Genomic DNA, 144,179 nt, shown 5'->3' on the forward strand with positions numbered 1-144,179 from the left:
TTAAACACTGACCATAATATCCTTATTAGGTATAGTAAAGGAACCGCTCATGCAAAGAGTTTAGTACCAATTAAACGCCCACCCGGGCCAACTTTTGGACAAAATTGGGGGGGGGGGGGGGGGGGCGTATACAAGGTAGTTTACGGTATATTTTAAGGTAATGCTAATGTTGTAGTGTTTCATTCGTCTTTATGTTATTACACATAAGCTTCAATACCTGTATTTGAGATAAATAAGTACAATTAATATTATTTGATTTGATACACGGCCTGGCTGCACTTTTAAATGGATCTTGTATTACTGTTGTAGAAAACGAGCTTTGTGATGAAGCGTTAAAATAAGAAATTATTGTTAGCGATCTTTTGCAGTTCAGGGCATGTCATCATCAGGTAGTGTGAAGAACAGGGTAGGTGGTCCAAGAGACTTAAACCTTGCAAGTAAATCGTACAGTGCATTACGAAAACAAGCGGCAGTTCTCTTGATGTTTTTTTTTTTTACTGACATGTATAAGGTGTCATAGACACCGGGGTTGACACCAGAATCCTTGAGATCTTGTGCACACACTCTGTTCAAACTTCCTGAAGCCAATGTAGATTTCACCTGCATGTAAAATTAAGCAACTTAGTTTTGCTGAAATGTATCAAACGCTACAGTGGACTGAAGGAAATACATCGTATCTGTAAGTTCGACTTCTATCTATGTTGAACCGTCTTTTTTTGCAAATACATTGACAGTGAAATGTCTGTAGGCGCCCTTAGATGATTAAAAGCATTCTAGTCATCAAGGAAAAGCCAAGAAAATGCTATTTGCTCTTCATTTTCAGTTACAGAAATATACAAAGGGACATGCAGGGATTTTTGCACAAACAGCGTTCTTCCAGAAGGAACATGCAGTGTGATGCTTAATTTGACTGAAGACCAGAATTACATACAGGCACCATCACTTCATGTCAAGTTTTGTCAAAACTGGTTAAAGCTAATGTCAGAACTATTACCTTGTTAGTTTAGAACATACTATGACACTTTGGGGGTCCTTTACGTCCTCACAGATACTAATATCTATTAGGGACATGAAAATAGGTAATGTGTTGGGGGGGGGGGGTGAGGGAAGGATTGAGGGAGGGAGGATGTCGGAGCGGGTAAGAGTGGTGATTAAAGTTTATTCAAAGATTTTGGTTCGTTTCTTCGTTTCTGTGTATATTGTCTTCAAACGCGTTTTGGGGGTAGGGTTTGTTTTTTGTTTAAAAAAACCCGTTTATTTCGAAAAAGAATACTTTTGAAAAAGATAAAAATTTCGGATCCACTTTATAAATCTTAAAAAGGATGGTCCAGCTTTATACAGAGAGAAAATAAGAACAAGTATATACAGTACGTACATCTTGTTATCAGTATTTACATTTTAAAAGGCTATGCCCCAGTGACACAACGAGCATTCATACACACAAATATGTATATCTACATTTACTGGCAAGCCAGGCACTCCGCCTACGCCCCGGCCGTCAGCCAATGGCGCAGCTGGCATGGGTGCATGTGCCAGGGATAACTTAAAAGCTCGGTGAGACACCGAGTACATAAATTACGTATATCTAAAAGTACTTTTAGGGTAAAAGGGTTGGTTTTTGAAAGGTGTATTTATTAAGTAAGAAGGTTTGTTTTATTTAAAAGTGGTGGCCTGCCATTTTATAACCCTTGGCTGGGTATGGATGGGGGGAGGGGGGGGGGTAAGGCCTCGTCGGTGGTGTCGTGGTAGCATCTGGTTTGTCAGTTTTTAGCCATGACAAGGGCCTAGAACCTACTAAACCTAAGTGTAGGCATTTATAAAGATGAATCGGTTCTTTAAGCCATTGAAGTTGTCAAGAAAAGTAAGAATGATCACTGTTGACATTAGAAGCACATGTGAGACAAACAGTGTCTTGTCGTGGTCACAATTAACAGATACACATTGAACAGATTTGCTACGTTGTTTTCATGTTCTGTTCATCCTTTAGTGTTCACTGCCTGCAGTAATAGTCATGCCAGTACTAAGCTGATTGTTATATTTGGTCCGTTGTGAATAAACAGACATTTTTGATGGAATATGCTGATAATCAAACTCTGTTCATTACAAACATGTACCATCTACTGTTGTAGAAAACGAGCTTTGTGATGAGGCGTTAAAATATTTTTTTTTATTGTTGGCGATCTTTTGCAGTTCAGGGCATTGTCATCATGCAAGCACAAGACCAAGTGCGCACGGAATTAAGACCCTGTAATCCATGTCAGAGTTCGGTGGGTTGTAGAAACACGAAAATTAACATGCTTCCCCCAAAAACGGCGTATGCCGCTGCCAAATGGCGGGGTAAATACGGCCATACACGTAAAAGCCGTGGGAGTTTAAGCCCATGAACGAACAAACAAACAAACAAATATTTTGCAATACAAGTATCCCAAGCAAAACATGTTTCCGTACCCCTTCTTTTATTGAAACACAGCTTGGGCCCTTGTTGATTTTAACCAACCAATTTTCTTGTGCAACAATTTAAACTGGCTTCGCGTGCGATTATTCACTGACATAGTTAATTCACTTACAAGCCGTAAATTCTCATTGCTTTTACTGTTGAGTTAAGGTACAGTATTAAACACAATGTCAAAGAGGTTTTATGAGAGACATTTTCAAAAAGTGTGTCTGTGCATAGTTTTGGTTTCGTAAACTCCGGGTTCTGCCCACAGCCCTCTTTTGATTGGATTATTCTCAACTCCCTATATAGCTGTTAATGTTTTCAGTTATAAAACATGCCTTGGCATTATGTCAACTTTTTTGCATTTTAATAACATCTGATGAAATATATCCATCTAGATCAGGCTTAGACTCAGAAAGACTTGTATTTCGGCAACAGCACGATGACTGATGACTGAGCGACTCAATCACGTAACGAGATGTGCGGTTCGTAAGTACAGTGTCACGTACGAGATTTTGTCGAAGTAATTCGATGCTAACCCTGTAGACTTATGTTTTGCAACATTTAAAACACATTATTTTGTGTTTGTTTCCTTGTTTTTGTGTACAATTAAACCTCCCTTTTAAGACAGCCCACCCCACCCCCAATTTAAGGCCTCTCCCCTTTAAAGGCTTGCTTTTGTAGACTTTCTGTTCATACCTTCTGTAAACATAACCTCCTTTTAAGACTCCCTCCTTTTTAAGACCTGAACTTCTCAGAACTTTGGAGGTCTTAAAAATGGGGTCCAGTGATTCATGTTGCTTCAGTGGTTGGCCGCAACGAATTCGCAGTGATCAATACCAAATCAGTACCTGGCGAGCGTTAGTCAGTATTGCAATTGATCACCAATACTGCATTGGAATAAAAATGAATGAAGTAAAATAAAAGAAAACAATTTGATGATTTTAGTGCAATTCAGAACCAATGTGAATAACATTTTTTTTAAACCGCCCGGCACTACAAGGCATTTATTATCATTTTTATAAGGACATTGAAATGTTATTGTATTTGAGTCTTGACTTGCGATTTATTTATATTATTGAGCACCACAAAAAAAAAACTTGCCCCCCCCCCCCCCCCAAAAAAAAAAATCAAAAGTATACTGTGTTTTATAAACTGAACAGAAAAAGCGCGCATGATTCATAAAAATACACTAACTTCTTCTTCTTCTTCAGCGTTCGACGATGGCTGTGTCTAGATTCTTTGGCCCGTGATGTTGACGAAGTGGGCTGTCATTTCCAGGTCCTGAGTGCTGCCCCATAGCTTGGTGTGCAGCGATGTCCCTGTGGGCCAGACATGTTTCCTCTCACTGCAGTGGAGTTGGCAGGTCTGCAGGAAGTGGTCCGGTGTCTGGTCCGCCTTTCCACAATGGCACAGGGCCGACTGTCTGATGCCGATCCTTTTTAGGTGGCTGTTTAGTCCACAGTGGCCTGTCCGGAGGCGGAAGACAATGGTCTGCTCGTGACGAGTGAGCTGATGGAGGGCATCTTAACACTAACAAAATATGGCATTGACGGGGCTCGAACCATCGACTTCAAAGACCGCGCCGCAGTCCTATCCACTGCAGTGAGCTATGCGGACATCTGTAAAATCGAACTAACTAGGAAACGTCTATTTTGTGAGATACAGGACTCACGGCAGTCGTTGTGTGAATTAGGTCAGTTCGACCTTCGCTTACACCGCTTGGCGTACAATGCACGTTGTTCTACCGACCTCATTTTTTATTATATTTAGTCAAGTTTTGATTATAATTTTTTTGGCGATTTTTCACGTAGGCACTTCCCGCTTATACGGCAATGAAGAAACCGTTTTGATATGCTCCACCATTATAACACTGTTGCAGAGCCCAAACGGGCCGCCGCGAGACCCCAGAGACTCAGTCGAAGCATAGATAGGTCCCTGGTCGAAGAGACTGCTTTGAAGATCTTCTTTATATTACTCTGTTTTCAGTTGTTCGGGCGTCGTTGTTTGCTTGTTTGTTTGTTTGTTGTTGTTGTTGCCACGGTTGTCACTGACTCGGCAGTGACGTACACGCGGCAAGTACCAATGTTTCCCACTCCTCTTCTCTCTCAACCCTTGAAACTCACAAACAAAAGTCAAGTTCATGCAACTGCATATTTTGTATATTTCTACATAATTTGTCACGTTGACAGGGAAACATTGCACAAATCACATGTGAATACACACTGAACAGAGAGAACAATTAAAATCGAAACCATTGAACCACAAACGCGAGCGTCTGAACTCAGGCACAGGACATTACACACTCTATGTAGTGAGCGCACTAGAACAAGAAAGGCTCTCAAACACTATGGTTTTGTTAGTCTTCCTAAACAATCCATCATGTGCCTTTCGTACACAAATTAATAGCACAACAGTAACCGGCGATTATAACTGACCAGTGTAAACAGGTAAAGAGGCCGCAAAGTTAGGTACTCTTGTGTCTGTACCGTGATATGTTTAAACAAGGTTGTTTACGGATTGTACGTAGTCAATGTTTGTAAGGCTTTACACGAACTTGGCAATCAATTCACAATTGGTAAGAAGCTCACACACACACACACACAAGCACACTGGCACGGCACACCGTGACTACACACACACCCGCACTACACACACACACACACACACACACACTGGCGTTACACACACACACACACACACACACACACACACACACACACACTACACACACACTACACACACACAACACACACACAACACCACCAACATTTCGACGGCCACGTCTGGATTCCTGATGTATCTGAAAACATTTAGTCAGAACTTGACTTGCCTTTAATTCAATACTTGAGTGCTTGGTTTAATTAAGTTCCGAATGCTGTTTGCTTCAATATATATACAGGTAATTCAGTATTGGACAGAAGAAAGTCGCTCAAGAAGACGGCAAATGCGTATGTAGAAATGTGATGATTCTGTGCCAAGAGTCCTCCTGGGCCTTGGCGTGTTCCTTCTTCCGGCCTCCCCACAGCAAATCTGACCCTGAGACACACCATACCATACCATACCATACCAAACCATACCATACCATACCATACCATACCATACAATAAGACACAATACCATACCATACCATACCATACCATACCATATCATACAATGTTATATGAAGTCTTATATCGCGCGCGTATCTCCAGACTCGGACTCAAGGCGCAGGGATCTATTTATGCCGTGTGAGATGGAATTTTTTACACAATACATCACGCATTCACATCGACCAGCAGATGAGGGCCCCAAAGGGTTTAACATCGTGATCGTGATTGGCGTTTTTTGACCTTTCTGTGACCGTGATTGCCGAAATTTCCATTTCTGTGATCGTGATGGGACTTTGCCCGTGATCCGTGATGACAAAAAAATCAAGTCTCGTGATCGTGATCGTCATTTGTTTTCGTGATCGTGATGGGCATTATTGCAAAGCATTTTATTTTCAACGTACATTTTTCACAGCTGTATCACTCTATGATCCTCTATTCGTCAAGGTGTTTGTGATCGTGAAAAAAAAAATCAAGGTAACCGTGATCGTGAAAGCTAAAATTTCCCTCCCCGTGATCGTACCCCCCCTTTGGGGCCCTCAGCAGATCGCAGCCATTTCGGCGCATATCCTACTTTTCACGGCCTATTATTCTAAGTCACACGTGTATTTTGGTGGACATTTTTTTTATCTATGCCTAAACAATTTTGCCAGGAAAGACCCTTTTGTCAATCGTGGGATCTTTAACGTGCACATCCCAATGTAGTGTACACGAAGGGACCTCGGTTTTTTGTCTCATTCGTCTCACAATACCACTGATACAATCATAGGTAGGGGAAGGGCCCCTAATGTGGACCACTTTTTGTTTCATGCTGATAACTAGCTTGTTTTCTTGCGAAGAAGTTTCATTTTGTGCTTGGTAGTTGTTCTCTCTTTTGTTAACCGATAGGAGCGACTTAGCCACAAATAAATCCAAACAAACATTACTGGTCCATATTAGGAGCCTGGGTGCTAATATGGACCAGTGAAGAGGCCATCACAAATCATTGTAAAAACCCTTACACTTGAGAATAACATTATACTCAGTGTGCGTGTCAGAATAATTCACATGTGCGTCTTTATCTTTTCTTTTCTTCTATTTGTTGGAGGTGGTCCATATTATGGGACACACACATACTTTAAGATATTTTCGTTATTGTTTGTTTGCGCTAGAAAGACGGGGCCCAAACTGTTAAAATGTAACAATTACAGTCTAAGCTGTCATATATAGCAAATTGTGTTTGTTAACGACTGTGTATGTGGACAGAAACTAGTCCGTTTTAAGCATCAAATTTAGAGTGAACGCTGTCACAAGTGCAACAAAGTTAAACAATCTAACGGGTTTGTGGTTTGTGCGTCCACAATTGTTTTGACATATGTTCAAGTTCATGCTGAACTCAGGTCAAATGAGTTCCTTCCCTTCGGGTCTCATTTATCCCTGACAGGATGCCTTCGTTTTCTTTCTCTGGAGAAGAAATCTATTTGTTTACATATTTAGAGCTTTTCACAATGTGTTATTGATATCAGCAGATTCGCGATCGTCGATAATGATTTTTTTAAGATGTTGTGTAATTTTTAAATTACAAAGGAATTGTTATGTAAGACAGTTTCAAGCGAGCTATCTTTCGCGGATGTATTTACTGTGCAAACAACTCTAAATATGGCAAAAGTGTCACGTGATAATCAACTTTGTCACGTGATCATAACAAAATGGCTACGGATGCGGACGATACTTTTTCCGTAACCAGTTGGGAGTGATGCAACAATATCACGGTCTCCTTCCCACAGCAGTCTCAAAATGTCGACTTGTTTTGACCTTAGAACGATGTCTTTATCATAACTGTGAAGAACAGAACGGAGATCACCGACAATCCAATACAATACAATACAATACAATACAATAATACAATACAACGGGACCTTGTCATCTCACACACAAAAAGAAATTCAGGTAACAAGTTACAGGAATTAAGGGCAGGTGGGCCAGTGCAAAATTGACCAAATCGTTCAAAACACTGTTTTGGGTATTTTAGCAGATTATGTTTCCATAACATACCTATCATCCATGTGTGTCAGTGTTTTTGTCAAAAGTGTCCTATTTATCTGTCAATAAAGACAAAATGTGAACATGTGTGGCATTGATTGTCTTCTGTAGTCGATATTCCCCCGCCAAAAAATGTCTCCTTTCAAAGGCTAGTTACGGCTTTGTCCTCAGCAAAACAGTGCATTCACGACATACGAAACTGCGCAGCAGCTCTTGACCTATAACATGACATCAGTGTTTTGATGAATGTTCCATTCACTCAGCCACTTGTCCGTTGCAAAGGCAGCAATCGTAATCGAACGGAAATGTCCTTATTTGGAAGGTACTCGACATCCATTGGTTCGTTTCATAAACCGAAATCGGGAACCAGTTTACTTTGTGAGTGCGCATGCTCAGCTTACGAATTTTGCATACGGAAACTACCGAAGAGACTCTCGGCCATGACGGGAACACCCGAAGTTTACTCGGTTTTACAACATCCTGGTTACACATCAAACGATCGATGACAACCGAAAGCGAATTTTTCCTTGAGAAACAACCTTTGATACGATAACAATGGCTCGAAATAAGAAAGAGGACAATGTCTTTATTAGTTCGGTTACCAACAACAAGTAGTTCCGCTGGTACTAGGCCAAAGTTTGGATTCTGTCGGTGTTTCCGATACAGAGGAAAGCTTTGATCTCCACGCAGATCCACAGGTCGCCATTTCCGAACACGCCATGCAGCACACCTTTTACGTCTCGGCACTGGCTTGCTTTGCGCTGAATTTGAGTCAGTTTCTGTGCAGTATCTCCTCGACAAGCAAGTTGAGCATTTGCTACGCAAAAAAAACAAAAACAGGAGAAAGTATCCAACATCAGTCAGATTATCGGTAATGTTTGCTGGGCCTGCCATTTCCCGAACGAAACTGGATCAGCAACTGTTTGTATCAATCTGCACTTTCGTAAATTCCGTCACTGTCTTGACGAACTGTGTCATTTTCTTCACCGCGATACACAGTTCATTGCGAAGAGCTTCCTCAGTAAATCGTTCAGATTCCACGTACGATTTGTTGTCAAAAAACAACTAAAACGAAAGTTTCAAACTCATCATCCTCCATCTTGCTTGTCGAAGCACCAAAGTACTGTATCGATGTAAAAACAAAAGCAGAAAACTTCGAGGAAACCAACAAATCGACAAGATAACGGAAGGAAATAAGTCTCGTTCTGGCTCAAGTAAGTTACCGTTAAAAATACTGTTATTCTCGCATGCAAATACAAACGAGAATCGGGTCATTGATACACGTTTAGCGCTGGGGCAGTATCCCCATGCTGGTTGACAGAGGGAAAGAAGGGATGGACGCATAAATTCTCTGCTGGCGTGCTAAAGGCTAAGTAGTTTGCAATTCAAATAAACTAAGCTGTTCATTCATAACACAGTTTTGTCCTTGTGTGTCTGTTTCAATAGTGTTTCTGTGGTGTTCAATCTTCAATGTCGTTTTTCTCAGTTCAGCCATTTTGCCTACGGTTACGTCTTGGGTTACGCGATTTCTCTGGCTGTAATTTAGCTAGAGCAATATTTTCTTTTGTAGTTTGTGCAGAATATAACATTCTGGGGGATTACGAAGGGATTTTGCTGAAATTTTATTATAGTCATATCCAGATTATTTCAAAAAATAATTTCGCAAGCGTTACCCTAAAGTTTGACAGTTGTAACAAAGAAGTGTTCCTAACTCCAAATATAAATATAATAAACAAAATCTGCTTCGTAATCCCCTAGAGCATACCCAGAAGGATAAAATAAAACAATAATTAGAAGTGTGACAATCACATCTGATGAAAATCCGTGTATCTCCTGTACTCCACTTTTGTCTGTATTTTGACTGTTTTTGTCGCGTAAAACAAAAACCAGCAACCGAAAATACAAAAAGTGACTATTCTTTGTCATCATTTGTTCATTTCTTTCATAAAATAACATTCAGACACAATAAAACATTCAAAATTGAAAAAAAGGTAGTGCACTGGCCCACCTCCCCTTAAGTCTCACACACACAAACACACACACGCACACCCACACTACACACATACACACACTCACACACACACACACACACACACACACACACACACACACACACACACACACATACACACACACACATACACACACAGACACACACACACACACAGGGACCTGCCGCAAAAAGAATATATCACCATCACTCTCAAATATTCCAATAAACCACATCGAGATTACTCAAAGCTTCAAACGTTGTATGGGTGGCTTACCCGAAGGCGGATTAAAACAGAAGCGGCAGTGTGGGGTGTAGGAGGGTTCCAACAGGTGACCTGCACCCGGGTAGTGAACCACTTCAATCAGGTGACGACGTTCTTCCGGGTACATGGCTTGCAGCTTGTCCCCCAGTTGCGGAGGCACCTGCCCGTCGTCATCGGATATCAGCGCCAACACACGGGTACTGGATTCCCAGATCTGGTGACACGCATTGAAAACTGTGGAGGGGGATGTGCTTGTTTCAAAAAGCCTAGGGGAATTAAATTGAAGTACTGACCAAGACAACCTTCTCCTCAGCTTATCTCAGTCCCTTAACTGTGAAGCCTGTCATTAATTTGGCAAACGGAAGTCTACTTCACGAAGCTCGCTGCATGAAGCGTTGGCACTGAATGTTAAAAAGACTTTGCGAGGTCAACTTCGGGCTCAATGAGGACTTGAGAAGCAGAAAGTATCCTTCAGTCTGTTTTCGAGGCAGCCCTCGAGATTGAGGAGATCTGCAGGAAAGGTTATCTGCGTCCAGTCCTTGATGTTGTTAGACCAGTGTATGATCTTCTCCCAGTAATTGGTTATTATAAGGTCATACGTGCACGACGGCACCTCGATCTACTGGCCCTTGAAACGTAAGAGGGAAGAGAAGAAAAGAGAAGAAAGATATTGGAACTCGAGGTTGGGACGAATTATGATCATATCAATTATAGTCTTAGTACATGTGAACTATCTGGTAAGTGAACTAGAGATTCATAACACAAAACACACCTGGAGTAGTCATGGTATAGAGCCAGCAGTCTTGAGAAAAAGCAAGGGCTTTGAAGAAACGTTTAAGCTGCTACCGCATCAACAACTTGTTGAGTAACTTCTGCTATTTCTCCATGTGAGATGATAAAGTTTTGAGCTACAGGTGGGCAATGATACAAAATCACACAACGAGAATATTTCGCTTTGGCGCTAATTGGCATTTAGGTAATACACATTTTGCTGGTCTTACAGGAATGAAGACATCCTCGGTGTACATCCACGCATTTTTCACCAAGAGACCTTCACTTGTCATTATAGCACGCTCGTAGTTCAATCTGAAAAATACAAGACACAGCGGTAAATAAAGTACACAAGCAAAACATTCTTAAAGTAAAAGCGATAATGATGCAGAATAGTGTCACAGTCCCAATTCCAAGGAAGCTGTTGCAAAGTACCAAACCTTGCACAATACAACAACCGTGGCAGCGTCTTGAATTTGAGGTCAAATCGTGATGAAACCCGATAATTTTGACTTTTGAAATTTGATTCATTCCGAATACCTTATAATTTTCATGTTCAATGTTCATGGACATAATTCACGTTTCGGGTTTCGTGTTGAAGCCGAGAGTGGATTTTGGACGCAATATGAATTTCATTTAGACTAAAACTATGTCAATTTTTTCGGAAGGATGTTGGCGGTTTCTATAAATTTTGCACAAAACACATAAACAGATTTCGTCGTCGTTGATTTGCACAGGTTTACAACAAGATGTAAAAGATATGTAGTAAAAACAGGTCTGAAAACAATAGGGGGAGTTTACGTCCTCACAGAAACTGTTTCTATTAGGGACATGAGTTGGTGATGCGCTAAGCGGCTGGTAAAAGTGAGAAAAGAGGGGAGGATGACGGGGTGGGCAGGAGTGGTGATGATACAAGTTTATTAAGAGGAGTAAATTCTTCTTCTAGATAGTGTGATTTTTTATATTTGGGTTTGGCACCCGTTGTCTCCAAAAGCATTTTAAAAGTATACGTTTATTTCCCGAAATGGAACTTTATAAAAAGTGATAAAATTTCAGAGCCACTTTATAAAATCAAGGGTTAGAAAAGGTGATTCAGATTTGTACAGAGAGAGCTTAAAAACAGATATGTACAGCACGTAGGCCTTGTTACATTTCACTTGCAGTTTAAGGAGCTATCTATGCCACAGTGACACACCGAACACATTCGCTCACACAGATATAGAGTATATATTATAGATTATGTACATTCACTGACACTCGCAGGCACTCTCACCGCAGCCCGGTCGTCAGCCAATCGGGATAGTCCCTTTGCCGGCGCGACCGGCGTGAGTGTCTGTGCCAGCTATCTACTATATAATACTGGTAGGATTTTCGGTGGTTTTTCGATTCCTGTGACCAAACCGCGCGGATTTGTGCCTTCTCCTTCGGTTGCTATGCCAACGTGACCCAGGAAATCGATTCCGCTAGGTCCCGACTTCCAATTTTGTCCACGAACAAAGTTTGAAGAGGTTTGTCTCGCAAATTTGAGCAGACAACAGTGAACTTTGACCTGAACTTTGACATCGCGGCGAAAGAGATCTGTGATTGGTTCTTCTTCAACTTTCGGTTCGACTAAACACGCGACCGCACCTCAGACGAACCTAGCTGTGTGTTTTATTTCTCTACCCCAGACGAACCTAAAATAATAAGAAGATAGATAGATCTGTTTATCTGTTAATGGAACTCCAAAATATTCCATAGATTTGTTTACTAAATAGTTCGAAACATTATCACCTGATAAGTCGCCGTATAACCTTATAGGTTCCAGCGACTAAATATTTTCCCCCGGTTCAACCATAGACATGTACGTCATCATGATCTCCCCTTAATTTGACCGTTATTTTGGCTGTCTTAGTGAAATGGTAAGATATATCTCTATGTTTTTTACATGTAAGTGTTCGGAAAAAATACAGTTATAGCAGTTATGTACAAAAATAAGCAGCATATGCTCTTTTCGCCAAAGTAAAGTCCTTTTTTCTTCTGGTTTCTTATATGTGTCACAGCACACCGCAAGCTTTTAGGCGAATAGCAAGTGAGTGGTATATATATACTGTTCAAAAAAAGAAACGCATAGCTTGTAATATTTGGTTAATTTAGTTATATGGCTACAAGGATATCCACCAAACTGCAGAAAATGTTTATCTGGTCGTCGACCTTTCGTCCATTGCCACAAGTGAGCTCTGCACGTGACGCATGCGTTATCAGTGGCTACAATGTCAAAATTGCTCATTTGGCATGACCACTCGTCATGCTTCAGTGTAATCTCGTGAAACTCGGGGAATATTGAGCTCTCACCATGTCTTCCAAAACCCATAAAAGCGGATTGTTCGCCACAAAGAAATCAGACGACAATTCAGCGACGAAAGATGGCCCGATTGAGCAGAGAAGACCGCCAAATTGCATTGGGTCGTTTACAAGCAGGCCAAAGTCAAAGTGCAATCGCCAGGCACTTCCACGTGTCCCAGAGCACCATCAGTAGACTGTGGGTCAGGTTTCAAGCCACTGGCTCCGTTGCTGACTTGCCACGAGCGGGAAGACCAAGGGCGACAACTGCTGCTCACGACCGCTTCATACGGCTCCGCCACCTCCGGAATCGTTTCCTGTCGGCCTCATCTTCTGTCCAGGCTCTCCCCGGGCCACACCGATTATCGGACCAGACCGTGCGGAACCGCCTGCATGAAGCTGGTTTGAGAGCTCGCAGACCTCACAGAGGAGCTGTCCTCACCCGCCGCCATCGCCAGAACCGAGTGCAGTGGGGACACGTGTGGTTCAGCGACGAGTCCTACTTCCTGCTCCAGCGACATGATGGTCGGAGGAGGGTCTACCGGAGAGTAAACGAACAGTACGCGCCCAACTGTGTGGATGAGGCACCCGTTCATGGTGGTGGAGGCGTCATGGTGTGGGGGGCGATCAATACCGCTGGAAGGAGCACCCTGGTGCACGTCCAAGGGCGCATAACTGCCCAGCGATACGTGGAGGAAATTCTGCGCCCACACGCCCTTCCTCTTCTGGCTGACCAGGATGCCATAATCCAGCAGGACAACGCTCGCCCGCACACAGCACGACTCACCACCCAGTTCCTCACCGACCACCATGTCCAGGTGCTTCCCTGGCCATCCATGTCGCCAGACATGAACCCGATAGAACACCTCTGGGATGAATTGGACAGACGTGTGCGCAGGCGAGAAGAAGCGCCGGCAAATCACCGCGATCTATTGCAGGCACTTCAGGAGGAGTGGGACACCATCCCACAGCAAGATATCCGGCATCTGATCCAGTCCATGCCCAGAAGGTGCCGGGCAGTTGTTGCTGCTCAAGGCAGTCACACCCCCTACTGACTTGACAGCCTCGGCACCCAATCGTATTGATTGACTGATTGATTTGAAGATGCAAATGAACTGTGTGTGCATTCAACTGTGTCCATACCAAATTTCAAACAAATAATCTAAATATTGGATTTTCTGTTAATTTTTTCGAAAAATAAAACAAATTTGGCAAGTAGCAACTATGCGTTTCTTTTTTTGAACAGTATATATCATCAATTTTATAGTAGGTAACGGTGTAAATTACTTGCCATGTTCATGTCCATTATACGTTTTCCATATTCCATATGTGTCATTTAATTGTGTGTTGCTTGATGCCATGTATGTATGTATGTGTGTGTGTGTGTACATGACTTTAAATAAGCATGGATGGATGTGTGCACTCGATTGTGTGTGTGAACCATGTATATATTTTCTGTTGTCAATGTTGTCAATTACATATGTTATACTATGCGTTTGAATCATTAAGTATTTTAGACGTCATACTTTTTTTCGTATCTTCACGATGGCTTTTACCTTTAAATTTTAATGCTTCCAACTTTCAAAGCGCTGCACGGCTGGGAAGAGATGCGCACTTTTATCACTGTTGTTCATGTAGACGTAATCATGGATTCATGCAAACGTCATACCTGCTGTATTTTATTTTGTTTGTTTGTATAGTCGCGTGCGGTCGCGCAGTCTTTTTGGTCAGTTCCGATTACCTCCCATTGATGCGAAAACCTATATGACTGTTTTTTGTTATTTTTCTCTCTGTTAATTCACCAGTGGCTATGTAACATGTGTTATACCTTATAGGTTCCAGCGACTAAATATTTTCCCCCGGTGCAACCATAGACATGTACGTCATCATGATCTCCCCTTAATTTGACCGTTATTTTGGCTGTCTTAGTGAAATGGTAAGATATATCTCTATGTTTTTTACATGTAAGTGTTCGGAAAAAATACAGTTATAGCAGTTATGTACAAAAATAAGCAGCATATGCTCTTTTCGCCAAAGTAAAGTCCTTTTTTCTTCTGGTTTCTTATATGTGTCACAGCACACCGCAAGCTTTTAGGCGAATAGCAAGTGAGTGGTATATATATATCATCAATTTTATAGTAGGTAACGGTGTAAATTACTTGCCATGGTCATGTCCATTATACGTTTTCCATATTCCATATGTGTCATTTAATTGTGTGTTGCTTGATGCCATGTATGTATGTATGTGTGTGTGTGTGTACATGACTTTAAATAAGCATGGATGGATGTGTGCACTCGATTGTGTGTGTGAACCATGTATATATTTTCTGTTGTCAATGTTGTCAATTACATATGTTATACTATGCGTTTGAATCATTAAGTATTTTAGACGTCATACTTTTTTTCGTATCTTCACGATGGCTTTTTACCCGTTTAAATTTTAATGCTTCCAACTTTCAAAGCGCTGCACGGCTGGGAAGAGATGCGCACTTTTATCACTGTTGTTCATGTAGACGTAATCATGGATTCATGCAAACGTCATACCTGCTGTATTTTATTTTGTTTGTTTGTATAGTCGCGTGCGGTCGCGCAGTCTTTTTGGTCAGTTCCGATTACCTCCCATTGATGCGAAAACCTATATGACTGTTTTTTGTTATTTTTCTCTCTGTTAATTCACCAGTGGCTATGTAACATGTGTTACAGAATTGCACCGGTGTAAGGGTTAACATTTTATTTTTCACCAAGAGAATATAATTCATTATATGCGGGATAATGTGCGGGGGGGGGGGGGGGGGGAGGGGTGCAAACAACATTTTCACAAGCACATAACCAACAAAATGACATCGCATGCGCAGCACACAAAGTGCGTAGCACGGGTACCACTAGTAAAAATAAAAACACCTGGTACACATAGTACTGACATCTAAATAATGTTGCGTATAAAATAGTTTGTCGTATATTGACGTCCAAATCAATGATAAGAAGGTTGATTTAATTATTAAAATTTGGTGGACTGCCATTTTAGAACCCTTGGCTGGGTAAGGTCTCATCGGTGGTAGAGTGGTAGCACTAGATACAAGTAACTACATACATCTAACAAGAAGGGCAAAGCCCATACGACTCACATGCTTGACCTTGACCTTTAAATGACCTTGACCTTCAGGGTCAAGGTCAAATAACTAAACCTAGCAATGACATCATACACTAAGAACTGCTTTACACATTTTTCCTACCAAAATACATGTGACCTTGACCCAAGGTCAAGGTCATCCAAGGTCATGCAACACAAAGCTGTTAATTCAAGACATAGGAAGTACAATGGTGCTTATTGGCTCTTTCTACCATGAGATATGGTCACTTTTAGTGGTTCACTACCTTATTTTGGTCACATTTCATAAGGGTCAAAGTGACCTTGACCTTGATCATATGTGACCAAATGTGTCATGATGAAAGCCCATAATTTTTAAGTTTGAAACAGTTATCTTCTATAGTTCAGGGTCAAGGTCCCTTCAAAATATGTATACAATCCAACTTTGAAGAGCTCCTGTGACCTTGACCTTGAAGCAAGGTAAACCAAACTGGTATCAAAAGATGGGGCTTACTTTGCCCTATATATCATATTCAATCTCAAAAACTTCAGAGAAAATGGGAAAAATGTGAAAAATAGCTGTTTTTTAGACAACATTTATGGCCCCTGCGACCTTGACCTTGAAGCAAGGTCAAGATGCTATGTATGTTTTTTGGGGTCTTGTCATCATACACCATCTTGCCAAATTTGGTACTGATAGACTGAATAGTGTCCAAGAAATATCCAACGTTAAAGTTTTCCGGACGGCCGGACGGACGTCCGGACGGACGGACGGACGGACGACTCGGGTGAGTACATAGACTCACTTTTGCTTCGCATGTGAGTCAAAAATGGTTTTGAGAGTAAAATCGATTTTCACGTAAGTGATTTGGGTGGTAGTTTATAAAAAGGTTAGTTTTAGTCTTTAAAATTTGGTGGAGTGCCATTTTATCACCCTTGGTTGGGTATGGAGGGGGGGGGGGGGGGTGTAGGGCCTCGTCGGTGGTGTCACGGAAAACAGGTCTTCTTCAAGACATGCTACTTATAAGCCTACTCAGTGCCAAGCTCACTTTGCATCTGAACACACTGAAAAGAATAACTCTCTCTCTCTATAATAGAGATGCTGGCTTCACTTGAAAGAAATATAATAACAATAGATGCATTGTCTGATTCATTTGAAAAAAATGTAATTCCAAAACAAATAGACTAAATATGAATTCATGAGTTGTGATTCACTTTCTGCAACAATGAAGAATACACTAACTAATCAGTGGACAAAGATCTGAAACTAACTTTAGTTACGAAAAAAGATGAGTTCATATCTCTACACACTTTCTTTATTTGGTGTTTAACGTCGTTTTCAACCACGAAGGTTATATCGCGACGGATCTCTACACACCATAACTCGACAACTATACAAAACGGTATAAATACATGTTCATTATCCCATTACCGCCTTCTCTCCATTTTATTCCTTACACCTTAATTGCAGTACATACTCTCCTCCTCGTGTAAAATGGCGGTCTCCGCAGTAAAGGTCGGGAAGTACGTAGAAGATAGGAGAATTGATGAGTACAACTGCAACGACCTGAAAAAAAAGATAAATAAATAATTAACAAGAAGGGCAAAGCCCATACGACTCACATGCTTGACCTTGACCTTTACATGACCTTGACCTTCAGCTAAACCTAGCAATGACATCATACACTAAGAACTGCTTTACACATTTTTCCTACCAAAATACATGTGACCTTGACCCAAGGTCAAGGTCATCCAAGGTCATGCAACACAAAGCTGTTAATTCAAGACATAGGAAGTACAATGGTGCTTATTGTCTCTTTCTACCATGAGATATGGTCACTTTTAGTGGTTCACTACCTTATTTTGGTCACATTTCATAAGGGTCAAAGTGACCTTGACCTTGATCATATGTGACCAAATGTGTCTCATGATGAAAGCATAACATGTGCCCCACATAATGTTTAAGTTTGAAACAGTTATCTTCCATAGTTCAGGGTCAAGGTCACTTCAAAATATGTATACAATCCAACTTTGAAGAGCTCCTGTGACCTTGACCTTGAAGCAAGGTAAACCAAACTGGTATCACAAGATGGGGCTTACTTTGCCCTATATATCATATTAAATCTCAAAAACTTCAGAGAAAATGGGAAAAATGTGAAAAATAGCTGTTTTTAGACAACATTTATGGCCCCTGCGACCTTGACCTTGAAGCAAGGTCAAGATGCTATGTATGTTTTTTGGGGCCTTGTCATCATACACCATCTTGCCAAATTTGGTACTGATAGACTGAATAGTGTCCAAGAAATATCCAACGTTAAAGTTTTCCGGACGGACGGACGGCCGGACGGATGGACGGACGGGGGGGACGGACGGACGGACGACTCGGGTGAGTACATAGACTCACTTTTGCTTCGCATGTGAGTCAAAAAGGAAGTAGGTGTCTAAGCACACACAGGGATCGTGTTAGCGTCGGCAGTCAAAACGCCGACATTTCTGTCCAAATCACCGACGTCATGTTGGCAGATCTATGTCCAACTGTTTAATGCACGGTTGGGGAAAAGTAAGGCTTAGCTGCACTACCTCGAACTTTGGAACATTGCCAAAACTGTGATGGCCAATTCGGCAAAATGCCGATTAAGATGAATCCTAGAAGCACATTCATGACACGTGAGTTACTAATTTCTCACGAAACCATGCAGTTGATCACTATTTTTTAGTGAGCTACTGACTAAAAATTGAATGAACGGCTTACTGGAGGTTGTTCTCATGGCTTGGCTTCGCGGCAGCCTAAGTCAACAACAACAAAATTTCCATCGTGTTGCATATCATTTCAAATCTCAATTACAGCCATTCCAACCCCGCGGCTGCTTACCAACCCAAGTGGGTGGCACCTAGATTTGCTTCGTGCACCTCAGATCTGGCCAGATGTATGGTGATTAGCATGACCGTATATATAAGGAAAGGAGGGTATATATAATCGCCGGTAAACACGAGTGGGTTTTTTCTTGCAAATAACTGACAAGGTACATGGAAAGGGTAGGCATGAGCTCAAAGTAAATGACGAGAAGTACCAGTGGTATTATGCACTTAAAAATCATGTTGCACTTTTCAGCAACGCCGTATTATACATGTGTTTTCGATCTCACACCTTTAACATGCGCCGTTCACGATTGAAGAGGACTTTTTTTTTCAGTGTTCTGAATATCAAAACTTCATGTTCATGTGACGCGTGAAAATACTGCGGTGATAGATTCGGTCGCCGTCGATATATCAGTTCCCTCATTTATATACATACTCGGTTACATTATAACAAAACTCTATTTTGTATGTCTGTGTTAGCTTCTGAGCGTGCGTGCGTACGTACGTGCAAACGTGCGCACGTGTGTGTGTGTGTGTGTGTGTGTGTGTGTGTGTGTGTGTGTGTGTGTGTGTGTGTGTGTGTGTGTGTATGCCGGTGTGCATGCGAACGTGCGTGAGCGTATGCGTTCATTCCCTTGAGTGTTTGTATACATGTGGGTGTATATCTGCCCTGTGAGTGTGCATGGGTGTGCGATCATGCGACTGCGCGTGTGCGTACGTGTATGCATGCGTGCGCGCACCTGTGACAATTTCCATCCCATCAGCAGAGCAAAGGTTGCCCCTCCTGACACAGCCACCACTCCAATACCGCCCTTCTTCACTGAAGAGTGGGATGCGAACCAGTTGACTGTCTCCTGAAACAATCACAGAGACACAATCAACAGGCAGCACTGGGGGACAAGACCCCCTACCTACCCCCAAAGATTTGTGTTGAAATTTAGGATTAGAAAGGAGTATCTTGGGTTTCTCCTTGAGGAAAACAAAAGGAACACATGCCGGGTAATGTCAGGATGGGGGGGGGGGGGGGGGGGCGGGTACATCCGAACCCCAGAAAAAGAAAAAAACCTTCAGATCCAGCCCCAACTCCCTCATCCCTTCCTCCCCCACACCAACCCAAACTAATGTTGCAACCCTAAAGACAATCTGCTTTCTTGAGGATCTCCCCTAAGAGACGAGAACACCGCACCTCAAAGTAGTTGAAGTTGACGTCCTTCACGGTTGTGGGTAGGTCCTGGTAGTTGAAGAAGGGCAGGGCCAGGGCAGCAAAACCGTGCGACGCCATCATGGCTGCCCGCGACTCCATCAGGCCGCCAGCAAAGCCAAACATGTCGATCACTCCTGGGAAAGGACCCTCTCCTGAAACAGATTTTGGGTACAAAATTCAGGTTTAACATCCTCAGTGACAGCAGTAGCTAATTAGGGACGTAATCATAGTATACGTTATTTGTATTTTTGACCAAAATATGACATTTGACACGGATCTGCCCTGACCACACAAAGAAAGTCTCTCGGGATTCCCAATGTGAGTTAAGAATAGAACATTGTGTTATCTCTATTTAATATATACTGCAGGATGTTTTATTGTCAAGGTCGTGGTGGTGATGCTGGTTTGTAATTTTGAACTCTCAACGGGCATTTGTTCGACAGAAAACCGCGTAGGCCGGACACACTGAATAGCGACACTAGCATGGTTATAATAATATGGTTCATAAAAAACAATACGAGCTTTGGAAAAAACAAAACTGTACAACACTGAAACATTCACGCGATCAATCATTGATAATTTATCTTTTGTTTTACGATTTGGAGCAAAACTCGTTATCACCTTAAGTCAGACAGCTAGACAAATCAATGTGCCAAGATTCACACAAACCTTGTGACTACGCATATAAACATTGAACTGTTCAAGGGTCAAACTTTTATACCTGGCGGTAGAAAAAGGGTTCCTCGAACGCATCCCTCTTTTATAGGTAACCTCCTGACTTCTGCGCCTTTCACCAATCGCTGCTGTGTTGTTATAGCAAGGGGGCGTGGCGAGGGCTGCGTCACGTGCAGGTCGCTAAGCGACAGGTGACCCAGATAGACGAAGAGGTGGTAGGGAAGAGGTCGTTCCACGTTCCTCTGCACCATCCGAATGTTGCGAGGACCGGCTGGGCTTGCTTCCATACTCCAGAACAGACCCATGGGCTCAACACCTTCGGGTATTAACAAGAGGAAGAGTGTTCACATCTTTAAGATAATATTAAAAAAAGAAGGAGAACCGCTTTTACCGCCAGACTATTTTGACAGGGTTAGACCATAGACCTATATTAGACATATTACTTTCCGGGAGTGTTTTTGCTTGACTTTTCAGTTTCGCTTAAAGCAACGATTATAGAGCTCTCTCTTCTTGCCATTCAAGTATGTCAGCCCCAATTTTTTTTTTAACAAGATACCAATACACATGCATCCACCAGAAAACAGCAGCATGAACAAATAGTTCATATTATTATAGCGTGTTTATTTGTTCATGTTGCTTTTTTCTGGTGAGTTAATTTATTGTTATCTTGTTCTATTTCCTCTCACCTGCAGTCCCTTGTTCCATTTCAAATTTTGTAAGATTGTTCGCATTTATTAAAAGTAAAATGTAGAATGCATGACTACCAATCCTGGAAGATAACATAAGATGTTCCCAACATCTGGAACTGATCAAGCAGTCGCGTCAACTCATTAAAAAATCAAATAAAACGCACAGAACAGTTCGAGGACTAGTACTGGGCGGTTTAAAAAAAAAATCCATCTCATCGTGTATCAGGTGCCTCCTTGACTTTTGGTATTGAAAACAGCAAAGATATTTTAATGAACTCTTTTAAAAAAAAATATTAAAAACTTTATTTTTCCTTGTTTCAAGACAAATACCTGCGTACGTTCCTCCAAGGGATTCGTCTTTGCTGACGTCCACCATTCCATGTTCGTCTGTGACGTAATGACCGCATGACGCAAACTGCACCCGCTCACGTCGCCATGTTGCTTCCACCACAGCATGCAATGTGACCTTCACCTTGCTCGGAAGACCGTGAACCCTGATGTCGATCTTTTGGTCGAAAAGGCTGACCTTGGGAGTGACCTTGAACAGGTCTGGGGTGGGAGGAGGGGTTGTGTGGGAGAGTGTCTGTTGAGATGATGGTTGTCTGAGGACGGAATGAAGTTGACGCAAGCGGATTGACGCTGGAAAAAGCAATACAAGTTTACAACTTGGTGAAGAATTCAATGTCGGGTACCTTTGATTTTGAGCACCCCTGCACAAATTGTGAACACTCGGACAAACATATTTTGTGTTTTAGTCCCGGATTTAACTAACCAACCCAGTTTGGGTTTTTTGCTAACAGTTTACTGCAAAATGATTTTGATGTTCAAGCCCGAAAAGAAGAGAGTAAGAAAGACAGTAAAAAGGTAATAAAGGGAAAGACAGTAAGAAAGATAGAAAGTAAGGTGAAAAATAAGAACCTAGGTTTTTATCGTGAAAAACAAAAAGTAGTTTATTGTACATAAGGAAACATTCTATGTTTCCTTTAGTTTTTTGTTTGTTTGTTTGCTTATTATTGTTTTCCAAAAACCAAATAAAGGGTACATTTAATTGGCTGTGTTTATTTTAAGTTTAGAAGCGATCTGAAATTTTTCTTGCTGTTTACCATGGTAGTTAAATCTCTATAAGAATTAGAAATACATGTTTCAGTATACTGATGACCACAGTATACCCAGCTGAAAAAGTACCACGCGATGTACTATAGTATACTATAGTAAACTATAGTAAATGTACCCTGTACTATAGTAAACTATAGTAAATGTACCATGTACCATAGTACATACTGTAGTGCATGGTACTTTGTACTATAGTACTTTGTAGTAAATGTACCATGTACTATGGTACTTTGTGGTACAGTAGAGTACTTTGTACTTTGTACTATGGTACTTTTTAGTGAATGTACCATAGTACTATAGTACCTAGTACTTTGTACTATGGTACTTTTTGTGAATGTACCATGTACTACAGTAGTACTATAGTACCTAGTACTTTGTACTATGGTACTTTTTGTGAATGTACCATGTACTACAGTAGTACTATAGTACTAGTTAGGAGACTGCCCGTACTTTTTTCAAAAAGTACTACGTATCATTGCGCGAAGGACATGCATTATTTATTTTGCAAACGTGCATGTAACATGAATAAATCTGCAGAATGATAATGTTTTTCTATTGATGATTTATTCAATTTCATTTTTTAATCCTTTTGGACACTTTTCCAAGAATGAATGTTAAGGCCTAAAAAAAAAATAGGTGTGGTTACGGTAACCCGACCTATCCTATTTTTAGGGGTCGATCCTATAACTTTTTATTACATTTGTCAAAAAAAAAAAAAAAAAAAAAAAAAAAAAAACGAGTGCAAAAAACGCAATGAAAGCGAAAGCGCCCGTGTCGCACACTTATTTCCCTGTCAAGTAGGTTTAATTTGTACACATTAGAAAAAAAAGTTAAAAAAAAAAAAAGTGATTGCCTACCTACCTACCCTATTTATTTTGGCTATGTTACCGTAACCACACCTATTTTTTTTGTTGGCCTAAGCACTTCATTTCTGCTCACACAGTAAAATGCGGTAAACAGACAACTGTGAGTTTGTAATATTTTACACGGGTTTTACGGGATTGCCCCATCGCAAGTCCTTCACTAGTATGGCCGTCCGTTCCTAGCGACCATGTTCTACTGGAACGGCAAGCTAAGCACTGGCGACCATGTTCTACCAAGAGACTTACTTGATATGGGGATCCCTTGCGGGGCGACGTAACGTCTTTCTGGTTCTGATTTCTCTGATAAACTGCGATCTTTCCTTAGTCGAGAATCTGCACGTCATTTCCATTGCGTCATTCCTTCCCTATTTAATTACGTCTGCTGTCTTGGTATTCACAACCCTTTTGATAGTCACGGTTTCTCTTACATTCCTCCCCGTTTTATCAAAGACCCCTTTAATTACGAATGATTATAACTATTCTAACCCAACTCCTACAGTTCCTCTTACATTCCTCCCCGTTTTATTAGAGCCCCTTTTCCATTACAAATTATTTTGCAAATCAAATCTCCTCTCAACTATAATCCTCGTTTTATTCATTCTAAACCAACATTGACCCATTATGTTACTTTCCGGCACTTAACTAAATAACGTTTTAAACTTGTTCTTCTTTATAAACTCCCACTATAATGGTGCTGCAAATAATGTTATTATTTATCAAAATATATAGTGTTCCATTCAACTTTATCATAACTGCACTATTCCAGGCCAGACTGTTTGCTAACTTAGCAAAAGTTTATATTTTGCTGACGCCACTATTGGAAATTGATTCATACGCTATGGAATTATAGAAATCTCAATGTGAATAAAAAAAAGTACATTCCCCAATATACATTAGATGAATTTAGGGAACATAAAACCCACTTTATATCAATTACAATCCAAAACTGAACAGCAACAGTTGTTTTACGGATATCAAACATTTAAGTCCAGCTTACCTTCTAAACCATTGAACAACGAGATATATATGTAAACAAATGTGGAACAAATTTGTAGAACACAACCGAGTTCAGTTTACCGGCTGAACAACAATTTAACAACAGTAACACTTTTTAAACAACAACAGAACTACAAAATCTGGGTCCATCAACCAACAAGTGGCCTCCACTGGTCTCCAATTGCCAACCCAGCTGGAAAACACAAACGTCTTCACAACATGCACCACGAGCAACAGTGCTTCTATGGGCTGCTTTAAAAGACCATTTAATGACGAATATTCAATTCATCAAGGGGACCGACGAACCTCGTCAGCTCAAGACCAAAGCAAAGGACGCGCTCGTTCGTTCTCGACCAAACACCCGACCGACGCACCGGTAGCGAAAGACCATAACGACCCTGAAGTTTATATGACGTCTTCAAATGTGAGAAGAGTCACTACCATCATGGTTTCAGTTTAAGTCTCCACTGGCCGTTCGTTCACGTACAACCACCCGACAAGCGCAACGGTAGCGAAAGACCAGAACGACCCTGTTCGTTCTCGAACAATCACCCGACCGACGCACCGGTAGCGAAAGACCATAACGACCCTGAAGTTTATATGACGTCCTCAAATGTGAGTCACTACCATCATGGTTTCAGTTTAAGTCTCCACTGGCCGTTCGTTCACGTACAACCACCCGACCGGCGCAACGGTAGCGAAAGACCAGAACGACCCTGCAGTTTATGTGACGTCTACAAACTTGAGACGAGTCACTGCAATCATGGTTTCAGTCTCCACTAGCTTTAAACACGCGACTGATACGGCTTGACTCGGATTTCCAGCTGCACGGATTCACTGAGTACATCTTCTTTCTTACTACCTATACCCCTTTGATCTTACCATGCCAGGCTGCAACGCCGGCTACCGCAAAGTGTTTTAGTGGCTTGTCTTGCTGGTATACTTTGCTCAATGTAAGTGCTGAAACCTTTCGTCTAAAGCAATGTAGGCCTAAGTACAGCGACTGCCCCTTTCCAGCCTTGTTTTGCCTTGGCTGAATTTTTAAACGGTATACTTCTCTAGTAATGGCAAGCTATTCTTCATTCTTATGACTGTAACAGCTATTTGGAGGAAAACCGCAGCTATTTCGGGATATATATGCATCCCAAGTTGTAAACCCCACATTATTTTCTAAAATACCGGCTGTGATGTAATAGGTTTTCTGATTTCCGAAATTATCAATTATTCACTATTCCAATATGGTAACACAAGTAGATGAGTTCCTAAACTCTCTGTTGGCTAAATCAGCCACAAAGTGCACATTATGCTCATAATAATTTCTGTTGATACAGTATGCTACTGCTAACTTTCTGTTACAACTTTACAAAGGAGCATTGCACACATAGCTTTAGAGAGGACTACTTTCTTCTGCGTTAAATTCACAGCTTTTCCAAAATCTTAATCTCAGTTACATGACCTTTCAGATTTTGTTCAATCTATTTTCAAAGATTAATTCCACTTAAATGAAAATAAACATCCCTGAACTAGAATGCAACAGACTGAGTCTCCTAGTCCTACTTCACTCAGTAGATTCTTACACAACTACCACTTGATATCAAGTAATTCAGTGTTTTGACATTAGTCCTGTCGCGACTCGACGAGAAACCTGACCAATCGTCAGAAATCTTGGGACCCCTTACTCTTCTTTCTAATAAAATGGCAGTTGGTCTTGCACTACAATTCACTACTTCTGCTCTCCCATTGCATTTTAGGCATTACCAGAGACCACAATCCCACAACATTTCAAGAGCACTTTTCCCTGAAGTGACATGACCCTATTCTAATCTATCTCTTATTTTCAAGTTAGAAGGCAATCAAAACTTTTCCAGGTGTGGAAATATGTGCATTTCCTGCATTTGGTTTCACTAACATTAAAAGAACCCAGAAACATTGATCATTTTCCAATAAAGCTGTAAAATTCTGATTTTATTGTTCTTCAGCGTTCAACCAGAATTCTGTTATAGAAAATAAATTAGTGCGGAATTTCTGATGTCTATAAAGCATACTGACTGCAAGGATTCTTCAAATAAGTTTCCCTGTATAGCACCCAACTGAAAATCTCAGTCTCAGAAACATGAGTTAGACACTGTGTATCTGTGTGACTGTAGATCTGATTTACTGTAAATGTAATATGGCTAAAGGCGTGTGCCTGAGCTGCTAGTTCTTCAAATTAGATTTTTCTTCAAGTTTCCTTCTTTTGCTTGTTCTTGTTAAAAAACGTTCACATTGTTGCCATTCTCTGGCAGTTCGCACCGACCATGGTGAAACCATTCCTGAAACTTTCTAAATTCTTCCATTTCCACAGCAATACCGTTCTCTTCATTTCCATCATCTTTCCAGGACAATACCTTTCTTTCCATGGCAATGCCATTTTTTCTTTTCTTTCCATGTCCAGCATCTTTCCATGGCACCGGCAATGCCATTTTTTTCTTCTCTTTCCATGTCCAGCAATTTTCCAGGACAATACATTTCTTTTCATGGTAATGCCATTTTTTCTTTCCTTTTTTCATTTCCATCATCTTTCCAGGACAAAGCCTTCCTTTCGGGAACGTCCCACTAGTCCGAGGGTTCACTAGTCCGAGGGTTCACTAGTCCGAGGGTTCACTAGTCCGAGGGTTTACTATAGACGCTTGATTTTCCAGTTCGTCCCACTAGTCCGAGGGTTCACTAGTCCGAGGGTTCACTAGTCCGAGGGTTCACTAGTCCGAGGGTTCACTATAGACGCTTGATTTTTCAGTTATTATACCGCCCCTTAAAAGGCAGTAGATAGGTTTCACTGTGTCTGTCTGTGTGTGTGTGTGTGTGTGTGCGTCTGTGTGTGTGTATGTGTGTGTGTGTGTGTGTATATGTGTGTGTGTGTGTGTGTCTGTCTGTCTGTCTGTCTGTCCGCAAATAGATATCCGATGTTTGATAACCGATTTCAATGAAATTATGTGTGAGGCTGTAGTACAACCCAGGCTCGATCCTCTCCATAATTCAGGTCGGTGGGATAACTAATTGACCCTCACGGGCAAAAGGAAACCCGAGGTGCTATATAATATGACTAAAAACTGTAGGCAGTTCGATCACGTAATTGTCCAGTCGGGGCGGTATCCTGATAAATTGAATATCCTTTCTTCAGTCAAAATATAAATAACTAAGTTTCTTGGGGGAAATAGTCTGAGATTTCTTCAGTCAAATATAAAACACCACAACTCAGTGTTTTTATGAGAATATTCTTCGATTTGGTTCCCACAGTAGTGAAAAACATACGCACGCACGCACACGCACATCCACGCACACATACACACACAAAATAAAAACAAATCAAATTGAATATCCTTTGTTCAAGCGTCTATAGTGAACCCTCGGACTAGTGAACCCTCGGACTAGTGGACCCTCGGACTAGTGAACCCTCGGACTAGTGAACCCTCGGACTAGTGGACCCTCGGACTAGTGAACCCTCGGACTAGTGAACCCCTCTCCTTCTTTCCATGTCCATCCTCTTTTTGGCAATACCTTTCCATTTTGCAACACATGTCAAATTCCTTTCCAAGCATCTGTTTTTATATTTAGTCAAGTTTTGACTAAATATTTTAACATCGAGGGGGAATCGAAACGAGGGTCGTGGTGTATGTGCGTCTGTCTGTCTGTCTGTCTCTGTGTGTGTGTGTGTAGAGCGATTCAGACTAAACAACTGGACCGATCTTTATGAAATTTGACATGAGAGTTCCTGGGTATAAAATCCCCGAACGTTTTTTTCATTTTTTTGATAAATGTCTTTGATGACGTCATATCCGGCTTTTCGTGGAAGTTGAGGCGGCACTGTCACGCCCTCAATTTTCAACCAAATTGGTTGAAATTTTGGTCAAGTAATCTTCGACGAAGCCCGGACTTCGGTATTGCATTTCAGCTTGGTGGCTTAAAAATTAATTAATGACTTTGGTCATTAAAAATCGGATAATTGTAAAAAAAAATAGAAATTTATAAAACGATCCAAATTTACGTTTATCTTATTCTCCATCATTTGCTGATTCCAAAAACATATAAATATGTTATATTCGGATTAAAAACAAGCTCTGAAAATTAAATATATAAAAATTATTATCAAAATTTTTTTTTCGAAATCAATTTAAAAACACTTTCATCTTATTCCTTGTCGGTTCCTGATTCCAAAAATATATAGATATGATATGTTTGGATTAAAAACACGCTCAGAAAGTTAAAACGAAGAGAGGTACAGAAAAGCGTGCTAACCTTCTCAGCGCAACGAATACCCCGCTCTTCTTGTCAATTCCACGGGCACTGCCTTTGCCACGGGCGGTGGAGTGACGATGCTACGAGTAGGCCCTATACGGTCTTGCTGCGTTGCGTTGCGTTCAGTTTCATTCTGTGAGTTCGACAGCTACTTGACTAAATATTGTATTTTCGCCTTACGCGACTTGTTTCTTTGTGTACTGCTCTTGTTTGGTTTTTTTAAACATCACTGCAGACCTGAATTGGAGACACCCTCTTCATTCTTATATCAAACTTCAGGCTTTCCTGCTACCTGCAGAAATAGAAACATCCCCCATCACATGTGAAATGCTTCGTTACACTAGATAACTGATATATATGTGCACGTGCATGGCCACTCTTCTTTTACCTACAGTTGGTGCAAAACCACCGAACACTGCAGGGAACTTGAGCTGCTGGGAAATGTTTGAGTATCTCCTTCTTTGGTGTTGACCTATAAAAGCTTCTCTGGGGAGCACTACCAGTATTTGAAGACAGGCCCCCACCCTTAGGCTGTCTGCGATAGGCATTTGGTGCAACTGTCTCCCTTTTCACCCTTTCTGAAAAACAGGACCACGGAGCGTAACTGCATGCTGCGGCGGTGTTCTGAGACACAACTATTCTCAGCTACCCGAAACTTTTTCCACGACATAGCACCTGTATACTGGCGGTAGGAAGAAAAATGTATTAAAAAAAATTCACAGACACCAGAGACAGGTAAAGGGAGGCAATCGTTTCCACTGCCAGTTTGCTAAATAGGCCAGAAAGGATGAGTTGTTTCCCATGAACCGTTTTCTACCTGGAAGTGTGTTTCCAACCCCACCCAAAAGTGTGTTGGTGTCTCAAAGAGCAAAACTTTTTCCGAAAACCAATAATATACCAATTTCTTTGAAAATATTTGGATTATGTGTTAAATTTACCCTCGTACATGTTATGTTAATTAGAAACATTTAAGAATCAAATATTTCACAAAAGCAAACCAATTTAATGTAAGTGCATCAGATATTTAATGATATTTTTTGGAAATGTGTCAAAATTGGGTGTGTTATCGGTCTCAAATTCTGTCTCCACCCGCTGTGAAAACGGGAACATGGGTATGGAGAATTGGACTGCCACTGCAGTTCTGACAATGTTAGAAACACAAAGACCACTCTCATGTGACTACGGATCGCAACTGTCAGTGTCCTGAGACAAAACTTATTAGTCTCAGCTTCCCAACACCAGGAACTTGGTGTTGAACTGAGCGTCTTGGTCTCAAGTTCCTTATCCTCCCGCTATAAAAACGGAAACATGGGCACGGATAAGTTCGCCCTGCCACCGCAGTTCAGGCTGTGACAGTTTTACAGATGACCACTCTTACGTGTCACTCAAAGCTCGATGTGATTTGAACGTCTTGGTCTCCACTTGCCTTTGATTATGCTCCGTGTTCAAATGCACCATTCGCCGACAGTGTGTTTTAGTGACAAAGCGCCATCCTCTACTCGATACCCGGCAAAACGAGGATTTAGAGCGGCTCCGTCTACGTGATCAGTTTGATCATTTTTGTTATCGCAAAAAAACGTTAACTCGAAAAAAATATAGGTCCCTTTCATTTCGTGTAAAGCGATCTCGACTGTACAACAAATACAAGCTGTCTCAAGAGGATGTTACAGGTACAGACAGCAATGGTTTAAACTTAAAGGACCAACAGAAACAGTGCCAATGGAACACTGTAAAATGTAAAACATGTAATAATCACACGACTAAAAAGATCACCGGACATTAAATTCATCGAAAATCACTGTGATGAAGCAAAATGACACAGAGTGGTAACAATAAATTAAAATATTAAGTCCAACTACAGTATACTTCAATCAACAGAAAGTACAAAAAGCCAAACAGAGGGAGGGGGGGGGGAACGGGGACCCACAGTTATTTCAAACTAAGTAACAAAAGTAAAAAGAATGGAAAAGATAAAAGAAACAACTTGACAACCCTCCAACAGGCAGCTTCTTTTTTCAAACAATTTATGTGTACATTTAGCATGGCATTGCTCACAGAAAAGGGCAGATCTGCGTGAGAATTTACCACATTAGTCCTGGTAAAGCTTTCTGCCTTCAAAATATATCAATATTGTGTGTTTCAGACAAATAGCACAAAAAAGGTAATGTCGCCTCTTTAGAAAATTCCTTCCCTCTAATAATGGGGTATGCTCTATTTCTTCTTTGGGGGGAAAAAATGACACAGTCAGATATGACTCAGAATATAATCTTTCTCATCTTACGGCTTCAAGTCATGTATTTTATGTTTTTAAAGCACTGGTTACAAGGACAAATTGCACTGATTTAAGGAAGAACTTCAGACAGCAGTACATGCACATGTATTTCCAACACTAACTATTTTCATTGAAAAATGTTCTTAAAACTCTCGGACTACAAACAATTTTGTAACAATTTTTTCACAAATTTTCATTCATAAGAAGCTGGGTAACAAAAAATAATGTTGATATGTGACAATTCTAAGTATGTGTAGAGAAAGATGTATCAGAAGCAGGCATTTGAATTGTCCGCCGAAAGGCAAATTTCCGCCGAAATATATTTTTTTTCCGCCAAAAATCTCAGTGTCCGCCGAAAAAATAAATGGGGGAGGCAAAAATTGTTCTGAATACTGAATTTAATGGCAAACTTGGAGCTCACATGACACCAAATTGCACAATTTGGGTTCTTTGGAGAAAAAAGTGTTGGGGGGGGGGGGGGGAGAGAGCATGCCCCCGGACCTCCCCTAGTAAGGCTAGGCACTTCGCGCCTTCGACTTTTATATTACTTACACATTTTCAGCCGTTTTTACTTTTTTCAATTCCCATGGCTGCAGAAGACAATATGCTCCCCTCTTAGACCCACAAAAAAGTTGGTCTGACAACAAGCCACCTTATCTTTAACTGTCATCTTTTCTATCTAATTCCAATCAATTCTTTCACCGGTGACTTTACATACTACACTGCTATTGGCAGCTGTACTGTTTCAAATATTTTCTTCATTATTTAGAGTGGGAATAGCAATTTCCAGTGATTTTGATTCTCTGTTAACAGAATAATGCTTTTGGATATAAAAGCGAGACAAAACTAGGAGAAAGAGAAAGATACAAAAACATAGAACAGCCTCCCCAAAGAGAAGGTATGAAAACCACATGGGTGTCAACTCCTGCATCAGATAACCCAGCACGATGGGGTTTGCCATGGTTCCTGATGATGAGGCTATCAGTATGCTTGATGCCACCCGACCTGTTACTCTGAGAAATTTTTCTTCCATCCACGAAAACCCTGTTGGAAAAATTGCAGACATCGATGCCCCTACCATAACGGTACATATCCATACACCCAAGCCTACACCCTCTTGTGAAAACCACAAAAATGAGAATAAAGAGAGAGCCAAGGAAAGACCGAGGAGGAACAGAAGTTTGACCGAAGACAAGACCTGAACTGCAAATATGCCAAAAAAACGACCAATGGCAAATGACGCCCAAAATACTGAGGTAAGTTGAGCTGCTTCTGTCTTGCTCCAGTGCAAATGCTTGACGACAAACGTTGACAGATACGCTGCAAACGTGTCCTCTACAGAGCAGTACAAGAAGTAAAAGCAACAAAAAGTAATCAAAACGAAGATGAAGACGCCAGTCGGCAAGGGTTGCTTGGTAACACTCTTCTTCTCATCGGTATGATCTTGTCTTCTTTTCTCCGACCTGTCCGTGCACAGCTGCACAACGAACGGTAGCACAATCAGCAGGATAATGCTTCCGGAGATGAGATACGCGTAGTGAACGATCGTGGTGACAGGTGCAGCAGGGACAGTGGAGTTGGTTGTGACGTTAGAGCTTTCTGCAGTCACTGTTGAATTTAGCATGCTGAGAGTTGAGTTGTAGAGGGAGGGAGCCGCAGTACTGGTAAGATCAAGACTGCCCTCAGGAGTTGGTGTGAGGAAAGGCTCTGTAGCTAAAGGACCAATGATACCGCCAAAGGCAAAGGCAAAGTGTATGGTTTGCATCGCAGTCTCTCCTTCCTTTCCCCAGATGCGCACCAATTCTGAATTGCCAACTGTGTCCAAGCCTCCACCAAAGAGAGACACCATGAATTGGATGAAGATCATCATGGCGTAGATGGCGCACCAGGGCAAGGCCACAGTGGTCACCCCCATGCCCAGCACACACATCAGCAAGAGCAGCGACTTGTTCAGCTTGTCGTACACCACCCCTGCCACCAGCGAGCCCACCAGGTAGCCCACAGAGCTAGAGGTGAAGAAGAACGAGGCGGCCTCCACGTCCGTCTGGGTGATGATCTGAATGTCCAGGAAAGCCGGGCCTCGCTGACCGATGGCAAAACCAAGTGCCCAGAAAGCAGCACCCAGCCAAACTGTTCGCCAGACTTTACTCCTGTAGTCAGGCTGCTTCAGCTTTTCCTTGATGCTAGCTTTGGGATCCGGAGGATCGACATCCCCCCCAGCATTCTCTTTGCAATGTTCGACTGCTTCAGATCTGTTTCCTGCACCGTCGCTTCTCTCTCCGTCGCCCATTTCAGTTCAGATTTGATACGGGGATCCCTTGCGGGGCGACGTAACGTCTGTCTGGTTCTCTGATAAACTGCGATCTTTCCTTAGTCGAGAATCTGCACGTCATTTCCATTGCGTCATTCCTTCCCTATATTAATTACGTCTGCTGTCTTGGTATTCACAACCCTTTTGATAGTCACGGTTTCTCTTACATTCCTCCCCGTTTTATCAAAGACCCCTTTAATTACGAATGATTATAAGTTATATAACTATTCTAACCCAACTCCTACAGTTCCTCTTACAAGTTACTGTCAGCCATTTTGTTTTTTTAAAGTTTCAGAGCGCGCTGTTCAACTCATGTTTGTTCACACTTGCAAGGTAATAGCGTGGGGAGCCTGTCCAGAATTATACTTAGACCCATAACAAATGGTTACAGAAAGTTTTTTTGTTGCAACGCATTTAGATAGCCTGTCTCAACATTCCCAGCAAGTTATACCGTTGGCAGCCTCTGCATAACTTTTTTATGACGGTTTGATTACGTCACATATAAAAACCCTTGTTTCTGCCAATAACGCCGCAAAATTCCACTCTACGGCGCTTCATTAGCCTACCATCATCGATAAGGAACACTTTATTAAGCCGGTGGACGGACAAGGGTCAACTGTATGTGCAGACTAAGAAACGGTATCCATGTCCCACCCCCGTGTCACCACAGTAAAACGTAAAAGACCTTGGTCCTTCTGCTATTAGTGCAGTTAGCTGATTACACCTTAACACGCGCACACCTGGTTAGCACCACTCTTGTTGCTGCAAGCTTTCATTTGGAGGAAGCTACCCGAATTTCCCAGCCCTGGGATAATAAAATAATGAAATGAACAATAACGCATTGCAATGCGTTGTTCACGTATGGACGATAAAAGAAATACGCATTCTTTAATATGACTATACCTATTCCTATCCCTTTGTCTTCTTCAGCAGAATACTTCCTAGGACGGCTTTCATTCAAAGTCATCTACAGGTGAAGAAAAGAGTGCATAACACAATAGGCCTACCTTTTGAGGAAAACATGATGGTTACGATGTTTCACTCTCGATTTCAAAAGACGGTAGAGGCGAGTTGCAGCAGCCAACACCGCGACATTCCCCACATCCAGATGTGCACTCTAGTCCGTGTTGCCTGCAGCTACACCGCTTTGTGTCACAACCACTTTTGCATGTGCAGCGAATCACCTTTAACACATCGGCTGGTGCTGCCGGCAGATCTGTTGTCACTGGAACAAGGATGCCATGCTCAAGTTTCCAGCCGTAGTCCGTGGGATCCATGGCCACTTTGAGTCCCATCCATTCTTGTACTTGCAAGTACACTCGCATGCTGTGGAATCGGGCAGCTGCTGAGGTGGGTGGCAGAGTGTGAACTTGCACAAACGTTGTTCCAACAGCTACCTTTGAACAGAAGAGTCGGTAGCGAAGTTCATCGAGACCCTCTCTGGAACTACCGTTGTAGAGCAGCACTAACGCCTTTTCGTCTGCTGATAGGATATCCTCTAAGGTCGCATTGTCTTGGAGGAACACTTCAGCAAGTGTTTGCAACTGTAGGTTGTTTCTGAGTTTCTTCATCGAGGCCATTGGGCCTAGAGGTTGTGTCGCTGCCGGTAAAGGCGTGGAGAAACAGGAGCAAGTGGCGCACGTTGCCAAGAGCTGCAATATGAAGATTTACCGGCCTGTTTGTCAGAAAAGAGCAGGATGTCATGTGCGTCTGCACATGCATGATGGCCTAACAATACCAACAGATCCGTGTCTTCGGCAATTACTGCAGTGACTTTTTCTCTGGCGCAGTGTGTTGCTGAGAGGACTATCTGCACGTCAGCGTCTGCTTTGGCATGGATAACTGTGCAGTTTTTGTCCAAAGCTGTACCAAGTGCACAGATGAAACGCTGTTCGTTCTCTGCGTTTGCAAGAAACTGCTCTTTTTTGGATCTGAGAACCATGTCCAGTGAGAAATGGACAGCAGCCCCTCTACGCCCCTTTGTCCTCCGCAGGTGAGTCTTGTCCTTCGTTGATGGCCCAGACATATAGCCATCAAAGACAATGACGGCATGTGGGTACCGGGAGTTGACGAACTGTGTATAACCATCTATGATGCTCTGGAAGGTGTTTCCCCGCGTCCACGATCCTTGCAGTCTTTGAAGCAAAGAGCCACCGTCAATGACGAACTGTACGTCGGCAGGAAAGTTTGAGCTGGGAGAACCTGCATGGGCAATAACCAGCTTCCACAGTTCATCCGCCAGGGTAGCTTTGTTCGGCTGTCTCAAAAATTCATGGGATTCAAACAGGGCTGAGGGGAAGCTGCACAGTTCAAACTGAAAGAGTTCTTTCTTGTCCTCGTATGTTGTGTTTGCCACTGTTATGAATCTCTGGAAGAGAAGCTGAGGGTCGACTGTGATCGGATGTCCATCAACCTTCAGTGACTTTTTTGTTCCCAGTGTTATGACTTGATCCTTCTTTTTCAAGACGAGATCCGACACTGTTTTCCCTTCCATGGCCTGCATTATGCCACACCCGACCTCTCTGGCCTTGGTAACGTTTACAGCCGCTTCCCCAACAACTCCAGTTGCAATGTTCCTGAGGGCCTGATCATCAGCAAAAGGGTTTCTGTCCAGCAGGTAAGACGTGATAGCCATCATGTCGTTTGTGTCCCGAGCTGTTCTTGCTGACCCCATTTCTATATATGCTGGTCACTTGAAAGTCGCCGTGTGCCTGTGACTTCTTGCATGGCATTGTTCACCTGAGCGCAGGCTGGCATGGAGAGCACCCACTTTGAATGCCTCTCCCTCTTGTTAGGCCACCTGTTGTCTTTGCATCCCGCATCAGGGTAAGATCTGATGAGATCCCAGCCCATTGGCGGTCACTTCGTCTCACAACGTGATTTCCTTCTGTGAAGCTTTTGTAGACATCAGGGCTGGTTTTGTCAAGTTGGTTCATCATCTGCAGGTACAGATAGGCTGACTTGGTATACGAGTTGTGTCCAGTTGCTGCTAGATATGGCAGCATCTCCTTTACAACAGAAAGGTGAAGAAACCAATCTCCCGTCCTCTCAGCTTTCAAAAAGCGCTTCAAGATGTCAACCATTGCCATGTACAGTAACCAGAGTTCACTGGTTTTACTGCAAAATGAAAGTGTTCTTTCCTGTAGTTTCGTTCTGATTGTGACAAGATGTTGGCTGTTCTGGATCGACTCTGGAGTCAGCTCTCCCCTCAGAAGTTGGTCATGAAGAGAAGAAGCAGCCTTCAAATCTTCTCTACCTTCGAAGTCACGCAGTGCATCTCTCACTATTCCCTTCACATCAGAGGGGAGCTGGGAAACTGGTTCTAACTCTAGAACACCGTGAAGCTGCACAGCAGTGTCCTTATCAATGCTCAGTGCGTCAACTTGGTTCACATTGAGTTCAGACTCGTAAGGGGTCGAAAGTGTTCCTGTCTGCTCATCTTGCGTGTTTTTATCTCTATTCTTTTCTGTGTCACTTTCGGGCAGTGGCAGTGGCACACGGAATATGTCAGACAGCAACAGCATACTTAGTGCTGCGTCAACAAGTATGTGTCCTCGAACGTGCCCTTGAAGCATGTTGCTCGCTGCGTTTGGTGCGTACACAGTAGACAGCACTTCATGAAGACCCGTTTCTTCCATTAGATGGCCAATACACGCCAGGAAACTCATTTCCAGATGGAAGGGTCCAAGGCGAAGGACAATGGCTTTAAGGTCGCTGCCATCTGGCTCGCTGGAGATGATGCCAAGAGCTTTCCACCATAAGGGTTGGTCAAATGTCAACACAGGTGTCGTGTTGCTGCGCTTTGCCTGAGCACTGATGAAATGCAGGGTAGAAAATATGCACGTGGGGTCACTGGGATTCATGTCGATCATTGGCATAAATATTATGGATGACTGTCCGGGATATCTGCCCTTGTGGATGGCTTGCATGAAACCAGACCAAGATGGTCTGTCGGGTTGCAACAGCCAGCAAGCTTTCCACAGCAGATCCACCTTTGATGTTACATCTTCTACAAACACGTTTTCAAGATGTTCAAATTTCAGCTTCAGCAGGCCATCACACGCTTGTCTGTTGTAGTACTGAATGTCAACTTTCGCTCTTTTCACTATTTCTTCTGGCTTGACGTCAGTTCTTCTTCTGATCCTGTCTGTTTTTCCGATGGTCGGAGTGACAGTGGCGATCATTCCCATTCCATGAAATGTGTTGCACCCGTCAAGTGTTGCTGTGTTGTGGTCGAGGTTGTCTGCAATATATTGGGTAAAATGGCCATCAACTTGAAACGCAACGTTGTTTTCTGAAACGGCAGCATTCATTTCATAGGTCAGAACCTCCTTGTACGATGAACAGAATCCCAGAGAATACAATGTGTCAATGAGAAACTTTGAATCAAAACAGTGATGCATTTGCACAGCTAGTCCGATCTGTAGGGGACACAGCAACAATCGTGGGCGAGATGCCTGCATAATTGCCTGTCCAATCGATGAGACTTTCACGCTGGTTTCCTTTCCACTGAAGATGTTTTCAAGAAGAATCTGTAAGGACTTTGGAACAAACTCTAAGTTGACGCCACATGATGAAATGTCATCATCACTGGGGTACATTGCACGGGATGTCGGCACTGCTCTTATGTCACTCTTTAGCAGTTCTGCAGCGGTTTTGAGAATCAGCTCTTTCTGTGCATCCTCATCTTTGACCTTTTTTGCATAAAAGTTATGAAGAATCGAAGAGGCCGTCTTCCTGAATGTTACGACATTTGACTTGCCGTTGACTTCCGTGACGATGAGCTGCTCACCAAAATAATTTTGAAGTTCTAGTTTCATCTTGGGGTGGCTATAAGCATCATCTGTAAACTCCTTCATTTTGATAATCAGGTCGTTCACTGTTATCTGTTCGTTTTCATTTTGAACCAGGTAGGTAGCAACTTTCTCAAACGCTTCAGCTTTCCTCTCATCTTTCGGTCGACCAAGTTTCACCTGTTTGTTGCCTTGATGCGACTGAGTAAACTGTGGTGGTCTTTTCCTGCTCCGAAAGCAAAGACTACAGTTTTGATGGTAGACTGCATCAGCAGCTGGCAAATCTGATACACACTCCAGTCTGCTTCGTACAATGTCTGCCCATTCATCACAGCGCTGCGAACAAACTTGAAAAATTGTGCGTTCAAAGTCAAGTGTCCTAACTGGATACACTTTGGGACCAGAGCGCGAGTCAAGGTTTGCTTCCTTGCCGCAAAAAAGGCAACATTTAGCAAAGTCAAAACATTCTTTCTGTGAGCGCAAATTCTGTGCTAGATTTGATAAAGCGTTCTCTTTTTCTGCTTTCTTCTTCAAAACGCTCTGAATGTTACGTGCATTCGTGTAATTGCGACGACAAACCTCGTGCACTGCTTCACCTTCTGATAGACAAACGGCATCACCACGTTCCAGACTAGCCTTGTTTATGGTATCTCTTCCTCTGTCTGTTGGCACAACAGTCTTCTCTCCAAGGTTGAGCGGATCACCACACAAAACACACAGCGCCATGGTTTGGTAATTGGAACAAAAGCAATAGTTCTGGAAAGCTGTTGTTGCGATATTTCAAAATGGGGGGTTGAAGTGAAGATTTTGTTGGGAGTTGTTGCCTTAGTTTACGCCGAGTATGGTTGGTTAACATGAAGCTAGAAGGGGGGGGGGTGCGGATTGACAGTTGAGGATAGGGGGTTGCGTGCAGTTGGTTTATATTTTGTGTGGGTTGTTATTGTGTTTTTTTCTCGCATGAACTAAGTATGCTCTTTAGAAGTTGAAAGTGTTAAAAACTGACTTTGACATTGATAACAGAATGCGCTAGCAAAATAATGCCAAGAAAGCACCTCAGCCGCTCAGTTAATCACAACTGGAATACTTTTACACAGGGCATTGTTTTTTGTCACCAAAACCACATTTTGGAATTCTAAATGGGAGACAGGGGTGTTCTTACTCCGTTCAAGCCAATTAAGGTCATCACCTGTGAGCCAGGTCTCACGGTCAAAAGGTTTCAATGAATATTGATCTCTGCCAGTCACGTTTTTGTTTGAGAGTAGTGTGCACGAAAGACAGACATACAGACAGATAGACAGACAGACAGACAGACACTGAACAGACAGACGGAGGCACCGCAATAAAAGTCTGAGTAAACACATACGCTAGTGTTTCGCTGATCACTGATCTGCACGGTTTAGCTCGGGAGTCTCTTTGGTCCACCACTCTTAGTCGTCCCCCCCCCCTCTCTCTCTCTCTCTCTCTCTCTCTCACTCTCCCCCCTTCTGCTACCGTTTGGTCCGAGCGGTATTGAGCAGCGTCTCTGGTGCATCCTACCACAGGAAGGATCCTGCGCGGTATGCACCCTACCTGATGGTCAAGTGGCGGCCATGTCAAAAGTGTCATGTACTCAATATTCTCATCCCATCTTTTGGCAGTATATGTGACTAATACCATACCACCCCCCCCCCCCCCCCACCCCCGATACGTACCAAAATTCAACAGTCTGGTACTGCCTGAGAAACTTTACTTTTATCATGTACAAACGTTAAATCACTGAAACTCTGAACAACGAACACTGACTCGGTCATTGTCACCCTGAGTCAGGACTGAGTGTTGATTTGTGGCCCGGTCTAGGTGGAGAGGTATATCCTGACCTTACACAGTTTAATGTAAACACTGCTTTTTAAACAAATTACATTTTGACGGAGAACACTGACTGGGCTCCTTGTGTTTCTCTCCCTATCGTTTTGTATCCTAAGCGGATTATGACTTTATTCGGTTATTCTGCAGAAAAACAGAAATGCTGCTGCAGAAGAAAAAAAAATTTCTGCAGCATTTTTGAATAATGCCATCATCCGCCGAAGCATTGTTTTTTTCTGCAAAGGATTTGTTTTGTCTTTCATATCGTATGTCAGTATCATAGTTGCATATTTTACATTTGGGAACTTTTAAAACTGATCCGGCGAAAGTTGCGTATGGAGTTCCTGGCCCGATCTAGAAAGAACGTACATTTTATATTTGAAATAAAAGTATAGTTTGGAGGGGGGAAAAAGATAACAAAATAATTTGATAAAGGGTGTATGGTAAGTTTTACTTGCTTACCAATAGCCATATCATCTCTCTTTAAACATACGAATCCTGGGACTGTCTGTAACATGTTTTCACACACACAAAATTCATGGAGAGAAAAATGAAGGGAGGGAGGGAGGGGGCATAACAGTGAGGATGTACTGATCGGACCGTGGCCGATAAAAGGTCAGAGTAGAGCAACGCCCCATTGCCTCGCGGCCACTATGGTATACTATAGTACATAGTGTGGTACTTTTTTACTTATACAGTCCGTGTTATCAATATCCAGGGGCGGATCCAGGGGGGGGGGGGGGGGGGGGGTTCCGGGGCTCCGTGTGTGTGTGTGTGCCGTGTGTGTGTGCCGTGTGTTATTGAAGAGATCGTTACTAAATTAAAGTCCTTGTGATTAAACTAAATCGGTGCCTCGCGAACTAGTCACACACCATACAAACAAAGATGTTATCGCCGGGTAGGAATTATAAGATTAATACGAGATGCAAGAAGAGTTGATAAACAGAGTACGGCCACCCAGATACTGATTACCTATGCTCACATTTCAAACGCTTTTTCACAGCCTAAAGGAAGAGAAGCTCTGAGCTGAATATAATTGTACAAGCGAATTATTAAGTCCAACGCTAAACCAAGCGTAATCGCTTTTCTCTATATATGATGTTCGTTTTGGGCCACCCCAGTCTCAGGGAAGGGCTGATGCATAATTACGCATTTTCAGTACACACACACACACACACACACGCACACACACACACACACACACACACACACACACACACACACACACACACACACTACCTCACACACAAACACACACACACTGCACATACACACGCACACACACACACACAGTAAAAACAAAAATGTTAAAAACACAAACACGGCACACACACAAAAATGACACTGCGTGTAACAAAGCAGTAGTCTAAAAATGAAAGTACATTTACAGACAATGAGAACAGCCTGAATACTGACTGAGTAATGCAGGTTCGTAAACAACGTACAGAGCCCGAGTGTGACCTAAACCGTGCACTCACCCCTCATATCCAGGCCTGAAAACTCTGTAAAGTTTTTATTTGACTCCATAACTATTACCAACACAGTTCGCGACAGTACATTTCACATGCAAAATAAAACATGGCGCATTGTTCAACTGTGTTATCGCCCCTTAACCGCGTACTTTGGACACGAACGTATATGTGTGTACCGGTGTAACACGAGAAAATTACTCCCACGAGATTTTTACTCCGGAGTAAAAATTTCGTACGAAAATGTTACTCCCTTTACGAAAAAAAGCACTCCCCCATTACAAGACAAAATTACTACTCACGACAGGTGAGTTCCGAGTAAACATTTCGTACACAAATGTTACTCCCCTGACGAATAAAAAAAAACCAAATAAATTACTTCACGCTAACACGAGCAATTTAACTTCCCATGCCAGGTGTACGGAATTTATACTCCCTTGTCCCCTGTTAGTCTTGGTGGTGGAAGGGGTGGAGGGAGGGTAGCGCGACATTCGTTTGCACGAGATCATATTATTGGCATTATCCCTTCGCCCGCATCCCATTTTCGCGCACGAGATTTTTTACTGGAAGCACAAACAAGTCGCGTAAGGCGAAAATACAACATTTAGTCAAGCTGTCGAACTCACATAATGAAACTGAACGCAATGCAATTTTTCAGCAAGACCGTATACTCGTAGCATCGTCAGTCCACCGCTCGTGGCAAAGGCAGTGAAATTGACAAGAAGAGCGGGGTAGTAGTTGCACTGAGAAGGATAGCACGCTTTTCTGTACCTCTCTTCGTTTTAACTTTCTGAGCGTGTTTTTAATCCAAACATATCATATCTATATGTTTTTGGAATCAGGAACCGACAAGGAATAAAATGAAAGTGTTTTTAAATTGATTTCGAAAATTTAATTTTGATCATAATTTTTATATTTTTAATTTTCCGAGCTTGTTTTTAATCCAAATATAGCATATTTATGTTTTTGGAATCAGAAAATTATGAAGAATAAGATGAACGTAAATTTGGATCGTTTTATAAAAAATTTTTTTTTTTTACAATTTTCAGATTTTTAATGACCAAAGCCATAATTAATTTTTAAGCCACCAAGCTGAAATGCAATACCGAAGTCCGGCCTTTGTCGAAGATTGCTTGGCCAAAATTACAATCAATTTGATTGAAAAATGAAGGTGTGACAGTGCCGCCTCAACTTTTACAAAAAGCCGGATATGACGTCATCAAAGGTATTTATCGAAAAAAAGAAAAAAAACCGTCCGGGGATATCATTCCCAGGAACTCTCATGTAAAATTTCATAAAGATCGGTCCAGTAGTTTGGTCTGAATTGCTCTACACACACACACGCACAGACACACACACATACACCACGACCCTCGTCTCGATTCCCCCTCTATGTTAAAACATTTAGTCAAAACTTGACTAAATGTAAAAATGGGGAGTACAAATTTCGTGGAGGGAGTAATTATTTCGTGCCTTAGGAAGTTCTTTTCTCGTACGAAAAATTTACCCGGAGTAAGAATTTCGTACGAAATTTTTACTCCGGAGTGAATTTTTCGTGGAGTAAAAATTTCGTGTTACACCGGTCAACCTTGACGAGGGTACAGGCGCCTGCAGTTATAATATTGGCCTCAAGCACTGTGATTTTATTCTGAACATTGTCGTTTTTATTGAATTTGTTTTCAGCGTTCATCACCAGAAGCAATTTAAGGGTTTTGCAATCCGTCTATCCAACATCAGGATCATTTAATTATGGTTCTATATATTAGTAAGAGTGTGCCTAAACTCAACTGGCGATGGATAATTGACTCGAACCGCCGGCTGCTGCCGGCGTCAGCGCAACCTTACAAACGATGCTGATCAAGTTTTTTAGGGCGATTAGCTGGCAGCTTATAGTAATGCGGTACTGCTAATATATCAGCTTTGTATAAGACAAACATATTTGACAATATGATAGTAAAGGATTTAGAACTTGCCAATTTACTTCAAGTTGTCATAAGTAACTCGGTTCACTGAACTAGTGACGGCTCAAAGGCGGCACTGACAGCCAGTCTTGCGATCCTATTCCTATGGTTGGACACCCCCCCCCCCCTCCCACGCCCAACAACGTGACCAAAGCGCCTACAACACCTATCATATAGCTCTATTCAAACAAGGCTAAATCACATACACCGCCCTCCTACCTGAACTTAAGTTCCCCATTCTGATATATTATTTTAGCAAGTTATATTTAATATTCTTATTTGGCTAATAATTATTTTTATGTTTCTAGTTACGTATTTATTTACTTATTCAGCCAGTTCTTTATTACATTATTTTGGCATTATCCAAAAGTCTGAAAAATATTTTACATAAATAAAAAGCAAATAAGCCTACAAAACCGCTCCACTCCAACTATATTTCGCGTACACTATGGCAACAACCCCAACAAAATCTTTACTTCCATCCCCATTTTGAAATATCGCAACATGCCAACAACAGACTTCCAGATCTATAACACGAGCATATGTGTTCTCTGTTTGCATGTCTGTCCAGTGTCCTGTCCCCCCATAAAGCATATCAACTCTACCTGTCCCAAGATATGCCAATTGGTTCTAAGAGGACGTTAAAACTAATTATCATCATGGTTGGACACACACATTTTAATAAGAAAGTTTTCTTCGTTTGTATTAATGGCTTCTTTTTCCAACGGACAGAACAATCTACGCGTGTTTCACTCTGGTAACAGATTCAGTTTACATCAGTCGCAAATAATTATTTCAAGCGGCTATGGGTCCGAGAACCTTGTGTATGCGAGTACACATACGATGTACTCCCTTTAACCGGCGGAATCCTTCTGCTTCGTTCTTTGTCAAGCATGCCTCTCCTGTGACTCCTGAGATGACTGTAGGTGTCTGAGTGACCGGACATTTAAGCTTCTCACAACGTCTGTGCCTCTTCCCTGTTCAGTTTGTGAGAGGTAGTCTACCATACAGATGACAGCAATGATAAAAAAAGCCGACAAAGGTAAAGTTGTTTGTGTATTGAGGTCTAACGAATGACGTCTCACAACGTCCTTGGCCGTCAAGAAAGCTGCCGCGATCATTGCGCAGACGACACTTCTAGACCGCCAATATTTTTTTGTGCGCATCACGGGGTGCGTATCGCTAGCAGCGCTATACGTGTCATTTGTGCTACGTGTCATTTGTCCTACGTGTCATTTGTGCTACGTGCCGCTATCGCTACGTTGATTAGTGCTACAAATAATTTGTCTATGAGTCGCTATCATTCGTTCATTATCACTACGTGTCGACAGCACTACATCTTTTAGCGCTACGTGTCATTATCGCTACGTGTCAATACCACTACTTACTGACGACTCTCTCTTTCTCATTTTTTCTCTCGCTCTCACTCCTTCTGGTTTGTGTGTGTATATGTATGTCTCTGTATGTGTGTGCGTGCGTGTGTCTGTTTCAGTGTGTGTTGGGTGTGGGTGTGGGTGTGTGCGTGTGTCTCTCTCTATCTTGCTCTCTCTCTTGCTCACTCGCTCGCTCACTCACACCGTCTCTGTCTGTCTGTCTCTCTCTCTCTCTCTCAGTCTCTCTCTCTCTCTCTCTCTCTCTCTCTCTCTCTCTCTCTCTCTCTCTCTCTCTCCGCTGTGACCTTAATATAATAAACCATTCTGAGTTCTCTCTCTCTCTCTCTCTCTCTCTCTCTCTCTCTCTCTCTCTATTACACACACACACACACACAAACGCATACGTACACAACACACACACGCACACACACGCACACACACGCACAAACGCATACGTACTCACACGGTATAGTACACACAAACTCACACACAGAAAAACATCCGTGTATGTATATACGGTATCATGCGAGAGAGGGGGAGAGGGGGAGGTGGAAAGAGCGAGCGAGAAAGAAAGAGCGAGAGAAGACAGAAAGACAGATGGAGAGGGGGAGGGGAGCAGGAGAGCAAGGAGAGAGCGATTGGGAGGTGCAGAGAGAAACTGAAACTGAAACTGAACTTTATTACCAAAGGATAGAGGTTTTAGGCAAAGGCAGAGAGAGAGAGAGAGAGAACTCAGAATGGTTTATAATACTAAGGCCACAGACTCATACACAAACCACGGGGGATGGGGGAAGAACAAAATCCCCCCCCCAAAAAAAAACCCACACACACCAACAACAACCATGAAATACATAGGCCTACGTGGTGAAAAAAAAGAGAGACAGACAGAGACAGACAGACACAGACAGACAGACATACAGATCCGACAGACAGCCATGCAGACAATATATACACACTCACACGCACACACAAAGGAAAGTGTCTGCTGTTTGAACATGTAGTATAGTGCTATCGACACGTAGCGTTATCGACACGTAGCGCTACAGTACATTGGTTTTTCAAAAATAGTGATATCGACACGTAGTTCTATTGAGACGTAGCGATAATGGCATGTGTGAATTGTGGCAATAGCACTACGTGCCGATAGCACTACTGTTTTTGGCAATTTGTGTCGATAGCACTACAGAAAATAGCGCAAACGATACGTAGCACAAATGACACGTAGCGCTAGCGGGACGCACCGCGCATCACGTGCTCCACATAAATCGGCCGGAAACGAAGCAATTGGGAAACCTGGATAGTCGTAACGTTTAAGGGTATATAAATGCTGCGTCGCTCACAAGAAATAACGGTTTTAGGTGTGACGAAAAAAAGAATAGGGCCCGAGTACAGTGATATACAAGACTTATTTTAGACTAAAGGGGGGAGTTTACGTCCTCTCAGAAACTATTTCTATTTGGGACAAGAGTTGGTGATACGCTAAGGAGCTGGTAAAAGTGAGAAAAGAGGGGAGGATGACGGGGTGGCAGGAGTAGTGATGATAAAAGTTTGTTAAGAGGGATAAATTCTTCTTCTAGATAGTGTGATTTAATATAATTGGGTTTGGCACCCGTTGTCTCCAAGCGCATTGGGAATAGGATGTTAAAAGTATACGTTTATTTTCCAAAAAAGTACTTTATAAAAAGTGATAAAATTTCAGAGCCACTTTATAAAATCAAAGGTTAAAACAGGTGATTCAGATTTGTACAGGGAGAGCTTAAAAGCAAATATACTGTTCAAAAAAAGAAACGCATAGCTTGTAATATTTGGTTAATTTAGTTATATGGCTACAAGGATATCCACCAAACTGCAGAAAATGTTTATCTGGTCGTCGACCTTTCGTCCATTGCCACAAGTGAGCTCTGCACGTGACGCATGCGTTATCAGTGGCTACAATGTCAAAATTGCTCATTTGGCATGACCACTCGTCATGCTTCAGTGTAATCTCGTGAAACTCGGGGAATATTGAGCTCTCACCATGTCTTCCAAAACCCATAAAAGCGGATTGTTCGCCACAAAGAAATCAGACGACAATTCAGCGACGAAAGATGGCCCGATTGAGCAGAGAAGACCGCCAAATTGCATTGGGTCGTTTACAAGCAGGCCAAAGTCAAAGTGCAATCGCCAGGCACTTCCACGTGTCCCAGAGCACCATCAGTAGACTGTGGGTCAGGTTTCAAGCCACTGGCTCCGTTGCTGACTTGCCACGAGCGGGAAGACCAAGGGCGACAACTGCTGCTCACGACCGCTTCATACGGCTCCGCCACCTCCGGAATCGTTTCCTGTCGGCCTCATCTTCTGTCCAGGCTCTCCCCGGGCCACACCGATTATCGGACCAGACCGTGCGGAACCGCCTGCATGAAGCTGGTTTGAGAGCTCGCAGACCTCACAGAGGAGCTGTCCTCACCCGCCGCCATCGCCAGAACCGAGTGCAGTGGGGCAACCAGCACCTTCGCTGGACCGTCCGGAATCACTGGAGACACGTGTGGTTCAGCGACGAGTCCTACTTCCTGCTCCAGCGACATGATGGTCGGAGGAGGGTCTACCGGAGAGTAAACGAACGTTACGCGCCCAACTGTGTGGATGAGGCACCCGTTCATGGTGGTGGAGGCGTCATGGTGTGGGGGGCGATCAATACCGCTGGAAGGAGCACCCTGGTGCACGTCCAAGGGCGCATAACTGCCCAGCGATACGTGGAGGAAATTCTGCGCCCACACGCCCTTCCTCTTCTGGCTGACCAGGATGCCATATTCCAGCAGGACAACGCTCGCCCGCACACAGCACGACTCACCACCCAGTTCCTCACCGACCACCATGTCCAGGTGCTTCCCTGGCCATCCATGTCGCCAGACATGAACCCGATAGAACACCTCTGGGATGAATTGGACAGACGTGTGCGCAGGCGAGAAGAAGCGCCGGCAAATCACCGCGATCTATTGCAGGCACTTCAGGAGGAGTGGGACACCATCCCACAGCAAGATATCCGGCATCTGATCCAGTCCATGCCCAGAAGGTGCCGGGCAGTTGTTGCTGCTCAAGGCAGTCACACCCCCTACTGACTTGACAGCCTCGGCACCCAATCGTATTGATTGACTGATTGATTTGAAGATGCAAATGAACTGTGTGTGCATTCAACTGTGTCCATACCAAATTTCAAACAAATAATCTAAATATTGGATTTTCTGTTAATTTTTTCGAAAAATAAAACAAATTTGGCAAGTAGCAACTATGCGTTTCTTTTTTTGAACAGTATATATACGACATGTGTCTGTCTGTCTGTCTGTTCGCGATGCACGGCCAAAGTTCTCGGTGGATCTTTTTCAAATTTGGACACCGTATTCAGCTACACCCCGGACACAACCTCATCGATGAGATATTTCAACACGTGCTCTCAGCGCGCAGCGCTGTGCGCGCTGAACCAATTTTGTTTTTTGTTTTTGTCGGGATCCACTACCAGTAACTCTTCCTTATCTTCTCCAGTGTTTTCAGCCGCGATTATCTCCCTTCCTCCGTGTGGCGTCAATCCATATTCCCGTTACTACGTTACTATTTTTAGAAGGTCACTGCACGTTACTATTTTTAGAAGGTCTCCAGTGTTTTGCGCGTTTATCTCCTTTCCTTCGTGCGCCGGCGAAGCCGGCGTGTCCAAGGCGCAGCCTGGTATTCGGCTCTACTTCTTCCCGGCGAAGCCGGTACCCGGCGAAGCGGGTAATCATCTAGTACAATATACGTAGGCAAGCATGATACGTCATGACGTCATATGATTCCTAGCATATTGACGTAATGCTAAACATCCGGTTATCTCGAGTTTTCTCCGAAATACACATGTCCGCGGGTTTTTCAATGTTCGGTTATTTACGTGGCTTTATGCGGAAAGGGAACCGTCGTCTGCAATCAACGACATGGACCATTCTGGTACTTGTTGCTGACAAAAACATGATTTTAACACAGAATTTAATGTCAGAATAGCTATATAAACGCTATTGTGTTTTCATCGTAGCAATAGGGTCAGATATTTAGACTCGAACAAGTATAATGCGACTCGTCTTCGACTCGTCGGCATTATACTTGTCTCGTCTAAATATCGGGCCCTATTGCTACGCTGAAAACACAATAGCTGGTAATCTTGACCTGTGCCGTAGTAGGCAATTGCTGATTTGTTCCACTGTGTCTGTGAAATACAGTGAGTTGGCAAATCTTTCTGAAGCTTGAGAATGTATCGATCTGATTTTTGTTTTCGAATAGCGACTCATGATTTTGCAGAAGCGGGGTACTACATCTATAGAGAATACTACATGGCTTGCTGTGTCGTACCAGATTTACACGAGTTGTTTTTTGGCTCACGTAAGTGTAGCCTATGCGATGCTAACTTTTGTCTGTCTGTGCGTGGGTGCGTGTGTGATAGAAACTTTAACATTTGACTGAACACCGAAATACTAATTTTACCGGGTTATTATCCAAGCAACAGCTTCAAAGTATTGAAGCAATGATCAACATTTCGTCGGCACGTATGTAGATAAAGTGTGTATCCAAAGAAAACGGGTGGTAGTGGGTTTTGGGGGTGTAAAAACAGGTGACTGGTTTGTGTTGTGTGTGGTATGTATACCAGGTCAGGGGTCAAGGTTAGGTCAGATCGCGTGAAGGATTGTGGTATAGATTCACTTCTCAGTTCTGACCGAGCTGCATTCGCCGATTCGGGGAAGACGATTTCACATTGTTCGGTTTCGTAGCGGCTCCAGAAAAAAATAGATAAAGAAGATACCAAAGGAGATTTCCTACAGGTTGATCTGCACAGCGTGTTTTCAGTGTCTGCGCGAGGAAGCGCTGTCGAAAGGGCAGTGTCGATCTCAGTGGCAGTCGTGTCCCCGTAAGTAGGCTACAGACAGACAGATCTAGATCTAGCGTCTCCCACTCTTGCACCGTGTCTGCTTACTGTGTGTGTGTATGTGTGACGGAGTGATTAAGTTTGTGTTACTGTTTGTCGATTTCTTACGGGAGCCTTGAAGGCTTCGCCTCTTGTTAAATATTGAACTGCGAGCGAAAGCGAGCTGTTCACTATTTGAAAAAGCAACGAGTGTAAATCTGGTACGAAACAGCAAGCCATGTAGTATTCTGTTTATCCTACATACTGTACTTACGTGTATTTTACTGAAAATGTCCTGCAGTCGAGGCAGCTACATTGAAGACGCTTGTTTTGGAACCTCGATCTTGTCTAAAGCCTCGTGCAATCTATTACGTCAAAGCAAAGAAACGTCACTCTGAAAGTGTGGCGTGACGTGTTAGTTCTAAAGATTCACCGAGGGTAATTATCGAGCGCAATTTTTGTTTTTATAATGACGTTTGTCTCGGTGACTTTGGCATCATAAGCTGTGGAAAAACAGGTCCCTGCCAGACTTGCTTTACACACGTGTGATTTGAACGATTATTATCTCACGGGTGTCTCTCTCACGTATGTGGGATAAAATCCATATATATCACAGATGTGTGTAACGATAGGATCTATGCAAAGAGCTCGAATTATTACTCTTTGTCCAATGTGTGTGTGTGTGTGTGTGTGTGTGTGTGTGTGTGTGTGTGTGTGTGTGTGTGTGTGTGTCTCTCTCTCTCTCTCTGTCTCTCTGTCTGTCTGTCGTTCTGTCGTTCCTTCTGTCAGTCAGTCATTCATTCAGTCAGTCTTCATCTCACTTCTTATTTCCACAGTTTCTTGGTTTTATCTTTGCTTTTATGAATATTATAATTATTATTCATTCCTCCTTTGAAGGCGGAAAGGTTCATGCTCACACGGTTGTTTGTTGCGTCCTCACGAGTGCTTTTATTTTGTGTGTGGACAATTTATGAAAGGCAGAGTTTTGATTTGACCCACATGAGATACCATCGCTCATGTACGCTTTCTGCGCACTACACCTGCGTACTTGTAAGTCGGTCTGAATCTCTTGCCTGGTTCTCATCTGTGGTTTTTCTTTGTGTGTGTGTGTAAAAACACGCTCAGAAAGTTAAAACGAAGAGAGGTACAGTAAAGCGTGCTATGCAGCACAGTGCAACCGCTACCGCACTAAACAGGCTCGTCACTTTCACTGCCTTTTGCACTAGCGGCGGACTACGGTCATTGTGAAAAAAATGCAGTGCGTTCAGTTTCATTCTGTGAGTTCCACAGCCTGACTAAATGTAGTAATTTCGCCTTACGCGACTTGTTTTATTATTCAAGTTCCATGGGAAACTCGTCTGGTGACGGTGGGGTGTCGGAATGCACATGTTAACCAAGTTGTTGCGGAATCTTCGCCTCAGTGCCAAAACTTCACTAGTACTCTCAAATCTTAAAAAAAATTATTTAAAAAAAATGCACAGGTGTTAGGAATAAAAATAAGAAAATAAGTTGGTTTCTTTTAAAGAAAACATGGAAGGAAAATAAGTTGTCACATGTTTGATGCTGTGTACGCGTACTGAGTACAGTTTGCGCTTAACTAGGAGTCGAATCGTGCGCAGTTTGGCGCCTGTGGTGATGGCATGTGTGAACTATTGCGTACTTGTGAACTTACCAAATCTCCGGTAGTGTACAGATGCACCAAGCCTGTGCCTTTAGGCAACTTTTATAATTATGCTGAAGCACCGAAACAAAAAAACAAAAACAATATTCGGTTGGCATCAACTTTTGTGTTTGTCATGATTGTGTAATCTCTTTGTATCGGATTTATGCTGAATTACAATGACAACAGCAGTTAAACACACTAACGTCTTGTTGTATAAATTATACTTTCACCGCGATAAGTCACATCTATACGATTCACTTTCGTTAAGAGAGATCCTATCAGCCTCTGTCACGTTTTGCAATATTGTATTTTGACCATACGGGTACTTATGACATCAGTGGCTTGCACGACCATGCGTGTTGAAACCGTAATGATAATAAGAGAGGGAGGGGGGGGGGGGGGGGGCGTTGTGCTTCAATTATGCTTCTCGTCGAACTGATGAAAAGAATTCTTATTTATATTTTAATTAACTTGACTAGCATACTAAAGAACACGTCCTACGCTTTTACACTACATCAATTTCCACAACAGGGTGGCGAGCGAGGAACTTATAAAATGGGTGAGCCAAAATGAATGCTGCTTTTCAGTATTATAAGATTATGAAAATGTTTTTTACATTGAGACAACGATTTTCAAGCTCAAATCCGAAACAAATAGACTGCTTTAAAAAAATGTATTGTAGGTTTACAGTATATTTTAAGTTTATTTACAATGTCGAAACCTTTGAACACCCGTGTCCGTGCAGGCAAGTCAGTACATCAAATATATTGGTAAATTAGAGTGTAATTAAACGTTCCATAAAATCACCATTCTTATCAAAGTTTTAGGCCATTATACTTCTTGACTGTTTTAAGCAGTTAAATGGAAAATTTTTAATTAAATTTAATAAATATACTTACCCAATTCTTATAGTTAATACCCTCCCATCCATCCCCGCTGGATATGTCCTTGGGGTGTTTTTTGATTAATAGTCTCGAATGATTATTACGGATGCTGGCGCTCACGTGGTGCGCAGGGTGTTATGGGTAACTGAGCAAGGTCAGGCCATAGCAACGGCTATGGCGTCGCTTTTAGCTTGGTTACCACCCTACTAAGGGCAGGTAATTTGAGTGGTTTTTTCGACATCTAGCATGTGGGACTAAAGTCAATGCATTCATAAGAATTGGGTAAGAATATGTGATTAAATAACGCTTTCACTGAGTGACTTGATGATTAGTGTTTATATTTGTTTTCTCGTGTTTACTTTCAGAGGCCGTTCGGCGTCTTCAGAGTCTGCGCAGCATCCTACTCCACAGCATCAAGCCACCGTTGCGTCACGACACCACCGCGTCATCACTGATGTCATCACCGGACTCTCCGACATTACTCCTCTCTAATTCCCCACAGCAAGGCTGCTCCATTGCTATCAAGCCTATGTTGACACAGTTCGATGAAACGGTTCAAATCCGCGTTTATGGTCATGGCCAAAACGCCAAAGTGACGCTGCAGGGATTGGTTCGAAGCCAGTGGCGGAAAAAAGAAGTGGTGTTCGTTTCCCATGGGCATTTTTACACTGACCAGCAGGGAAACCTGGATCTGAACACGGACCCTGCGCTGGACGGCACCTACACAGGTTGATGTTGTAGTGTGTGTGTGTGTGTGTGTGTGTGTGTGTGTGTGTGTGTGTGTGTGGGTGGGTGGGTCGTTACCCCCAGAGGACCCGATCGAGATAAATAAGCTGAAATTAAATACACTAAAAGTAACTAAAAAGGCCTTTTTACACATCTCATCAGTAATCTGATTCCGTACAGAAAATAAAGTTTTCTGAGAAAGTTTGAATTTTGTGTAACTCTATATTCCTTACATTTTTTTTTTAAACAAACTCGGTGTTGCAATTAGTTTTAGTGAGATCTTAGTGAGAGGGCGGGGCGCTATGAAACATTTTGCCGTTCACATACAATCATTTGCATGTTCCTTTTTGAAGCCTGCATGGCCATGCATGTTTCTGTTTACCAAAAGGAATTAGCTATGCAGGTTTATAAACCTATAGACGTTTAACATCATTTTACTCAAGCAACAAGCCTTGAAAGTCGTTGCAAAAACAAACATTCTGTTCCATTTTTTTCTCCAATTTTCCCCCATGTAAAAGCGGTGGCAGAACTGAGATAGTAAGCCAAACTTTTCACGGGAAGGACTGTGCCTTTAACGACTCCCAAAATGCTATAGACCTTTTCGGCATCTGAGCATCTTTCCGACGAGACATCCGCGAGACATGCTCTTTCTTATGCTTCGAAAGTCGCGACAACTTCGACCCTAGGCCTTCGCAGGTCAGTCTTGTGAGAAATCCGAACCACACGCTTTGATGTGCTTTGAAGTTTGTGAGAGCTTCCGAGAGCTTGGAATTTAATACTGATAGGGTCATTTGCTCTTCAGGTGTGGACCCAGCGGGGCTGTTCTGGAGCATGAGACCTCTCCCGGGGCATCCGCAAGACGCGCGACTCGTCATCAGAGACGTCACAAAGCCTCTTGTGGTCACCATAGCAGTGTTCAGCGGACACGTCACTCCTGATGACGACACTGTTGCCATGACGTCACCCGCAAAACCTTTGTGCGTGACGCGTGTGCATCGAAGAATTCTGGCGCCTGGGGTGAAAAGGATTGAGATCAGAGAGGGGAGGATACGTGGCACTCTCTTCCTCCCACCTGGTAAGAGGCGGATAGACAAACAACCAGCCTTAACCAAATAACCTTATACGGTTACCCCCCCCCCCCCCTTCCACCTTTCAAGACCCAAAATGTAAGACTTTTAAAACCTTGCCTTTTCAAATTTTGAAGTTAAAACTTTTGTTAATGTATCCCCCATTTTAATATTCCCTCCGTATTTACTTCGATGTTTTCAGTTGTAAACATAGTGTTCCATCATACATGGTCGCATAAGCTAGTTTCACTTCATTTTTTTCAGGAAGAGGGACGCACCCTGGAGTTATAGACATGTTCGGGGCAGCGGGCGGAAACATGGAGACGCGGGCGGCCCTGCTGGCAGGACACGGCTTTGCTGCTCTGTCCCTGGCTTTCATCGCATTCGAAGATCTTCCCAAAAGAATGATGGACGTCCAGTTCGACTATTTTGAGGTAATTTACCCATTGTTTTAACTCCAGTGAATGCGGAGAAATCAATTATGATCTATGTTAAGTTAAAGTTCAAATTTCTATTTTGACTCACCTGAGTAATCGTGTGTATTTCTTTTTCTTCTTCTTCTTCGTTTATGGGCTGACACTCCCACGTTCACTCATGTTTTTGGCACGAGTGGATTTTACTTGTATGACCGTTTTTACCCCGCCATTCAGGCAGCATACGCCAATTTCGGGGGGGGGGAGGGGGTATGTGTATTTGATCTTGTGCCATGCACTTGTGCAAACCATGTTTCAGGAAGCAACGGCCTGGTTGACCAAGCACCCGGCTGTTAGAGCGGGTGGGCTCGGGGTCGTGGGGGTGTCCAGTGGAGCCTGCAATGCTATGCTGATGGCCATTCACTGCCCACAGGTCAGATGTTATGTAAACTCTGTTATCATTGAGTGATTTTAGAAAACTCAATATTAATTTTGTTCTGAATCTTTAAAATCAAAAACAAACAACAATGGTAAGTTATTGGAACGTTTCATGTATGACCAACATTCTCACCTGAGACCCAGAACAGCTACGCTTTCTAAGCTCAAGTTCATTATCTGTTCCATAAGAGTTTTTCTGTCTGTCTGTCTGTCTGTCTGTCCACTTAAAAAAAACCCAATAGGTCGACGTACCTGTGAATGTGATGTTGTATCTTGTCATAAAGTAAATATTCCATTCTTGTTATTTGATTCTGAATTTTTGGAGCGTTTAGTAGTCTATCTCTGTTTTGAGATGTCACTGTGCTTGCTTTAATTATACGCCTTGCCTTCATCAGTGCTGCAAAGAAGAGCCTCATCGATTATAGATCCTTCACGCGTACTAAGCGATCATAGATCGATTCAGACTTTTACATCAGTCCTCCTCCTTCGTCATAATGCTAAAAATCAACAGTCTGACAGCTTCCTGTGACTTATGCATCTCAATTCCAGAGTGTGGATTTTCTGTTGAATTTATTTCGTAAACGACAGCAGTGTCCATGCCTTGAATAAATTCAACTGAAAATGTCCCACTCTGCAAAGAATGCTGATAAGAGCTTTTTTTTTTACATTTAGTCAAGTTTTGACTAAATGTTTTAACATAGAGGGGGAATCGAGACGAGGGTCGTGGTGTATGTGTGTGTGTCTGTGTGTGTGTGTCTGTGCGTGTGTCTGTGTGTCTGTGCGCGTGTGTGTGTAGAGCGATACAGACAAAACTACTGGACCGATCTTTATGAAATTTGACATGAGAGTTCCTGGGTGTGATATCCCCAGACGTTTTTTTCACTTTTCCCATAAATGTCTTTTATGACGTCATATCCGGCTTTTTGTAAAAGTTGAGGCGGCACTGTCACACCTTCATTTTTCAATCAAATTGATTGAAATTTTGGCCAAGCAATCTTCGACGAAAGCCGGACTTCGGTATTGCATTTCAGCATGGAGGCTTAAAAATTAATTAATGACTTTGGTCATTAAAAATCTGAAAATTGTAATTAAAATTATTTTTTTATAAAACGATCCAAAATTACTTTTATTTTATTCTTCATCATGTTCTGATTCCAAAAACATATTCGGATTAAAAACAAGCTCTGAAAATTAAAAATATAAAAAATTATGATTAAAATTAAATTTCCGAAATCGATTTAAAATGTCATCTTATTCCTTGTCCGTTCCTGATTCCAAAAACATATAGATATGATATGTTTGGATTAAAAACACGTTCAAAGAGTTAAAAAGAATAGAGATATAGAAAAGCGTGCTATCCTCCACAGCGCAACCGCTACCGCGCTTTTCTAGATTGTTAATTTCACTGCCTTTGCCGCGAGCGGTGGACAGACGATGCTACGAGTGTGCGGTCTTGCGAAAAAAAATGCAATGCGTTCAGTTTCATTCTGTGAGTTCGACTGAGCTTGACTAAATGTTGTATTTTCGCCTTACGCGACTTGTTTCTTTTTATGTGTGTGTGCATTATGTCCAAGTGAAATTATGCTCTTAGTGAAATGATGCTCTTGGTGAAATGATGCTCTTGGTGAAATGATCCTCTTAATTAAATGATCCTCTTAATTAAATGATGCTCTTATTGAAATGATGCTCTTAGTAAAATGATGCTCTTAGTGAAATGATGCTCTTGGTGAAATGATGCTCTTGGTGAAATGATGCTCTTAGTGAAATGATGCTCTTGGTGAAATGATGCTCTTAGTGAAATGATGCTCTTGGTGAAATGATGCTCTTATTCCATGTAACAGCCTGGCCGGACTCGGATCTGTCCCTGTGAAAAGTTTACATGGACTAAGAACATTCCTGCGCTTGAACACATTCCAAAATCATCATCCTACTTTTAACATTGTACGCTAAGTTTTGCTTAGTGCTTGGGATCTTGGTGTTATGTCTCAGTTAAATGTATGCTTTGTATGCTCGTTGATTTGTGCTAGTTTATTCTATAATGAATTTGTAAAGCGCCTGGAGCCAATTGATGGGACTCGCGCTATAGAAAAGTTATTTATTATTATTATTATTTATCATCCTGGCTGCTTCCTGTGCATAGTGAGAATTTCTTTTTGAATTAATTTCACAGCTTGACACTCGTGTCCATTGAGAAATTGGTCCGTCCAAAAACTTGTGCTCTGCACAGAAATCACCCAGCTGTTAAGTTTTAGTACAGTGGAACCCCCCTTTTAAGACTGACAGGGAGGTGCCTTCATTTTAATCATAGTCATTTTGAAAACTTTTTTTAGCGAAGCAGAATTATTGTATTTTTCTCCTTGGACAATAAACCTTTGAGAACGGGTGGTTTTGCATGCTTGCAGGTGAAAGCTGTTGTAGAAATAAATGGACCCCCCTTCCAGATTGTTAACGACTTTCTGCGTCAAGGAAAGGTGTTTCAGCGTGCGGTCGTGTGAGTCTATACAGAAGCACATTAAACTAGTGTAGTATTGATAGACTTGTGGTTTATTGAATTGTGTGTGTGTGTGTGTGTGTGTGTGTGCTTGAGAGACAGAAATAGACAGATGGATGGACAGACTCACACACAGAGACAGAAGAAAAAGAGAGAGAGGGATTCATACACACACTGTGACACGCACACATGCACCCACAAACACTGAGTGAAAGGAATAGAGAGGGAAGGAGAGATAGACAGACAGAGGGAGACTGAGAGAAAAAAAACCAGGGAGGGGGAGTAAAGCAAGACAGGCCAAGAGACAAAGGTTTTAAGCTCTTTTTATAAATTGTGCGTTCTTCTTTTTCAGGACGGATATAAACAAGGTTGAGGAGCGGCAGAAAGAGGGCTTCATTACCAGAGATTGTTACGTCATCACTGATGAGGATTATTTCCCCGTAGGTGGTTCATGTCATGTGTATGTAGGTGGTGGGGGGGGGGGGGGGGGGGGTCGCATTTGTGTGTGTGTGTGTGTGTGTGTGTGTGAGTTTGTGCAAGAGCCCGCGCACGTGTTTGTGTTGTGGTTGTGCAGTGTGTGTGTGTGTGTGTGTGCGTGCGCACGTGTGTGTGTGTTTATGTGTATGCTTGCGTGCATTCATGCGTCAGCGCGTGCATGTACACACTATCGTCATATTGACAGTGCCCAGTATTTAGCAAACCACCAAATCGTACTGTGGGTCAGAAGTGTAGCTGGTGTGTTGTAAAACCATCAAGCAAACTGATTTCGGTGTGTGTGTTTTGTTTCAAATGGTGGATATGTAGTACTCGTACACACACTGCCCACGTGCACATGAGAGTGTATGAGAGCCTCGGAAAGAGAGAGACAGACGGGCTGGGTACATATCATAGTTTCGCCGAAACAACAAAAAACACTGACATTTTTTAATTAGGGGCTGAATCCTGTTTTACATCCTCATAAGTAACCTGGACCTTTTCTATGAAAAAAAGGGATAGATGGGGGATTTAGTGGGGTTTTTTCTTTATTTATTCGTCTGTTTACTTTCAATGAGCAAACGGATTGACATTCTTGTCTCGCAGATATGGAAAAGCGACGCACACATTTTGTGCCTGGTTTGCCAAGACGACCAGCAGGCCGCCTGGGAACACGCGGTCCGTGTCCGTGACCTTTATCCCCAACACAAGGGCCACCTAATCGACGTGGTCATGTACCCTGGCGCTGGGCATCTGCTGGAACCGCCCTACACTCCCCACTGTCGCTACTGTTACAATCCTGTCGCAAGTGAGTTGTTCATTTAGTCAATCTGTCGGACTCACAGAATGAAATTGAACGTACTGCATTTTGTCCACAAAGACAATGATTATACCTCGGTCAATACCCCGCAGCTAGTAAATCACTCACACTCTCACGTGAAAAACATAGAGAAATTGACAAGCTAGTATAGCGTAGTGGTGCTTGCGCGTAACAGGAAAACACACTTTTCTTAATTCTTTTCAACTGTCTGACCTTGTTTTTAATCCAAACATAACAATATCTATATGTTTTTTGAATCAGGAAATGATACAGATTAAGATGAACTCATTTTTGGATCGATTACTCACATTTTAATTTTAATTAGAATGTTCAGGTTTTTGATGACCAAACTCAATATTAGTTCATTCTTAAGCTTCAAAGAACTCCACCTACAGGGAATCCTACTCTTTTGGTCGACATAGACCCCATCAGCCTTGGTGATTTCAATGCCATCTTTCTTCCTTCCAGTGGGCAATGTCCTGTGGGGAGGGGAGCCCAAGGCACACGCTGTGGCACAGCTGGACGCGTGGAAGAGAACTATTGACTTCCTCCATGCCTGGCTGGTGGACACTTCTTCTAGCGGTTCTGACATGGAACAACCTCAATGATCCATTGTTGAAAACTGCCACGCTGTAAGGAAGGGCAGAGTTTGTGCTGGAAGTTGCACTGTCCTCTGCCGTTAAAATCAGGATGGTTAAAGGACATAAACAAAAATAAACTACAACAACAAATACCACAACAACAACAACAACAAACAACAACAACAAACAACAACAACAAACAACAACAAACAACAACAACAAACTACCACAACAAAGGAAAGAATAGTGGATTGACATTTCTAGCAGAACTGACACAAACTGACCTTACATCTATGGTTGAAAACGGTTTGGAAGGAAGAGTTATAGGGTCAAATGCTGCTCCTTCCCTTATCTTCCAATCAAGCTGCTCGAGGGACATAAACATTTACACAAACAAAGCAAAAGTAACAACAACAATGGCACCATCATCACAACAATCTTCCTAGCCAAGAAATGCTCAGAGGGTTTTACACTTTCTTTCTTTTTTACAACCTAAGATTCTCAATGAATTTGGGCAAACTGCAATGGTACACTTTGAATGTTACTTTAAACTATTATAAACATTAGTGGTTTTATTTTCAACTACCAGAGGAGCACTACTCACAATTACCCAGTTAAACATGCAGGCCTGTATCGAACAACATTAGTGATATTCTTCATGCGCCTGGAATTGTGATTTAATAAACAATTTAATCTTCTTCCGTGCATTTATGTTGAGGAAACGGTCATCTGTATATTATATATGAGTCTTTTATGACCCAGGAATGGTCAAATGGTTCACTGCACAATGATAATTTTCCAGCTCAAAAAAGTGTCCTCAAAGTATCACTGGCTTGCTTGCTTGTGAATGTGCGTGCGTATGTGTGTGTGTGTGTGCACGAACATGTTTCTGCTTGTGTGTTTGTGTATGTGTGTGTGCAAGAGAGAGAGAGAGAGCATGCTTGTTTTTGCATTCAGTTTAAAAAAAGAACTGTGTTTTGATGGTCATGATAGTTCAGTTCTGAATCCATTTTACTTCTGCAATAAACTTGACTTTAAGATTAAATAGAACAAGTCTGCCTGTCTGTATGTATGAATGAAAAGGTTTATAAGATAAAATACTATTAGTGAATACAGTCTGATACATACTCATACTGAAGTGGAAATGAAAACACACACTTGCTTCACATACTAAACATAATGTAGTCAAACACGGATGTGAAAAATAATCCCAAATTTATTCACAACATTGGTTTTAGGAGTTTGTTGAACTCCAACCAGGTAAATGGTAATGGAAATAACATTGTATACATTCTCTTCTGGCATCCTGTTGTTGGAACGCACACACACACACACACAAACGTAAGCATGCACACAGACACAGACGCACACACACATGCCTGCAAGTGCAAGTGAAAAACAGTAAAGACTGCTTGACCATGCAAGTGACATGTTTTATTCACATGTATTATATCTGTCCGTAAGAAATATCAGTCGCAAAACACTGGCACGATTTCTGTCAACTTAAACGTTCACTAGCATCTGAATCAAAACAAATTTGGAACATTTGCAGTCTTATTTGTTTTTGTATTTTTCACTATCATCTGAGTTTGTCATGAAGGAAGGCCAGCAACCTCTGCCAGGAATCTCGCTGTGCTTCACTGTGCTGTTTGGGGTTGCCTCCCCACACACAATGTTTACCTGTAAACAGACAGTGGTGCTGATGATGATACAGAGAGATTGGATCGAGAAGCAAATTGAATGTAAAGAGGAAAAGAATAATGACAGCTTACTGTCATTGTCAACAGACAGAGTGGTGCTGATGATGATACAGAGAGATTGGATCGAGAAGCAAATTGAATGTAAAGAGGAAAAGAATAATGACAGCTTACTGTCATTGTTCAACAGACGCAGAGTGGTGCTGATAATACAGAGAGATTGGACCGAGAAGCAAATTGAATGTAAAGAGGAAAAGAATAATGACAGCTTACTGTCATTGTCAACAGACAGAGTGGTGCTGATGATACAGAGAGATTGGATCGAGAAGCAAATTGAATGTAAAGAGGAAAAAAATAATGACAGCTTACTGTCATTGTCAACAGACAGAGTGGTGCTGATGATACAGAGAGATTGGATCGAGAAGCAAATTGAATGTAAAGAGGAAAAAAATAATGACAGCTTACTGTCATTGTCAACAGACAGATGCGTTACAGATGAAGAGCAAATCTTCTCATGCTGGGATATTGGAAAAATATCCTAATTAAAACAAAAAGAAAACACAACACAAACCAGTTTTGGTAAAAACTGACTGAAATTTGTGGCAGCCTGACTTCGTCAGGATGGTAATGACAAGTAAGAAATGACGGCACATGATGTACAGTGTATAATTGTTGACACTAAAACTGTCAAACAAAGATCATGATTGTATGGGATCCGACGGGCGAAGTGGCGCAGTGGTAAGACGTTGGCCTCCTAATCGGGAGGTTGTGAGTTTGAATCCCGGTCGCTGCCACCTGGTGGGTTAAGAGTGGACATTTTTCCGATCTTCCCGGTCAACTTATGTGCAGACCTGCTAGTGACCCCTTCATAAGTACACGCAAGCACAAGACCAAGTGCGCACGGAAAAGATCCTGTAATCCATGTCGGAGTTCGGTGGGTTATGGAAACACGAAAATACCCAGCATGCCTACCCAACGAAAGCGGAGTGAAGCTGACTATGGTCTCAGAGTATAGGGTGGGGAACCCAAATGGGCAAACAAGCTCACACGTACACGTCACCAGAATCTCTGGAACGCTGAAGAAGAATTAGTATGGGATCCAAATCTAAAAGCTTACTTAAAGATTATCAAAAAGAAATTAGAAAAGGACACCTGGGGTGTGTGTGTGTGTGTATGTGTGTGTGTGTGCATTCATGTGTGCATGCTTGCATGTGTTTTTGTGAATTTTGTTATTCAATACCACCCTCCCCCACTGGAAAGAGCGTAAAACATAAAACCAGCAATAAATTAATCAAACATTTTACCTTCAGCTGGGTTCATGCAAGCACGGCAGTGCGGAGTGTAGGGGGGTTCCAACAGGTGACCTGCACCCGGGTAGTGCACCACCTCTATCAGGTGACGACGGTCTTCAGGGTACATGGTGCGCAGCTCTTCTATCCACTGTGGGTTGTTAAGGCCATCGTCGTCTGACACCAAGCACAACATGTGTGCTGAGCTCTTCCACATCTGTTGGAAAATTGACAAAAAAGTTAGTGTTGCAAGAATTTGAAACATGTTCGACTGCTACATTTCAAAATCAAGAATTAACAAAACAATCAAAAACGCTCGCGCTGGACCCGAGTACTCTTCAGACTGGCTCGCTCCCCCAGTATGAAAGTTTTTGTCTTGTGCACGTTTACATTTGCTATTTTTTAAAGACTTTCACAGACTTTTTAGGTCTTTGAAAAAAAAATCATTTCTCAAAGAGGTTCAAAGATCTTCACTGACCGTATGAACCCTGTCAGACCCGAACATTTTTGACTCACATGCGAAGCAAAAGTGAGTCTATGTACTCACCCGAGTCGTCCGTCCGTCCGTCCGGAAAACTTTAACGTTGGATATTTCTTGGACACTATTCAGTCTATCAGTACCAAATTTGGCAAGATGGTGTATGATGACAAGGCCCCAAAAAACATACATAGCATCTTGACCTTGCTTCAAGGTCAAGGTCGCAGGGGCCATAAATGTTGCCAAAAAAACAGCTATTTTTCCCATTTTTCCCATTTTTGGCTCACGTAAGTGTAGCCTATGCGATGATAAACTTTGTCTGTCTGTGCGTGCGTGCGTGTGTGTGTGTGTGTGTGTGTGTGTGTGTGTGATAGAAACTTTAACATTTCCGAGTCTATGGATAAAGCTCGCATAAGAAGATTACGTCTCGGTCAAAAGTGTTTGACGTGTGTGATAGAAACTATTTGAAGACGTCACATTATGACGTAAGAGGGTTAGACGTCACGCAAAGGAATTACTGAAAGTCTCGGTCATTGTTATTGTGAGCGGGCCGAGACTACTTGGCAGATCCAGGGTCTCGCTTTCTTGCACCTATGCTTACTGTGTGTGTGTGTGTGTGTGTGTGTGTGTGTGTGTGTGTGTGTGTGTGTGTGTGTGTGTGTGTGTGTGTATGTGTATGTGTGACGGAATGATTGAGTTTGTGTTACTGTTTGTCGATTTCTTACGTGAGCCTTGAAGGCTTCGCCTCTTGTCTCTGAAGTTTTTGAGATTCAATACCTCACCTATATATGATCAAACACTGTACAAAAGGGATTGTAGTTTCTTTGATATGATATATAGGGCAAAGTAAGCCCCATCTTTTGATACCAGTTTGGTTTTCCTTGCTTCAAGGTCACAGGAACTCTTCAAAGTTGGATTGTATACATATTTTGAAGTGACCTTGACCCTGAACTATGGAAGATAACTGTTTCAAACTTAAAAATTATGTGGGGCACATGTTATGCTTTCATCATGAGACACATTTGGTCACATATGATCAAGGTCAAGGTCACTTTGACCCTTATGAAATGTGACCAAAATAAGGTAGTGAACCACTAAAAGTGACCATATCTCATGGTAGAAAGAGCCAATAAGCACCATTGTACTTCCTATGTCTTGAATTCCCAGCAAACACACAACGTAAATACGACGTTGCGAAAATGTGAATTTTTCGTGTCATTAGCAACGTTGCGAACTTTACGTGAAATTTACGTTGAACCAACCAAAAAACGCAACGTAAAACCAACGTTGTGCCATTGTGAGATTTTGGTGTTCTTTCGACGTTGTAATACAACGTAAATTTTACGTGAATTTCACGTTGCATTTTGGTGTCTTACAAATGTTGCGAAGATTACGTGAAATTTACGTGGATCCAACCAAAAAACACAACGTGAAAGCAACGTTGCGTTACAGTTGTGTTTTTTTGTTTTTTACACGTTGGTACATAACGTAAATTTCACGTGGATTCCACCTTAAAAAGCAACGTAAAATCGTCGTTGTATTATTGTGATTTTCTGGTGTTCGAACAACGTTGGTATACTCACGTGATTTTCACGTGAAATTCACGTGATTTAAAAACAAAAGTTAGTTTGATACAACAAACGTTCCTACAACGTAGTTTCAACGTAAACACACAACGTTGGGGTTTGATTGATCGCCAACGTGCCCTCAACGTGAAATCCACAACGAATCCTACGTCAGTCATTACCAATTTTTCACCTGCACGGTTTCGTATCGTTTATCAAAGAAATGTACCTTTGAAAATTACGTAAGGTGAACAGATTTTCAAATACAGGAGATAGATATGTGCGAAACTATCACCGAATAACAAATGACTCAGTCAGACGTTATGAAATTAAGCGCCGATGTACCGCGCAATGTATTTAATTGCTTTGGCGTTCCAAATGCGTCCGGTTACATTTTCTGGCATCATTAATGCATCAACGAGAATTGAAAAGTAATGCTAAAAATATAATTGTGTACGTTTAAAGTTGATCTACTGTGCTCATCAAACCTCTTGTTGTATTTTGTAAATTGGCGAGAGGGGGGCAGAATACATGAACCTAATCTCTGTTATTGTCTATGCGTGCGTGTGTGTGTGTGTGTGTGTGTGTGTGTGTGTGTGTGTGTGATTACACGTGTTAGTGTGTGTGTATGTGTGTGTGTACACGTGTTAGTGTGTGTGTGTGTGTGTGTGTGTGTGTGTGTGTGTGTGTGTGTGACATCAGTTTGTGTATGTGTGTGTGTGTGTGTCACATCAGTTTGTGTATGTGTGTTTGTGGGTGGCTGTGTGTGTATGTGTGTGTGTGTGTGTGTGTGTGTGTGTGTGTGTGTGCGTGCGTGCGTGTGTGTGTGTGTGTGTGTTTGTGTCCCCGGCGCGTGACAATATATCTGCCAATAAGTTGAACTAAAACAGGGTTCAAGTGGGAATTACACCTGAAAAAGCAGGAAGGGAGCAGAATACATGTTATGAACTCCGTTATTTATTGTTTGAAATGTTACAACCTGGGAGAAGTCACCCTCGCACCCCGTCCTTAGTTTCTCTTGACCTACCTTTGAAGTATTCTTGAGGACATGACTAGACTACCCGATTGCGCCCATTGCACGGCATAAGAGAGCGCCGTTCCACCCGGCCGATTCCGCTATAGACGTCACGCGTCCAAGGGAGGTGATTTTCGAGCCAGCTGCATTGACTGGCTCGGCCAAGAACGCAAACTTTCTTCGATTAAAGGCATTGTAGCATGTCTAAAATCATGGGACTTGTGTTATCAAGCTTTTAAAATCACCAAGTAACTTTTAAGAATAGTTTCAGTTACATGCGAACTCATTCTGCTGAACGGATTTTGAGAGCCAGTACCCAACAGCCTTAAAATGCACCTCTTTCCTTTTTTCATGTTCTTTTATGGTTTGCCGATTTTGTTAACATTTTTGCATTCATAATGAAGATTTTATGGTGACTGTACAGAAATGTACGTCCTCTAGTTTCTAACCTTCCAAAAATTGGGGCTGGGGGTCGGGAGAGAGAGAGAGAGAGAGAGAGAGAGAGAGAGAGAGAGAGAAAGAGAGAGGCAGAGAGACAGACAGAGACAGACAGACAGACAGATAGACAGAGAGACAGACAGACAGATAGAGACAGAGAGGGAGAGAGAGAGATAGAGAGAGACAGAGAGGGAGACAGAGGGGAGAGAGGGAGACAGAGAGAGTCAGAGAGAGACAGAGAGAGACAACGTCGAAACTTTGTCAATCATTTCGGTTTTTTCACCTGCATTTTTAGTTTCGTAATATTCTATTCAATTAATGTTCGGTCAAACATAGAGGTTCACTAATTGTGTAAGACGAAAAGAGTATAACATAAATGCATATTGTTTCAAGGAATTTGCTGAGTTAAATGGATTTGCGAGTGCGAAACTTTCCCTCCCAAAAAAAGACGCGTTACTAACCGACAGTGTTCTCCGGTGATGGCCACGGTCGACTTTGTGTATCCCAAATTTGGTTTTCAACTTTGATGAACACTTTCAGGACTAAAATATTCATCGTAATCAACTCGAAGGTAAGTTGTTTTCAGTTGTTCCACATGAGACGTTATCACTTATTGTACTCCATGTACACATGCACAGATTACTTGATTGTCGAGACCATGATTGGAAACGGACCGGCCAAAGATGGCGGGTCTTTCCAATAGTCACAATGTCAGCCCTAACTCAGTTCAAGGGATACACATTCTTTTAGACTCAACTTTTGAGTCACTATAGCGAAACAATGGGTCACAAGCAGTGGAACACAAAGGAAAAACACGTTTCACATAGACGGACGCAACCTTTAGAAAGCTGTTTAATCAGACTAGCTCAGTGCATGAGACTGAAAGCGGGGGCGGCCATTGATATCTCACGATCTTGAGGGAGGACGATGTATCCAGACAAGCTGCTTCAAGTTCAAGTGAATCTGCCCAGCGGACAGTGGTATGAGGAGAATTCAGAACTTGACACATTGGCTCATTACATACTTGACTGTCTTTTGTCGACCTGTTCTGTTACTCACTCAAGTAGGCAGCCGAGATACCATGCCGGTGTCACGATTTCAATCTTTCGCCTGTGTACATATTTCCCCCTCGACATATACTCAAGACTGAAATGTTGTTTCCTGGTAAAATTAAGAAGCGAAATTATTTAAGGACGAAAAGCATGTCAGTTTCTTGCATGTGAAGAAAATTGGTTGTAAAATTTAATAGATTTCAACCCCAAAATCTAATTCTTCGAAAACGTGTACTGAGTGGTTACGTCCCTTGAGTAAGAAGGAAACATTTTAGGATGAATCAAATTTCTAAGTTAAATAAAACAAATTGGTTGGACAAATTTGGCCCCATGAATTTAAGGTACACAAGGTCGCTCATCAGTACTATCGTAGGGTGGTTTTTTGTTCAGTGTAGAGTTTATACTAGTTCAACGAGGCCGAGAAGCGAAATATCAACACGGCGAAAGATGAAAACGTCACACCGGGGGAGAGAGCGAGACAAAGAGGAGCTATCGGGTGGAGAATGGGGAGGTGATTTGGGGAGGGGGGTGGATTAAAGATGAACGTATCAAATTGTTATTTGTAACAGGGACCTATATATATTAGAATATAGGTCTATGTTTGTAAGGAGGAGAGAGTGAGACAAAGAGGAGCTATCGGGTGGAGAATGGGGGAGGGGATTCGGGAGGGGGGGATTATAATGTGTGTGTGTGTGTGTGTGGTGTGTGTGTGTGTGGGCGGCAGGTTGGGACGGCATTTTATCAACGAACGTACGAAATAACAAAACAAAATAAAGAAAGAACAAACAAACAAAAATTAAAACCTGACACATGCAGGTTTGTGTAGTCATTCGTTAGACTGATTTTAACCTGTCTCTTTTCACATTCACTGATTCAATCAATCAATCAATATATGAGGCTTATATCGCGCGTATTCCGTGGGTACAGTTCTAAGCGCAGGGATTTATTTATTTATTTTTGTATTTTTATTTTGTGCAATTTATATCGCGCACATATTCAAGGCGCAGGGATTTTTATCTATGCCGTGTGAGATGGAATTTTTTTTACAAAATACATCACGCATTCACATCGGCCAGCAGATCGCAGCCATTTCGGCGCATATCCTACTTTTCACGGCCTATTATTCCAAGTCACACGGGTATTTTGGTGGAAATTTTTATCTATGCCAATACAATTTTGCCAGGAAAGACCCTTTTGTCAATCGTGGGATCTTTAACGTGCACACCCCATTCAAGTAATGACACACTCGGACTGTGTGTGTGTGTGTGTGTGTGTGTGTGTGTGGGTGTGGGTGTGTGTGCTACCTGACGGATTTTGATGAACATTGGTTTACATATTCTTGAGAGCATTCGCTTGTGTGGCTGTTCTCCGATATTTGATAGCGTTATTTGATGTCATATTTTCCCGTTTGTAAAAGTTGAGCCCGCACTGTCAGAGAGAAGAACACATGAATATAATATGTAGAAATCGCAAACCCGGCCAGAAGGCAGACACGGACAAAATGTAGGATGCTGATATATGTGTCTGATGCGAGTATAGGCTTACTACATGTATGTTTACAAAAATCGTGAATAATATCTAGCCGAGATGAATCGCAACCTTTGTACCTCTCCCTTTATTTAAGATTTTTTCCCATTCTTCTTCGTGTTAGTTGGACGGTATTCTTTCTTTTTCTTTTTTCTTCCAGCCACAACACAGATAGCGTAATAGCGGCTGTTTTATTCATTCTTCTGTCTCGTTCCCTCGTATTCGCATGTGATATTATGTCACTCCTTATGAGATTACACCCCCCAAACTTTGTTGCTAGACCTTTGTTAAGGAGAGAAGAGGCGAGGAAAACTGGTATGAAGTACAAGTCAAAAATCGCACCTTGATCTTACCTGACTCATTTACGGCACTTGGCAGTCTTTTGTCGGGCTTTTGTCGATCGTTTGTTCACTTGGATAATAAAATTACGGACATGCTCCCCCCCTCCCCCCCCCCCCCCCCTCCTCTAAACTTTGCCAAAATGGGTCCTCTTGAGACATCTCGCGTATGAGAACAAAAGAAAACCGAACGGGCAAATCATATGGACAACACATGTTGGATTTCTTCTTAGGGTACGCTCACCAGTAAAAAAAAAATGCAGCCAATGTTTTCTCGAAAAGTTGTGTTTGTGTGTGTGTGCGCGTGCGCAGGTTTTTTAATGTACTGTTTCGTTGAGAGGATCGTGGGTAGTGTTTTTCCTCTTCATTTTAAAGTGTTCATTACAGACATATAAGACAAAATAAAGAAAAAGAGAGAAACAAACAGCAAAAAACAAGTCGCGTAAGGCGAAAATACAACATTTAGTCAAGCTGTCGAACTCACAGAATGTCCATAGAGGGGGAATCGAGACGAGGGTCGTGATGTGTGTGTGTGTCTGTGTGTCTGTGTGTGTCTGTGCGTGTGTGTGTGTAGAGCGATTCAGACTAAACTACTGGACCGATCTTTATGAGAGTTCCTGGGAATGATATCCCCGGACATTTTTTTTTCCTTTTTTCAATTAATACCTTTGATGACGTTATATCCGGCTTTTTGTAAAAGTTGAGGCGGCACTGTCACACCCTCATTTTTCAATCAAATTGATTGAAATTTTGGCCACGCAATCTTCGACAAAGGCCGGACTTCGGTATTGCATTTCAGCTTGGTGGCTTAAAAACTAATGAGTGAGTTTGGTCGTTAAAAATCGGAAACTTGTAATTAAAATTATTTTTTTATCAAACGTTCCAAAAACAATTCCATCTTATTCTGCGTCATTATCTGATTCAAAAAACATATAAATATGTTATATTTGGATTAAAAACAAGCTCTGAAAATTAAAAATATAAAAATTATTATCAAAATCAAATTTCCGAAATCGATTTAAAAACAATTTCGTCTTATTCCTTGTCGGTTCCTGATTCAAAAAAACATATAGATATGATATGTTTGGATTAAAAACACGCTCACAAAGTTAAAACGAAAAATATAATATATGTATTCTAAAACGGATTTTTGTTTTGATGTACATTTTTCATTCAATTTTCTTTTCATGTTTGCTTGCTCTTCATTTAAACTGTACAATAGCCGCCATTTATATGTATTTTTCTAGAAAACTGTAAACACCACTATAAGCATTATGCTTGTGTTGTTTACTCTATATGCGTTTTTTATTTGTAAATAATGCACAAACGTTGAATAAAACAGTTTAAACCAAACGAAGAGAGGTACAGAAAAGCGTGCTATGCAGCACAGCGAAACCACTATTTTTCAATCAAATTGATTGAAATTTTGGCAAAGCAATTTTCGACGAAGGCCGGACTTTGGTATTGCATTTCAGCTTGATGGCTTAAAAACTAATTAATGACTTTGGTCATTAAAAATCGGAAACTTGTAATTAAAATTATTTTTTTATCAAACGATCCAAAAACATTTTCATCTTATTTTTCGTCATTTTCTGATTCCAAAAACGTATACATATGTTATATTTGGATTACAAACAAGCTCTAAACATTAAAAATATAAAAATTATGATTAAAATTAATTTTCCGAAATCGATCTAAAAACAATTTCATCGTATTCCCTGTCGATTCCTGATTCCAAAAACATATACATGTAGATATGATATGTTTGGATTAAAAACACGCTCAGAAAGTTAAAACGAAGAGAGGTACAGAAAAGCGTGCTATGCAACAGAGCGCAACCACTTCCGCGCTAAACAGGGTCGTTAATTTCACCGCCCTTTGTACGAGCGGCGGACTACGGTCATTGGGAAAAAATGCAGTGCGTTCAGTTTCATTCTGTGAGTTCCACAGCTTGACTAAATGTAATAATTTCGCCTTACGCGACTTGTTCTTTTTCCCACACACTTTGGACACGTGCGAGTACCAGCAATAGAAAATTAACAAAACACCTTCCTCCCCCTCTTAGGTGAAATGAAAGCGGACGTTTTCAGCGTGCATTCCCTTGAATTGACTGAATGGTTAATCATGCTTCCGTGATCTTGGGAGTTGTGGGTTTTTTCTGTGACATTCACAAACATACAAATGACAGAGTCCGACTAAAGGCTTACTGGAATTTACTGTTGAGTAATAAGTGTGTCCTCTTAGGACCATGCCAGTGCATGGGGGATATCTTGGATACAGGGCGGACAGGCTTGCAAGCAATATATAACTCTGACTGTTGACCGTCGTTGTAATTTCCCACTTTGTAGTTGTCAAGGTATTTTAACATGTGGGCTTTATATTTTATAAGCTTGAAAAAGAGCATTGTTAGTAATAACGCGCGCTATTTTTAGTTAAAAAAGGGATCAACTTGGAATGTGCACCCGACATTCCAATTTGTTTTCTCCTTTCTAATAATGGGTGAATTTGTTTTATTATAACTGAATTGCTTACAACCGAAATACCTACATGCCGAAATAACTGAAATAAAAAAAATAAACAAATAGACGAATAGGGAAATGATACATAAATAAGTTCATAAATGAATGAGTTAATAAATGCGTTATGGCGAAATTTAGATAACAAATTAGGAACTTTAACATTAATTTCAAATTAACTAACCAAATAACAAAATCAATAGGTAAAGTGTTGTATGGGGACATGTAACAAAATGAGGAACTTGAAAACCACCATGTAGGTGTCCGACATTTACTGGTGTCTTGTTTGCAATGATTTCAATTTGGTTCCAACATTTTGTTGTCGTCGTCGTCGCTCTTGCTGTCTTTGTTGTAGTTGTTGTTATTTGGGGGTTAAACGGGAAAAGGGGCAGAAATATGTAATTGGACTATTGAACGATCGTTTTCACACTAGGTGTCGGACTTCAAGTACAACGCGGGGTAAAAGTACTTAATGGAAATCCTTGAGCTATGAGTTTAATAGATAATCGTTATTTTGAGCAATTTCCATGTCTGAACATCCCACGGATATCCGCGTTCCACCCATCATTTCCTTTTACACGACAAAGTCGTGTCGTAACAATTCCCTTCCTCCCTCCCCCTACCCCTCCCTATACACTTGATAGTCCTCAACTTCGACCTACGGCGATAGGGGGATAATTGAGACAGCACTCTAAGTAGCTTTCCAGGTTACTGAAAGACTTTGATTTTGATCACAAGTTTTGGAAACTGTGAGCCCTTTTATCCTCAGGGAGACAGACTGTGTACAACGTGGGATTTAGAGCGGGTCAAAGTTGAATCAAACTTGCCACATTCATTTCTTGCCTCATGATTAGCATATGCATCGTTCACTGCTTACTGTTGTTGTTGTTTAGAAATCAGTGCGCGCGCGCGCAAGTTTGTATGTGTGTGTTCGTGCGTGAGTGTGTGAGTGTGAGTGTGTGTGTGTGTGTGTGGTGTCGGTGTGTGTGGTGTCAGTGTGTGTGTGGTGTGCCAGTGTGTTTGTTTGAGTTCGTGCCTGTGTGTGTGTTTGTGTATGTGTGTGTGTGTGTGTGTGTGTGTGTGTGTGTGTGTGTGTGTGTGTTATAGTGTCAGTTATTCTTTCTTTTGTCCCGAATCCTTGCTTTCCAGAAACCTGTGATGTCATTCTTCCTTGAAAATTTCTTCCAAAACTTGGTTGTCCAACTTTTGTCCGAGAGATGAGGTCGGAACGGTGGTATGAGAAGAATTCAGAACTTGACACCTTGATGTCATCTGACTGATTGGCTAATTACACACTTGACTGTCTTTTGTCGACCTGGATCATAAAGTTGCCGACCATGTTGATTTACCCACCCCCTTATGAACGTGAGTCTACTTGAGACATCAGCGTAGCCAACACACACCAAACCCAAAGTCGGACCGTAACAAGTTTTCATTATTTTATGTCTGCCACCCCACTCCCTCCCCCTTTTAACCCCCTCCGCCCCCACCGCTTACCCCTTCTCAGTTCACAGTTAATTGTCTGCAGCCTCAACCCCCCGTGGGTAATAAATCACTCGACTATCGTCGCCTGCTTCTGATGACCGCTCTAAATAATTTGTCAGATAGCAGTGTGCAAAAGACACCGTTGAGTGTACATGTATTACCTTTCCTATATGCTTAGGACACGTGCCTTTTCAAGTCATTGTCAATTACAAAATGTAGGTCTTACAACACAGCCACTGATTTTCAGGTGACGGTATCAATGCCGGGTCCCTGCTCTGCGAAAAAAAAAGTGTTTGCATTAATCGGAAGAAACATACTGCATAAGCGTAATTTATGCAGAGGTATGATGTTCTTAAGTTGTGAGATTTTTTAATGATCACGATGCCTTCAGTGCTTACTAAATTCTTTGATTAGATTGATTTTTTTAATGAAGTTAGAATTCTGCTGCTCTGATTAGTGAAATATTCAAAAATGCTATCATGCTATTTTGGCACCGTCATGGCTTTGTAGACTTATAATATATCTGCGTAATTGATTTCAACTCTTAGAAATCAAAAGTATAACAAATTGTATTGTGTCTCCTCTTGTCGTTAAATAATCACAACAACTGTAAAACAAATTTGCTTTGATAAAGCTCCCGTTTTTCTCTCAGAATTTTGCTCATTTTTGTTTTGTTTACATGCCCCAGACACAAAAACTACAAAACGATTCATAAAAATTCCGTTCCATGCATTCCGTCTCCTCTCAATCTAAGATCCCCCTCCCCCCCCCCCCCCCCCCCCCATAGATCCTCCCCCCACAGTTTGTACAGGAGCGGGGCATTTAGGAGCCTTTGCAATTTTATGACCCGTCTGAAAGAAGTGATTGACTGGACACTGTCAAGTGCTCTTAAAGAAGCGATCAGATACGTGAGAATCACAGTGTGAAATTTGACAAGAGGTTGACGGAAGTCTGGCAACCAGATGTTAAAGGGAAAAAATAACTCACTGAAAAAGTGAGATCGCACGTGTCGGACAGATGAAGGTTGGAAAAAAAGGAACCTTCTTGGCATGGATAACACTGGAAATATAACGTGGAAAACTTGTAATTATAGGTGCTGGACTTTCAAATTCAACTTGATCGCACATGTCGCCCTTAATTGTCTCTCTCACTGCTTTCTTATTACCCTTGCAAGTTGAAACCACCCATCCCTCTCTTGCTTGATGGCAACTTTAAAGTTCTCCTTTTTCCCAACCGTTTTGTCCCAGCATATAACCACTTCATGTCCCTAATTGGCACTAGTTTCTGTGAGGACGTTAAGCTTAGGTTAACCAACCAACCAACCGTTTTGATACTACCCATGTATCATGTATGTTTCTGAACATTTTGTTTTTATTTGGTATTGCTTCATTTTGCTTTTTTTCATTTACAATGTATAATCTGTGAAAAAAAAGGCCAAAACCAAATAACTTTTAGTTTCCGATGACAAGGTGTAGTGTATTTAACAAACAAAGTTTGATTGTAATGATTGCTTCCATTTTCTGTGCACCTCCCACCTCTACAACATGCATACACTTGATAGTCTTCAACTTCGACCTACGGCGATCGGTGGATAATTGAGACAGTACTAGCTCCGAGGAGCTTTCCAGGTTACCGAAAGACTTTGATTTTGATAACAATGTTGAAAAGGCTGTGAGCCCTTTTATCCTCAAGGAGAGAGACGGACACCGGCCCCTATAATGGGCTTTAATTGGAGCGTGTCAAAGTTCATTGCATCCTGATCAGCATATGAAACGTTTATCGCTTATTGTAGTTGTGTATAACTCATAGTAGTGGGAATAAGGTGACGCGCTAGTGTGAGTTTGTGTGTGAGTGTGTGTGTGTGTGTGTGTGTGTGATTCGTATATATATATATATATATAGCAGTAACGGATGTTATTTGTGTTTGGACAATTACAAACATTTAATTCTTGTACACAGATTAAAGACAGTTTCACTTCCAGGTCAAATGTCTTAATGATGCAAATACAAATAAAATACCCTCAAACTGTTCTGAAACGATCAATTTTCGTTTGAAATACTTCATTTCTTATGTAAGGAATACACACTGGCACACAGTCTTTTGTTGTCTTGGCTTGCGGCCTAAATCTGACACAACAAGGCTCGAAGAAGGGACATAATGCTTTATTTCATATATTAAAAAGAAATACATTGTAGTGTCAACACTCAGTTGGCAGTAGGCCAGAGACATAGTAGGCAGTGGAAAGTTACTAAAAAGTGACCTAAGTTGAAAAGATGTGTATTTCTACTCCAGACATTATATATGGAGGCTCTGGTGTCACTAATATCAATGTGCTGTCTTTGCTTTGTTTAGCGACCAGCATCAAAGAGGCGCATCGAGGACTGCCTGGGAGAAGAGGACCACCAGGACAAAGAATGAAATCGATTGAATATGCTGTGCTGTTGCCCTGCTAAGCTGCGTGCATTTTTAATTTCTCCGCAACATAATATGCATGTTTTTGTTATGAAATAAAATTGTTGATCGTATCTTGAGTTTATGGTGTTACATGTAATAGTCCTTATGATCTGTGACTGAGTGTGAAAGTTGGTGTGTGTGCGTGGATACATTTACCAAAACCTACATTCACTCTCAACGTCGGTTGCATTCACGTCGAAATCAAACCAACCACAACCACAACCAAAAATTCACGTTGTGTCGACGTGTAATTCACGTCAATTTTATCAGGAAAAATGCACCAAAACACAACTTTTACGTTGTGTCAACGTAGAATTCACGTAATTTTTGAGCTAAATTTTGACCTAAAATTTACGTTCCATTCACGTGGACATTACGTAAAAATGCAACGCAATTTCAACCAAACCACAACCACAACCAAAAATTCACGTTGTGACAACGTAAAATTCACGTAATGTTTTTACGAACAATCCACCTCCACCAATAATTCACGTTGCATTCACGTTGGTGTCACGTAAAATGCAACGTTGTTTTCCAACGTTATTCCCACGTGATTTCGTCCATACAAATCTACGTAAAAAAACGTTGAAACGCAACGTAAACCCAACGTAACTCAACGTGAATATAACGTGAATACAACGTAAAATTGTTTGCTGGGTTAACAGCTTTGTGTTGCATGACCTTGGATGACCTTGACCTTGGGTCAAGGTCACATGTATTTTGGTAGGAAAAATGTGTAAAGCATGTGAGTCGTATGGGCTTTGCCCTTCTTGTTATGATAAGTTGTAACAAATGGAGCCAAAATATTCAAGTTAATAAATCATCGAAATCAGACAATAATCGGGCAGAAGCTCACGCCGGCCACGTATCAACGTACATCCAATGCTCAGGACCTACAGATAGGTGACGCTTTGGCGGTTGAGGCTTGTCTTCAGCTCTAACACGCACGCAGACAGTCAGGCAGGTCTAATCTGCACCAGCGGTGTTGGAAGGTCTTGATTTAGAAACACTCGAATGTTACTTGGACGAGATAAACGAACCAAAAGTCAAAAGTGTGCCCCAAATTCGGAAAATATTCTTTCAAAACGACACTGTAAAAACCATCAACATCACTGTGAGAAAATAAACAATACAAACACAACCAGTTCCCCTGTGGAACATTTCGGGTGGACTTTCCCACGACCTGACCTACAAAAATCCACAGCCTCTCTTTACGTTCCAAGAGGTAAGAAGCCGGTTCCCTTTCACCCCTGTGCGCCACAGGCGTTACCGCTGTGCGAGCGCTTGCACTTTGCAAAAACACAGCCAGCCCGCTAGCAGGCGAACACAATAATGACCTTGACACGCGGAACGCGAGAAAGTTTCGCATGGCTGGCTGTTAATATCAGGCTGCCTGGCTGGCTGTTGCTCCGTGAATTCCCCCCACCGCCAAGTCGCGTTTTTGTGGTTTATTTCGCATTTAGGTCCCAGGTAACATTATGAAGTTTTAATACGATCAATCGGACCTATTATCAAGTTAGTGTATCAACTTTTGAACGAACTGCGCCCAGTAGTTTCCCAGCAATAAGCTGTTAAGTCGAGACAGACACACAATTAAAGTCTGTTGAGCCCAAGTACTAGCGTACTCGGGGATAAAGGTCAGTTTATGAAAGGTTTAATTCAAGACAAAATGAAACATTCACAAGTAATAATAATAATAATAATAATAATAATAATAAAACATTCTTTTATAGCGCTGTTCACCGCCAAATGGCAGTCTCATGGCGCTTTACATTAGACATTAAAATTTAACATTTTACATATATAAAAAGTTTTCTCGAAAGAAATAACATACAAGCATTAAAAACAGTTCATAGACAACGACCACTTATAGAATCTAGTTATATAAGATAATCTAGAAAAATTGTTTTTAAAACGATGAAAAAACACGCAAGGTGTACCTAACAGTCCTTGAAGTGGGAGGGCATAGATATGAAAAATGAGACAATAAAAGGAACTTATACTTACCTGAGTAGTGTTGCAAGCTTTATGATTCACAAAAATGTGTTTGGATAACACAGTACCATTTTTTTAATTAACTTCTTCAGCTTCACTTACTGGTAGCAGGTCACTTGGACTGTACAGGAGAGCATCTTTGGTGATGTATCCCTCTTTAGTGTTGGTAGCTAGATTTAAATCCAGTCTGAAAATCAGAGAAGGGTCAATGGAATGAAACTTAGCTTTACGCTCTCACATTTTGTAGATATTTACCATCAGTTTTGCTTATTCGTTTGTACATAATTAAAGACTACTCTCTCTCTCTCTCTCTCTCTCTCTCTCTCTCTCTCTCTCTCTCTCTCTCTCTCTCTCTCTCTCTCTCTCCTTTCTCCCTCACAAACAAGCACACACACACTCACACACACACACGCACATACACACACACACACAAACACGCATGCATGCACGCACGCATACGCACAATTGATACCTTTAACAAGTGACTTACTGAACGGATTTTACAAAGACCTGTCCTTTTCTTTGTAGATCACGCATAATTAGAAATGGAGGACCATTTATCTGTACCACTGCTTTCACCTTGAACATAACGAAGATGAAAACATTTGTGAAAATCTGAATCTGATACAAAATTGAGCAAACTGCAGCTGTACAAAATTGATTGCACACTCATAATAGTTGATCATGTAACTACAAAGCATCCATCAAATAAGAGAATCGAGAGAGAGAGAGAGAGAGAGAGAGAGAGAGAGAGGAGGTATTACACACCGGTACGACCGAACTAAGGTATCAATAAATTACTGTTGTGCAGCGGGTTGAAAGAATACCCTGTACCTCGGAGATATACCTTCACTCGGTCTCAACGACGTCACGTGTCATGTTATATGGTGGAAGAGAATGCTGTCGCTTATTTTCCACCCTCAGTTCGGTAAGACTGAAACGATGCTCAGTCACGGAAAGAACTATCCAAACTTGCAAGCACAGCCGCGGTTGTCCTGTAAGTTCCCGATCCATGTTAAACCCTCATCCTCAAAAGGAAAATAAGCGACAGCATTCTCTTCCACCATATAACATGTCACGTGACGTCGTTGAGACCGAGTGAAGGTATATCTCCGAGGTATAGGGTATTCTTTCAACCCGCTGCACAACAGTAATTTAACGTTACCTTAGTTCGGTCGTACCGGTGTGCAATGGGTGGAGAGAGAGAGAGAGAGAGAGAGAGAGAGAGAGAGAGAGAGAACTTTGAACTTTACATGTATTTATTTATTGAGGGTAAGAGAATAAGCAATGTATACATGCTTTTTTTCATCCGGCCCTCGTCCATTGAGGGTAACTCGATTGATAACAAGAAGAAATAGAAGTTAAGTTAATTACAATACAATTTATATAATTAACATGTCAAAAAATTAAAGACATTTCAAAATGCATTATGAAAATCAAGCAATGATGTAATATTATCACAGAATTATTTACTTGTTTCCAAGAGAAACAGCATGTAGAGTTCCTTGAAGGAAGTTTCACTGAATTGCATTTTAATTAAATCAGGAATGGAGTTCCACAATAAGGCGCCAGAATAAGAAAGACTTGATTTGTAAAGGTCAATTCTAGGGGTTGGGGTAATTAATTTCTTTAGTTTTCTTGAATTATTCAGTTTGAAATTTGAGGCAATGAATGTAGGTGCATTCCCTGACATAATTCTATGCATCATTGCACCTTTGTAATAGGTAAATCTTAATTTGATAGGAAGAATCTTTAATTTTTTATAATCAGACGTAGAGAGAGATGCATTTTTTAACAGAATTAATTTAACAACTCGTCTATGTAAAGAGCACAAGTGTTTCAAAGTGTTTGCACTTGCAGAGTCCCACACTGTGGACGCATAATCAATAGTTGATTGAATATATATATGCCTGAAAAAACAGTTTCCGTGTGCATAGGTATAGAAAGTGTTTAATTTTTGATAACTAATAATAATATATTTTTTTAAAAGTATTTTTACAAAGTGTATCTAAATGTTTTGACCAAGACACACAGAGAGAGAGAGAGAGAGAGAGAGAGAGAGAGAGAGAGAGAGAGAGAGAGAGAGAGAGAGAGAGAGAGAGAGAGAAAACAATGTTAAGAAGAAGAAAAACAATATAAAATAAAGCCAGCCTATGAATGCAAAATTATTAGCAAAGTACAGTATAACCTGTCAAATAAGGACACCCTTGGGACCAGTGAAAAGTGTCCTTATTCTGCAGGTGTCCTTATTTTACAGGTTCAAGCAAATGTGGTTGCGAAAAGGAAAGTGCTATATTGTATGTACATGTTTAAGAGTAAAAAAATAACAAGTAAAAACAGTGAAATACAGTATTTTATTACCAGTTGTAACAGATCCAGTCCACAGAGAAGGACTTTTAAAAAGAACACTTTATCACATGTTGTTAACACAGGCAGAACAAGAATATATAAATTATTTAAAGTAAAAATAATTGGTCCTTCAGACAACTTATCACAACAGTTAACACAGCTCAGCTCTTGCGCGATCGATCGGCATGATTGTCCGCTCTGCAGCTTTTTCACCACAGACACTCGTTGCTCTAAAGTGAGAGCGTTTCGTTCCTTCCGCAACCTAGAAGCCATCGTGATTCATTCAAACTTCGGCAAAACGCGACTGAATCAGCTGTGCAAGTGTGTGAGAATCTTCGATGTTGTTTACAAATGTACCGACTTCCGTCGAATACTTTCGATGCATTTCATTGGCTATGAGGTTGCTGACCAATCGCCAATAAGCTTGTTTCAGTTTCAGCTCAAAGCCGACCAATCGCGATTAAGCTTCTTTTACCTCTCAAATCAAGCTTGCGAGAGAGAGAAGACAGACAATCGCAATGATGTTTGGAAGTTAAACGAACATCCTTTGTCTGTATTGAGCAGTTACACAATTTAGTAGGGACCTAAAATAAGTGTCCGCGTCCGTAATTCCAAGGTGTCCGCTAAGTACAGTGATTTTAATGAAGGAAACGATCCGTGCCAATAACGACTGTCCGTATTGTGCGAGTGGCCGTTAATTAAGTCCAGTGAACGCATTCTACAGGTTTTACTGTAATACATTGCACTAACCCCCCCCTCACCCCAACCCTATCTCACCCCAATCCGTAGAAACACCCCCCTATTAAAGACTCCTCCATTTTCAAAAACCTTCCTTTTTTAGATGTTCTGTGCTCCCTCCTTTTTACATTTAGTCAAGTTTTGACTAAATGTTTTAACATAGAGGGGGAATCGAGACGAGGGTCGTGGTGTATGTGTGTGTGTGTGTGTGTGTGTGTGTGTAGAGCGATTCAGAGTAAACTACTGGACCGATCTTTATGAAATTTGACATGAGAGTTCCTGGGTATGATATCCCCGGACATTTTTTTCATTTTTTCGATAAATGTCTATGATGACGTCATATCCGGCTTTTTGTAAAAGTTGAGGCGGCACTGTCACACCCTCATTTTTCAATCAAATTGATTGACATTTTGGCCAAGCAATCTTCGACAAAGGCCGGACTTCGGTATTGCATTTCAGCTTGGTGGCTTAAAAATTAATTAATGACTTTGGTCATTAAAAATCAGAAAATTGTAATTAAATTTTTTTTTGTATAAAATGATCCAAATTTACGTTCATCTTATTCTTCATTATTTTCTGATTCCAAAAACATATAAATATGTTATATTCGGATTAAAAACAAGCTCTCAAAATTAAAAATATAAAAATTATGATCAAAATCAAATTTTCGAAATCGATTTAAAAACACTTTCATCTTATTCCTTGTCGGTTCCTGATTCCAAAAACATATAGATATATGTTTGGATTAAAAACACGCTCAGAAAGTTAAAACGAAGAGAGGTACAGAAAAGCGTGCTATGCAGCACAGCGAAACCACTTCCGCGCTAAACAATCTCGTCAGTTTCACTGCGTTTTGCACGAGCGGCGGACTACGGTCATTGTGAAAAAATGCAGTGCGTTCAGTTTCATTCTGTGAGTTCCACAGCTTGACTAAATGTAGTAATTTCGCCTTACGCGACTTGTTAGGACCTGATTTTATTCAGATTTTGTTGAGGCTTTAAAAGAGGGGTTCCACGTATATTTATTTCATAACGTTTACAGAAACACATAATAAGCACAGCGTACGAATAAGTATTGAAGCCATCTCACCTGAGGACACTGCATTGCTGTCAGCATGGCGAACGTAGCACCAAAGGATACTGACACAGTGCCTATCCCACCTTCCCTCACTGCTGGGTGAGAGCTAAACCATTCCACTGCTTCCTGCAAATTAAGTTTGAGTTTATTAATTTTCACTGGACACCAGAGGGAATGCGGAAGAGAGGAAGACCCACGAACACCTGGCGACGAACGGTTGAGGGAGAACTGAAGACCCTGAACCAAACGTGGGGTACCATCCAGAGACTGGCCCAGAACAGACAGGAGTGGAGGTCCTTTAATTGTTGCTGCCCTACATGCCAACCGGCATAATGGGCAGTAAGTAAGTAAGTAAGTTATTCATTTTATGCCTTGCAAATGCAGTTTGATAATATTTTCTACAAATGATTTTTCCAAGCATAAAAACCTCTATGTAATCTTTAAAATCACACCTCAAAATAATCAAGCTGAACGTCCTCCAGCGTTTTGGGAAGATCCTGGAAGTTGAAAAACGCCAGAGAGAGAACAGCAAAACCGTGAGATGCCAGCAGAGCTGCTCGTGACTCCATGAGACCTCCGGCCGATCCAAACACATCAATCACACCTGGATGGGGGCCTTCACCTAAAAGCAACAAGTCAGTGAAAACAAGGGCCGAGGTGCGCGAGAAGGTTAACAACTGATTGGTTGAAATTGAGATTTGCTGCGATTTCAACTTATCAGACCCTGCGGTTTGCTCTCACCCGTTTGGGTTTCACCCACTTTTGCTTCGTGCACCTCAGCCTTGGATGCAACATGGAACACAGTGTTTCCCATTCAAATGTGAGCCAAATACTGCCAAATGATTTTCTTTCCGTTCACATCTGGGCATTTTTCCCAGTGTCAAAAATTACAATAGAGTAGATAGAAAGAGAGAGCAAAATGGATTGAAAATATTTCTCGCATAGTTTATTTGTCCATGTTTGTTGTTGCTTAAATGTGAGTTAAAAATAAGTTAAAAAAATATAAACAGAAAAGCGACGAAAGCTAGCACATGCACCTCATTCACACAAGATAGGATCGCAATGCATTCCAAATGCGTTGTTAAAAGAATCATTATATTCATGCATACTCATAGTTACCACTTCAGCATTAATTGCCCTCATATTTTGCCGTATAAACTCTCACAAATTTTAATCTCAATAAGTTTCTTCTAATTGGATAATGTTCAAAACATGTTCACATCTGCATAAAAACTCACCAGGAGGTAAAAACAACATCCCTCTGAGACGCCCCTCTTTAATCTCAACGCGACTAACATCCGCAGCTTTCATCCACCTCGATGCTGTCGTGACGCACATGGGTCTCGGATCTGGATCTTCTGAGCAAACAGTAGAGTCTGAAGGAGTGATATGTCCTGGGAACAGCGCGATATGAACGTCGCAGGGCTTTGTGACATCTTTCCACACAAGTCGAATGTCTGTGGGGTGACCAGGCAATGGCGCCAAGCTCCACAACAATCCCATTGGCTCTATGCCTGCGAGAAGATGACAGACAGAGATGAAAATTTACACATAAAGTCTGGGAGATAGCTCAGTCGCTATGTGAACTGGCTTTAAAACCAGTTTGTCGCTAATTGGCGTGCATTCGAATCCCGCATTCAACAAGGGATTCATAGTCTACTCTATGCAGACAGTCAGAAACACGAAACAGACAGGCAGACACATAAATTTAATTATGAACTCGAAATTATGATGTTAAGTAGGACAGGTACACAAACTGAAGAGATGGGACAAGTAGCACTTTTGCACCATTTTTTGGTCCATTTTTTAGTACATGTATGATGATTTGTGTTTGTGTGTGTGCACCTGCATGCCTGAATGAATGTTTTTGTGTAGGTGTGCTCAAATTCTCATATGTGTATGTTGTCTGTGTGTGAGCTTTTGTGTGCAAATAAAATAATGTTTTTCCTTTTCGTAACAAATCAGTCAAGAACATAATTGTACTGTATAAAACTCTCACCAGTAAATGTTCCGCCAACTGGTGAATCCTTGCTAAGATCAACCTCTCCCTGTTCGCTGGCCACAAAATGTCCGTAGGAAGCAAAAACAACCTTTTCTCTCCGCCACTCATGTTGAATCCAGGCTTGTAAGGTGACCTTGGCCTTTCTGGTCAGACCATGAACAGTGATCAGCACTTCCTGGTCAAAGAGGCTGACCTTGGGAGTGACCTTGATGACTGGCTGATATGTGCTGAAGGACTTTGCTGGGAAGAAACGTTGCTGTGATTGGGAAGCATGCTTCTGTGACTGTGAGCACTTTTGTAGCATCAGTTGCAGCTGCCGAAGCCGAGCTGCTGAGGAGCCTGCAACAACAATATGACCTCAGTATTTTGTCATTTAGTCAATTACAGTGTATCAATCATGTTCGGATATCTATTGCGTAGGGGAAACATTTTCCACATAAACAACGTTGTAATATGATTGCCTACACTACGATCGAGTGTACGAAACCATAACAAAAGTAAACCTAAATGTCGCATAGCTCTGTATCGTATAATGTACGCGCATGCGCTATGCCTTCCTACGCTTGCGGCTTCCCTGAACAAACCACTGAAAACATGAACAACATGTTTTGCCTTTGTGGCAACAAATAACATTATATGGTGGCAGCGGAAAAGGTAACAAGCAGCAGATCCAGTTCCCGTGAGTGTGCCTCTCGTTAGAAGCCTACAATCGGACTTTTTTGGGCTGAATACACTGTTGTGTTGTTAGTATTAGCCTCTTCGCTCGAGCACGTGTTCGCGACCGTTACACAGTATTACGGTTAGGAAAAGTCGTTTCTAATCATGTCTTAAAAACAAGTTCCCGAGATGGTATGGGACAGTGAAAACGTCGCAGAGTCTTTCACAATGTTCAAGCAAAGACTAGAACTGTATTTTATCACAAAGAAGGTGCCGAAAGAGAATGAGGTTGCCCACATACTCCTCCAAATTGGCGAAAAAGGCCTTCGCATGTACAATGCTATGACCCTCACAGATGAAGAAAAGAAGAGCTCCAAGATTGTTTTCCAAAAATTGAGTGAACAAATCGAGCCAGCTGAACACTTTCGTGTGAGCAGGCTCAAACTCATGAGCATGAGGCAGGCCAAATCAGAGTCACTCGATGATTTTGTGACAAGGGCGCAGCTCCAGGCACAGAAGTGTGTTTTTGACGCTGCAGCAGAATTGGAGGAGAGACTGATAGAATTGATCATCTCGAGCACATGTACCCATTGAAGAATTCCAAAGGAAACTCCTGGAACAAGAGAAGGGTGTCAAGTTGGCTGATGTGGTAAAGATGGGTCGCACGTTCGAGGCTACTGCATCACATGTAGAGCAGCTACAAACAATGGCCGGCTCTGCCAGTATCAGTACCATTAAGTCTAACAACCGTCCCTCTCAAACCCATCCTACCTGCAGAAACTGTGGCGGACGACACAAACCACGAGAATGCCCAGCCCATGGTGTTACCTGCCATGCCTGCGCCAAAAATAATCACTTTGCCAAAGTTAGCCGTTCCGAGCAACACCAGTCTCCACGCATCCCTTCACATGGACGCGGGCAACGACGTGGCGGATCAAGCAGCCGCGGTGGAGGACATCACCGGAGGTCAGAAGCGAAAATCAAGGCGATGCAGGCGGAAATCGACGAAGAGAACTTCGACGAACTAACTTTTAGTCCGGTCGTCATCTCTTCAGTCTCTTCAACGCCCCAACAACGTGACAAAGCATTCGTCAGACTCAAAACACAACTTCCACGTAGAGCCGGACAACACAACGTCATCGTCAAGGTCGACACAGGTGCACAGGGGAACACACTGCCCCTGCGCATGTTTAGAGACATGTTCCCTGATCTACTGACAAAGGAGGGGACACCTATCAACAAGATCTTGAAAGAGAAAGGCGGCACGAAGCTGACTGCCTATAACGGCACAGACATTTCCTGCCTTGGCAAGATTACGTTTCCCTGTCGCTACAGAGGCGAGTGGCAGGAAACGGGGTTCTACATTGTAGATGTAGAGGGACCAGCCATCATTGGGTTGCCGTCGTGCGAAAAGTTGAAAATCGTGACACTGCACTGCAGCATTTCAGCGTCACCCCCAGCAGCTAAGAACAAGATCACCTGTGTCCAAGACCTGCTGAAAGACAATCCGGAGCAGTTTGACAAAATTGGCAAGATGCCTGGTCCTGTCAAACTTGTGGTGGATCCAGACGTCCCGCCACACATTGACGCACCAAGAAAAACTTCAATCGCTCTCAGAGACGCGATCAAAGAAGAGCTCGACAGCATGGTGGAAAGTGGTGTGATCAGAAAGGTGACAGAGCCGACGGACTGGGTGTCCAGTCTCGCCTACTCCAAGAAGCGGTCGGGAAAGCTTAGAATCTGCCTTGACCCCCGTCATCTCAACCTCGCACTGAAACGCCCACACCACAAGATTCCGACCATTGAAGAGCTGACGCATCAGTTCTGTGGAAGTCACTACTTTTCCAAGCTAGACGCCAAGAGTGGCTACTGGTCAGTTCAGCTCGATAAAGAAAGCCAGCTCTTGACGACGTTCCAGACTCCCTATGGCAGATATTGCTTCTCCAGACTTCCATTTGGTCTCAAGGTCAGCCAAGATATTTTCCAGCTTAAAATGGATCAGATCCTTGAAAACGTGAAAGGAGCCACCGGCATCTCAGACGATGTTGTAGTCTACGGCAAGACAGAAGAAGAGCACGACGAAAGCCTGTGCAACCTAATGAAAGCCGCAGCAGAGAATGGATTGGTTTTCAACTCGGAGAAGTGTACCATCAAGACGCAGTCCATCACATTTTTCGGCGCAACATACACTCCGGAAGGCGTGCATCCTGATCCTGACAAGGTCAACGACCTGAAAGCCATGCCAGCGTCGACGTCCAAAAAGGAACTGCAAGAGTTCCTTGGATTTGTGACATACATGTCGCCATTCATCAACAACCTGGCCGAGAAAGCAGCTGCACTCAGAGAACTCATCAAGAAAGACTCAGTATTCATCTGGGGTGAACACCATCAAAAGTGCTTCCAGGCCCTAAAGGATGCAGTCTCAGAGGATGCCACGCTGGTCTACTTTGACACAAGTGCTACACCAACACTGGAGACAGACGCCAGCATCAAGGGTCTTGGCGTAACACTGCTCCAGCAGGGAAAGCCGATAGCATATGCATCAAAGACGCTGACGGACGCTGAAACGCGATACGCCTGTATTGAGCGAGAACTTTTGGCCATCGTCTACGGGGTTGAACGATTTCACACCTACCTATACGGTCAGAAATTCCTCGTCAAAACGGATCACAAACCACTGGTTATGATCCTCAACAAACCTCTCGTCAGAGCACCCCCAAGACTGCAGCGAATGCTCCTCAGACTACAACAGTATGATTTTACAATCGAATATAAACCCGGCAAGGACATGACAGTAGCAGACACACTGTCCAGACTGCCAAGCCCTGGCAACGTCAAGACCATTGATCTCGACCTCACTGTTGGCCAGGTCAGATTCAGCACGGAGAGAACCAAGTCACTCCAAGAGGAAACCAAACATGACCCGACTCTGAGCAAGCTTATCCCAACAATCATCAACGGATGGCCAGACACCATACAAGAAGTCCCCGAACCGATTCGCAGTTTTTGGTCATTCCGAGACGAACTTTCTGTGGAGGACGGAATCGTACTCAAAGGTGATCGTGTGGTCATTCCGCTAAACCTCCAGCAAGAGATGCTGAGACAACTGCACGCAGCCCACCAAGGGATAGAGAAGACCAGACTAAGGGCACGAGCCTCGGTGTACTGGCAAGGTATCTCGAAGGACATCGAAAAACTGACATCTCAATGCCCCATCTGCCAGGAGCACCAAAAGAACCAAGTGCCGGAAACACTCAATCCTCATGAGATTCCGACACAGCCCTGGGAAGTCTTGGGTGTAGACTTCTTTGCAGTGGACAACACCCAACACATCCTCGTCGCTGATTATTACAGCAAGTTCTTCGTCTGCAGGAAACTCCCAAACGACTACACCTGCAAGACCACCATCGCAGTGATGAAGCAGATATTTGCCGAGCATGGAATTCCCAAAACGCTCAAATCGGACAACGGGCCCCAGTTTTCGGCAAAAGCATTTCAAGAGTTCGCCAAGGAGTGGTGTTTTGACCATGTCACTTCTTCCCCCATCTACCCCAAGTCAAATGGCTTCATTGAGAGACAGGTGCAGACAGTAAAGCAAGCTCTCATCAAGGCAAAACAGGACGGCAGTGACCCTGACCTTACCCTATTGTGCCTTCGCACAACTCCAGTTTCCCCCAAAATTCCTAGTCCCTCAGAGCTGATCACCGGAAGAAAACCTCGTGGAAATCTTCCTACTCGACACACCGGAAATCCAACCGACGACCTCATTCGCGAAAGACTACAGCACCGCCAAGACAACCAGAAGTCATACCACGACACCAAGGCTAAGGACTTGCCACAACTGACCCCAGGCCAGCACGTCAGATTCCAAGACCAACCTTCAAGCAAATGGAAGGAAGCGGTGGTCAAAGAGAAATGTCAGGAACCAAGGTCATACCTGATAGAAACACCAACCGGAAGAATAATGAGAAGAAACAGAGTCAACATCAGAAACTCGCCACAGCAACAATTAACTGAAAACACAGACTTGCCGGTTGCTGATAAAACTCCGACTCCAGTCAACACTTCAGTCAACACTTCAGTCAACACTCCAGCCAACACCCCAGTCAGAGCCCCAGTAAATAACACAGCATCTCCAACTGTCAACAACCCAGCTGCACCCTCACCAGCAGCAGCACCAGAGCCATCTGCTGTGTTCACTCGTAGTGGTAGAAAGATCAACCAACCTGTTAGATATAAAGAATAAACCCATGGCCTGTGCACAAGTAGACAGCATGTGTAGCTAGGCTGTTCTATTTGTCTAGTATCTGCCAAAGTATGAGCAGTTGTATCTTTTTTAGTTTTCTTTTCTGTTTCCTGCCGAGTGAGCAGTTGTGTTTAAAGTTGGTAGAAGCATTAGTATGCTTTTAGTTGTGAAATTCATGGCCTGTTATAGGTGAACAGCATGTGTATGTAGGCTGTCACACCTGTATGTAAGTAACCGTGTAGCAGGTTACACATTATAGTGCATAGCAGCTGGATATTCCATATATCTCTTTGTTATCTGACCACAGCCAGCTGAACAATCCAAAGACAGTTCCAGAAGATGTCATCATATTCATGTGCCAAAGACAATTTTAGTCAAATCGTGTTTCCAGCATTTTTACCTGAAGCAACTATGTAATGTTAATAATACAAACTTGTAACATGAACACTCCAAAGCTGAAAACAGACTCAGAAATGTTCAACAATATTGTGTGCTCTTGATGTATGAAATTTGAAATAGGAAAGACATTTGTTTGAAACAATCCAGCATAACTACCTGTATGGAATTTTTATCTTGGAAAGGGAGATGTAATATGATTGCCTACACTACGATCGAGTATACGAAACCATAACAAAAGTAAACCTAAATGTCGCATAGCTCTGTATCGTATAATGTACGCGCATGCGCCATGCCTTCCTACGCTTGCGGCTTCCCTGAACAAACCACTGAAAACATGAACAACATGTTTTGCCTTTGTGGCAACAAATAACATTATAAACGTCATTTGAGCTATTTATTCACGTGAAAACCGAACAAGAACTATACATTCTTGTGTTCTTTTCAGTATAATTACAGTGGTACCTGTGATATTTGAGCTATTTACACGTAAAAACACAAGGAAAACTACATTCTCCTGTTCTTTTTAGGATATACAGTGGTACCTGCTATGTAAGGCCCTTCCGAAAAAAGGAACATATACCTTCAATAACAGGACAGTCATTTTGCTGTCCCTTTGTTAATGTCATCTTTACCTGTCATGACAGCTAGGCCACCTGCAATGTAGGGACACTAATGGCTGGTCCCAAGGGTGTCTTTTCATCCCAGGTGTACGGTACAATTAAAAGATATAATCATTAGAATATATAAGCCTTTTTTATACAGGTGCAAAACTGAGATGGTACCAAATAGTGTTGATTACAGTACAGATCATGTCCCATATAGTGGAGATACAGTATTGCAGATGTGCACATGTACATTAGCTACCGTACACACAGAGAGGGGGAAGTAAGTGACAAAAAATGCACATGCAAAGGAACACACTAACACACACACACACACACACACACACACACACGTACACACACACGTTGTAACCTTCAATGTTAATTTGACTAAATAACCGATCATTCTTTGAAGTCTTTGCCCCCCCCCCCCTCTCACTGAACAACAACAACAATACAAATCAAACAAAAAGTGACAGATCTTTTATGTGAGATGTCACATTATTCCAATAGGGCCTTTTACAGCTGACCGCGCGCTGAGTCATTTCGAGTTACTCCCCTTGGGTACGGGCAAACTCGCTGTCGATACTGTTACTGGATACAGACGAGATGGTCTGCTGCAACTTGTAAAAACTGCACAGCAGTTGGAACTACCGATCGATCCGGATTTTACAAGACAGGACGTGCAAGAAAAACTTTCCGAAAAACTTCGACAGATCGGATTTCCACCACGCGATCCTTTTACATCCGAAGAAAAAAGTGACCCATCAAACGCACCCAGGATCGGTGTTGTTGACATCCTGAACTATCTGATTGAGAAAAAGAACGATTTCGACCAGAAGAAGGCGAAAACTTACAAATCCTTTGAAGATATATCGCCTTTTTTATGGCCATGTGCTCAACTTGAGATACATACATGTGCAGAAGTGGAAAAGTTTTTCGTCTACACCGCGGAGGTAAAACCGACACAGAGGCAGACAACCTACCTGCACACTTCCTCATATAAACTGTGCATAATCGTCAGCGAAGATGGGGACATTCTGCTGGGATTTTGCCAGTGTCCGGGGGGGGGGGGGGGGGTGGCAAGTACTTACATTTCACAACATAGACATGTTATTATTCATATTGTTATTCAACTTATTGTTAGTATTGTTACTCCTCACTGAAACCAAGCAAAGCAGGCTGTTCACCCTCAATAATGCTTTTACTGTATTAGTACTGTCACAGTATGTTTGCATGCATACATGCAAATATTAGTTAGCTTCCATGAAATATTGAATATATCCCCATTTCACAGCACTAGGATGGGATGTATGGCACTTTGAATCACTAACAGTAGCACTGCCTCTTCAATACCCATCTCCTTTTTGAAACTGAAGAGTATGCGTATGGACCAGTGGCAGTGAATGGTTAATGAACATATGGGTTGCTCTGATTTCATTCATGATCAGGTACATTTGGTTTTTTTAACCACACAAACACTTAGACAACAATTATTAGAGTATGAGTTTTTCCGCGTTTTGATTTTCATTTAAATCCAAGTCACAGCTTCTGTTTTATGATGAGTGATGTAGTTTGAAACACTTGGACAACAATTATCAGAGTATGAGTTTTTCCGCGTTTTGATTTTCATTTAAATCCAAGTCACAGCTTCTGTTTTATGATGAGTGATGTAGTTTGAAACACTTGGACAACAATTATCAGAGTATGAGTTTTTCCGCGTTTTGATTTTCATTTAAATCCAAGTCACAGCTTCTGTTTTATGATGAGTGATGTAGTTTGAAACACTTGGACAACAATTATCAGAGTATGAGTTTTTCCGCGTTTTGATTTTCATTTAAATCCAAGTCACAGCTTCTGTTTTATGATGAGTGATGTAGTTTGAAACACTTGGACAACAATTATCAGAGTATGAGTTTTTCCGCGTTTTGATTTTCATTTAAATCCAAGTCACAGCTTCTGTTCAAGTTATGATGAGTGATGTAGTTTGAAACACTTGGACAACAATGTCAATTATCAGAGTATGAGTTTTTCCACTTTTTGATTTTCATTTAAATCCACTCTGGAGTCACAGTTTCTGTTTTATGATGAGTGATGTAGTTTGAAGTGTTGGTATTAAATTTTCACTGACAATCATTCTGTGCTGGTATTCCCATTTTCACCTGCAGGGTTATGAAATATATGGGGAGAAACTTGGTCAGTAAAATCATCTTCACGCGTGAACTGAAAATTGTCTCTGTTTAAAATTACAATTTTTTTTCGTGAACACACCTGGAGAATGCCCTTGCATGATTTAAAACTGCCTGCTGTGAATACTGTTGTCATACTATGAATTTTCTTTTGAGAAAAACAAAAGAATGAAAAGCTTTTAACTAGCTTGTGAATGAGCCTCTTACTTCTATGTGGGGCTAGGTGCTTTGAACTATTTTTAATGCCTGAAAAGGATAGTGATGGAAATCATTAGTTTAATGCCAGGTGTGACAAGTCACATATATATACTATTGATTGAACTATTTTTTTTATTAATCTGCAATTTTGTTACAACCTACTTTGTTTATTTGGTGACAAGCTAGTGAGAGGCACTTTTTAGTGCTTGAATAGTACTGTGATGCACATTATTTATCATTTCAGTCTAGTCGTACTCATGATTACAACCAATAGTTCTTGTGAGCTTGTACAGTTATGTGATGTCTCTCAAGTCTTTTTCCTTGAGGCAAACCATTTTTCCTTTGAACGACACATAGTTCAGTTTGACCATTTTTTTTCATTTTTGTGTTCTTGTTGTATGCAACTGCAAGCACCGAGCTGTCATGCTTTTTGTCTGATTTCAGACCATATTCTTTGGGCCATTTGTATGCTGAAGTAGTTTTGTTTTTCTGCCACTTCTGTTAGATTGTGTTTTTGCAGTGAGATTCATGTTCAAAATTTTAGACAAGATTAAAAGAATGATCCTGTTTCTTAAATGCCTTCGTGTTCATTGGTTTGTAGACTATGTGTCACTTGCTGTCTAGTTTTTCAATGAAATTGTTTTGCTAACTAGCTGCAGTATCACACTTTGGTTTATGGGGATATGAAAAAGCTACATTAAACCATTTCTTCCTCTCTCAGCACATAAAGTCAAAGCATGGTACAATCTTTTTTGTTCCATTTATACTTATGAAGAAAAACAGCATGTCATTTTCAAGTGCCCCCCGACGAAGTGTTTTGTGCAAATGTAGGTGTCTTTGTTGACTTTTTCGATGTTGAACCTCTCGATCGTTCTTCCACATAGTTTAATCCATTTTCGGCACTTTTCTAAATCTCTAGAGGGTTTGGAAAACGGTACCCATCCAACACCGACCATGTGTGATCTCTCACGGTGTCTTAAATCACTTCCACACACGCCATAACAGCAATGTTTGTGCACCATCGTACAGCTCCACCATTCAAACAACGCGCAAAAGTGGCTGACTTTGCCCGAGGCACAGCGGGCCAAGGTCAAGGTCGCCTAGAATAGCCCAGGTGTAAAAGGCCATTCTCAGAAATGGTGGTCCAAAGTGAGAATGAAGAAGTGTTTTCCCCTTTCTGACTCTAGAGCTTTCATTTTGGAAGTAAAAACACTGACCCTTCATTGGTGCTGAAGTCTGACCACCTGTGACCAGACAACCACAAACGTTTGGAGCAACTTTTTTTCTTCAGCTGCGACAACAAGCCCACTCACAAAATGGACCTTGAGTACATGGATAGGAGTACTTTCCCCTGGACCTGTGAACCATATACTCCGGTACATGTGCACCTAATCTGGGAGCATCTAGAGGCTATGGTAGACTGCTACTGCCAAATAATTGGTGTGATAATAAAAGGAAATACCACTTATGGAAGTCGCAAGAGGAAATTCGGGGCGTATTGATCATTCTGTACTATTGTTTGGGTAATCTTGAACTTTAGCGTGTTAAATTCATAGCTCAGAATCCAGTGACATTCTTTACTTATTTTTGATACAAGTCCATGTAAGCAAGCCAAAGAACATTTGTCGTGAAATTAATTGACGGATTGAGCTCCAAACTTAAGCATAATTAATTAATTTGGTTGTTCAATCGACGAAAATGCACCGAAAATGGCGTACGTTGTCAACCATGGGACATCATTTACACGAAAGAGTTGTCTCCCTTGTTCGCTCATACGGATAATTCCTTCTTTGACCCATGTAAACGAAATGCATTCGTACAGTTCATCGGAGTTCATTCCGTAACTTCAAAAGGATCTAAAATGACTTGTTATGATTACAAGTGCAGGTTCTACAAATTTGGAGACTTAAATGCCTCTGAATTATGAGCTATGAATTTAACACGCTAAAGTTCAAGATTACCAGTGTTTTTTTAGTCATAGACCTATATTGATTGTCATTTGTTTTACCTCATGTCTGCCCTGCGTGTGATGGTGTGATCGTGACTGCTGTAGTGTGGGCGTGTGTGTGTTGGTGTGTATGTCAGTGAATGTGTGGGCGTGTGTGTGTGTGTGTCAGTGTGTGTGTGGGTGTGTGTGTGTGAGTGATTTTACCAACACTACGCTAAATTCCTTGTGCTTAAAATGTTTTTTTAATGTCACTTGGCTCAATAAATACTGTATTCTGTATTCTGTATTCTGTATATTAAAATATATCTAAATATAGGTCCCTGGTTTAAAGGCAGAGTAAGCCTCCCGTAAACCATCACAGATACGGTCAGGCTTTTACACACAGTACAAACACCCTTTCATTTAAACACTCACCAATTGAGAACATCCTAGGTGCCCTCCGTAAAGAGCGAACAATTTTCAAAGAATTTATTTTTGCGTGGTTTATCTTACCCCTGAGCCATCGTGAACCCGTGTGATCCAGTTTTCCCTTTTCACAATGCAGTCGTCATAGTTAGTCATTTGAATGCGACTCGACGTGAGCTTATCTACAATAGCACGTTTTTTTTATGCACGAAACAACGGCTGTGGTTCACAAGAACTCTAGCGATGGCTTTTGACTGTTGAGAGGAACGGCGATTTGCACTGATAAACCGGCCGTCGTCTGCTACGACCCTTGCGTGACCCTGCTTCCGGGCTTTTCTTTTTTTAAACTTTCACAACTTCCTTGATGAAAAACGAATTCTTTTATGATTAAAGAATGTTTGTGTAACAAGCTGTCAATTTATTATTTAGATTTTAAAAGTTAGGTCTAGCGCAAAAACGAGGCGCCGTTGTTGTTAACGGAACAAGTCTACGAAAATAAATTCTTGGAAAATGTCTCACGCTCGACAGAAAGCAGCCAGGATGTTCCCGTTCGGTGAGCGTTCAAATGGAAGTATGCTTGTACTGTATTTAGACGCTCGGGGAGCTCTGTGATGGTTTACGGGAGGCTTACTGTGCCTTTAGTTGTTTGTTTGTGTGTGTTCTTGGGGGAGCAAAAATTTGAAGAAATGTTGTCTTGTTGGGTGTGCCATAACTATTTATGAACAAGGGAGAGCACCGCCACTTCCCAATTCTGGAGTCCACTCCAAAGAAACTACCTTATGTACAGTGTTTGTCCACTCCCACCAGTGTGATCTCTTTGGAACCACGGGTCTGAAACTCTTAAAATGGGTAAGTGACAGCGAAAAGGTAGATATCAGGCAAGTTGATTAATGGTGCATAAGTTTTTCTTACGTGTCAGATACACTGAGTAAGTTTTCCCACAGAGTTTTGTGTCGTATCGACTCATGCATTGATTGCGTAGCTTGGGTCTAATATGCGTGAAAAAGGTCAAAGGTTTATTATCCGAGCTGGGCTCGGTGTTGTCACTTCAGACTTTTTTCTTTTACACGTACACATGATCTTTGGTATAATCTGAAAAGGCTTACCAAATCATACCTGTTCTAGCTAAACAAAACACTATGATAACAAAAACAATAACATTACGTGCAATGCAATTAAGTTGTTGTTTGAAGGTTTCGTTTAAAACACTAGCTGTGAGCAGGATGAGGGCCGTGAAATGAGAGAGTATTGCACTATCCCTGACATTGGGAAAATAGAACATGGCCTGGCTGTTATTTCTTCCAGTTTCAAAGCTCATTTAAAAAAAAAATAATTAAAAATTAAAATAGACACCCACAAAAATTAATTCTAGTGTTCACATGTCAAAGTCTAATTGTTTCAAAGCTCACATAAAGATGTTGTTATGTACTTTTGTTAATAACACGGCCACCACAGATTAATGTATGGGTAAACATGGACACGTGCCGTTATGCATGCCGTATATATATATATATATACTCGGAGGCAAAAGAAACGCAAATAAAGGATGCGTTAATTAAACCTTTATGGACTTGAAATAAAAATAAAATCATGATACTAGCATGTTCTGCACGTGTTGTTTTAGCGGTCGTATCTTGTCAGAACCGTGTTTGCCGTTATCTGGGTCACACGCGAGGTCTTGTTGACGGGGATCCCAAACCGTCATGGGGACCACTTTCAGCACATGCACAGTGTGAAAAAGCAGCTTTTCGTGTTCAGAGTGGTCAGGCAAGCTGTACAATACTCACAAAACTGTTACAACATTCATTTCTGCGACACAGGCGCGATGCCGAGACTATCACCAGATCAGCACCAACAGGCGATCGTGAGAATTGATGCCGGACAATCAGTTCAGCAAGTTGCTAGGGCATTTGGAGTAAATGTCACCACGGTTTATCGCCCGCAGCAACGTCTTCATGTCACTAACAGTACCTGCGACTTACCAGGACGTGGCAGACCCCGGGTAACAACAGCCCGACAAGATCGCCATCTTGTCCATCAACACCAGCTAGATGCATTCGAAACTGCCGCCAACAGAGCCCGTAACACATTCGGGGTGCATGGAGAACCCGTCAGTGCCAGAACTGTACGCCGACGCCTTGGTGGGCAGAACTTGGTAAATCGGCGTCCTGCTCGACGTCCTGTCTTGACAGCTCAGGATCGCCTGGATCGTCTGGCCTGGGCCCAGCAGCATGCCCACTGGCGCCATCGGGACTGGCGGAGGGTTCCTTTTTTCGGACGAGAAGCGCTTTTGCCTGGAACCTGGCGATGGGCGTGTCCGGATCTGGCGAAGACCTGGACAGCGGTTTGCTAACAATAACATCCTGCAGCATGATCGATGGGGAGGTGCCAGCGTCATGATATGGGGCGCCATTGGTGTCAATCCGCGAGTGAGGCTTGTCGTCTTTTAGAACGTCGGCCAAGGCCGTGGGAATGGTGTCAATGCAGACCGCTACATCAATCAAGTCCTGCGTCCCTATGTCACTATGTGGTTCCATTTTTCCAGAGGCACCGGAACTGCCTGTTCCAGCAAGACAATGCCCGTCCCCATACTGCACGTTCTACCCAGGACTTCCTGCGTCACAACAGCGTGAACCTTCTGCCTCATCCTGCTCGAACTCCGGATCTCAACCCAATCGAACACTTTTGGGACATCTTGCAAAGAAGGATTAATGCCCTTGCCCGGAGACCCCGCACAGCAGCAGAACTGCGTGCTGCCGTGACCCAGGTGTGGGCTCAGGTCCCTCAGCAGCAAATTAATCACCTCGTCCTCTCCATATACCGGAGGTGCGCCACAGTCATCAACGCCCAGGGAGGAGCGACACGCTATTGACTTTCAACAGTCTTCAAACAGTGTTCAGTGGAACATGACACGTCATGTTCTCATCCCAATACACTTTTCCGTATGGTTTTTGGCTCACGTAAGTGTAGCCTATGCGATCGTAACTTTGTCTGTCTGTGCGTGCGTGCGTATGTGCGTGTGTATGTCTGTGGTAGAAACTCTAACATTTGAAGACGTCACATTACATTGACGTCACATTATGACGTAAGAGGGTTAGACGTCACGCGAAGGAAGTACTGAAAGTCTCGGTCATTATTATTTTGAGCGGGCCGAGACTAGTTGGCAGTCGTGTCCCTGTAAGTAGGCTACATGCAGACAGACAGATCTAGATCTAGTGTCTCGCTTTCTTGCACAGTTTCACCTATGCTCTTTCTGTGTGTGTGTGTGTGTGTATGTGTGACGGAGTGATTGAGTTTGTGTTACTGTTTGTCGATTTCTTACGTGAGCCTTGATGGCTTCGCCTCTTGTTGTAATGGTCAATTCGTTCCTTTGTTATTGTTAACCCGAAATAATTAAATCGACATTCAAACTCATGTGTAACCCATCTTCACTGCAGCATTTGCGTTTCTTTTGCCTCTGAGTTTATATACCTTTGTAATAATTGTGCTGTCCTGATCTGAGCAAAACTCTAGAAAAATGTAACTGTAGAACTTAGGAATTACAATAGGGGGCCGAGTAGCTCAGTTGGTAGAGCAGTGGACTTGTGATCCTATGGTCCCGATCCAGATCGGGACGGACGCGGGTCAACTTTATGTGCAGGCTCAGAGACTGTATCCGTGTCCCATCCCCTTGTCACCTAATTTACACGTAAAAGTCCTGCAGTCATTCTGCCATAGGTGCAGGTGACTGATTACACCTAAACACGCACACCCCTGGGTAGCACGACTCTTGTTGCTGCTAGCAGTCCACTGGGAAGAAGCGACCTGAATTTCCGAGGGGGTTAATAAAATAAAGTAAAGAAAATGAAATTATATGGCTGTGAAAGAATACATTCATCGGGCTGGCAAAGTTTTGTATGCTTTTGCTGTCGCATTTTCAATAATCCTCATAGAGACTGAGTACTGCATAGTCAGCTATGTTCTTGTTATATATTTTTGTCTTTGTGTATCTTTTTTTTTTATACTTAAATGTTGAATGCGGATCCCTTAATTATCATATGTTTTATCCTTTCCTTGCTGAATTTTCAGCAGAGATCAATGGCTTCTTGCACCACTATAAGTGTTGACAATAACTGACACTTCTTGTTACATTTTATGTACTCTGCTAGTTGTCTTATGACAAAATAGTCTAAATGAAAAGTACCTGAGGCACTGTCACATTATTGAACGGATGACCAGAGATGTAGCTGCTTGCTTATTTTTGTGGAAAATTTGCCGAAATGGCCAGAGAAGTTTTGACAATTTTAACCTTTCCACCACAAGAAAGCATATTTTATTAACCCTTTCTACCCCACCTATGTTGACCAAGTTTTTTTTAGCCGAGACCAGCTGTGCTGCAGCAGGTCACTCAGAATTGTAGTAACTGTGTATCAACACGCTGTAATGCAGGCGTTAGATGGACGTTACAGGAAGTGACTGAAGCTAACAGTCTGAGCAGATATATGCTGGTCAGATAGAGCCATATGAGTGGGTACGGATATATTCGTACCTGGGAGACAATGAGTTAAGTGACAGAGTTTTCAGTGATTTGAAATAATTATGTTTTTGGTGTTTTCTTGACTGTCAACATGCAACAAAATCTCTGCATGATAGAGAGTGTATGTTCTGCTGCAGCTGGTCGACTGAAGCAGCTCCAGCCCATCATACTGCGATGCGCACACCCTCACAGCTTCTCAACCCAGCCAGAGGTCATTCAGGTCACGCCCAAGGTCAGCCTCTTTGACCAGAAAGTTCACATCAAGGTTCAAGGTCTGCCTAGCAAGACCAAGGTCACACTGCATGCAACAACTCAACAGGAATGGCGAAGGAAACCTGTGGAGTTCAAGTCATGCAGTCATTATGTCACTAGTGACGATGGAGATCTGGATCTCAACAGAGATGTGTCTGTAGGAGGGACATACACAGGTAAATGGAGTATACTGCAGGTTTAGTCTCTTTCTGAGGCACTAATCCTATTCTGTTCACGACTCTCATGCAATGATTCTGTTGGAGGTAAATAAATATGTGCTGAAAACTTCTTGACCTGAAGTCAATACATTTCCCTTTCTTTTCAGACTATGTTTTCTTCTTCTTCTTAGATTTCTGTTTAAAGAACACATGTAAGTTAATTTTAAAGACTCCCTCTCTTTGATTACTCATTTGTTTCAATTTGTCTTTGTCTTGAAATTGTTGCAGTTCTAAGGCTATAAATTATGCCTTTTCATGTGAAAACCTGGGTGAAACACTTCATTTAAGTAAACAGCTTTTTAGTTGACAGAAAAGTATATCAAATTAGCACTACAGTGGGACCCCCTTTGAAAACCTCCACATTCTGAAAAAAAACTGATCTTAAAAATGTAGGGAGTACATCTTGAAAGTGGAGGTAGATTTACAGATTTCTTCAACAGAAAATCTCGAATCTTCAGTCTTGAAAAGAGGGTACATGTAGCAGGGATCCACTGCATAGCATGGAAGGCACAACAAATGCAAAAATGATGCTTCATTACAGTGGAACCCCCCTTTGAAGACCACTCAATTTAAGACTCTTTTTCAAGACCTTAATACCGGCCCGGTTGGCCTAGTGGTAAGGCGTCCGCCCCATGATCGGGAGGTCGTGGGTTCGAACCCCGGCCGGGTCATACCTAAGACTTTAAAAAAATTGACAATCTAGTGGCTGCTCCGCCTGGCGTCTGGCATTATGGGGGTTAGTGCTAGGACTGGTTGGTCCGGTGTCAGAATAATGTGACTGGGTGAGACATGAAGCCTGTGCTGCGACTTCTGTCTTGTGTGTGGCGCACGTTATATGTCAAAGCAGCATCGCCCTGATATGGCCCTTCGTGGTCGGCTGGGCGTTAAACAAACAAATAAACAAATCAAGACCTTAATTGCTCTGAGATTTTCTGTTCATAACCTCTGTAAATGTACCTCCGTGTTAAGACTTCCTGCCTTGTAAAACCTGATTTTTTCTCAGATTTTTGGAGGTCTTAAACTAAGTTAAAGAGGGGGTTCCACTGTATTCACAGAACAACCATTGAGATTATTGAAAATCATGTTTGTAAGGCTATCTTTCTTTGCATTCCAGGTCTTGACCCCATGGGACCATTCTGGAGCTTGAAGCCAAGTCCAGCTGGCCCCCAAAACATTCGTATGGTGGTCAGGAATGGGGATGAGCCTGTGCTGTACAACCTCTCTGTTTACCTGGGTCACTTGTCACTTAGGGAACTGGTTGCCACGGATACACAGGTGAAGCCTGTTTACACCACCACGGTTACCAGGTTGAAAAAGTCTGCAGATGTCAGGCGAATACCTGTGAGAGAAGGAAATGTGCGAGGGATTCTTTTCTTACCTCCAGGTAGGTTGCAGCTTTATTGATGAAGTGGATATCTTTCATTCTTTCTTTTCATTTTGTGAAATCTGTGTGAGACGCAACAATTTTATATTGACTAATTGAACATGTAACACCATGGAACTTGCCACTTGCCAATTTGTATAACTATTCACAGACACACAGGCGCATTCTTATGCACACATGCACACATACACGCACACACACACACAAATTTAACACACACACAATGACTGGAAACAAGCAGAGGGAACATGCAAACTTTCCATTGATAAAACCTAGACATTTCAATAACAAACATTTATCTGATTTCCTCACAGGTGAGGGCCCCCATCCAGGTGTGATAGACATGTTTGGGTCCGCGGGAGGATTGATGGAACTCAGGGCTACCCTACTTGCATCGCATGGCTTTGCTGTTCTGGCACTGCCATTCTTCAAATATGAAGACCTCCCAGCTAAACTTGAGGATGTCACATTTGACTATTTTGAGGTGTTCATTCTTTTCTTTCTGGATAAATTGAGTTGCTTCAATTGATTGCAAAATTAAGCAACATGAACAACCATGTATTTTGAGCTTTTGTATGTGCATGTCTCAAAATAAGTTGCAATATAGTCAGGATATTTTCTATTGCTGGCAGGATAAAAGATTAATTAAAGGCACAGTAAGCCTCCCGTAAACCATCACAGATACTGTCAGGCTTTTACACACAGTACAAACACCCTTCCATTTGAACGCTCACCAAACGGGAACATCCTAGGTGCCCTGCGTAAAGAGCGAGCAATTTTCAAAGAATTTATTTTTGCGTGGTTTATCTTACCCCTGAGCCATCGTGAACCCGTGTGATCCAGTTTCCCTTTTTCACAATGTAGTCGTCAGTTAGTTATTTGAATGCGACTATTTACAATAGCACGTTTTTATGCACGAAACAAACGGCTGTGGTTCACAAGAACTCTAGCGATGGCTTTTGACTGTTGAGAGGAACGGCGATATGCACTGACAAACCGGCGTCGTCTGCTACGACCCTTGCGTGACCCTGCTTCCGGGCTTTTCTTTTTTCAAACTTTCACAACTTCGAATTGTACTGATCTTGTCTTGATGAAAAAAGAATTCTTTTATGATTAAAGAATGTTTGTGTAACAAGCTGTCAATTTATTATTTAGATTTTAAAAGTTAGGTCTAGCGCAAAAACGCACCACGGTCCAAAAACATTTTGATAATCATCGATTCACGGCTATCGCCAGTTTACATTGATACAATCTTCTGCGTTCGTGGGCTGAAACTCCCATGTACACTCGTGTTTTTACACGAGTGGAATTTTACGTGTATGACCGTTTTTACCCCGCCATTTAGGCAGCCACACGCCGCTTTCGGAGGAAGCATGCTGGGTATTTTCGTGTTTCCATAACCCACCGAACTCTGACATGGATTACAGGATCTTTTCCGTGCGCACTTGGTCTTGTGGTTGCGTGTACACACGAAGGGGGATAAGTCACTAGCAGGTCTGCACACAAGTTGACCTGGGAGATCGGAAAAATCCCCACTCTTAACCCACCAGGCGGCCGCGGCCGGGATTCGAACCCTCGACCTTCCGATTACGAGGCCGACGTCTTACCACCCCGCCACAGCACCCGTCACATCGATAGGATGAGACCCGAAGGGAAGTAATTCATGTTTGACCTGAGTTCAGGATGGGTCCAAAAAGTGTTCGAGACAATCTGCAAAATTAATTCTTTAAAAATTGCTCGCTCTTTACGTAGGGCACCTAGGATGTTCCCGTTTGGTGAGCGTTCAAATGGAAGGGTGTTTGTACTGTGTGTAAAAGCCTGACAGTATCTGTGATGGTTTAGGGGAGGCTTACTGTCCGGGCGTGAATTCCGGTATTCATAACAGCCGTCCAGCACCAAAACGAGGCGCCATTGCTGTTGAGGCTAAGTCCACGAAAATAAATTCTTTGAAAATTATTCTGCCAAAAAATTTTATTTATTATTTTTTTTTTTCCTCCCCAAATGCCAAAAAAAAGTCTAGGGTCGCGAGAAAAAATAGGGTCGGTCGGGATACCGTAAACAGACTATTTTTTTGTGTGCCTTAAGCATGCGTATGTCATGAAACGTCCAACTTTGAAATTTGGGTGGGGGTATTCAGGTGACAATAACTTTTTTGTTTATCAGCAAAACTCAATAAAACTTTGCTATGTTACGTAAAATGAATTCCCAAACAGACTAGTTAGCAGCATATCTAAAATAAACTGAACACAAAAAAATGTCTTCTTTGTGCTTGTCACGTGTTCCAAAAAATGGGCGTACAAATTTCAACAAAAATCATGTTGTCACCCCCATAACATTTTTTACCTTTAAAGATAGCACAATTCTCTTTGCAAATATGAAAAGCTTATTCATTTTCCTTTCATTTGATATTTAACTTTCTATATTTCATTTAGAATATGACCCCAGATAGCCACTCGGCAAGTAGGCACCAACAGCACTGTAAAATATGCCCTAAAACCCCCGAACTGGTAAGAGTTAAATCATAAAAGAATTCTTTTTTCATCAAGACAAGATCAGTACAATTCGAAGTTTTGAAAGTTTGGAAAAAGAAAAGCCCGGAAGCAGGGTCACGCAAGGTCGGGGTTTTCGTGGCAGACGGCGGTTTATAGGCAGTCAAATGCCATCGCTAGAGTTCTGATGAACCACATTCGTTTGTTTCGTGAAGCCTAGCATACAATCACGTTATGTCCCAAATAGATACTAATTCTGGGGACAAAAATATAAATTTAGCATGTTTCGTGAAAAGTCAGAGGTACATAATAACGTGCTATTGCAGATAAGCTCACAGCGAGCCGCATTCAAATTACAAACTGACGACTGCATTGTGAAAAAGGGAAACTGGATCACACAGGTTCACGATGGCTCAGGGGTAAGATAAACCACGCAAAAATAAATTCTTTGAAAATTGCTCGCTCTTTACGTAGGGCACCTAGGATGTTCCTGTTTGGTGAGCGTTCAAATTAAAGGGTGTTTGTACTGTGTGTAAAAGCCTGACAGTATCTGTGATGGTTTACGGGAGGCTTACTGTGCCTTTAAGCAATGATACTACAGCAAAGTCCTCCTCGAGACATTTGAATGTTAAGAGTTAAAGCAGTATCAGCAGATTTCATTATTTTTGATGTGATTCAATTTATTGCAGGAAGCTGTGTCATGGTTCAGTTCTCACAGCGCTGTGAAGGACGATGGGATAGGTGTCGTTGCCGTGTCAACAGGTGCTCAGTTTGCACTGCTGATGGCGTGGATGTGTCCTCAGGTACGAGAAGACTTTCAACCATTTGTATCTGCTACAAAATCGAATGTGTTTGTGTGCATGTACGCGCGTGTGTGTGTGTGTGTGTGTGTGTGTGTGTGTGTGTGTGTGTGTGTGTGTGAATCTTCTCTGACTTACTGGCAATGTTCAGATTATCAGATTAAAAATAAGTGCAACTGCTGTATATTTCAGGAACCATACAGACAACAAAGCAATCATTTTGTTTGGATGTGGTAGGGGTGATGGTTGGGGGAGGGTTATTTTTTTTTTTTTTTTTACTTTTTCAATGTTCTATGGTCTTTTCTCCCTGCCATTGTAGTTTGACATCCGGGGAAGCCATTTAATAGAGAAGCTGTCAGGGAGAAATGTATGTTGAAGTCTCATCCACACGTTTCTGATAGTTTCTCGAAAGGAACCTGATATTAAAGGTAAACATTGTAAATTTTCAGGTAAAGACAGTGGTATTCATAAACGGGCCACCTTTCTATTGGCTGTACGACCTCTGTCGAAAGGATGGAACACTTGTCAGGAAAGGAATTAAGTGAGTTGATCTTTTCCTTCATGGTTAACATTTGTATGCGATCTTTCAGACCAAAGCGGCCATACACATAAACAGTCCACCGTTTTACTGTCTGTACAATCTGCACTGGAAAGGACGCCTGTTCAGAAAGGGAATTATGTAAGTACAGCAGAATTATAAATTAAATTACATATTCTTACTCCGAATCACATATAGCATTGACACAGTCTGAGATGCTAAGTTCTGAAAACGCTTACCCGTCTAACATTTTTAAAGGGAAGCAACCCCATCACCAAAAGAGCTAAAAATAGCCCTGGTAATGAGCACATACTCTGGGAGTTACCTCCCTTTGGTGTGTACTACGTCACTACCTCTATCACCACGTGGCTACAATCATACGACTTTTTCAGCCTCTTGAGAGAAGGTCGTTTGATTTTGGCACTCCCATGGCCGACTCTTGTGTTGGTTGACACCTGCCGGCCACGTCTACTTTGCTTGCTGGCTTCTGTAGTTGGTGAGCTCGTTCCTTTTGTCGTTTTATTGACAGGAATTTTTGCGTTGTAGTTGCTGACTTTCTGTCCATTTTGGACTTGTGTTTTTCAGTAACTTTTGTGGTTTGACGGCATTTTTGTTGTGAGTCAGCCATGCTGACCAACTCGGATAAAAAACGGGGTAAAGCCGACGTTAAGGGCAAAGTTAAGCCTAAGTCGTCTTTTTCTTCCAAACCACCAGTGATAGTTGTTTCTGATGAAGCTCGCAACACGGTTTTGACTGTGCCTATTTCTGCTTTTAACGCACTTGCGTCTGGCTCTCAGTCGGACACTTCGTTTGTTTCTGCCTCTCCCTCTGTGTTGGCATCGGAGCAGGGTGCTCTGGTGTTTTCTCTTCTTAAATCTTTGGTTCCAGAGATTCGTAGCATGGTTAAAGAGGAGATGCAGCGTTCCACGCCATCCACCAGCGGCGTGCTTCCTCCGTCCGTGGGGGATGTGCGGTCCTTGGCTTCTTTGTCGGCACTTTCAGCTTCCGGTTCCAGGGAGCAGTTTCCTGTCTTTTCGGTTTCTGGCGCCGCGGGCGGCACTGCCGGTAAGTTGAACTGGTCCAACAGCCCTCGTGAGGCGACCGGACACTCCCTTTTGGGAGACAGTTCTCTGGGGCACTTTCACAACTTGCATTCTTCTGTTTTGTCTCCCCCGATGCTCTACGCGTGCTCGGGCGTTTCAGAACAAGGGCGGCAGCCGGTCTCGGCTGCTGCACTTCCAGTTCCCACCGGAAGCATAGGTCCCCCACCACTCGTTCACTCCGAGGTCGGTGCTGGGGTTGACCGAAGACTGGCCTCCGGGCTTTATGGCTTCCGGCCTCAGTCTACGCAGCCCTCGTTTCCGCATTGTGCGGCTTCGTCGGTTGCATTTCCGGCTTCGGACGGATGCGCTGTTCCTCTTCCTGGCACTTCCGGACGGATGCCGGTGAGTGAGCAACAGCGGCCTGCTTTCGGGCATGCAGTGCCTCGGCCGGGGCAGTCGTTGCTTCACTCTGTGGGTGGGGTGGCTTCGGATGGTCACACGACTTACCCTTTCTCTCATGTCAGTCAAGGGATGAGTCAAGATGATTTCCGGGTACACGGGTTTCCGGTTTCCGGTTATCCCGCACACCCTTCCGCCACCGGTGACTTCGGTCAGTGTCCTTCGCTCAACTACTCTGACGGTCAGTCTGTTGCTAGTGAGGAGACACGGTCGGGATTCCCGTCTAGGCTCAAGGCTGCACTTGAAGCCGCGGCGGAGGTGACATCCCGTTATTTTCCGGAAGGTGCATCAGCTTTGGCGGCTTCCGCTTCGGTTGCCCCTTCAGCTATGTCTGACTTTCGTCCCGCGAAGGAGGAGGATTCCTGCTTCCGGTTCAAAGAGTCTCCTTCTGTGGCCTACCATCTTGCGCATGTTTTGGCTAAGCCATCACAACCCGGAAGTGGTATTCCCTCTGCCCCAGTTCCTCTTCTGATTCCTTATGGGCCAGTTCCGGAACAGGCTCAGCCTTGGCTGGCTTCGGAGTCTCAAGCCTCTACCATTGTTCCTTCGAGGCATAGGAAGTTCAACTTGAACAGATCCGGTCGGAACTTGCTTTCGTCCTTCGCTCTTCCGCGCGCAACCTTACAGGTGTCGTAGGAATTGCTTCCTCTGTTGGTCAAACCATTGAAGCGTGATTCGGGTGTGACGGTAACAGAACACACCCTTCTCGCATCAGAGGAGATAGGACGTCAGCTCCTGGAACTAGCATCTGTTTCTGAGACGATCATCAGGACGCTTTCTCGGTCTCTGACCGAGAGTCTTGATCCGTTCTCACTCAGTGAGAATCAGGATGCTGATGATGTCTACTCTTCTTGCAGCCCTTGCTAAGGTGAATGAAGAGCAGATGCGACTATCCTCCCTGCATTATGCTCACGCAGTCATGTGCAGGAGGGATTTGTTCCTCTCGCACTCGCAGTTTACGGATCAGGTTACCAGAGACACGTTGAGAGTGTCTCCGGTCGCAGAGGGGTCTCTCTTTGGTCATATGGCGCTTGACGCTCGACACAAGGAGATCCAGTCAAATAGGGACCAACAGTTCTCTGACTTTACTCTGCAGGGGATCAGACAGACTAAGCCTACTCAGCAAAAGCAGGCTCAGTCTTCTGCTCATCCCAAACCTGCATCCAAACGGCCAGCTCAGCAGGTTTCTCGTGGTTCGAAGAAAAGAACTGCTTTGGGAAGGGGGCGGGGCGGCTCTAGCAGCAAGCCCCACCCCCAATGAAGTGCTCCCGATCTCACCCCCCTTCCGCCCTCCACCTTGGTGATGGCGGGAGGCCCCTCCCGGGCACTTTCGCATTGGATGGTCTCTGTAGACAGGCAATGGATTGTGGGAGTGGTGAGGTCGGGCTTCCGACTGCTCTGGCAGGAGGAAAAGGCATCTCTTTCCCGGCGTCCGCCGGTCTTCAAGCCCCCCCTTCTCACAGGAAGCAAGGTCCGTTCTTCAGGCGGAAATTGCCTCCCTGGTACAGAAGGGCGCGGTGGAGAGGGTCCTAGATCACAGCTCCCTGGGATTTTACGGGCGTCTTTTCGCCGTTCCCAAGGCTTCAGGAGCATGGCATCCTGTTTTGGATTTATCCCATCTCAACACTTTCTTGAGAGAGATAAAATTCAAAATGGAGACGCCAGCCTCGGTCAGAGACTCTCTCCGTCCAGGAGACTGGGCGACCTCGATCGATCTGACAGATGCATATTTCCACATTCTTATGCATCCGGCCGACCGGAAATGGCTTCTTTTCCGGTGGGGCGATCAGATCTACCAGTTCCGCGCACTCCCCTTCGGGCTGTCTCTCGCTCCGTGGATTTTTACCATGGTGGTGAGACAGTTCTGCGCACTGGTGAGGTCGCAGGGTATTCGACTGCAGGTGTATCTGGACGATTGGCTCATTCTGAACCAATCCCAAGCAGGCTGCTCTAGCATACCCAGTCGGCTCTTCGAGAAGCCAACTTGTTGGGTTTCTCAATCAACCGATCAAAGTCGGAGTTGATTCCGTCCCAGACATTCACCTATCTAGGGATGTCTTTCGACACGGTCTCTTGGACTGTCCAACCCTCCCAGAGGAGGGTGGACAAGCTCCAAGCTCTCAATTCGCTCCACTTTGCCTCTCCTGAGGGCTTCCCTCCGGACGCTCGCCTCCATCTTGGGGCTGATGGAGTCCATGGCTCTCTTGGTTCCTCTGGGCAGGGTCCACAAACGGCTTTTTCAGTTGGCACTGAAATCGTATGTGGACTCTCCTCGAGTGGACTGGAACGCCCTTGTCCCTCTTCAGGGATGGTTTCAGTCCACGACCCTTCGGTGGTTAGACACGGAATGGGTCTGCAGAGGAGTGCCGATTGCCTCCCCCAGACATGGACCTCTTCACGGATGCGTCCTTGCTGGGGTGGGGGGCACACACGGACCTACTTACAACGTCAGGTCTGTGGTCGGCGGAACAGAGCCTGTGGCACATTAACTTGCTGGAGCTAGAAGCTGTGGCTCTAGCTCTGGTCGAGTTTCTTCCCTCCCTTCATGCCAAGCATGTTTGTCTGTTTACAGACAACACGACAGTGGCAGCTTATCTTAACAAGCAAGGAGGTTCAACTCAACTCAACTCAACTCAAATTTTATTGGCTTCAATTTTCATAGAAGAATTTGTCTTGCGCTTGGGAGAAAGTAAGAGTATAACATATAAAAACAGCATTCATATCACATTTCATGTATCACACACAGTAATCACTAGTATAAGCCTACAATTATCACATTTGTACCTGTATCATACATGCAAATAAATAGTATCACATTTCCACGTATCACACACAATATATACATTACATAACATACAGCAAGCTTCCATCTCCCGCGCCCCCCCCCCCCCCCCCCCTCCCACACATACATATCCTCGCACGTGCGTCGACTCCATACAAATGACATCATCAGTCCATTAACTAAAATGCACAATGACTAGTAGTGGGTACATGATACTTAATACGTGCTCAACTAGACCTGCTAACTAAAATAATAACAGAAACAAAAACAAGGACTGGGCACAACATTTACACGTGTGTGACCTACTTACATCAAGTGCCTGTGATCTATAAATAACAATGATTGCGTTTAAAGTAAAACATGAATAATGCCGATGTTTTCTAACAATGAATACATAACAACTAAGATAAGAATGTATGTGCTTTCATAATATGATTATTTTATAAAACACAGTGGGGAAATTTGGAAAATAATTTTTATACGAAACTGCGCACATCGAGTCGAGCTCTGTAGCGTGTGTGTTCGGAGGCAGGAGACACACATGGCTGTGGATATTAATTGTTCGGTGGATTAAAAAGGATACCCCGACTTCGGCAGGGCAGAAGGAGGTACAAGACGGTGTGCTGTATTGCTGTGTGTGAGTGTGCTGTGCAGACCTTCTGTGTTATGTGCATGTTCTATTCTAGTCTGTCCGTAGGCTTCCTCTGAGGGCCTATTGTGTACAAGGGGAGGTCACTTCCGCCTTATAAACAAACACATGTGGAGACCCACAGAAATACCATAGCATCGTAATGAAAGAGGGCAAAAATACTAATAACAGCAAGGTAAGACAGGTCTAGGACATTATTTCTAGGACTGACTAAGCAATGGAACAACATCATGATCTTCATAAGCAAATGATAGTGAGAACAAAACAGAATTCTTACTCTTCTGACTGCTCCCAGTGATTGACATTCAAAACATCCATCCTGTTCTATTCTAAATAGTTGTAAAAAAACTTCATAAGAATAATATTAAACATACATACTTGATTTGTTTAAACATAATTCTAGTGTAAAAGTATACTTTATAAGTTGTGGAGATAATTTTAAAACATGAAGATAAAAAACACAACAATAACATGACAACATTAGAGTACAATGCATTCCTAGCTAGCTCTGAGGAAAACACCATTGTACATTTTTCAGTTTCACATGCATGCACTAAGTGGTATCATTGAGAACTGAGATGGCGGATGGAATAAACGACTTCCGCGGTTCGCGGTCCCCGTCTCTCAAACAGGGCCTGCGAGATCCTGAAGTGGTGTGCGCAACACCATATCACGATCTCAGCCAGGTACCTTCCAGGGAGCCTGAACACTCTGGTGGACGCGCCCAGCCGCTCAGACAGGGTGCTTCAGTCGGAGTGGACGATCACTCACGGGGCACTGCTTCGCCTTTGGGCCCAGGTCCAAAAGCCTCTGGTAGACCTTTTTGCCACAAGGTTCTCAAAGAGGCTTCCGGTCTTTGCCTCGCCGTTCCCGGATCCTCAGACATGGCAGACAAACGCTTTGGACTTTCCCTGGACGGGTCTGGAGGCGTACGCCTTCCCGCCGTTTCCGTTACTCGGCAGAGTAATCAGAAAGGCGGAGTTGGAGGGGCCGACCCTTCTGTTGGTTGCCCCCCTTTGGCCTTCGCAGGCCTGATTCCCGGACCTGCTCAGGCTCGCTCACGGTCCTCCCATTCCTCTCTCACTAGTGAGAGGGGAGCTGGTGCAGCCTCGAACAGGCATTCCACACGAAGAGCCCCAGTTGCTCAAGCTTCACGTGTGGAGGTTGTTTGGGGCTCACTGATGCGTGCTGGAGCATCAGAATTGACGATGGACTTAGTCTGTCGCTCACACAGAGTGTCTACTTCGTCTGTCTATGCTTTACACTGGAGGGCCTGGGCCGCCTGGTGTTCTGCTCGTGGATTGAACTTGGTTGCTCCTCGCAAGTTGCGAACCATCTTTCCTTCTTGTCCTCCCAGGGAGCTTCCGCTTCCTCTCTGAGGGTACGGAGATCAGCTATCTCAGCTACTCTTAAACAGATTGGACGTTCCATTAGCGTCAGCGGAGTCATTACGGCAGTCATTAAGGGCGCAGCCCTTAAGGAGGCTAGATCTCGCTCTCCCACTCCTAAGTGGGATCTCTTTCTCGTGTTGGAATTCTTGCGTTCAGCCGAATTCGAACCTTTGAGCGACGCTAGCCTTTCCAATCTGACACAGAAAACTCTTTTTCTGTTACTGTTTAGCAACAGCCCGTAGAGGTAGTGAAATTCACGCCCTCTCTGGAATTCCAGAGGATATCTCGTATGAGTCGGACGGCACGGTGTCTTCCCTCATCAGACAAGCTTATGGGTGGAGCCACTTGAACAAAGGGGGAGGGGGGGGGCGCAGCCTGCCTTTCCCCTGGACTCAGCCCGAGCCCATGAGACAAGGGCTTGGGCATCATCTTTAGCCGTCTTGCGCTCTAAGAGGCTAGATGAGGTGCTGTCCACAGCATTTTGGCGATCTGAAGATGTTTTTATATACTATTATCTTCGGGGCGTCTCGGCTCTCCGTCAAGATGGCTCCCGTGGACTTCCTGCATTGATTGCAGCTGGCCAGTTTCTGGCAAGGATTTGAGAGTGAGTTTGAAAGTTTTTCTTTCCCACCGCCTTGTTAAAGCTATCTGCAATATGTGATTCGGAGTAAGAATATGTAATTTAATAAATAAATTTTCATTTGATTAATATACTTACCCGAATCACATAGTGTGTGCCCTCCCACCTGCCCCGCGTATGGTTTTTTAGTTTCTTTAAAGTCGTATGATTCTAGCCACGTGGTGATAGAGGTAGTGACGTAGTACACACCAATGGGAGGTAACTCCCAAAGTATGTGCTCTTTACCATGCCTATTTTTAGCTCTTTTGGTGATGGGGTTGCTTCCCTTTAAAAATGTTAGAGGGGTAAGCGTTTTCAGACCTTAGCATCTCAGACTGTGTCAATGCTATATGTGATTCGGGTAAGTATATTAATGAAATGAAAATTTACTTATACAATTTTCGAGTTAGTTCAGGTAAATGAATGACGAAATTTAAACAATAATTGTCCGTAATGTCTTCCCTGTCAAAAACACAATCTGTGGAGGCAAGTGATCACACACCAATCCAATCCAGGTACATATTCTGACTTAGAGTGTGCCAGGACGCATGATCACATTTTCGTTTGCTTGGAGACAGTGGTGTCCACATGTTTTTGATAATAAACAAATTTCAAATTCATCTGTCAAATGATTGTCTAGGATACGAGAAGTACAGTAAGTGGGAAAAAATACGAGGACAAATATTCCTAGACTACTTTTCTTCACAAGCGCATCCCAAAGCCAATCCAGTATGTTGACACATGATTACAGTTTTTGTTAGTAAACATTGGAAGAAGCATTTGTTTTAAACGTTTTGATAAATGTAATTAACATAGTAACGGACGTGTGTGAAACATGTTTGAATCATGGATGTTCAAGTTAATGCTGTTTTGAATACGCATATTTTTCTGAAAATACACCAAGTTTGTTTGAGAATTCTCCAAGTGCAAAACAGGGGTTCCCAGGTCTGTGTCTTCTTTTTCATGCCTTGTTTTTCTCTGTCTTTCGTTTTCAGATTGGATCTAAATTTTGCAGTTCCTACAGAAGAAGGCCTTTCAATCAGAGACTGTTTTCCTCACACTACAGACAGTTTCATCCCAGTGAGTGAACCGATTGCAGATGCAGCTCTTCTTGCTGCTTAGAAATGAATGTGAAAATTCTGCTCAGTAATTTCATTCATGGAAGCAGAAATAGCATAACAAGTTACTGTGTCTCTTTTGACAAACTGTGCATACATTCAAAAAGCCATTTGGGTAGAGAAGAAATATGCGATTTGAAAAGACATTAAAAGCACCCCCGTTTTGCATGTTACATGACAATCCTTCTTACATTGGCCTATAGACCTATTCTCCTGGGTTTGTGAGCTGCCACTCTCCTACGTGCAGTCCTTATTTTGTACTAGTAGGCTTTCACATATATATATGACCGCCTTTTCCCCCCACCGTTTTGGGCAGTTATACTACTCCGTTTCCGAGGGGCGTAAAGGATTTACGTGTTGCTTGTACAACATTCAAAGAAATCTGTTTGTGGACGACTCTCAAACATTAGTTATGTGCAAGGAGTGATAATCGGTCCATGGTTGGAATCATCTCTGCTTAGATTATTCCTATGACAACATCAAACATGAAATAGTTGAAATATTTCCTTGGTCAGCAAGAATAGCTTACATTAGGAAATATTGAAAAGACTCAATCAGTTTGATCCTTAAAATGTACACAACATTGCCAGATGGTCAGCGACTCATTTTGTCCCCAGTTTTGTGATAATCATTTCTTGAAATTGCATGTAAAGATTCTTACTAGTCAACATTCGAACACATCCAGCTTTGCAAGATTCTTAATCTTACCCAATACACTTTCCAACAAGGAGGTTTGCTTGCCCCAGCTTGGTAAAGTGAGGTGCATTTCCATGTCTGCTCCACAGGTTTGGGAGAGCTCAGCCCACGTTCTTGTCCTTCAGTCTGATGACGATAACCAGGTAGATCCCAAGCTGGCAGACGTCCTGTACAATCTGTACCCTGACGACAAGCGCCACCTGCTGGAGGTCATGCACTACCCAGGGGCAGGTCACTTGTTGGAGCCCCCCTACAGTCCCCACTGTCGTTATTGTGTGAACCCCACTTTTGGTATGTTCAGGCGATTTTTTGGTTGAGATGCATTTTGTGTTGAGTGCAGAACTGAACGCAGGAAATGATGCACTGATTCGTATGTGTGTGTGTCAGAGTTAAAATGTGAATAATTGCTGCTGCAGTGTTCTGATCATGTTTTGGTTTTAACATTTGTGTTGGCAACGTCAATTTTTTTCTCAGCAATAGTGCAGATCAACTTCTATGTTACAGGAATGGACTTTTTATGGGGAGGCAATCCATCAGACCATGCTGTTGCACAGGAGGATTCATGGAACAGAATACTGAAATTTCTCAAAACACATTTGTCTTGATGTATTTATACCCCTCCAAGAAACTTTCTGATGACTGTGAGATTATCTGTTGATATGTGATGCAAGTTAGTCAAGAGCTTTCAAAGAAAATACAGTGGAACCCCCCATTTAAGACCACCTAAGTCTTACAAGGGAAGTTTTAAATTGGGAGTAAATTGGTTGGGGGTTCACTGTATAAGTAAACTTCAGTTGCGTAAACAGTTCTTGCCTTCGTACAGTATTAACTATTAAGCAGTGTATCTGTATCCAAAGGAAAAATCACATGCATGCAAAATTTAAAGCATGAAAATGAAAATCTTTTGAGATTTGAATATGATAAACGTGTCCTACTGTTTCAGTGTTTGAGGGAAACTTTTCCCAGACAGTAGAAGAAGTAATTGTGATATAAAGAGCACTGATTCCTTTCATATTATGGTAAAGAAATATGACGAAAATGATGTGTACATGTACAAAAAAAGTAGGTTTGAGTGTGGTTCGATGCCATTTAACATTTTTAAATATTATATAAAGAAAGTGGATTAAACAGAGAATTTGTTTTGTTTGGTACCTGTGCATGTATTCTAATTCTTCGACTTAATCAGCCATTTCTCTGTGTGTGTGTGTGTGTGTGTGTGTTTGTGTGAGAGGGACAGAAAGAAAGAAAGTACTACAAATGTACACCACACCACAAAGCAGCATGTCACTTGTTCATATTACTTTTTTGGTTTTTTCACTGCAGATCCAGAATAATTGACATATCAAAAAGAATGGAGAATGAATTAACAGATGCACAACTTCTTATATCATGTACATGCAGATGTACAATAAATGTATATGTAATGTATTACCAGTACACACTTGCTGCTGACATAGCAGTTAAAGTAAACATCTTCAAACAAACCTTACATTCTTGATTCTTAATCGCAAAAGGCAGTGCCTCGCATTTTCCACATTTACACACACTGATGACTGTTAAAGACTTTTAAACACACTCGCTTTCAAATACATGTACAACATTCACTCAACCAAACATAGCTCTCACACTCTCTCGATCTATCTCGCTCTCTCTCAGGAACTTTTCAAAGTCCGTATTTTCTTGACTTCTTTATACAGCACGTTTTGTTGCACTGAAACAGAAAGGAACAAGACATTTTTGACATAATGTAGCAACACATGGTCAAAGCATTCAAACCAACAACTAGCTAATCATTCTTCCGACATTTGACAGTTTCTGAAAATAACTGCTATGTCAGAAGTTTCTTGTGAGTGGTTACATCTTTGAGTTTTACCCAAGTCAAGCGACCATGAGAATTTAGTCAACACAGATCTCTGTCATTCGATCATTGACAGTTATATTGAAGGTTATAAAAGTAGGAAAGTATGCAGCTGAAACTACAAATGACTGGGTGAAATCCACTTTCATTACCTTGCAAAGGAGGTCAGCATTGACTGAGTTTGATCAAGACAGCTTGCTTTGTCTATGAGTGAAGTGTGTCAAAAACACTTTATTTGACATTCAATTTTTACAAAGGGTAACATCATTAACACATAGATTGGTTCACAAACATTGAAACAAGCAAAAGTCACTCAGACTTCACAGATTTTATTGTCTTCAACAAAGATGTGGAAACTAGCCTGACAGCATCAAATTTCCCTAACATTGCAGGTCGCAAACTGAGTTGCACCCCTTCATACAGCTTCTCACATTATGCTGACACCGTTATTTCTCAACATCATCTATTCCTACACCACACACTCGTACTCGCTCACACACATACATGGAGATCCCAGCAATGATCTTCTGTCATCATTTGATACCAAACAGTTTCTTGACAAGGAACAGTCTTGTTTGACATTAGTCAACCCTATCACAAACAGCTCTCTCAAACCTACAGGTGTCCCACCCGCAGCCACAGAACATTTGAGTTAAACAGCTTGGCGCTAAAGGCGGGCAGACAACTCTGCAGAGCAGCCGCTGTGAACAGGGGACTACTACAGCACCTTGTCACATGTGCATAACTTCTTGGCTCAGTTTATGATCTAGTCGTAGTAGGTACAGGAGTGCTACATTTTTTGGTAACACTAACAAAATATGATCCCCCCCCCCCCCTCTTTTTGTTTAAGTTCTATAGGCCTCAAAGCCTTTAAACTTTTGTAACACTAACAGATGAAAAGTCAGTCACAACTTGCAATTGCACTTACAGATAAAAAAAAATCTTACCGTAAGGATCGAAGGCAAGCTGCTCCAGCTTATCGCCAATCTTGGGCCTCAGCCGCACCAGCTTGTGACCAGTACCTGCCAGGCTCTGCAGCACTACCATCACAATCCTGCAAGTGGTGCATTCACAGTGAAACTTTTTTTGTGGAGGTATTTTATCCAGAGAACAACAACAAAATCAGTGTTTCCAGTTCCCTTACCTATTTTTTGCTCTCCACCCCAGAACTTTTTTTTTTTTAACCCTTTAGGAAATTGTGATTAAAAAGTCAATTTTACAGACTTTACTAGAAAAGCTACTCATCTATGACACCCAGGGAACACAGCTCAGGCGATTACGACCAATACAAAGCCACATGCCCCTGGTTGAAAAAAATAAGACTTTAAATTTAATAATTAAAAAATATATGTAATTTTTTTTTAAGTAAGTGACTTACCAACACTGCGTATATCCCATGACCTCCCTTCTTTGTCTCTGTAAATGTACTCCAGGTCTATTTCTTGTATTTCCATTGTTCTCTTGTCAAATTCATGATGTAACTATTGCACTCTTATAACACATAAAATAGTGGATAACTAAGGGTTCACGAAATACATCATAGCTGGCTCTACTTTTTGTCGTCCTTGACATTCCAAAAGCAAATGTACCTGTAAGACCGGATGTGCAAGGGGTCACCACGTTTTTGAGAACATGCGCGAGAGTCGTTCAGTGCTATAGCTTAGTTTTGGTCTCGACTTGCCGAGACTATCATCACAGCGTCATAGATTTCATGAAGTCTGTCATCCATCGCGTCATATTATGTGGACGTAATCTGTTATGTTTCCTTCTATTCGCTGTTCTATTTTTTCTCTCTTGTGATCAACATGACAAGCCGTATGTGTTTGAGTGTGTGTGCTCGTGCTCTCAACTAAAACAGAAGTCAAACTAGCAATCGTTAAAAACACAGTCCGTTCAACAAGCACTGATATGTTATGCTCATGTGAAGTCACTGTGTGCCCGTGGTACACATGCTCTTATGGGTACATCATCGACTACGATTGTTCTCTGGACAAGCTGTCCAATGCAATCTGCGAGTATTTCTAGTTCTTCTGTGGTGCAGTAGGCCCTTATAGACGATGAAAGTGTCCATGATCTCAGGAGATGCGTGTGTAACCACTAGGTATTCAGTCAAATCCGTGTAAGAGGCTTTCAACTGACGGGGACAACCAAGCCACCACTATGCACCGACTTGACATAGATCAACAGACGTGCCTTTAGAATTAGGTATGGGCAGCGGTGCCTCATCTGAACAGACAACTAAAGCTTGATGTTTCCGTCACACTTTGTCTTTTAGATCTTCATGGGATATACAGTTTACAACACTCGTGATTTTTTATATGGCTTGTATTTCAGTCAAGGCCCAGCGGGAATATCAAAGGGACTCACTCGCCAGAGGCTCGTGAGTCCCTTGATATTCATCCGCTGGGTCTTGACTGAAATACAAGCCATATAAAAAAAACACGAGTTGTAACCTCTATATCTACTGTTGATAGATATTAGATATCTAATTATTTATACATGTAGAAAGAAACTTCTGAACAAGTATATAATAAGTGGTTACTCACTTGGCCCCTTTCGCCATTCCTGGGCTCTTTTTCTGTCCGCTACTCTCTCTTGATGACAATTACAGATCTGTTGTACTTACAGAAGTTTTCTGGCACTGGCAGTGAAATTCCTAGAAAAAGAAAGTTTGAGAGTAGTGATAGCCTTCATCTTAATTAATGTCTTACAAAGGCACTGTCTATTAAACCCTGTAGTGTAAAGCAGTTCATGGGCATATTTTTTCTGCAGTGGAAGTAATGCAAACAAAAAAACAGAAGCTGAGGTCACACAGATATATATTTATACATATATCATATAGACAGCTTTACTGCCGCTAGCAAAGCAATATATTTTTTTAGCATAAGTAATAGCAATGATCTGTAAAGTGCAAATATATATAATAGTAACTACTAACTAACACTATATAATATACGGGCAGCCTGATGAGGGGGTCCTCAATTTAATTAGTCTCAAATTAAACAATTTTCACACTAGTCAAATCGGGTCCGACTAAACTACGCGCCAGCACGCGCTAGCACGCGCCAGCACGCGCTACCTTGAACCATAGCACTTATATACTTTATTTTTATATTTCTAGTTAGTTCATCGTCCATTCTCACATAATACAAAATTTCAAACTTCAATGATGAAAAATACGGAAGTTATGACGAGTTTAACTACTCTCAAATCCGACGATTTCCGCCATTGACTCACAGCGGCGCGCTACCACTTTGAAGTAGACGCTACCCGGTGATCCATAACACTTACATAATTTATTTTTATAGTCTATATAGTTAATTGTCCATTCTTACATTATACAAAATTTCAAGCTTGAGTGTTGAACATTTCAGTAGTTATGAATCCGGCAGTGACTAAAACTGCGCGCTACCAATTTTAAGTGGACGCTACTGAGATTCATAGCTGTTATATGATTTATCTGTATGTTTCTAGTCATTCCATCGTCAGTTCTTACATTATACAAAATTTCAAACTTCAGTGATAAAAAACAATGTCGGATACGGAGTCATTCGTTCCAACACAGTCAGTCGGATGCGGAGCCAGTCATTCCTCTGTGTGTGTGTGTGTGTGTGATCCATAGCACTTACATACTTTATTTTTATATTTCTTGTTAGATCATCGTCCATTCTCACATAATACAAAATGTCAATTTTCAATGATGAAAATTACGGAAGTTATGACAAAACTTCGACATTGACTGAATACATACATTAATGCATACCAACTGCACAACCACTTTGAAGCAGGCACTGCCTTGACCTGTATCATTTATGTTACTTTATTCTTTCACCATCTCTCACAAATAACACCAACCACACCCCCCACACACACACACACAAACAAACACATCTCCTCTCTCTCTTCTGGTCTAGTTACTGTGCCGACTGTGTGTATGTCTTCGGTGTTATCTTCGTGGGTTTCTTTGTACGTCTCGTTCTTAACCCTTCATCGAACGATGCACTGTATGTAAGTGCCGTCCTCACAAAGAGGATTTTTAACCTGCAACTCATCGAAATCGTATCCTAGTCACTCTTCTTTACATCTACACCAAGATAAAGGGAAGTAAAGCTAGCTAACAAACAAACAACTGTTCCTGCACTTTTTGATTGTTTTGTCATGCTATACAACTTATTTTAATTTATTTTTTAATCATTTTTTTAATTAATTTTACTAGAACGGTAGCATATCAACAACATTCGGCTTAAAAAGGCTTGTTCATCCTGTGAGGACGCAAGACTTCAAGTTTGTCCAAATAAATACATGCTGAAAAGTATGTTGTTTCTTTGCCCTGTGAAGTAATGAACATGTCCATTGTTCTGTGCTGCAAAGTGCAGAATGTCATTTAATTTTAACTTTGATATGCTTAACTCGGAACATGGCGATATGCTCATTTGCACCTCGTGTCCATGGGTGACATGGGTGTATCGTCGGGGCTTCCATCCCCAACCGAGCGGGTAGGGGAACGGTCCCAGGGGGGTTAGCTGCGAATCAGAATAAGCAGCCAAACGGGTAGCGTTCACACACACACACACACACACACACACACACACACAGAGGAATGACTGGCTCCGCATCCGACTGACTGTGTTGGAACGAATGACTCCGTATCCGACATTGTCGGACATGGAGCCACGGCCTTAGGATAGCTCTCCTATAACGCGTCTTAGCTATCGTAAATTTTATCACTGAAGTTTGAAATTTTGTATAATGTAAGAACTGACGATGGAATGACTAGAAACATACAGATAAATTATATAACAGCTATGAATCTCAGTAGCGTCCACTTAAAATTGGTAGCGCGCAGTTTTAGTCACTGCCGGATTTTGTCGGATTTGAGAGTAGCGCATTAGCTCGCCTAAAACCCGTCATAACTACTGAAATGTTCAACACTCAAGCTTGAAATTTTGTATTATGTAAGAATGGACAATTAACTATATAGACTATAAAAATAAATTATGTAAGTGTTATGGATCACCGGGTAGCGTCTACTTCAAAGTGGTAGCGCGCCGCTGTGAGTCAATGGCGGAAATCGTCGGATTTGAGAGTAGTTAAACTCGTCATAACTTCCGTATTTTTCATCATTGAAGTTTGAAATTTTGTATTATGTGAGAATGGACGATGAACTAACTAGAAATATAAAAATAAAGTATATAAGTGCTATGGTTCAAGGTAGCGCGTGCTGGCGCGTAGTTTAGTCGGGCCGATCAAATCTGCGCAAGCTATGTACGTAACCTATCTGAACAATTTTCGTTTTCTGTTTTTGCCTGTGAAACACAGATCATTAAATTCTGTCTTTATTATCTTCTAATAGTAGACTAGTCAGTAGTCTGGACCTTGGAAAACAGAATCAGAATGTGCTCTGCATTACACTTACAGTAGCAAAAAATGTCCACATACATATATATATATATCCACTGTGTCATATTGCTGAAAATTATATCATATAAAGCTCCTTCGCATGGACATTTTACAAGAATAATTTACCTGATACTATTTCATTGTCAAACTGATGAAAGTGATTGAAGTTGAAACACACTTCTTGCAGTTGCAGTCTTCTCCTAGTCCTAGTTCACCTTGACTTCGGAGTACGCTCCCTTCGTAATATTTACTGCCGATCTTCTGAGCATGACATGCTGAGGACAAAATAAAAATTATCGAATGTTTAAATATTTTTGTTTATTTGGTTTAATCAATTTACGCGTTAATGTTTGTATAAACTATTTTATCTGGTAATTTTCTTTATTTGCAACGAAAAGGTCTGCGCGGATCTACCCCGGAAGTACACGGAATCACACGGAAACAACCGATTGCCACGTTAGCAAGCGTGTTTCGTGTAAACTTGCACATTTTTGTAGATTTTGAAGGGTATACCCTCATATTTAGTTCAAAATGGACTTGCTACACATCCTTTTCACATTGTGCGTTTTAAGCTTGGCAGATATAGATGCAATCAGGTTCCATTTGGGTCAGAATCTAAAGAAGTGCTTGCGAGAAGAGATCCATAAAGACGTGTTGGTTACCGGCGAGTATGAAGTGCAGGAAACCGGACAACGCGCAGATCTGACAGTAAGTTAGTAGTTAGATGTTAAAACATGTGTTTACAAATCATTCCAATTCAAAAGTTGCAGCTGAATTTAACATAATTGGGATAAGCGTTTTCATCTGGGTCACTTTTAATTTCACATTTACAATGCAACAGCTCAAAGTTTGCCACTTCCAGTTCCAGAGAAACCAGCTGTACTGTATCCTTGGCACTTGCACTAGTTACAGTATACCACAGACGCTGAGGCAGAGAAGCTTAGGTGCATGTGAGATTGTGACTATGCCTAATAAGGTCTAAACCTAGGAAAATAATATTAACCAGAAATCGTTGTTGTACCAACAAACTGTCAGACAAAATGTACCCCTTACGGTGACCTATGCGCATGGTCCATGCAGGACTAGTTTTGTGTTCTGTGGTCATGTGGATGGGACCTTTTATTCCTGTGTTTCCCAATGAACACATAACACAGCTTCCCAACTTAACAGGATACTGTGCATATTTTGGCAGGGGAACATTCTGTGCAAAGTGGTAAGTACCGTCCATAGATATAATTATAAATGATATTGCATGTTGTACATTTTATGTAATGTAAAATGTAATTCTCTGATTATGATTTTGTTTACAGGTGACTGATTCTAAGGGGCACATTTTGTATTCAAAAGAAAATGCTCAGAAAGGAAAATTCGCCTTCACAACTGAGGAGTATGACATGTTTGAGGTCTGCTTCGAGGGAAAAGCAATGGGAGGTAAGTGTTACTGTTGCTGATGGGGTCTATGTCGACCAAAAGAGTGGGATTCCCTGTAGGTGGAGTTCCTGGAGGGGGATTCCCTGTAAACAGGGAATCTCACAGGGTGGAGTTTTTCAATGAAACTTGCAAACCATACTCAAATTTCTAAGAAATATCAAAAAAGATTGAAAAACATCAAATTCTACCGATGTCGCCAAGTATCATGTGACTTTCAGCGATATCAGCGACACGCTACAGGAACGAAATCCTGTGGTTTTCCCTGTATACAGGAAATCCCCCTCCAGGAACTCCACCTACAGGGAATCCCACTCTTTTGGTCGACATAGACCCCATCAGCGTTACTGTTGGCGTTAGCATAATCATGTTACCATGTGCAGTACTGTTTACATTTCCTTGTTCTGGTAGTATTCTATTTTCAACCATGTGGAAGTCATTGTATGCGTGTGTGTGCGAGTGAGTGTGCGAGCGCGTGTGAGAACTGTTGTTAGTTTAGCATTGTTTTTTTTTCTTTTTGTTTTTTTTTCCTTTTATTGTTACATGTTTGTCTACCATAATTTACCATTATTATTTTGACATTATTTCAAATTTGTTATATTAAAATCGTCCGCCAAATTTCATTTGCTTTTAAGAGTACGCTCATAAGCCTAGCTTGTTGTGCTCCATGTTCCTTATTTCATGTATGCGGTAATAGTACCAATGGAATTTATTGAATAAACTTGTTTAAACCATCAGCGTTACTGTTGGCGTTAGCATAATCACTAAATCAGAGTCTTGCGTGTGGCCTGTGCAAATGTTTTACTGGTTTCTCTTTTGTTTTGTCCTGTGCATGTTTGTGTGTGTGCTGATGGTTAAAATAATTTGTGATGTTTAGTGCATACTTTGTAATGGAAATATATTAATTAAGGCTTTACACGGAAAGTTACTCATCTCCAACATCCAGGAGACTCAGTTTGCACGTAGAAAGCCACATGCACTACCAACCCTTTTTTGTTTGGCCTTGTCATATTGAAAGAAACTTTATTTGTGCCTAATAATACTGTTAGTATTTTAAAAGAAGTTTGTGAATTAATAATATTCATAATTTTTATGGATGTTGATGGTAATGTGACTGTCATCAGTTATTTTACTACTGCAGTTGCATGTGCACAAATGGAAATGTCGAGGTTTGAACTCAGTTTGTGAATGATGGCGATACATGACAGTTCCCAATCACACTTAACAAACATTTTGCAATAACTTTTTTTCTGATTGCAGGAGTGCAGGCACCCGATAGAGAAGTGTATTTGAGCCTGAAGCATGGCGTTGAGGCCAAGAGCTATGATGAGGTATGTCATTGCTAATATTTTCCAGAGAGTTGTTAATTAACAATTTGTGTGCTGTTATTCACTTATTGTCTCTGTCTTTCTCTCGGTCTAGCGTCAATTTTGGAATAAGAGGCTCTATGATTTGCCAGCTGGGCACGAAATGTTGAAGCCATCAGGCGGATTTATTCCAAACGGTCAGATTTCAGTTGTTTGCTTGTTATTGATGGACAAAGATTCGTTGTATTTAAAATTGTATTTGAACTGGACACAGGTTTTCTTCACAAATCACAACCCATTGCAGGTGATATATTAAAACATATTTGCTATAATGGTGAAACTTGAACTTTTGAAGCATTGAAAAGAATTAGGACATTCTGTTGTAAAGCTGTGTAGTCAGGTAAGCAATGTCCAGACAACAGAAGGGTTTCTTTAACAAATCATCAACAATAAACGGTACCCACAATAAACTATGTTATTCTGCTACGCACAGACTCATTCCGGAAAAACCTACCTGGCTAAGTTTGCATGTAATTATTGTAATGCATTTGTGAAAAATGGTTTGTAGTGCAAGCACAAGGCAGTCTCTTCGTTACTTAGTTACCTGTTTACCCTTCTAGTTTGGCCGGAATCCCGGTCAGAACGTGAGACATAGATAATAGCACGTTTTCATAATCGTTTTGGCAAGTGCTTTGATGAGTTATTGAGTAGGTCAGCAACTTCTTTATACATACATGTACACCACTTGCATGAATTCTTTTAGGTTTTGGTAAAGAAAATTAGCATTCCTGATCTATAAACCAGTGGTATTTTGTTTTAGATACACTGACTTCCTCCTTTAGAAAGTTAGGAACTGAAATAAACGTACTTGGAACATGTTTCTCTTTTAATTCAAGCTATGATTCAACAAACATTTGAGAATTTAACTTCTGAATTGATTAATTGAAAAGCAACATCATGAGATTGTGCAAGACAAGAGATATTATAACTCTGGAATTGCTATTTTAGTCCAAACCTTCTTCCTTTTGACCTGAGTGAGTGAACCCTTCTGAAAATGTGCAACTGAAACAAAATGAGTTCGTATTTGTTTCTGATTTTGTTCAAACTATCAATCAACAATTATTGGAAAATTTAATTCCTGAAATGATGAATTAATAAGCCATAAGCAAAGCAGTAGCAATACAAGAGAAGTAATTGTGTTAATGTTCCTGTGTTTTGCTAAACCACACATTGATTTTCTTTTCTGTAGGTATAAATTGTTTGAAATCAGAACAATTCTTGTAAAAAAAAAATGCATGAAGTATATATCAAGGTGTTAATGTTTTGAATAAAACAATAACAGAAAGAACAAGAGAATTTGCACTTTCTGAACATGTGTATTAAATTACTGGAAGAGACCATACCATCCACGAGGAGCGTAGTGACTTTGCTTTTATGAAGTTAAACTGGATTGTTCCTTTTTTTGTATGAAAAGTTATGTGTATGCTAGCCTTGTCAGTGTTGTTTTTGGTTGTGTACGAGAGTTTCAAATATTTGGTTTCTGTTTGGAAAGTTATGTGATTACTGACACAGCCCTCAAATTACTGACAGTGACAAGCAATGCCTGCATTACTGCGAGCTGTTTTTGTGGGTAAACAGGTCTGGTTAGAGCTGCCTTTGTTTTCTTTTCTTTTCAAGAACAATGTCATCGGTGTGATTGCGTCTATGAGCAGTGTACATTATTGCTCGAGTCAGGGCGCTTTGCAGTTTACAAATCCTAATCTGTGATATTCGTAATGTGATTGCTCTGCTATGAAACCTAACTCCTGTGATAGGAGAGGGAAAAGTTACATAGTGCAATATTATATTTGATTGTGATAGTCTTAAGTTAAAGAAGTTTGACCTTATTTAGATTTTATCTGTATATGTATTGAATTTAAAGATGACACGGACAGCACTTTAGGTCAGTGTTATTGGAAATATGATAGGCATGCTTGTTAATACATATATGTGAACCTATGTTTTATGTGTGTTGTCCTATACCATTGTTGTTATAATCGTTTACAGGCAGGCTGGGTGTGCCGAAGAAAAATTTTCATTCTTATGTAATATTTTAATGGACAATAAAGTGTTGTTATTGTTATTATCAGAATAATTAAAAACAAATTTATCATCAGCCAGGTCTGAGTTGTGATGCTCGAAAGACTGCATTTTTGTCATGGCACATTTTGTTATTGCTGCAACTTTCCTTCCTGTCGTGTGCAGCTGGCCAAGGCCGAGAAGTTGAAACCACTTGAGGTAGAGCTGCGAAGACTGGAGGATTTGTCCAAGTCCATCGTTGACGATTTTGCCTACATGCGTGCCAGAGAAGAGGAGATGAGAGACACAAATGGTTTGTACTTTTGTATGCTTATCATCTTATCCATATTCTGAAAAGTACTTTTCCTGCCTGCTCAGTATATTTGAACATTTTATGTGAAAAACTGGAAGGTTTATGCTGTTGCTGCCACTCAATTGCAATCTGGATAATGTATTTATCATTTAATCAAATGGGAACCCTCAGTTTGTGAACACCCCCCGCGGGTTAGGGGGAAGAATTTACCCGATGCTCCCCAGCATGTCGTAAGAGGCGACTAACGGATTCTGTTTCTCCTTTTACCCTTGTTAAGTGTTTCTTGTATAGAATATAGTCAATGTTTGTAAAGATTTTAGTCAAGCAGTATGTAAGAAATGTTAAGTCATTTGTACTGGAAACTTGCATTCTCCCAGTAAGGTCATATATTGTACTACGTTGCAAGCCCCTGGAGCAATTTTTTGATTAGTGCTTTTGTGAACAAGAAACAATTAACTAGTGGCTCTATCCCATCCACACACACCCCCCCCCTTTTCCCGTCGCGATATAACCTTGAACGGTTGAAAACGACGTTAAACACCAAATAAAGAAAGAAAGAAAGTTTGTGAACACGTTTTCATGAAAACCACCTGTTGCCATCATCATTCTTGAATCAATAACTGAAGTGATTAATGTAGTACTAGTAGTAGCATACATATGATTACATTTGGTTATGTTTAAACGGTAAAAGAAGTCTGTTTCTGTGTAAATCCCTTTCCTTTGTCCTTGTATACATGTACTTGTCCTGTCTGATGTACTACTTTGTTTTCATTCTGAAGTTAGGTCTGCTATGAAGATGAGCTACTGTTCACTTTCCTCAAATTGTAGGTCACACGATTTAATGTTGTTGTATACTCAAGTTTGTTTGATACATGAATGCATGGGTATGCCTACTCTCTTAGCTGCTAAAAGATCCCAGTAGCTGTTGAAAGATCCCAGTGCATTGGTCTTGTCAATTGGATGTCTTCTTCCGTAGCTATTTTTGCTTGTGTGGGTGAAAGTTCGCAGTACTTCTTTCTTAGGCCAAAGAAAAAAAAAGTCTGTTTACGGTAACATAGGCAAAATAAATAGGGTCGGTAGGTCGGGATTTTTATTTATTTATTTAAATTTTATTTTTTTCCAAAAAACTATATTTTTAAGTTATTTTGCCAAAAAAACAAAGATTTTATTTATTTATTTTTTCAAATGCCAGAAAAAAAAGTCTAGGGTCGCGCGAAATAATAGGGTCGGTCGGGATACTGTAAACAGACTTTTTTTTGTTTTGTTGGCCTTATCAAGTTTTGAATGGGAATGAGAGAAAATGAAAGACTAATGCTTTGATTTGTCTTTATCATTTTCAGAGTCGACCCACTCACGAGTGATGTACTTCAGCATTTTCTCCATGGCTTGTCTGCTCGGCCTGGCCACCTGGCAGGTGCTCTACCTCCGCCGTTACTTCAAGGCCAAGAAGTTGATAGAGTGATGTGTGCCGTGTGTCTGGGGTGCTACCGTCGCAAGCGAGAGTAGTCTCCTCTTCATTCGATCATCACGAGGGAGCAGAGCACAGTTTCTTGTATGCACATCTGTCTAGCTTTTCTTGAACTTTTGTCTTTTGAGTTTAATTTTTTTTTATATATATAGTCTTTCTCAAAGTGTGTGCTGTTAATTTATCATTTATGTCCTGTCTTTCTCAAACCTATTCTTATTAATTCAACAGTTCTGACTTTCTCCAACTGAGGCATTTGACATTTTTCTTTATTATATTTGTAAAACGTGTGAGAATTTACAACCGCTTTCTTTCAGTTTTTTTCAATTCAAGACATTGTTTTTGGCTTTGGTTAAATAAAAACAATTTCTCCGAAAGTGTCATTTGGAAAGATGGTTTAAGTTTCACAGATGCATGTTGAATGTTGTGATACAGTGAACTTGTTTGTGTAGATAAAAACTATGGAATAGGGTTCTTGTGTGATGTGAAGTTCGAACAATGTGAATTTAGTGGAAATGTGAAGGTTGAGCATTGGAAGTGTTTGTGTCTGTATTGCTCAGAGTTCTCTGGGTCTTACAGATTGACATTGTCGTATTATGTTGAATGCGTGTACCTGAAATGAGACTGCCATATGTTTATTTTTTCTCAGGTATGAATGTGTTCCTGTATTTTGTTGAGCATGAAAGAGGAGTGTATTACTCACAACATGTCTGTTTGCGGATTCTAATGAAACTGTGCTCTGCTCCCCACAACATGGTTTACAGTGTATGCATTGTGTGTCTGCTTTGACCGGAAACTGACTGAAAGTAGTCGTGATTGTGTTGGTGTGTGCGTGTGTCTGCATGAAGGACAGGTTAATGGAAGAAAGAGAAATCTGTGTTATAATAAGTTGTACATTTTCAGGGTTTTTTTGTTTCTTGTTTGGAATGTAAGTGGGGTTTTGGATTGTTTTCACGCTTTATGATTTTGTATATATTTATTTTTTTTCTGCTGTAAACGCTCAGTTCAGAAATTGATTTAATTTTTTTCCCACGGGTCACCCTATTTTGAGATAAACTTTTTACCTACTGTTTTTAAATTAGACCAAGTCAGTAATAGAAAGTCACAGATGATCTACTTTCATAGTTGTGTTAGTAAGATTTTTCTAACTTAGTTTGTTAGACAGCTATAAATACTGATTGTTATTCACCAGAAACCTGTTTTCATTTCTCATTTTACTAATTGGTTATTGCACGTTGGTTTGCAGGTTGGATGTTTATTTCTTTTAGCTAATGAACATCAAATACTTAATACTTGTTAGGGGTCAGCATAGATTTTCTCTATCGTGTTCAGTTATAATTGTTTGTTTGTGTGGTGTGATTGACGTGGTTTTGGTTTGGTCATCGGATTTCTGGTAAATGCTGACTCAGTCAGCAGTTTAATAGATTTGCGACAGTTGATGAAAGTCCTTGTTCATTTCAGTTCCATACCTTAATTCTTGTGTATTGAAGATGTTTGCTCTTCATTTGAGATTGATTTTGATGTGATCTCACGAAAATCTGGGTAACAGATGATTGTGGTAAAACTGGTGAACAAAAGGTTCTTTATTCTTTTCCCCTCTCTTTATGCTTTAGCGTTGCCAAATGATGACTGCTTTGTGTTTAACCGTGACTGCAGTACACGATTTAACTCAACTAGTTGCAATTTTCTGTACCTCCCCTCCTCAGCTTACTCATATTTGTTCTCCCCCTCCCTTCAATGTTCCTTCCTTTTTATAGTTTTGAGTAACTTTTTTGTGTTCCAGCATTCATTGATTTGTTATGACAAAGGTTAGGATGTTTTTTAAATGTTCCTGTTAGAGAAGCAATGATTTCTTCTATTTAATTGGGAAAATGTGTGAAAATGTAATGCTGTATTTGGAAGTTGGTTTGGTGACAGTAAAGTATGAGTGATTTTTTTCCCTATTTGTGGGATGTTTGTAAAATGAATGGATGTTGAGTCACGTGTGCGACAGCATGTCATGATGCTCATATTTGTTTGGATCAATAAGATTAAAGTGAGAAATCAGTCTTAGTTGAGGTCAGCTGTCACAGGGTTTTAAAAGATTTATGAAAGAAACAGTATTGGAAACTATAAAAGCAGAATAGAGAGATGATTATGACGATGGCAAACATCGCCCAGCTAGGAACTTTCCTTTGCCAATTTGCTTCTCTTCATTGATAACAAAAATATATGTTGGACTACAGTAGAACTCTCCTTTTGCCTGCCCCCCCCCCCCCCCCCCCCCCCCCCCCGATTTAAGTCTAACTGAGGTTACTTTACAGAGGTAATGAACATAAAATAAATGAAGCGTCCCAACCGGGGGTTATACTGTACACATACATGTATTTAGCAGATTCTTTCACACACGCACAAATGCGGTAACCAGTTTCATAAGACATTTACTAGAACCTGTACAGCATAGACAAGGAGAGAACGGCACATTGAAGGCACAATACTACAGGGGACTACCAAGTACACAAAGCATACACAGTTCATTAGGCACAGATTTATGCAACGGCTCTTGCTATGAGCAACGCTCTTGGATGAAAATATCTGGAAATTCTTGATATGACTGATTTAAACTCTCAAATCTCATCTCACTTGAACTTATGATGTTACTGTATCTCTGTGGAACTGCTGGGTGGTGTGCATGAGAAAGAGTTCAACCATGTTGGACCCAAGCACCGAGTCAAATTGGTGAAAATATCAAACAAGTCTCAACATGAACCCATTTAAATCAGTTCCCACTATCTGAATACTTTATCGTGCACAACATCCCAAATGCTTGCTGCACGTTCGGTTGCAATGAAGATGTCTCAGGAGACTTGAGAAGCAAAATGGTATCGCACTTAAAAAGTATTGTGTCTGCCATAACAAGAGTTGCTTGATGTGTACAAAAAACATCTCGTATACTGCATTTACAGTCGCAAAACTTGCTTTTCTAAATTCACAAAAATTCTCAAACATGTACATCAATCATCAAAGGTTTTGTAGTTAAACTGTGCAGTACCGGCACAGAAACAAAAGTAACAGATAGCATACCCGACCTTACCTAAAAGTTTTACCTATCCAATACAAAGATCTCATCATGTACATAAACATGTATTTCAATTGTGTGCCTATTGATGAACAAATAACTTATACACATACTTCAGAAACCAATCCTGAAATGATGGAAACAGAAACGAATTAAAATGAACAATTTAAAATTAATGAACCGTCTGTAACAAAGGCAGGGCTATGGAAGTAATTTAAATTACAATTACACTATGAGCTATTGCGTTAAGGCAGGTACATATGGCAGTCAAAGTTATGTAAAATTAAAACTCTGGAATAATGAAGACGGGCCAGTAAAATGTACAGAACTGATGAAAAAAATTATGACATTATTCAGAATTATGTTACATCAACGACAAAGAGGAACGGTTTAGCGGGCACTGGACAATCAGTCTATTCAATAATTCTGCTAATGACTAAATTCTAATTAATTGAATTCTTTTTAAACAGTTTTGAAAGGTACATGTACTGTAAACACAGAAATATGCAGGATATCACAGAAAACGCCTCATGACACACAAAAACTCCACAAAATTCATCAAATGACAGGGAAAATATGCACATGTGAGAATGAACATTTAAACAATTGAGGTTTTCCACAGTTTTCTTCACAACATATCTGGAAACTCATGGCAATAAGGCATGAATAAAATCTCTCCCAGGCATGCACACACATATATGATGCATCCACACAAGCAGAATGTGCAGACAAACTAATATATGGATCCAAAAACAATACAAGTACAACAGTTAACTTTCAATGAACATAAGAGCACATGTGAAACAGTATCCATGTAAATCTTTCTTAAATGAAACCAATCGAGCCAAACAGTAAAAAAAAATATTACGTGATCCAACAAACTCATGCCAACAGCACTTTATTTGGATAGAGAGAGAATGTGCGTGTGTGTGTAAGAAATGATTCAAACTCGACAAGTCACATCACAGAGAACGTTCGTTTAGTACTCGGTGCAAAACTGAGTACAACATTACAGTCGTATGACACCACAATGTCAATGGTCTCAGTGGAATGACCAATTGTGCAGAAGTAAAACAAAATGTCCAAGGCCTCTGTTTATACAGTTTAGCTATATAAAAGGAATGCTACGCAAGTTCTGTACATCCTCTGTACACAATCAGACACCCAAACCCCAGCATGTACTTTGTTAACTCGAAACCAGCACAATTTAATAACGTAATCAGAACAAGAAAAATAAAGGTTTTTTTCTCTCAGTTATTACTTTATTTTCACATTTCTGTGAAATTCGGGTTGCTTCCTCCTAGTGGAAAGCTAGCAGCAACAATATTCATGTTACACAGTTGTGTGCCCGTTTATAGGTACATTATTCCCCCCTCTGCTTCTTTACCTCTGTAAACTTGTAGGGGTAGTTATTTTTCGATAATGACCCAGCAACCAAACAAATAACGACCCAGCAACAGCCTGAATCCTCAATAGTGCAATGGGTTGAGAAGTTGTTCTGTTTCGGTACTACTTTTTGCGACTGAAAAGTTCCGAACGCTCTAACGTACGAAATATACATCTCTGGAGCAAACAATACAAACATACCGCATTTAAATTAACAACTACAGGCCTGAACACATGAATCTTCATATAAAATCCATGAGTTCGGTTGTTTTCTGAATCTAGATTTGCCGTGCTCAAACGTTCATCACAAGCAATTTCCCGCAAGGCAAGTAACTCATACTTTGTCTAGCGACAAGAGTAGTTCCCCTTCGATGTTAAAATATTTAGTCAAAACTTGACTAAATATAAAAAATGTAAGACTTCCTCCCTTTTAAGACCAAGTTTTCTCAGACTTTCTGTTGATAATCTCTGTAAATCTACCCCCTATTTTAAGACTCCCTCCGTTTCAATACCTGATTTTCTCAGATATTTGGTGGTCAAAGGGGGATTTCACTGTGTGCACCAAACATGCTACAGTGCAGAATGTTCTACTGAACAAGCATAATGAAGAGACAGTTAATGGGTTTAATAAAATGGAAAGCGTGCATGGAATCGCTGCAGTCAAACTAGAACTAAAAGGTACATAAAGTGTGATGATTTTGTCTAATGATGAAAAGAACAAGCTTTTTGTTAATTAAATGACAACAGCAACGCTATAGCAACAATAAAGCTGGTATGGTCTTCCAGGAACTTAAGATGCCATCACACTTTTGATTTTTCACATTTTAAAACAATTAAGTATTAAATACGATTCCACACCATTGGAAAATAACTTTATGACTGCCATTTTTGTAGTTGTCAATTATAAGTACCATATTTCAACAAAGACCATGAGTCACTTTTCCTGAGTTGCTGGGCAAAATATAAAAGTAATTCAGTAATCAAAAATAGAACAAGTAAATACATTTAAGTTTTCATTAATAAGTAAAAGCTAGTTCCTATCTATAAATTAGCTGACATCAACATAGTATGAATCATAAAAACAGTGACATGCTGTGCTGTCACTTCAGATAACAAGTATACAATGAGATCGATTCAGCACACCACCACCATTTTGCTACTACATGTAATATACTTCTGCATATATATACACAGAGGCAGCTACAAACCAGCATTGCAGCCTTATTTGCAATTCTCCAGGTACATCTGGCACAGAACTATGTCAGAAGTCAAATGAGAACAAACACACTTCCACTAAGTTCCTGCAAATGTTACCATGGAAGATGGATATTGCAGCTTAATAACATCAGGCATCGGAAGTAATTAAAAAATGAAAATTTCGGAAAACTAGGGGGGGTCCCCTGGAGTTTCTCGATTTTTTTTTCTCTTGAATTTTTTTTTCTGGGAAGAGGATTTTTTTTCTCTCGGAAATTTGTAGCTTTTCTCGGAAATTTTCGGATCCGAGGAGAATTCCCATGCCTGAACATTTCAATGCACCTAAATAAAATCTCACACTAAAATGAGACATCAAAACTGCATGGTGGAGATACACGGGGAGCATGAATTGTGTATCTACAAAAAACATGTACCTAGAACCTACCTCCTACAAACCTCTTTACTGCACATTGTATTCTCTAGATGAGTCACTAACTTGCTAAACAGTCATTAGTCTTTTGTCTTATGCACTACTCAACCTTGCCTCCCTATCATCACCTATATTTTTCAGATGAAATATGAGAATTATTGTTTAACTGTTTTCATTGTGCAGAGCTGTGTGGTCGGATCATTTTCTGAAGCTGTGACTGCCCGAGCGCTGAAGCAAATCTTTTCACCAGGTTTTCGTAACCAGCCTTTGTTGCCATTTCGTAGGGTGTCTCTCCTCTGTCATTCTTGATGTTCTGGTCAGCACCACAGCTGGAAAAAACAAAATAATTCAGTTGAACATATGACAAGAAAAAATAAGATACATCATTATTTTTTAGGGTATGGTACACACAAAAAGCAACCCTTGCCCAGAGAGGGGCTATTCTATATTTCTTTACAAAAATGTACCAAAAAAAGTAACTTCAAAGAAAGTATTTTAAGACTGTGATATATATCTCATAGTCATCACATTCTGTGAACAACGCAGAGAGTGCAGAAATTAAATCTACAAACAGCAAACAGAATAATTTGACCTCATTGGGAGACAGAGATTTGGTTGACTTATATGATGTATAAGTTCTCCGGCAAAAAAAGACAAGCTCAGATAACTTTTCCCACAAAAATGCCTCTTTCACAAGCTTCTTTCAATAAACTGACCTATTTTTAAACCATAAATTGAAATTATTTGAAGGGTGTAAGTCTAATTCAATCATCTTCAAAGCACCATCCATTCATTTCTCACAAACAAAAGTTTACTCACATGAGTAAGGCATCCACACTCTTCAGTCCAGATGAGCCCAGGTTGACAGCTTCATGCAAGGCTGTGTTGCCTTTTCTGTAAGGAAAAGAGACCGGGAAAATGACAGATGTGTGCTTGAGGTTTGTGTGCATGAAGACTGTGTGTGTGTGTGCATGCATCTGTTGGCTCAATAATTCAAGTGTTGTTTTATTTTTTATCATTGTTCATTTTAACCTGCAATTCCGTACATTCCGCACTGTTGAACTTCCTATGCAGCATTAACTTTCAGAATACTGCACTAACAGAAGAGAACTGATACAGTCGAACCTGCATGTTTGTATCGACCGTCCAAGGGACCGAACTAAAGTGGTCTTCATAGACAGGTTGTGGTCGCTATTTGGAAAGGTGAACAAAATCATCGGGGATCCTTTGGGGTAGTCGTAATAGGCAGGTGGTCATTATCAGGGGATGGTCGCCAGGGCAACAATACCAAACTTACATGGATGACGGCCCCTTAGCGTTGGCATTCGCCCCAGCCTGCACCAGTACCGGGATGCAGTCAATGTGTTTGTTCTTGGCCGCCATGTGCAATGCGGGCAGACCACTCTTGCTTGCACAGCTTGGGTTGGCGCCCTGGTAGAAACATATAATCAATCATATAGCGCGATGACAAAATTTAAGAGTGCTTGCACAGCTTGGGTTGGCGCCCTGGTAGAAACATAATTATAATCAAACATATAGCGCGATGACAAAATTTAAGAGTAAAAATGCAGGAAAGGAATAGTATGGACCTATATTAATAGAATGAAAGTGCATATCCCATGGTACTCACAAGAAAAATGTGACTATTCAACAAGTTTCTTCTCACGCCCACATGGTAACACAAAACTTTTCTTAGAACACTCAGAAAAACAGACAGATCACACACATACACATACGGACACATGTGCACACACACACACACACACACCCACATACACACACACACACACTACCTCATCAATAAGTTGCTGCACTTCAGTACTGGAACCTTCTCCCTGGCTTCCCAGCTCACGAATCAACTTGGCATCCAATGGCTGATAAAAACAATCAATATAAAAAATGTAAAACACCAAGAAATCAGAACACATGTCAGGCTGTTTCGTCAGACTTTAAACATAAATGACCCGAACATCCAAATGATGATCATTTTCTTTGACAGTCTTCATACCTGTAAAATTAGCTTTTAGTTATAGAGTCACCATGAAACAAAAATTTTTCATGAGACAAAAACATTGGAAACTATGAAACACATGAAAAGAGATTTCACCAAAAGAAAGGGGTGTGTGAGTTGGGGGGTGCGAGTTGGCCTTCTGCGTTGGCAAATGGACACAAAAGCATTCAGAAAAGATATCCAAGAACAGCCAAGTGTGTGTTCAATTAAGAACACTCCTAATCAGCATTGTACCCCCGGCGGGTTAGGGGGAAGAATTTACCCGATGCTCCCCAGCATGTCGTAAGAGGCGACTAACGGATTCTGTTTCTCTTTTTACCCTTGTTAAGTGTTTCTTGTATAGAATATAGTCAATGTTTGTAAAGATTTTAGTCAGGCAGTGTGTAAGAAATGTTAAGTCCTTTGTACTGGAAACTTGCATTCTCCCAGTAAGGTAATATATTGTACTACGTTGCAAGCCCCTGGAGCAAATTTTTTATTAGTGCTTTTGTGAACAAGAAACAATTGACAAGTGGCTCTATCCCATCTCCCCCCTTTCCCAGTCGCGATATAACCTTCGTGGTTGAAAACGACGTTAAACACCAAATAAAGAAAGAAAGAATCAGTATTGTGTAACCAAAACAGTCGCAGATAAGTGCACTCCTATATACTCAGCGGAAACCCAACGAGTCTCAGATTAGAGCATACCTAATCAGCATCATGTGACACAAACAGTCTCATATAAGAGCACTTGACTCAGCGTAACATAACACAAACAGTCTCATATAAGAGCACTTGACTCAGCGTAACATAACACAAACAATCTCATATATATAAGAGTACTTTTATTGTGGTTCCGATAGCTCTTAGAGTTTCATAGTTCTCACCATGTCTGTATAGTGTATGTATTAGTTACTGTGATACCAAATTGTCTTACCCATGTATGTATGATGCTATGCGCCAGTGATGTATGAATGCTATTTATTTGGCAATCTCCCGATATAACCCCGTCGGTTCAATCTTCAAATGGTTCAAAACTACAAACACCGTACCGGTTATGGATTCCTACAACGGGATAACGGAAAAACCAAGTTCAACACCACTCTATATATACTCCAGACGTCACGTGACGGAAAGAATGTCATCACACCATTGAAATGACATTCTTTCCGTCCCCTATAGGCGACGAAATAGGTCAAATTTTGTGCACTTTTTAGTGGAAAATGCTTCGACGCCGGAGCGGGTACTGGACCCAGTGCCGTTGTAGTGCAAGTGTACTTTGTAGTGCACTTGCACTACAACGGCACTGGGTCCAGTACCCGCTCCGGCGTCGAAGCATTTTCCACTAAAAAGTGTGACCTATAACCGGTACGGTGTTTGTAGTTTTGAACCATTTGAAGATTGAACCGACGGGGTTATATCGGGAGATAGCCATTTATTTTTGTTTTTATCACACAGCAAGCTGCTTTCCTCGTGTATTTTTTATGTTCATTCATGTATTGTACACTTGGCAATAAATTATCTATCTATCTATCTGTACTTGACTCAGCGTAACATAACACACAGAGTCTCATATAAGAGCACTTGACTCAGCGTAACATAACACACACAGTCTCATATAAGAGCACTTGACTCAGCGTAACATAACACACACAGTCTCATATAAGAGCACTTGACTCAGCGTAACATAACACACACAGTCTCATATAAGAGCACTTGACTCAGCGTAACATAACACACACAGTCTCATATAAGAGCACTTGACTCAGCGTAACATAACACACACAGTCTCATATAAGAGCACTTGACTCAGCGTAACATAACACAAACAGTCTCATATAAGAGCACTTGACTCAGCGTAACATAACACACAGTCTCATATAAGAGCACTTGACTCAGCGTAACATAACACAAACAGTCTCATATAAGAGCACTTGACTCAGCGTAACAAAACACAAACAGTCTCATATAGGAGCACTTGACTCAGCGTAACATAACACACACAGTCTCATATAAGAGCACTTGACTCAGCGTAACATAACACAAACAGTCTCATATAAGAGCACTTGACTCAGCGTAACATAGAACACAAACAGTCTCATATATATAAGAGTACTTGACACAGCGTAACATAACACAAACAGTCTCATATAAGAGCACTTGACTCAGCGTAACTTAACCAAAACAGTCCTAACCCTAACCCTAACATAATAAAAATGGTCTGCTGTAAGTGATCTTACCGACAGCTTAGGAGCTTGGTTTTTTTTCGCCTTTGATCGTCTCGCCGATCTTTTTCTGCCACCAACTGACATTGTTGATCGAGAGGTGATGTTGTCCTCGCTCACTGTCAAAAAGAAGACACACTTGTACAACACACTAAAGAAAAGATTACCTACAACAACAACAACATGAACGGATGTTGAACTTAAAACAATGCAGGGGTACTCAACACACCCTTGGGGAGAGCCAAAAGGAATTCAGTCAAATTGTTCCCCATCTTAACGCACAATATATACTCATTGAGTGTGCATAGCTTCCATTTTTAGCCTTTCTTGGTCAAACATTTTCATGCAGCTGTTGTGTGATTCTCATGGCAAACACAGAGTTTTTGAACAAGAACTACAAAGGCCTTCAATTTTTTATGTCACAGGTATCCTTTCAAGACAGGTTTGTTTACAGATCGAGTCCTCTATGGAGGTGTTTTCTCACCAGAGAGGCACCCCTAAGTACAGGTATTGTAACAGCAGAAGACAAAACCAGCTCATGGACTTACTGAGTTCATCTTCTGATGCACTAGCAAGGCTGTCACGATCCATGTGCTGGCTCAGAAAACCTTTGCGGGATGAGATTCCTGAGACTCCAACATTGCGTTCCACAAAGGGATCTTTGCCGTCTCGCAGGGCAAAAGTCAAGGTCAAACCGAGTTCATAGCCGTCCTCCTTCACAGCACTTGTGATCAGCTGGTCACAGAAAAAAGTTTCAAATATTCACTCCAAAACTTTCAACAACAAAAACACCATAAAAATACATTCTTGAAAGACAAGAAGGGCAAAGCCCATACGACTCACATGCTTTACACATTTTTCCTACCAAAATACATGTGACTTTGACCCAAGGTCAAGGTCATCCAAGGTCATGCAACACAAAGCTGTTAATTCAAGACATAGGAAGTACAATGGTGCTTATTGGCTCTTTCTACCATGAGATATGGTCACTTTTAGTGGTTCACTACCTTATTTTGGTCACATTTTATAAGGGTCAAAGTGACCTTGACCTTGATCATATGTGACCAAATGTGTCTCATGATGAAAGCATAACATGTGCCCCACATAATTTTTAAGTTTGAAACAGTTATCTTCCATAGTTCAGGGTCAAGGTCACTTCAAAATATGTATACAATCCAACTTTGAAGAGCTCCTGTGACCTTGACCTTGAAGCAAGGTAAACCAAACTGGTATCAAAAGATGGGGCTTACTTTGCCCTATATATCATATATAGGTGAGGTATTCAATCTCAAAGACTTCAGAGAAAATGGGAAAAATGTGAAAAATAGCTGTTTTTTAGGCAACATTTATGGCCCCTGCGACCTTGACCTTGAAGCAAGGTCAAGATGCTATGTATGTTTTTTGGGGCCTTGTCATCATACACCATCTTGCCAAATTTGGTACTGATAGACTGAATAGTGTCCAAGAAATATCCAACGTTAAAGTTTTCCGGACGGACGGACGGACGGACGTCCGGACGGACGTCCGGACGGACGGACGGACGGACGGACGGACGACTCGGGTGAGTACATAGACTCACTTTTGCTTCGCATGTGAGTCAAAAAAACCCAATAATTTGTGACAAAAATTATATACAAAATGAATCTGTTTCTGCTTGTTCTTCTTCAATCATGGGCTTAAACTCCCATGTGCACTCATGTTTTTGCAGAAGTGGGTTTTTAGATGTATGACCGTTTTTACCCCGCCATTCAGACAGTTGTATGCCGCTTTCGGGGGAAGCATGCTGGGTATTTTCGTGTTTCTATAACCCACCAAACTTGGACATGGATTACAGGATCTTTTCGGTGCACACTTGGTCTTGTGCTTGCGTCTAAACACGAAGAGTGATAAGGCACTAGCAGGTCTGCACATCAATTGACCTGGTAGATCAAAAAAATCTCCACTCTTAACCCACCAGGCAGCAGTGGCCGGGATTTGAACTCACAACCTTCAGATTAGGAGGCCGATATCTTATCCACTACGCCACTGCGCCCATCTAACAAGCATATCAAAAGACGATGCAAAAAATCTTACCCTGCCCATTTTCGGCTGTCCAATGAGAGCACGGAACTCAGCGTCATTCTGTGCATGGGCCTTCAGATGTGCGCAGATATGGTCAATCTGCTTTCTCCAGTAACCTGCAATAGTCAACACATTTCGCCTATTAAGAATGGGAATACACACACAGGCAGACACAGAGACAAACATGCATGCACACACACACACACACACATTGTTCTGAAAACATTAGCAGACAAACACTACACCTGTACTTCATTATTCAGTAAAACCACTGAAGTACAGGGTAATTCCCTTTCATCTCAGTAAGACTTTTCTGCTTTTCTGCAGCAGTTTATTTCATGGGACACACGATGGGAATATGCTATTGTTAATCCGTCTCATTGCAGTGGTAATATTGTACCTGTGATAGGAGGACACCCTTAGGAACACCAAAAGTGTACCGACATTGCAGATGTTCTTTCATGACAGGTATATATATGAGCCTTTGCCAAAAGGTGCCATTTCGGACCCATGTATTTTTGGAAAGCAAGTGTAATTAACTGGATTACCCCAACATGTTTACATGTATTGTGCTTTGAAAAAGGGAGTTTGATGAATGCTTTTTTTAATGTTTTGAAGCCTGTTGTTGTTGTGAATGTTAAATAAAAAATAAAATGTTTTAAACATACACCAGAAACGGCCCCGAAAAATTTTGGACATTTTGGTGTCCTCGGGAAATGTTCGATTTTTCATGGTCTGCATCACTTTATCGGTTTTAATCAGCGTATTTCATACAGTCTAAGCATGCAACTCTTAGTAGAATGTGCAACAATCGTAATTAGAACCAGAATTTACCGAAAACCTCGCCCAGTAAATACCCGGTTATTTTCGAAGGCCTCATGTCCGCAGACCAACTTGTTTACAGATTCGATTTTCGCCGGTCTTGGTGCTTTGAATGGCCGCCATTTTGGATGAAAACGATAGTTTCGTGTTCGAGGAAATAAAAGCAGTGTGTTGCATTTGAGTCAGAATTTGCGAAGTTATTGTATCTAGCAGCTAAAAAGAATCGATGGAGTTTAATGTCCGAAAGTAACGTTTGACACATTTTGTTATTTTTGCAATTTTCACAAAGAAGTTTCGCGAGTATTTTTTTCAAAAGCGTGGAAACCACTAGCTTTGCTTCTTTGGCGTTTCCGGTCACCGATTCGATTAAAATCATGGAGACGACAAGCCGTAAAGTTGAGAAAATATTGTACTGTCTGTTCAGGGTAAGGTGTAGATCTATACGTAACGTTTGACACTTTGTAGATCTAATGTTTGACACTTGCCCATAATTCTTCTCCCGACGAATTGAATTAGCTTATATTATCCCATGACCTGCCTCTTTATCTCTGTTAGCTGAGGAGGTGATTATTCTGAATATTCCATCACAACCATATGGATATCCTATGGATATCCCATCACAACCGAGTTTCGATCTCAACTGTCATTGGTCATTGTCTTTGATTTCAGAGTACAATTGAATAATTTATGGAGGTCATCTGCATATTCAGAGTTTACAGATGGACTACTTTTTACAATTAGTCAAGTTTTGACTAAATGTTTTAACGTATAGGGGGGAATCGAGACGAGGGTCGTGGTGTGTGCGTGTGTGTGTGTGTGTGTGTGTGTGTGTGTGTGTGTGTGTAGAGCGATTCAGACTAAACTACTGGACCGATCTTTATGAAATTTGACTTGATAGTTCCTGGGTATGATATCCCCAGACTTTTTTTCTTCATTTTTTCTTATAAATGTCTTTGATGACGTCATATCCGGCTTTTCGTGAAAGTTGAGGCGGCACTGTCACGCTCTCATTTTTCAACCAAATTGGTTGAAATTTTGGTCAAGTAATATTCGACGAAGCCCGGACTTCGGTATTGCATTTCAGCGTGGTGGCTTAAAAATTAATTTATGACTTTGGTCATTAAAACTCTGAAAATTGTAAAAAAAAAAAAAAGTTTTTATAAAACGATACACATTTACGTTCATCTTATTCTCCATTATTTTCTGATTCCAAAAACATATAAATATGTTATATTTGGATTAAAAACAAGCTCAGAAAATTAAAAATATAAAAATTATTATCAAAATTAAATTTTCGAAATCAATTTAAAAACACTTTCATCTTATTCCTTGTCGGTTCCTGAAGAGAGAGAGAGAGAGAGATAGAGAGAGAGAGAGAGAGAGAGAGAGAGAGAGAGAGAGAGAGAGAGAGAAAGAAAGAAAGAAAGAAAGAGAGAGAGAGAGAGAGTGAGAGAGAGAAAGAGAGAGAGAGAGAATGAGAGAGAGAGAGAGAGTTTGTTTGTTTGTTTGCTTAACGCCCAGCCGACCACTAAGGGCGGCCACACACACACACACACACACACACACACACACACACACACACACACACACACACACACACACACACACACACACACACAAAACCCGACCGACTGAATATGTAAGTGATCCACGTGTGAAAACCAAAACATAACAGCGCGATGACAGCCAACATTTCTATCCCCGACTGACAAACAGTAACACTGCATGCAAACTGACTTGGGTCAACGATCAAACCAGCACGGCCCGAACTGAATTTGTTGCGCTGCCATTATCGTGCGCAATTCTGGTAAAAATATAAACCCGGTATGCCGAATTGAGTATAACGAAAGTCGATGTCATATACATGATACACAAGGATATTTTAAAATGACTTTCAAAATGTAAAAGCAGATAGCAGACCTTTTTATAAGCAATTTGAATGACTGAATGTCTACATACAAGTCGAATGACGCCGTCCATTATGCTGACAAATGGGAACTAGCTATGCGCATGAATTCATTGACATGAATTTCGACTGCGGAGGCTTTTGGCAAGCTGAAAACAGGCACGGGCAGGTTTTAGTGGAAAAAGTAAGTGTTTTTAATGAAAACGTCGGAGTAATGGGATAAATAGCTTACACACTCCGAGTTCTGATTATCTTGCATATTGTGTAACCTATATACAACTGCTTGCTACTTTTGGAGGCAAATTTGATTGAAGAAAAATTCGATCCTCTGTTTTTGTTAATATCCGTGTTACGATTCAGGAGGATACGTTCATATCCGTGCAACGATTTAGGAGGAGACATATATGTCCTTGTAAATATTGTAGCCAAAGCTGAAAAAATGCTTTTGGGTTAGCAGGGGGAAGGAATATTTTCATGAGATTGTTTTAACACCACCCCCTCCCCAACATAAAAAAAAATCAAAGTTTTTTTTTTTTAAATTTGGATTTTGCTAGGATTTTACGTACAACTAATTAAAAAAATTCGATTTGATTGAGAACCTTGTTCCAGATGTACATAGACATTAGGTTAAAACTGTATTCTAAATGTCTGTTTGAATATTGTAGTTATTTTTGACATTTTCATTGATTTCATGTCCACTGACTCCATGTAACACGTGACAGGTAGAACGCAGATTTGACCTGTTTTGAACATGATGTTACTTTTTTTGTGGTGCTTTGATGTTCCATAATTACCTAATCTTCAAAATATGAATGTATCCTAAAGGTCTATTTAATATCACAGTTGTCATTTATAACATTTTGAATAATTTCATGTCCACTCACACAGTGTAACATGTGACACGTAGAATGCTGTTATGACTTGCTTTTAACATGTTTTGCTATTGTTTCTGTTTTCATATTCCATAAATAACCTAATCTTTAGATTGTAAATGAAAAGTTAGTGTATGTATAACATTCTGGTTGTTATTTCAAATATTATGAATATTTTCATGTCCATCAATATTTTTGTAACACGTGACACCTACAACAACATGTTTAACTAGTTTGAGCAAACTGTAACAACTTTTAGGGATATTTTTAACATGTGTCAGTGTTTCTGTTGAAGTGTTATATTTTATTTTAGGGTTTATACTTCTTGTGGTTACTTAGCAGAAAGTATCAGTTTTGACTTTTATGATGTTTGAGCGTTTTGCGACATTACGTGACACTGCATTCAAGATTTGGCTCCAAATGTACTTTTAAAGACTGATAATGCTTCTGCAGGGTCTGTTTACTAGAAATAAATCATTACCAGTTGTATGAAATGATATTAATGGCTTCTGTGGTCAGTTTTGTTGCACATGTGGCTTTTCTCAAAATTGGCGTTTTATGGCATATTATCAAACCGTACACATTTCCCAAATGCACAAACCATTCTTTTATCACACAAATGTGTTCATCAAAGACTAATGTATCACTTAAAACACACAAAAAAATCAACTGAAAAGGTTTAGTTTGTCACAAATGTCCAAGCACCCCCCCAGCACCTTTTGGCAAAGCCTCATATGCATAAGGTTACCACAGCAAGGGACAACCAAAAGTTTCCTTTCCTGGGAGGTCTTCTCTCATGGGAGGGGCCTCACGTCTCAAGTACAAAGCAATGACACCTCCCATGAAAAGACACCTGTTGTCCCTTTGATTACATATTATCGTAACCACATTTAGCTGTCATGGAAGGCCACCTGCAATGTAAGGCCATCGAACTTCTGTATTTATATACAGGCTGCCTTTGCAAGCACCTTGAAGAAACCACCTGCCCACAACAACCATACCAAAAGATCCCCGACAAGTTTTCCCCCATATAATTCAATCCCCAATTGCGACCACCTGTCTTCTGTCAATAACAACACCTTCTGATCGGGCCCTTGGATGGTCGTTATAGACAGGTTCGGCTGTATCAATTTCCTAACCTTTGCCAGGGCTGACAGCAGTGAGCAGAGGTCGCCTGTCCCTCATCTGTTTCTCAAACAGAACTTTATCCTCCAGCTCCTTCTCCTGTTGGTCGATTTTGCGCTGCGAGGGATAAAACAACCCCACCGTCTGGGAGGCCATGCTCTTGGTCTCTGGTCGCCTAGCCCCTCCTCCCTGCAGTACGTTCAGGGGAATGTCGAAGCCAGGGCTCTGTGGGGAGGTGTAGGCCATGTTTGGTGGAGCGTGAAAACTTTGAGGAGGATAGGCTGTTGGCAGCCACTGGTTCTGAAAGATCGAGCAGAGATCTAAATTCACCAAAGTCAAATTGAAGGCCATTCAGCCATTATAGCACTTGAGGTAAATGAAACACCTGTATTACCACACGTAGACAGGGACAGACATCACGAAGAATACAATGCTTCAAAAGATGCAGACTGTGATGTCCTTTACTTTGCTTCATCATTTCCATACATAAAGTAGGTACATGAAAAAGCAAGGCTGCTTTGATTCGAC

The 144,179-nt window shown here is 41.6% G+C and overlaps 6 protein-coding genes, 1 long non-coding RNA gene and 1 other non-coding gene across 13 annotated transcripts in view; 5 read left to right on the forward strand and 3 right to left on the reverse strand.

Annotated features, from left to right (window-relative positions):
* Positions 1 to 4,572: 4,572 nt before the first annotated feature.
* On the reverse strand, positions 4,573 to 41,487 carry LOC138953679 (acyl-coenzyme A thioesterase 1-like). Of its 2 annotated transcripts, none has more exons than XM_070325569.1 (9): positions 41,355 to 41,487; positions 21,742 to 22,050; positions 20,769 to 21,038; positions 20,030 to 20,199; positions 19,584 to 19,697; positions 17,463 to 17,551; positions 10,805 to 10,889; positions 9,816 to 10,017; positions 4,573 to 5,476 (listed from the first exon to the last, which is right to left on the reverse strand). In XM_070325569.1, exons 1-9 carry the CDS (start codon positions 41,401 to 41,403, stop codon positions 5,370 to 5,372), a joined length of 1,395 nt encoding a protein of 464 aa, XP_070181670.1. In that variant the 5' UTR covers positions 41,404 to 41,487; the 3' UTR covers positions 4,573 to 5,369. The 2 variants fall into 2 exon arrangements, with proteins under 2 accessions (XP_070181670.1, XP_070181671.1); XM_070325570.1 differs by lacking the exon at positions 41,355 to 41,487 and adding an exon at positions 23,634 to 26,897.
* A 2,667-nt stretch (positions 41,488 to 44,154) lies between these two features.
* Positions 44,155 to 59,964, forward strand: LOC138953681 (acyl-coenzyme A thioesterase 1-like). 2 transcript variants are annotated; one of them, XM_070325573.1, is made up of 9 exons: positions 44,155 to 44,348; positions 52,495 to 52,857; positions 53,658 to 53,930; positions 54,187 to 54,356; positions 54,655 to 54,768; positions 57,176 to 57,264; positions 57,617 to 57,704; positions 58,345 to 58,546; positions 59,027 to 59,964. In XM_070325573.1, the coding sequence occupies exons 1-9, from the start codon at positions 44,318 to 44,320 to the stop codon at positions 59,164 to 59,166; spliced, it is 1,470 nt and encodes a 489-aa protein (XP_070181674.1). In that variant the 5' UTR covers positions 44,155 to 44,317; the 3' UTR covers positions 59,167 to 59,964. The 2 variants fall into 2 exon arrangements, with proteins under 2 accessions (XP_070181674.1, XP_070181675.1); XM_070325574.1 differs by lacking the exon at positions 52,495 to 52,857.
* Positions 59,965 to 60,337: 373 nt separating this feature from the next.
* On the reverse strand, positions 60,338 to 92,829 carry LOC138953683 (bile acid-CoA:amino acid N-acyltransferase-like). 3 transcript variants are annotated; one of them, XM_070325575.1, is made up of 9 exons: positions 92,760 to 92,829; positions 83,153 to 83,494; positions 82,392 to 82,667; positions 81,606 to 81,775; positions 81,166 to 81,279; positions 77,480 to 77,568; positions 77,092 to 77,176; positions 62,141 to 62,342; positions 60,338 to 60,819 (listed from the first exon to the last, which is right to left on the reverse strand). In XM_070325575.1, exons 1-9 carry the CDS (start codon positions 92,812 to 92,814, stop codon positions 60,719 to 60,721), a joined length of 1,434 nt encoding a protein of 477 aa, XP_070181676.1. In that variant the 5' UTR covers positions 92,815 to 92,829; the 3' UTR covers positions 60,338 to 60,718. The 3 variants fall into 3 exon arrangements, with proteins under 3 accessions (XP_070181676.1, XP_070181677.1, XP_070181678.1); XM_070325576.1 differs by having other exon boundaries at positions 92,664 to 92,799; XM_070325577.1 differs by lacking the exon at positions 92,760 to 92,829 and adding an exon at positions 89,090 to 89,111.
* Positions 65,789 to 75,065, forward strand: LOC138953687 (uncharacterized). Its single transcript, XR_011451587.1, has 2 exons — positions 65,789 to 66,192; positions 74,893 to 75,065. It is a non-coding gene; the product is annotated as an uncharacterized lncRNA (long non-coding RNA).
* A 1,690-nt stretch (positions 92,830 to 94,519) lies between the features above and the next one.
* LOC138953684 (acyl-coenzyme A amino acid N-acyltransferase 1-like) lies at positions 94,520 to 113,888 on the forward strand. 2 transcript variants are annotated; one of them, XM_070325578.1, is made up of 9 exons: positions 94,520 to 94,648; positions 98,453 to 98,743; positions 99,900 to 100,169; positions 100,484 to 100,653; positions 103,348 to 103,461; positions 103,908 to 103,999; positions 111,935 to 112,019; positions 112,843 to 113,044; positions 113,258 to 113,888. In XM_070325578.1, the coding sequence occupies exons 1-9, from the start codon at positions 94,645 to 94,647 to the stop codon at positions 113,356 to 113,358; spliced, it is 1,329 nt and encodes a 442-aa protein (XP_070181679.1). In that variant the 5' UTR covers positions 94,520 to 94,644; the 3' UTR covers positions 113,359 to 113,888. The 2 variants fall into 2 exon arrangements, with proteins under 2 accessions (XP_070181679.1, XP_070181680.1); XM_070325579.1 differs by lacking the exon at positions 103,908 to 103,999 and adding an exon at positions 104,049 to 104,137.
* On the forward strand, positions 99,384 to 99,456 carry Trnam-cau (transfer RNA methionine (anticodon CAU)). The gene has a single exon. It is a non-coding gene; the product is annotated as a tRNA-Met (tRNA).
* A 6,540-nt stretch (positions 113,889 to 120,428) lies between the features above and the next one.
* Positions 120,429 to 128,518, forward strand: LOC138953686 (transmembrane emp24 domain-containing protein 10-like). Its single transcript, XM_070325580.1, has 5 exons — positions 120,429 to 120,719; positions 121,322 to 121,442; positions 122,700 to 122,770; positions 124,991 to 125,117; positions 126,458 to 128,518. Exons 1-5 carry the CDS (start codon positions 120,543 to 120,545, stop codon positions 126,577 to 126,579), a joined length of 618 nt encoding a protein of 205 aa, XP_070181681.1. The 5' UTR covers positions 120,429 to 120,542; the 3' UTR covers positions 126,580 to 128,518.
* Positions 128,519 to 128,986: 468 nt separating this feature from the next.
* Positions 128,987 to 144,179, reverse strand: part of LOC138953688 (double zinc ribbon and ankyrin repeat-containing protein 1-like) — a 24,897-nt gene continuing 9,704 nt past the window's right edge. Inside the window, exons 9-16 of the mRNA XM_070325581.1 lie at positions 143,666 to 143,951; positions 138,939 to 139,042; positions 137,414 to 137,600; positions 136,881 to 136,984; positions 134,444 to 134,524; positions 133,948 to 134,081; positions 133,470 to 133,544; positions 128,987 to 132,979 (exon numbers count right to left, since the gene is read on the reverse strand). Coding sequence (XP_070181682.1) covers positions 132,823 to 132,979; positions 133,470 to 133,544; positions 133,948 to 134,081; positions 134,444 to 134,524; positions 136,881 to 136,984; positions 137,414 to 137,600; positions 138,939 to 139,042; positions 143,666 to 143,951 — 1,128 coding nt within the window. The 3' untranslated portion in view covers positions 128,987 to 132,822. The remainder of the gene's footprint in view (positions 132,980 to 133,469; positions 133,545 to 133,947; positions 134,082 to 134,443; positions 134,525 to 136,880; positions 136,985 to 137,413; positions 137,601 to 138,938; positions 139,043 to 143,665; positions 143,952 to 144,179) is intronic.

The sequence above is a fragment of the Littorina saxatilis genome, linkage group LG17 (assembly GCF_037325665.1).
Source record: "Littorina saxatilis isolate snail1 linkage group LG17, US_GU_Lsax_2.0, whole genome shotgun sequence".
NCBI lineage: Eukaryota > Metazoa > Mollusca > Gastropoda > Littorinimorpha > Littorinidae > Littorina > Littorina saxatilis.

What these genes read in the sequence shown, in the direction of transcription:
- LOC138953679 (XM_070325569.1), bottom strand. Translation starts at nt 41,403, where the DNA reads ATGGAGTCAAATAAAAACTTTACAGAGTTTTCAGGCCTGGATATGAGG. An exon ending in CCTTGGAGGAACGTACGCAG is followed by an intron (nt 21,039 to 21,741) that starts GTATTTGTCTTG and finishes TAATACCCGAAG; the next exon opens with GTGTTGAGCCCATGGGTCTG. An exon ending in CTGTTTTAATCCGCCTTCGG is followed by an intron (nt 5,477 to 9,815) that starts GTAAGCCACCCA and finishes GGTGTGTCTCAG; the next exon opens with GGTCAGATTTGCTGTGGGGA.
- LOC138953681 (XM_070325573.1), top strand. Translation starts at nt 44,318, where the DNA reads ATGACAGCAATGATAAAAAAAGCCGACAAAG. An exon ending in TGGCCATTCACTGCCCACAG is followed by an intron (nt 54,769 to 57,175) that starts GTCAGATGTTAT and finishes GCATGCTTGCAG; the next exon opens with GTGAAAGCTGTTGTAGAAAT. An exon ending in GTGTTTCAGCGTGCGGTCGT is followed by an intron (nt 57,265 to 57,616) that starts GTGAGTCTATAC and finishes CTTCTTTTTCAG; the next exon opens with GACGGATATAAACAAGGTTG.
- LOC138953683 (XM_070325575.1), bottom strand. Translation starts at nt 92,814, where the DNA reads ATGGTTCACAGGTCCAGGGGAAAGTACTCCTATCCATGTACTCAAGGT. An exon ending in ATGTACTCAAGGTCCATTTT is followed by an intron (nt 83,495 to 92,759) that starts GTGAGTGGGCTT and finishes TTGTTGTTGCAG; the next exon opens with GCTCCTCAGCAGCTCGGCTT. An exon ending in GTCCAAGTGACCTGCTACCA is followed by an intron (nt 62,343 to 77,091) that starts GTAAGTGAAGCT and finishes ATTTTCCAACAG; the next exon opens with ATGTGGAAGAGCTCAGCACA.
- LOC138953684 (XM_070325578.1), top strand. An exon ending in GATTCTTTTCTTACCTCCAG is followed by an intron (nt 100,170 to 100,483) that starts GTAGGTTGCAGC and finishes ATTTCCTCACAG; the next exon opens with GTGAGGGCCCCCATCCAGGT. An exon ending in TTGTGTGAACCCCACTTTTG is followed by an intron (nt 113,045 to 113,257) that starts GTATGTTCAGGC and finishes TCTATGTTACAG; the next exon opens with GAATGGACTTTTTATGGGGA.
- LOC138953686 (XM_070325580.1), top strand. Translation starts at nt 120,543, where the DNA reads ATGGACTTGCTACACATCCTTTTCACATTGTGCGTTTTAAGCTTGGCA. An exon ending in GACAACGCGCAGATCTGACA is followed by an intron (nt 120,720 to 121,321) that starts GTAAGTTAGTAG and finishes TTTTGTTTACAG; the next exon opens with GTGACTGATTCTAAGGGGCA. An exon ending in CGAGGGAAAAGCAATGGGAG is followed by an intron (nt 121,443 to 122,699) that starts GTAAGTGTTACT and finishes TTCTGATTGCAG; the next exon opens with GAGTGCAGGCACCCGATAGA.